General features: G+C 41.9%; 1 protein-coding gene and 1 long non-coding RNA gene across 7 annotated transcripts; one reads left to right on the forward strand and one right to left on the reverse strand.

Moving 5' to 3' along the window:
• Positions 1-56,507: 56,507 nt before the first annotated feature.
• On the reverse strand, positions 56,508-119,488 carry INO80D (INO80 complex subunit D). 6 transcript variants are annotated; one of them, XM_042949854.1, is made up of 11 exons: positions 119,420-119,488; positions 100,716-100,808; positions 100,364-100,610; positions 93,962-94,713; positions 86,166-86,274; positions 75,199-75,423; positions 69,388-69,497; positions 67,416-67,549; positions 61,563-61,780; positions 60,715-60,872; positions 56,508-59,596 (listed from the first exon to the last, which is right to left on the reverse strand). In XM_042949854.1, exons 3-11 carry the CDS (start codon positions 100,579-100,581, stop codon positions 58,431-58,433), a joined length of 3,090 nt encoding a protein of 1,029 aa, XP_042805788.1. In that variant the 5' UTR covers positions 100,582-100,610; positions 100,716-100,808; positions 119,420-119,488; the 3' UTR covers positions 56,508-58,430. The 6 variants fall into 6 exon arrangements, with proteins under 6 accessions (XP_042805788.1, XP_042805789.1, XP_042805790.1 ...); XM_042949855.1 differs by lacking the exon at positions 119,420-119,488 and adding an exon at positions 119,270-119,411; XM_042949856.1 differs by lacking the exon at positions 119,420-119,488 and adding an exon at positions 118,558-118,702.
• Positions 119,225-120,379, forward strand: LOC122226533. The gene is made up of 2 exons (XR_006205656.1): positions 119,225-119,322; positions 119,477-120,379. It is a non-coding gene; the product is annotated as an uncharacterized LOC122226533 (long non-coding RNA).
• Positions 120,380-120,662: the final 283 nt, after the last annotated feature.

The raw sequence follows: 120,662 nt of genomic DNA on the forward strand, positions 1-120,662 counted from the left end.
TCCTTATCCAAAAACTACAAAGAACTCAGGCCACTGGGTGTCCATCCAGACCCTCCCCCACCAGGGCCTAGCCTGGCAGCAAAGAGCCTTGAGGAGTGTGGAGCCGCTTATCTGGGGTGAATTGGTGAACTCAGTTTGGCAAATCCTTATCCCACAGCGAACAGATTGTTCATTTCAGAGGCAGTCACAAAAATCAAAAGCTCGAGCAGGTTATTAATATCCTAGCAAGTCTTCCCAGAAGAGGGCTAATGTTGATCTCTTTATCTCATCTGTGTTTTCTTTTTTCCTGGAATTCTTTGATTTCTCACAATGCAGGTAATTCTACTCTGTTTGATCAGAACTCACTCAAGTTGTCTAATGAATTTCAATTGCCAGTTTATTTAGTTTTCCAACTGGCCTCTCCTCCCCCGGACATTCCAAGCGATTTCCAAACTAGGATTAAAACCCGGTGCTTCTTACCCCCACCCCACCCCAAGCACCCTCCCCCCACTCCCCCTCCACTCCCCCTTCCTCACACCCCCCCCCCAACGGCTTGCTCTTCCCCCAGACCTTGCCACTTTCTGTGATATTAAGGCCTCGGTCAGCAGGAAGCAGCGAGGCTGACGTCATCAGACAACTCTGTAATCCTTCTGGAGCCCAGAAATGACTGACCTTTTGTTATGCATAAAATCCACTCCTACACCCTAACTCTGAAGGACCGGAAGGCAAAGGAGTCCTTTAAACTGATCACTTCGCTTCTTACAAATTGCTCTCTCACATTGTTTTTTTTAGCTTTACTTTTTTCCAGACTCCAAGTAAAACCAACTCGAATACAGCTTCTGATTTCACCTTCAGAGGATAAAGTATCTATGAAACGAACTTGCAGATTTAATTTTCTGGGTGTTGATTAGATCACATTCATCAAGATAATGTTTAATTGGAGAGCTCTGTTAAGCATACCACTGGCACCGGCCCACCCCAAATAGCTGCTGCTAATAAGCCGGTGTTCCCAGTTTCCACATCTGCACGACTCTGTCTCACTTCTGTCTCCGGTCCTCCTGGAGAAAGCGCTGTGTGTATGTTTTTGGTACACTTTATGCCTCATAGGGGACTGAGAATGGAACCCTTTGATATCAGGTTTTCTCTCTCCCATACTTCTAGTTCAGTACCAGAGCCAAAAGTATCTGCCTCTGTGTTAACATTCTCCTTCCAGACCATTAAAAATACCTCTGCCTTCAGTTCAGTTCTTTGTTTTACTGAATTTGAGATTTCTCATTAAACAAATACATTGTTCACTTACCGGTAAGCCCATCGGTACGAGAAACCCAACACAGCAAACCCACCACCTTTTCTCTATAAATCTGTTCTTCGTCTCCTGTCGTTTATACGAATTCGAGCACAACACCACTCCCCTAATCCAAAGGTTGGCAACCTCTTTCTGTAATGGTCCAGATAATAAATACTTCGGGCCTTAGGCCGTATGGTCTCTGTCATAACTACTCAATTCTGTTGTAGCGTGAAAGCAGCCATCGACAGCACATTAAGGAATAGCATGGCAGTGTTCCAATTAAGTTTTATTTACAAAAACAGGTGGGGGGCGCCTGGGTGGCTCAGTCGGTTAAGCGTCCGACTTCGGCTCAGGTCATGATCTCACGGTCCGTGAGTTCGAGCCCCGCATCGGGCTCTGTGCTGACAGCTCGGAGCCTGGAGCCTGCTTTGGATTCTGTGTCTCCCTCTCTCTCTGACCCTCCCCCGTTCATGCTCTGTCTCTCTCTGTCTCAAAAATAAATAAACATTAAAAAAAAAAATTATGTTAAAAAAAAAAACAGGTGGTTCCCCAGATTTGGCCCTTGGGTCATAATTTGTCAACCCCTTTGGCCAGAAACCGGGGAACCATCACGTCTCCTTCTCTCCTTAACCCCATACATCCAATCAATGATGAGTGCCAATCTTACCTCCTAAGTATTTCTGAATTCTTCTCTTCCTAACCAGCTTTAAGTTCTTACTCCACAATAAAGAAGTTGCAATGGTCAATTACAGAAGATGCAAGAAAGATGGGATGCCTAGCTGGCTCAGTCTGTGGAGCGTGAGACTCTTGATCTCAGGGTTGTAGGTTCAAGCCACACGTTGGGTATAGAGATGACTTAAAAAAAAAAAAAAACAAAAACAAACCTTAAAAGATGCAAGAAAGACAATGGGGCACACCAAGCTATGTTCAAAGAAAATTACTCATGCAAGAAAAGATTGGACAATAAATTTATGCTTATCGTAATTCATCAAATCTAAGATATAATTGATTCTAAGATATGCATTAGTTTATATATACCACTAAGAGAGAAAAAATCTAGCCAAAACTATAATCAAAGCTTTCGTATCACTTAGAATTTTTATTTCATACTTCTTGAAAAAATTATTTTAGACAGAGAAGACATTGATTTTTGTTGTTAATCAGTATTGTGCATATAAAATATACACATATGGGGCGCCTTGGTGGCTCAGTCAGTTAGGCATCCTACTCTTGACTTCAGCTCAAGTCTTGATCTCACCATTCGTGGGATGGAGCCCCACATCAGCCTCTGCACTGATTACTCGGGGCCTGCTTGGGATTCTTTCTCTCTCCTTCTCTCTCTGCCCCTCCCCAACACATTCTCTCTCTCTCTCTCCCTCCCCCCCCCCAAAATAAATAAATAAACTTTTAGAAAATAATAAAAAATAAAATATACATACATATGAAAATTAACTGGTTAAACTTCTTGACATGCTGAGTCTGATTCATACACACATCATTCTCTTTCTAGAGTCATAGAAGTCTGTATCTTTCAACTCAATGACTCCCCCAAGGCCATCAAGGTGATGACAATGCAGCATCTCTTGAAAGAGCGCTCTGCGATTGTGTCCAGCCCCTGACACATAATCTGCAAGTTTTAATGCTGTCCCTTTCTGGATCTTGCTAGATGGTGTCAAAGGAATGTTTGCCAACAGCAGGCAGGACTCCTATTCCTTTCTCAAAGAGCTCCTAAATGGTTTGTGGCTTAGAACGTTGAGGCCCTGCAGTTGTCCAGTGGTGCCACCAGGCAGAGCAGACTAATATGCTTATGACGGCAATGACAAGTGCATCTTGAGTCTGCCTGGCAGACAGCAATTACAACACAATCCTGATTGCAGAGATGTTAGTGTAAAAAAAATGTGCATCTTAGCATCCATGAAATATGGTATATATATTTTATATTTTTTTTAAGTTTACTTATTTATTTTGAGAGAGAGAGTGCATGTCAGGGGAGGAGCAGAGAGAGAGAGAGAGAGAGAGAGAGGGAGAGAGAATCATAAGCAGGCTCCACGCTGCCAGCATAGAGCCTGAGGTGGGGTGCGATCTCACGAACTGAGCCAACCTAAGCCAAAATCAGGAGATCACAACTGAGATCACATCCTGAGCCAAAATCAGGAGTCGGACACCCAAACAACTGAGCCACCCAGGTGCCCCAATATATTCTATATTTTACGTTATAACAAATGTTTTCTGGCAGGATGTAACATTCTTTTTTTAAACCCCTCCCCTTCAACCAGTTTTTAGATTAACTAACTACCATTGTGACCTATAAAATAGTAAAAGCACTTCTGCTGTGTGTCCCAAACAGTAACTTGGCAAGATCAGTCTCTATCGGAGGTGAGATCTGGAGCTTGAGTAGCTCTCTTTGTATGAGTATGTCACTCGTGGCTAGACTGTGTCACTGGCTCTACCTTTAGCAATGGGGGAGGGGGAGGGTGGAATTCGTTTTTTCCCCCAAACTCCTCCCAATAGGCTTGAACAATTCTTATTTCCCTACTTATGTGGCTTGAACAAGCTCAGCCATGGTGACAGAATAAGTAATAAGATTCTTAGGCTGCAATCTTCTAGTCCAAAGATTGTGCCATGACCTCAAATTTGTGAAGTCTTGTGGGACTCACAGGATACAAAAGGAAAGAGCTAAGTTTCACAGGGAAATCCCTCTGACCCCGAGAGTTTGTATCGTTCTCCCAGATTCACCCTTGGAAGGCAGGTGCACCCACGGAGGAAAAGCATCTGGGGCATTCGGGTTTATACAGGACAGCTCCCCGTCAGAAACTGGGTATGCCTCCAACATCCCCCTAGAATGAGTAGCTAGTTCAACTTTTGATTACAAAAACAGTGCCACTTCCCTTTTGGGATGAGCACTGGGTGTTGTATGGAAACCAATTTGACAATAAACTTCATATATAGAAAAAAAAACAAAACAAAACAGTGCCACTTCTATCGTTGTAGGGCTAGAAGGGATCTCGAAAAGCCAGACGCCTCAGGCTCCATCTGGAAAGACTGGAGAAAAGTGGAAGAGAGTGGATTTGCCTGTGGGACCACCCACGGTCAAGGACAGAGAGCCCAAATCCTACCCCCACACCTTGGGACCCTTGCTAGCAAATTCCTTAAGTTCTCCAGACAGTGGCTACGGATAAGACGATTTTTTTGATTATTAAAATAAAAGCCACCCACCCCAAACCCCACAATCAGAAATCATCTTTTTCGAGGCACCTGGGTGGCTCTGTCGATTAAGCATCTTGACTCTTGATTTGGGCTCAGGTCATGATCTCATAGTCCTCGGGTGGAGCCCTGTGCTGGGCTCCTCCCTCACTGGGTGTGGAGCCTGCTTGAGATTCTCTCTCTCTCCCTCTGCCCGCCCCCCCCCCCCGCCACATCTCAAAATAAATAAAATAAACATTTCAAGATAATTAATTAATTAATTAAACCAAATAAGAAAGAAACTTTTTCTCCCTTTGCAACGTGAGTGAGGGTAGTCCTGCCCAAAATCCTGTAAGACCTCTTCTTCTAAGGTTTAAATGGAATTCACTAAAGCACTTGGGGAAAAATACCATGGTTTGATTCTCTTGTGCTGTTTGCGAAAGAAAAGGCCGCAGAGTGAGGAGCAGAGCCCAGACGATGGCTGGTGGAGCCACAGGGCTCCCGCTTCTGACATTCAGCATCTGAACGGATCCAGATAAAACAAAACAAGCTGAGTTAGACATGAGCCCACAGCACCCTTCTTCCCGCGTGCCCGGAAAATCCTGAGCGGAACCGCCCGTGCGCCTGGGAGACTTTCCGGCAGCCGTGAAGGGATGGGGGGTGGGTGGGCAGAGGGGAAAAAGGAAGGGGGGCGTCACTTTTCTCTGTCTTATTTCAGCTGTAAATTTTCTGGGCAATACGACCGTGACAATTGATTTATTTTTCATTTAATACAGATTTATTCTGTGAAGCTTTGAACACTCACTGACTCAGAATGGAGAATTTTCAGTTTAGCAAAAGCAAACGCTCAATAAATATTATTGGATATGAAATTTGTTAATCTGCACTTCCCCTGTTTGGAGATAACCATATTTTCTGCTGCCCCGTTTGACAGATCTCCAACCTCTAGCATTTCAATGTTAATCTGAAATGATAACTGATCAAGGCTCATAACCGATTTTCTTTTCAGACAAGACTGACATTTAAAAAAAAAAAAAAAATCACCTTCTTAAAATCACCCAAAGAACAAGTCAGGAAATCCCTAGGGAATCTAATCAGATCTATTATGCTAACGATGAAGACACCCCTGCCCCCAAGCCCTCAAGAAAGGATCTTAAGGAAGTAGAAATTAAATTGCCAGGTCTAATGGATTCCCTGCGTGACTAAATCGTTGTATTATTTCTCATGTTTGAGGAGATATACAAATTTCACACAGAGGCCCACTCCCAGCTTGGATATTCCTGCTTTAACAGCTGTTGCCTTGCCCTGTGTCTAAGGTCAGGTTCATCGATGGAGGAGCCCAGGGGTTCCTACTCAAGTGGGCTGAAAGCATGAAAGAGTTTTCTGTTGACATTACTCGGATGCCTCCAGGAGACCCCTCCCCGGTCTGTCCCAGGGAAGATTCCGCCTCTCCTCCTCATGATGGGAGGTGGTGGTGATGAAAGGAATCGGGGTAGCTGAAAGCACTTTCATCTAAGTCTGAATAGTGCAGGATGGTTCGGGTCACCCAGCTGTCCCAAAGAGGCCCTGCCCCTCCTGGCCTCCAACCTTCACCTCTAGCTTCAACAATCTGCTTCTTCTTGGGCCCCATTTCTTCCGCAAACTCCAGAGAGAAAACTAAATCAACCGTCTTAAGTCTCTGGGGGGAAAGGGTGGCATAAATACCTTCAACAAAGAATAACAAACTTTTTTTTCTAATGTTTATTTTTGAGAGAAAGAAAGAGGGAGAGCACATGCAAGGGGAGGAGGAGGGGCAGAGAGAGGGGTACAGAAGACCCCGAAGCAGGCTCAAAGCTGACAGCACAGAGCCCAAGGCGAGGCTCAAACTCACGAACTGTGAGATCATGACCTGAGCCCGAGTCAGAAACTTAACCTACTGAGCCACCCAGGTGCCCCAGTTACAAACTTTTGACCTTCTCCTTTTGATCAGCCTATTGTCCAGTAGCAAAATCTGAACTAGCCCTCCAGGCTGTGGGCATAACATACAGTTTTTTACCCTCAATTCCACTTACTGCATTTACATTTTAATGGGGTTTAGATTTTATATATATTGGAAATCATCATTTAGGATGTATTGAATAATGGAATGAATATAATCGTATAGTCTATAATAGCACATGTGTTTAAATGCATCATCTGTGTAGTATAGTACGGAATTTCTTTTTTTTCAAATAGCTATTAATAAGGCTAATTTTTTTTTTAATTTTTTTTAACGTTTATTTATTTTTGAGACAGAGAGAGACAGAGCATGAACGGCGGAGGGTCAGAGAGAGAGGGAGACACAGAATCGGAAGCAGGCTCCAGGCTCTGAGCCATCAGCCCAGAGCCCAACGCAGGGCTCGAACTCACGGACCGCGAGATCGTGACCTGAGTCGAAGTCGGACACTCAACCGACTGAGCCACCCAGGCGCCCCAATAAGGCTAAATTTTTAACCTGATAAGCAGACCACTTTATCCAAACTCAGACAGGAACCATATCCTTTCTACAAATCCTAAGCTTAGTGAACACTAAAAATAACGTGATGCCTTAAGTTTAAAGTTAGTTCCTCAGGGAGTTCTTTGCTCTGATCATTTCTAGCAGCTTCTACCAAATTATTTCCATTCTCCAACATCAGTTTTAGTTATGCTTTAATAGGACCTTCCCCAGGAAAGTGTATCTACCTGTTAAGGAAAGAAATCAGAAAACACTATAACTACATCTCAGACTTCCTCTTTCTGTTGTCATGTGAAACGGGCATAGGGAAGAAAGCAGACGATTCTGAGCTGAAAGCAGGGTGTGCGGCAGTGTAGGGGGTTCATCACGCCTGGCAACCAGAGAGCTCATCAGAAGGCAGGAGGCCCGGGCTCCTGAGAGCAGGCCCCCACACATCCACAGGCCGGTGCCTATAAGCCCCGACCTCAGCCCATGAATAAGGAGAGGGCACCAAATGAAGCACCTGGAAGGTGAAGGGAAGAGAGAACTTCCTAACTTTCATGCGTGCGTTCACAAAAAGGGCGAGAGGGTCTGCACACAACATAGAAGGGCTCTGGACTCAAGTAAGATGCCTAGGACCTAGATAGTCTTCCCTACTGCTCCCCGTCTTAGTTTGCTCAGGCACCGTACCACAGGCTGGTGGCTGAAACAACAGACATGTCTTTTCTCACAGTTACTGGTGGAGGCTGGAAGTCCGGAATCAAGGTGCCACCATATTTAATTACTGGTGAGCCCCCTCTTCTTGGCTTGCCTTCTCCCTGTGTCCTCACATGGCCCTTCCTCAGTGTGTGCAAGGGGAGGGAGAGGGACAGAGTGAGAACGAGAAGGGTTCTCTGGTGTCTCTTCTTAGAAGGTTACCAATCCCATCAGACCCAGGCCCCACCCTGAGCCTCTCATCTAATCCTAATTACCTCCCAAATGTTTCCTCTCCAAATACCATCACCTCGAGGGTTATGGGAGGGGGTCACACAAACATTTAGTCCATTGTAGGACCACAAGCCCTAAAACAACCAGCCACAAAGGCTCAGAGCCACGCAGTACAGCCATTTATTTCTCACACATGTATAAGGTTCATTGATTTCATCCGGAGGCCCAACTTATGTATTTGGGGTCCAACTAGGGGTTGGCTGATCTACACTGGATCACCTCAGGCCATGTTCCTGGAGGCCCATGTCTCTTTCCTCTAGCAGGCTGGCCTGGCCCTGTGCTCCTGGTGGTGGCACAGGAGCCACAGAAGAGAGCAAGCCTTTTCCGCCGTCTGGTTGTGTCACATTTGTTAACCACTCCGTTGGCCAAAGCCAGGGCGAGTATCTGAGCCCAGAGGCGGCATGGAGGGTGCGATATAAATAGTGTTTTAACACTGGTTAAACAGTATTTTAAGCAACGTTTTGACAAAGGAGGGGGGACGGGGTTAAGTCTATAATGTTCAATGAAACCAAGACTTTAAGAAAGAGTTCATCTTTCTTGGGTTTTGTCTCTCTCCTCTGCCTCCCCTTAGAGGGTGTTTTTCTCTGAAGAGAACGGTGGGGGGGTGGCTCAGCAAGTGAAGTATCCAATGGGGCCTATTTGCAGCCAATTCCAGCTTGTGTGAGAAAGATAACACCACATCCTGAAAGTTACTAGGTGTGGGGAGAGGAGGAAAAAGACAAAAGAGCTATTGTACAGACATCCTGATGAATTAAAAAAAAAAAAAAAAAAAAAAAAACAAAAAACTAGGCGATTTAAACAGAAAATCTAGGACTCTGAGCTTCTGGGTTGTCAGGATAATTGAGAACAGGTAATTTCCTAAGTGATAACGAACTAATGTAGAAGCGCTGGAAACAGGTTGTACCAAAATATCAAATTTAGGGAGCTCCCCAAGAGACAGCATGACGCACGCGTTCTGGTAGTGAGAACGGCATCGCGACCCTGCACAGCCGAGCGCGTGAATGGTCCTGTTGCCTGTGGTCCCCTCCCGAAGGAGGCAAAAGCCTGCTGCAGCAGATTCCAGTTGTCATAACCAGCCTTCCCTTTTCTGCAGGGGGCCCTGGGAGTCAGCCCAGAAAGGGACCCAGGTGGCAGAAAGCAGACCAATCCTTGTCCCAGAGCAGCCAAGGGTGCGGGGCTTGGTGGTTGGGGAAGAGGTACCTCATTGCTCCTTCCTGAGTCCCCTGAGGCGTGACTCCACTAAGGCAAGCCACCGGCAGACCCTTTGACCTCAAGGAAAACCCTGCCTCTGTTTCTCCATCTGTGGAACAGAGCCATTCAAAGCCAGACCAGCTGAGAGCAGGCCGTTGGGGCCAGAAATCACTGCCCTGTGTCTCCCACTATGCCAGGTACCATGGTGGCCCCTTCATGCCCATCAACCCACTCACTTTCTCTGAGAAGGATAACACCCCATTCTGTGAGAGCCAGCACCCCAAATGCAGACAACCTAGCCCGGGAGCACTCACAGGGCGGGAACCCAGCCAAAAATAAAGGGAGGTAAAGAGGCCATCGGTGGGCAGGGTGCGGGGGTGCTGTGAAGGCGGGTCTGGTGTGCTGCTGAGTCCTGGCCCACCACCCGCCCCCGCCCTCCTCCGGCAGCTCGATTCACACGGCCCGGGCCTTGGCCTGCGTGGAGGCGGAGCTCCGCAAACGGCCTCCATAGTGACGTAGAGACGTCCATGGGCACAAGCTGTCACACTTGTCACTAACACCAAGTGATCTGGGGAGACACCTCCTGGCGCTTGTGGTATCCGTGGCTGTGCCAGCGGCGGACGAAGGGCTCAGACCAAGGACAACCAGAGACTCAGAAAGCCTGGGGCCTGGAGACCAATCAACTGCTGTAAAATCTCTTTCCATTGAAATAGGACACGAAGTTCAACTTTAAAAAAGTCATCATCTGACACGCGTTCACAATTGGATTCCACACCTGGGTTTCTGAGCAAACGAGGAAATGAAGGTTTTGTCCAAAAGAAACCAAACAGAGCTGCTTTGATGCTCTGCTCATTCTGAGCCATCTTTTGTCATTTACTTGATTAATAAACAGAGGTGGTTCAAAAAAAACAAAACAAAACAAAAAAAACAAAGATGAAACAGAAGACACCCTTCAGCCCTGTCAGAAAATCACCACAACCTCCAGAAAACCACAGACACACAAAGGGAACATAATAGGACATGAGAGGTGCAGGCGTGGCCCCAGCTCAGAATGTAATCATCTCTCCCCTCCACCAGCCCTGCCTCTTCTCTCCCTTATCTGCCTCTGCCTCTCAGCTCCCACTCAGCGTATTCTCTCTGTAGATGGACACTGTGCCCAGCGCTACAAAATAGGCTACTTTTATACTAAAAGGAATTCAATAAAAGTGAAATACATAAAAGCCAGTGCTTATAGATTTTTGTTATGATTCTTTTCAGCCAGGCTTTAAAAAAGTCTCTGATGTGGGGAGAAGTATAACCAATGCATCTTGCAGGAGGAGACAAGATGTCCAGAAACAAAGCTGGTGTGCCTGCCCGAAGACAATCCCGGCCCCAGAACAACCCCCCCTCCCCCACCGCCTTCCACAAGAACCGTTTTCCAGCTTAACCCCCCTCGTGTCCACATGCTTTGGGACAACTTGCGTTTCGTCTGTCCTCTTGATGGTTTTGGGCACCGAGGAGGTGGTCCCCCCCTAAACTGCATCTTTTTATGAATCTTTCATGAAAGCACTCTTTTTTTCATAAGCAGTGGTAATCTGATGGTCATAGAGATTGATGAGGGGCCCGGGTGTCAGCAGACAATCAGACAGATGGCAATTTTGACAAGAAATAATCGTAATGCTTTTCACTCTCTTGACCTCAACAATTCAAGGCTCTCAAAACACAGCAGCAACTCAGAATTACAGGGAAGGAGAGACCTTGGGAAGGGCATCCTGATTCTCCTTCCAGCTTCTCACCCAGAGCTCAGACTAAAGGAGATATTGTCATCGGCACGTGGCCTCAGGCCACTGTGGGGACTGCTGTGCTCCTGGTGAGGACACAGGTGCAGCCCATGAGCTACGGGACGTGCCTCCTCATTGTCAGAGTCAAGGGCAGAGGACACAGTGAGCTCAAGAGCCCTCCCTGTGAGATGGAGAAGCTAAAGAGGAGCTGGAGGCCGAGGGCCATGGGAGCGGTGCAGGAGGCAGCAGTGGGCCCTCAGAGCACTGTCCTGGCAGGAGATGGTCACTGTGGCCACCAGGAAAGATCAGATGCTGCGGAACCTGCAGGGACACGATCATCATCACACTGTGGAGGGCCCGGCGGCCCTGTTTTTTCTTAGCATACACGTTCTTCGTGACATGGCTCCTTCCTGGGCTGTTAATCAGATGCTAGAGGGGACGTGCCCTGAGACAGTGACTAGCGACTCACTTCACCTTCCACTTGCCGCCTGCCATGACAGAGCACTTAATGAACCGCAGTGCACTAGCGTTTCCAGATGTGGGTACAGAGACGGCGGACTGCGGCTACCAAATCTTGGTGCTGCCCAGAAACGACGGGGGAGAAGTGAGGAGAGGACGTTTTGCCTTCAGTCACCCACATCCACACACACCAATACCAGGGCCATGCGCACAAGGACCAGTCTAAGGTGAACATCTGGCAAACTGCTTGTCAATACAGTGATAGTTAATTTTCCTCATTTCATGAAGTTCAAGGCCTCCTTAGAACTCCCTCCCTCTTCATCGTCCCCATAATCATAAGCATTCCAGCCAAGCGGCTCAGGGTTGTCTGTGCGGGCATCTCTCCCGTCCCTCGAGGGCCCTATCTCTCCTGAATCTTATGCGAATCTTAATCCTCATCTCCTTTGAAAAAGTTAATCTTGTCTTTGACTAGAAAGGCAGGAACTATCCTGCGCCCATAAAAATCTATAATAATATCTTTGTTCTTGAAAGCCAAATACAAAAAGTAGGAGGTGATTCCATATCCTTCTCGCCTTCTTTATCATGTCCAAACTCTGAACTGGAGGAGTTTTAAAAGGTGACAAATTTATTAATTTACTTTTCCAATTTAAAAAATGCACTTGTTGTAGCCTTCTGAAAACTGGCCTTGAAACAACAAATACCCGCAAGTAAATAGTGGGAGCTGAACAGTCACTAAGAAATAATGAAGTACTTTTTATAAAAGTCCTGTTTATGGCTCAATTTTTCTGCTTTAAGTACTGGCTTAGGCAGGAATAGATCCAGGCATGATTAAAACAAGATAGAACTTGGGGAGCCTGGGTGGCTCAGTCGTCGGTTAGGCATCCGACTTTGGCTCAGGTCGCGATCTCACAGTTTGTGAGTTCAAGCCCCACATTGGGCTCTGAGCCGACAGCTCGGAGCCTGTTTCAGATTCTGTGTCTCCCTCTCTCTCTGCCCCTCCCCCATTCACACTCTGTCTTTCTATTTCTCTCAAAATTAAATAAATAAATAAATAAATAAAAACATAAAATGGGGCGCCTGGGTGGCTCAGTTGGTTAAGCTTCCAGCTTCAGCTCAGGTCATGATCTTGTGGGTCGTGAGTTCAAGCCCCGCATCGGGCTCTGTGCTGACAACTCAGAGCCTGGACCCCGCTTTGGATTCTGTGTCTCCCTCTCTCTCTCTCTGTTCCTCCCCGCTGGAACTCTGTCACGCTGTCTCTTAAAAATAAATAAAGAATGAAGAAACTTTTTAAAAAAATAAATAAAAACAAAAACAAACAAAAAAAAAAAAGAAAAATAAATAAATAAAAACAAAAACATAAAAAAAAAAAAAACAAGCTAGAACTTAATGTCCAAAGTGTTCCCAAAATACAACTGTTCCTCAAAGGCACACCTCCACAACTACTCTGCACAGACCTTCGGCAGAGAAAAGTCCAAGCATCATAGCACGACAGTGCTCTGCCATCTGGTGGCCATAAGTGAAATGACCCTGAACTTTCAGTCAAAAGAACAGCTGAATCGCACAAACCACAGCAATCATTAACACCGTGGTTTTCTGAAGCCCACTACCAATGAGCAGCGAAAGCTGGGATCCTGAAAAAACAAAACACAAAAACAAATTAGATGTGGAAGAATCTCCCTGAAGCGTCACAGCTATGCATGAAACGCTCTTAAACTGCTTGATTGGCTGAGCCTGTCTCGTTACCCAGCACAGGTACAGAAAAGCAGCGATTATTAAGTCTGCAAACCCCTTCGATCATATGTATACGCTGACCATCTATCTGTGCTGTGCACATCTCTGGTGATGGTTAAATGGAAAAACACGTAGCTCATTTGGGTAATGCAGTTACAAGATGGGAAAGGAGATCTGGGACGTTCTGAGAGCCACCTGTGAATGTATTTAAATAAGTATGGTCTGCATGAGCTAGTCTATGATACACCAGTCCCAGAGACAACTTAACAAAACTGGTCACAGAAATTTGGAAAATCGGCCCCCTTGCTCCCTTTCTCCAGCACATCTGTCATTTCTCCCTCCTTGGTGATTCCTAATATACTTTAAAATATGAATCCCTCAGAGAAGTCTGACAGGAAAGTTGTTTTACTTGTTTAACTCAGACTCGCTTAAATTTCTTGGACCTCTAAATATGTTTTATTTGTTGTTCTTTGGGGTTTTCTTTTCATGTTTTTTATTTTCGAGAGAGAGACAGAGTGTGAGCAGGGGAGGGGCAGAGAGGGAGACATAGAACTCGAAGCAGGCTCCAGGATCTGTGCTGTTAGCACAGAGCCTGATGTGGGGCTGGAACCCACAAGCCACGAGATCATGACCTGAGCTGAGGTCAGATGCTTAACCGACTGAGCCACCCAGGTGCCCCTACTTGGGTTTTTTTTTTAAAAGCAATTTTATCCATGAGGTTTTTTTATGTTTATTTATTTTGAAAGAGAGAAAAAGAAAGAGTGTGGGGGAGGGGCAGAGAGAGAGAGAGAGAGGGAGAGAGAGAATCCCAAGCAGGCTCTACACTGTCAGCACAGAGCCTGATGTGGGGCTTGATCCTATGAACTGCCAGATCATGACCTGAGCCAAAATCAAGAGTCTGACACTCAATCAACTGAGCCATGCAGGTGCCCCTGTTATTTGTTTTTTTAGTTAGATCTTTGTTTTCGGATCCTTTTTAAAAATTGTTGTTGTCTTTAATATGAGCCAGAGAATTTGAGAAACTCAGATCTAAATGTAGTCTCAGCTCTGCTGTTAGCTGAGCAACGTTTTGGAAAGTCCCCTAACCTCCATGTGCCTTATTTTCTTCAGATGGAAACCAAGAGCAGAGAAGGAAAAGAAAACCTTTTACCTCAGCCATCTCTAAGTTCTACCATTGTTTCCCCATCTGCAATCAACTCTCAACAATCCACACTGTGGATTATCTGAAGCCTTTCGTCTGTGAAATAGCCGACTGACAACACACACTTGCTCCCTTCCTCTCCCCATATCCAACTAGGCTGTGAAGGAATAATAAAGAAGAAATTATAAGGGGAAAAGAACAGGAGAGGGAAGAACCAAAGGTACACGATTTCAAAAAACGCTAGGTGAAAAATAGTAACTAGCTCAAGTCATAACACGCAGCAGATTGTGTTTCCAAAGATGGCCACACTTCCTATCTCATGTGCTCTCCGGTGTGACCTTGCCACTCACCCATCAAGAGGGATAGTCTAATTTCCCTCACTTTTGAATCTGGGCTTGCCTTAATGACTTTCTTGTAACCAACAGAAGTCTTGCCTCTCTGCCTTGTCTCCGGGAAAGCTTTCTCTGAAAACATTCCCTCTTGGACCCCAGTAGCCATGCTGTAAGGAAGCCCAAGCCACGTTAAGTAACACCAAGTAGGCACCCTGGTCCACAAGCCCAGCTGAGCCGAGGTTTTGAGACATCCCAACCCAAGTGGCAGACAGGAGAGTAAAGAAGCCCCAGACAGAAAAGCTTTCCCGGGCTATTCTATCTGCTTTATTTTTATTCACAGCCTTAATGTAATTCATTTGTTTATTATTCTCCCTTGCTAGAATATAATCTCCATAAGGTCAGGGGACTTTATCCTATTAACCACTATATCCCCAACACGGAGTACATAAAAGGCACTCAATAAATATTTGATGAGTAAGTAAATGAATAAAACAATCAGAAAAAAAAAACACAGGAAAATGCAATCCATGCAAAGAATAGAATGAAACTTCAACAGGTATTAATTAATATCCTCGGAGAGATGTATAGCATCCACATAACAAGAATTGGAAGCTGTCAGGGTAGCAGGGCAAAGAAGAATAAACAGAATAAGGAAGAGCTTATACAAAGTAAAAATGGAGTCGCTGAAATAAAAAATTCAATAGAAGGCTTATTAGATAAAGCTGACTAAATCTTTCAGAAAGCTGAATCAAAAGAAAATGAGGGGGAGGGAGAGAAAATTAGGGGATCAATCGAGGAGGGCTCACATCTAATATAAAATCCAGAAAATAGGAGCAGAGAAAATGGAACATAGCTGAGTAGTACAGGGAACTCACAGGAAGCTGTGCGTGCACCAAGCCAGAGAATACCCCACCAAGCGGAGCAGACCACAGAGGGCGGGGGGAGCCCAAGGGAAACACAGGACTGATGGATTGTGTGATTTGTCTGAGCATTTGGAGAAGCCATTATAAAGTATTTTGTTGGAAAGTTCTGTTAAGTATTGAGAAAAAAAAACCAAACTGTGTGTGTGTGTGTGTGGTGACAGAGCCATAGCAAACTCCAAAACTAAAAACTTAAGGTGATTATTAACTCCAGGAAAAGCAAAACATTATACAATTTAACCTAGCACTAAAAAGACAAGATTATTACTCTAACCCTCAATTGTGAGGTCAGCATGTTGGGGGGATGGGAGGGAAAGGCACTGAAGGAGGAGAAGTGTAAGTGAGCTAAGTCCTCCACCACCAGAAGCCAGGAGATCATGTCCAAAATGCATAACTAATATATCTTAAGATAAGCATAGTATTTAGGTGTATGCAGTAAATACAGGAGAAGAACCATAGAGTCCTAAGTGGGGACCTATGGCGAGTACAGACAGATGAGCAGGAAATTAATATTTTTCTTTATAAGCTCTTTGATACTCACTGGTTTTTCAGCTATGTGCCTGTGTGTCTTTGATATATGTACACACACACACACACACACACACACACACACACACAAACATAAAAGACAAGGAAATCGACTCGAATATAGAAAAGGCCTGAGGAGGGTTTCTGGCAGTCCTGGATGGCAAGCTCCTGGGCATTGTTTTGTCTTCCTTCTTCTTGTTCGCATTTTCCAGATTTTCAATAATGAGAGTGTAATATGTTTGCAATGGAAACGTTCCAACGAACATTGTAAAGAACATACTGCAAATATTTATGCCAAAGTGATACTCCCCAAATCATGATACGCGCAGAAATTCCTTAAAATGTAGAAGCCCAGGCCTCACCCCCTGCGAGTCTGGACTTTCACAGATACCCTAAATATGCCAGAAGTGCCACAGTGCTCCAGACCAGAACATTTTGCTTTAATTTCCTAAATTACGCAATACGTGAGGCACCTACAATGGACAGGAAGCTTAGTGTCTCTCCAGGTTGAACCATTCTCTCATGTGCCCGCGTGTGTTTCCGCACACACCTCTGAGTTGCTAGCACCCCCAGCAGGTGCAGGCTGGGAGCAGAGATGGGCATTTGCGGCACACTCCCCAGGAGAGGTGCCCAGGAGATGCGGGAACCACCGGTTCGGGACCCCACTCTGCAAAGGGTGCTCCCCCACCCAGTCCCTGTAGCTCTCAGTTTCAGTGCCAGCAGTTGCTCGCTCCACAACATCTGGGGCCACTGTGTGACCACAGCCACAACAGAGACACTTGGAATTTTCCTGGAAAGTACGATTTGGTTGAGAGCAGTAACAGCTAGTAAATTCAACTGAAGAAGAGTTAACACAGTGAAGCAACTCCCCTCAGACGGTGGGAGTCCCAGCTCCACTGGAAGGGGTCAAGCATCGGTCGCCCCCCACCCCCAGGGGATGACACCACAGGCTTCCCACGGCCAGGAGGCTGGATTTCAAAGCCCCTCAGAACCCTAGCGCGGGGGGTTGCCTAAAGCAATTTTGCCCACCCACCTCCCCCCATGAGACATTTAACAACATTTAGAGACATTTTTCTTTGCTACAGCTGGGCACTGGCAGTGGGATGCCCCTGGCATCTAGTAGATAGAAGCCAGGAACGTGGCTAAACAGCCTACGACACACAGGACAGCTCTGCCCACCAGCTCCTGTAAAGCATCATCCGGCCCAAAACGTTAATAGTGCCCAGACTGACGAGCCATGTGCTAGAAACTGTGATAGAATTATTCAAATGAACTAAAAACATTAGCTGTTTTCTTCTTTTGCCTCTATTATCTATAAATACTCCGCTTGATAGAATGTGTTCCAGGCCAAGTGCAGAAGTTGGGGTCATTTATCGACAGGTGCAAGCCCACCAGTCGATCCTTCCCAAATAAGATCAAGACACACACTGTTACCGCCTCTCCTTAGCAGGCACAGACATAATCTCATAAAAGATAACTTTCCATGGTATGCTGCTTTTTTTTTTTAAGTCTTACTTCCCAGTGGAAGCTGGAGATGGTAAAAAATAAAATCTGTGTACAAAACTAGTGAGAAAAACAATTTGACAAGCGATGTCCAATGCTAAAAATAAAGTAAGAGGTGTTAGTTTCCTAGTGTTGAGGAGAATGGCAGATGCCGTGAGGCAAGTTCAAGACACCAGCATGACGTATGTTGGAATGGATGGATGTTAGATATAATCGTGACATCACCCCAGGAATAAAAGATCGGTCAATACGCTAGAGTACGGTGTTTCGTTAGATACAGATATAATAAGGCTAACAGATCAGAAGATAACTATCATTAAGAAGATTGTTGGGGCACCTGGGTGGTGTCCAACGGTCGACTCAGGTCATGATCTCACGGTCTGTGAGTTCGAACCCGGCATGAGGCTCTGTGCTGACAGCTCAGAGCCTGGAGCCTACTTTGGATTCCGGGTCTCCCTCTCTACCTCTCCCCCACTCACACTCCGTCTCTCTCTCTCTCTCTCTCAAAAATAAACATTAAAAAAAATGTTTTAAGGTTGTTTATTACTTATAGTTCTCCAGAGGAGGTACATGCCATGCCACACACAGCCATATGGGGAATCACTAGAAGCAGGTAGAGGGCAGAAGGGAGAGTATGAGCAAGAGTCTTTATTGTGGCTTCCATGGGGAAGACTGGGTGAAACAGAGTGGGCAGGCTCATCTAAACAGGTTTAGGATTGGCTAGTTTGGGTCATTTCAGCAGGCTCTGGGCATAGGGTCTGTCCCTGGTTGTCTGGTCCCCGGCCCCAGAGTGATTACAGTAGGTGGATAAGGGCCCAGAGCCTGAGAACCCGATAAAGGAGGTGATTGTGGTCATGGGCTCTAGAGTGATAAGGGTGTGTTTGCAAAGCACCCTAGAGGCCAAACTCTTTATTATTTCTAGAAATTGGCTAACCCTGGAAGGGGCAGTCCCTCCAGGGTCTCCAAAGCTCCAAATAACAAAGCATCAGAATACAGAAAATAAAAGACATGATTAATACACGAAAGGAACGCCTGAATGAAAAACTATGCAACATAGTAAACTTATTCTTGCTGAGTGTGCACGGGTCCACGAAAAGGAGATATACACCCAAGAAACGTGAACGGTGCCTGACAGAGTGGGGTTTTCCCCTCCACAGATTGGGCTTCACTCAAATGGCTGAGTCATCTAATGAGTGAACAAAACCAAACATACACACAAATACGCATCAACTGATGACTGAATAAATAAAATGTGGTTCATCCATACAATGGAATATTATTTTTCAATAAAAAGGAATGGAGTACCGGTACATGTTACACCATGGATGAACCCTGAAACCATCATACTACATGGAAGAAGCCAGATAAAAAAGGTCACATACCAGGGGCATCTGGGCGGCTCAGTCAGTTGAGCGTCTGACTTCGGGTCTGGTCATGATCTCATGGTTCGTGCATTCGAGCCCCATGTCAGGCTCTGCGCTGACAGCTCAGAGCCTGGAGCCTACTTCAGATTCTGTGTCTCCCTCTCTCTCTCCGCCCCTCCTCCACTCGCACTCTGTCCCTCAAAAATAAATAAACATTGAAAAAAAATTAAAAAAAAAAAAAGTCACATACCATATGATACCATTTCTATGAAATGTCCTGAGTAGACAAATCTGTAGAGACAGAAAGTAGATTGGTGTTGCCAGGAGCCCAGGGCAAGGGGGAACGGGGAGCGATTGCTAATGGGAGTAAAGTTTTTGGGGGAGGTGATGAAAATGTTCTAAAATCAGGAAGTAGTAGTAATGGTCGTATCAATCTATGAACATACCAAAAAAAAAAAAAAACCTACATGGAACTGTACATTGTAAAACAGTAAACTTTGGGCTGACCTGGCTGCCTCAGTTGGAAAAGCGTGCGATTCTTAATCTACAGATGGTGCACTCAAGCCCCACATTGGCTGCAGAGATTTGCTAAAACAAAACAAATAACCTTAAAAAAAAAAAAAAAAAAAAAGAGTACATTTTGTGGTTTACGAATTATGTCTCAATAAAGCTGATTGAAAAAAAAATTTATTTTATTTTATATATTTATTTTTTATTTTTTTCCACAAGAAAACAAATCTACACCTTTATTTACTTAATTTGCAGTTAGCTTAAATCCTTAAAGGGTACAGCATCAAACAGATGCTGTGGCCAATGGCTTTAGCAGGAAGGTTGCTTCGGAATTTGGCACGAACCATGCCACTATTTCCATGAGCACGAGTTACTTTTCCCCAGATCTCCCCCAATTTTATTCGGTTTGCCACCAGGAGTCACTGTGTTGTTCTTTGCTTTGTACACATAAGCGTATCTCTTGCCTAGATAGAATTCAGTTTCATCTCAAGCATAAACACCTTCAATTTAAGAAGAGCTGTGTGCTCCCTCTGGTTCCAGAGACCCCGCTTATAGCCAGCAAAAATGGCTTTGGACCACAGCCTTCCAGACATATTTGTCGTTTCAGGAGACCTGTTCGCAGCAGGTCTCCACAGGTTCCAAGATGGCGGAAGAGCTGTTACAAAAAAATGTTGAAAAATCAACAGGCTGTGCTAGGCTCCGCCTGAGACACAGAGTGATGAATTGAGAGTGAGCAGGCAGGAAGGCAGGGCTCAGGGCTGGTGGTCCTCCCAGAGGAGGGGCCTCGGGTAGGCAGGTAGCTTTGGTAGGCCTGCCCCCAAACTACCGTGCCCACTGGCTGGCCTAGTGAATTGTATTCCACCCTAAACTATTTATTACTTTGACATGTGACGGCTTTTGGTAATTGAGAGCCTCCTATTAACATGCAAATCCTCCCAGGAGAGTCAGAGCAGCAGTGTCTCTGGAGGAGGGAGGGCAATCTTGTAGGAGAAGCTGCAGGCCACCTGCACGCAAATGCATCAGTGCAGGTATTGCAAACGTGGTGAGACTCAGCGGAGCCCTCAGTCGTGGGGGCAAGGGGAGGGGTTGTGACAGGGGCGTGAGTCTGACTCCGGAGAGATTGAAGGGAGAGGGGAGCAGGTGAGGGATGGATATGGGACAGAGGAAGGAGGACATGGAGTATGGGAATGGCTTGCTTTTCAGGGAACCGTAGGAGGTGAAGGCAGACCACGGCAGAGACGAGCCTACACACCCCACACTGTGGTCCCAAGCCTCCCTCCACCACACAGCACTCCCTGAGGTGACAGTGTGGCCATCCACGTCAGGACGGAACTAGGGTACAGACAGGGGAAAAGACCTCGAGTAGGTTAACAACAGACCAGGGAAGGATGTGACAGAAATCAGGAGGCACAGTGTCACAAGCCAAGGTGCCATGGCAAAGCCCAGGTGGCCTCACACCAGGACGGGGAGGTCGCTGAGGACCAGGGACAGTCCATGAGCCACAGTGGCAGGGCCAGCCCGGTAAGCCCGAGTCTCCTCCTGCCTCAGGCTGCCCAGTGTGGTTTGGTTCCACACGAACTGGACACAAATGATGTGTCACGCCAGCCCTCGCTCCCCTCAATAGAAGGAGCTGCACTAAGAAATCTGTCAGTAACCCGTGCATTTTGCCACTCCCTCCTCCTGTGGTAAACATTACTGAAGGTCCGCCTGGCACGGGACCTATAACAGACAGTGAGCACGTGGACAGACTGAGACGTGGCCCCTGAATGCAGTGGGGACAGAGTCACATCCAGAGTCAAAAAGAAAGCTCCTCCCATGGTCCTTGCCAGAGAAAGCCATTCTCCTTTTAGACTCAGGGGGAGAGCATTCACTCAGAGAAGAGGTCAAGGCTAGGGGCATAGTGTCACCACTTCCTATTTTATGAGCAGGTGTTACCATGGCCTGGGGAAAGGGCATGCATGAGGGGGAGAAGGAAGGCACATCTCGAGGGGCTTCTGTGGGGACAACAGGAAAGTCATCCTACATCAGGGGCTCTGAAGCTCAAACGTATCAGAATCACCTAGAACAGATTCCTGGGTCCCGCCCCTAACGTTTCCCCTTTGGTAAGTCTGGGGTGGAGCCTAAGCATCTGCATTTCTAATCAGTCCTCAGCCATACTGATGCAGGTACTGCCTAGATAAACTGTCTCACCCGTTTTCCCAGGTCACCCGCTCAGATGGGTCATGTGAAGATACACAAACAGGGCTAAAAGGAAGGGCCCAGCATCAAACAGTCTGGCTGGAGAGAAACACGAGGAGAGATTCCATCGAAAAGACACAAGTAGGGGCGCCTGGCTGGCTCAGTCGGTTAAGCGTCTGGCTTTTGAGTTCAGCTCAGGTCATGAAATCACGGTTCATGAGCTTGAGCCTCGCGTCAGGCTCTGCTCAGACAGCACGGAGCCTGCTTGGAATTCTCTCTCTCCCTCTCTCTGTGCCCCTCCCCCATTCGCGCTCTCCCAAAATGAACATTAAAGAGTACACCCTATAAGATTTGTAACTGATCTCATTTAAACCACACAACACCCCCACAGAGGTGGTGTATTCCTGTCGTCTATTTATCCATATCAGGAAATCAAAGCACAAGGAAGGTTAAGTATTAGATTCAAGTCCCAGAATCAAGTCCAGCTCAAGTGCCCTCACCCTTAACCACTGTGCCCTGCTGCTGGGAAAGGAAGTAGAACCGACACCAGAAACAGAGAAGCTAGAACTTTCTTTCCCTCAGAATCCTCCCACCAGACCTTCAGGTAAGCACCTCAACTTTGCAAGCCGCTCTTTTTGCAAGCGAAGTGAAAAGGGAAGTGTGAGTTTGCCCGGGCTGCCAAAGCAAAGCACCACGCACCGGGTGGTTTAAATAACAGAAACATAGCGTGTCACAGCCCTGGAGGCTGGAGGTCCAAGGTCAAGGTGTCAGCAGGGTTCATTCCTTCTGTCGCTGTGAGGGAGAATCTGTCCCACGTCTCTGGCCTAGCTTCGGGAGGTTTGCCTGCCATATTCGGTGTTCTTCGTGTTTACATGGTGTTCTCGCTGTGTGCGTGTGTCTCTCCAAACTTCCCCTTTTTTATAAGGACACGATCAGATCCTACTGGATTGGAGGCCTATCTTGTTCCAACATGACCTCATCTTAAGTAATTACATCTGCAATGACCCTAATTCCAAATAAGGTCATGTTCTGAGGTAAAGGGGACCAGGACATCGCTATATGAATTGCAGGGGTAGGGGTGGGCGGTATAATTCAACTCATAACAGGAAGCAAACACCTTCTTGGCACTAACTCCAAATGCCTACATCCTAACGATATCAAAAATTCTTCCCCGGACAGGGCCACCTTGCCACACTGTACACACTAAATAAAAAGTCCCAGGTTCCTCCAGGACTTGAGAAGCCATCACCTATGATGTAGAATCAACTCGGAAAAAGGAGGAGTATGTTAAGGGAATTTTTACAACGAAAATTCTCTTTTTTCCCTAACACTTGACTTCAACTTTAATGTTACTCCTCCAGATGTACGTACCATCCAATTATAAGGTAGAAATGCAGCGAGTCAGGGCAAGATGGTCTTTTGGTACCTGCCACTAACCAGTGTGTGAACCTCTCCTCTTTGAATAGCATTTGAATAAAAGCTGTGCTCATTTTTGGAGAGCAAGGTTGAATTAGAGAAGATGGATGTGAAGATTTCTCTGAACACAGGTCTAAGAAGAAAAGCAAGGAGAGCTGGTGTTATGTATCAAACTACCTGGGAAAGACATAATTATCTCTCTCTTTCATTCTTAGAGATTTCCCACATGCTTACCCCACTCAGCGTGGGATGGGCCAAATGTAGAAACCCACAGTATCCGAATCCTACAAGAAGTTCCTATGGTGAGGGATGAGAACAACCTTTTTCTGGGTATTTCTTCTTTTTCTTAGGCAGCGCCCTAATTAAGTGGAGGGAGAGCAACACGGACCTCCTTGAGAATGCCAACTGACGTCCAATGCAGAATTCAATTTGGTTTAATGTATATTACACTGGGAAGATAAAGAGACTTGGGTTCCAGTCTTTGCTACAAAGACCTCTCATTCTTTCCTTTAGTTGCTGTTTATTGGACTCCTGTGATGCGTCAGGCATTGTGAAAGCAATGAGGGAGAAAGTCAGATTTAACCAGAAACTTCTTTCATAGAGCTCTGCAGCCTTGAACAAATACTTGTCTTCGTGTGTAAGTTTCAAGTAATATAAAAATAGAAAATTGAATTTGCCTGAGGACTTCAGTTCAACAAACATCCACTGGCCCTTAGCTTGGGTCTAGACAGTGCATTCAGAGCTAGAAGGCTAGAGAGCAAGGCAGGGGGATGGGATCGACAGTGAGTTGCATGGGGCCCCTGCCTTGGAGACGCAGAAGCAGGGTGCGGAAGGCAGACATGTCAATAACCGAGATCGGTGCTCAACAGAGGCATGAGCACAAGCAAAGAAGGGGCTTATTCCGAGTGCTGAGAGCAGGAAAAGGCTTAAGGATGCGAGGTGCACCCTATACGCTGGGCACTGAAGAAAGAAATGCTTTCTTTGGTTAAGAACTGATGAAGGACAGTCCAGGTTCAATGTAGAGTGCGAGCAAAGGTCCTGGGCAGGAAAATACCACACTGACAATAAAGGCATGTAGCAAATGTAGTCCCCCTCAATAATGTGGCTCCTGTCTCCAGCCCTTTCATCCTGTACTAGGGACCCAAACATGCAGTGCAGAAGGGGGTCAGGAAACAGCTGGGCTCCAAGAGCCATCAGAGCAATTCAGGGGAGTCAATTATCGCAGATTACAAAATTGGCATGGGGCAGAGGTGGTGACAAAGCACGTCATCTAAAGGGGAGAACCACTGCTCAGCTTGGCATGCTATATGATTAGAGCAGCCCAATTCGGGGATTCTTCAGAGAAGCTAGCAAAACATAGACAGAGTGTATGTATATATACTTTCACACGTAGGTACATGTATATATACACATATGCACATACATACATTTTATTTATTTCTATATTTTTAATTGTTTTAATGTTTATTTTTGAGAGAGAGAGAGAGAGAGAGACACAGAGTGTGAGCTGGGGAGGGGCAGAGAGAGAGGCAGACACAGAATCCGAAGCAGGCTCCAGGCTCTGAGCTGTCAGCACAGAGCACGACGCGGGGCTCGAACCCACGAAACAGGAGATCATGATCTGAGCCGAAGTCAGACACCCAACCGACTGAGCCACCCAGGTGCCCCATATATCTCTATATTTTTAAAATATTTTTTTTAATTTGAAATATCCTTTTTTTTTTTTAATTTTTTTTAACGTTTATTTATTTTTGAGACAGAGAGAGACAGAGTATGAACAGGGGAGGGGCAGAGAGAGAGGGAGACACAGAATGTGAAGCAGGCTCCAGGCTCTGAGCCGTCAGCACAGAGCCCAACGCGGGGCTTGAACTCACAGATCGTGAGATCATGACCTGAGCCGAAGTCGGACGCTCAACCGACTGAGCCACCCAGGCGCCCCTAATTTGAAATATCCTTAATAGGTTGTGCAGGACAAATAAAGGGCATCAGTAGCTGTGGGCCAAATTCAGACCCACAGGCCACATCGCTACAAGTGGAAAGGACACCGAAGTTCCAAGACAATGGCCCGCATGAGGCCACGTGGTAGATGCAGAGGCAGGGGTTCAAATCCCGGGCTATTGGAGCCCAACACAGGGCTTGTGAAAGGACAGGGCTGGCAAGGGGAAATCACCCAGTGATAGCGCTGGAAGTGGTGGACAGAGAGGATGGAAGCCATGAGGGCACAAAGGAGAAAAAGAGCTGGTAACCTGGGGACAAGGCGTTGCAGCGGTCAAAGAAAGACAAAAATCGTATGACTTCACTCCTATGCGGACTTTAAGAGACAAAACAGATGAACATAAGGGAAGGGAAACAAAAATAATATCAAAACAGGGAGGGGGACAAAACAGAAGAGACTCAGAAATATGGAGAACACACTGAGGGTTACAGGAGGGGTCGTGGGAGGGGGGATGGGCTAAATGGGTAAGGGGGTAAAATCATTGTTGCACTGTATACTAACTAATTTGGATGTAAACTTTAAAAAATAAAAAAAATAAAAGATAAATAAAAATTAAAATTATAAAGAAGAGAAAAGAAAAAAGGAAGGAAGGAAGGAAGGAAGGAAGGAAGGAAGGAAGGAGAAAGAAAGAGGGAGGGGAGAGAAGAGAAGGGAAGGGAAGGGGAGGGGAGGGGAGGGGAGGGGAGGGGAGGGGAGGGGAGGGGAGGGGAGGGAAGAGAAGGCCAAGACCAGACCAGTATTCTCCAGGGATATTAAAGAACCTAGCATTGAGCTCTGCCCTGCCAGGCGCCACAGGTGAACATTTGCATATGTCAGAGTAAAGCTCACTTCTACTAGCCATCCCTGCTCTCCTGGGAGAACCCCAGAGCCCTGCAAGTCTGGCAGAATTTCGGCAGAAGGGAAGACGGCAAACAAGTGCACGTTTCCACCGCGTACGCGCATGTTACATAGGTGCACACAGCTGTCTGGGATCTGCTGGGTTTGTAATGCCAGCAGCGAAACGATGGTGGGGGAAGGTGAGGAGGAGAGAAACAAAAACGTTGAGAAAAAGGAAGATGGAGAGATATTTAGACCTAAATGCAATATTGCACTTACTCTTCTTGCTGAGGCCATTCCCATCCAGCCACAGTGTCGCAACTCTTCCTGGGTTACACCTTAAGAGAATTTTTTGATGGAAAACGTGTATTCTTTTAAAAAATCAGGGAAACCACCTACTTAGATGCATGGTAAAGCCATCAAGGCTGATGGCACAGCAGGACATACCTTATTGGGCATGAGCGTGCCAAGGAGAGCTTTGTTCCTGTCAAGCCTTTACTGTAACGACACACACCCTTAGTGACTTCAGTGGAAATGAAGCTTGGAGGGGTTCTTGGGGAAGACTGACAACAGCCACAAAGCAAATCTCTCGGACTCACACCGGTCAACATCGGGTAGCAAGGGGCTTGATTCATGGGAAATAAAAGGGCAAATAAATTCATCTTTGATATTTGTGAAAAAAATCTACAGTCTCCACAGGCAGCAGTCAAATTTCCCTCTACAGGTTTCTTCCTCTTTTACAAGTGATCCTGCCCCAAAGGCTGGGCTGTATGAAGCAGGAAAGCGACCCTCCCTTCGGAGCAGCTCTGGAAGGAAGAGGTCAGAGGGGTGGAAGGAACGAAGCCTCTGACCCAGATGACAAAAGCAAGGACGGTGGCAGCTCAGTGTGCCTGAGCTTCCTCCCTGAGGCCGGGCACATGGTGTCAAACTGTCCCCTGTGGTTTCAAGGGGGGCGGGGGCTCTCCTTCCTCCCATTTCCCTGAAGATTTTTTTTCTACTAGACACCTATTTTTAAAGCTTCTCTCTTTACCCGCTACACACTCCCTGCTCTGACCAAAAAGTTCATTCAGCCAACTTGGGGCGTCTGGGTGGCTCAGTCGTTTAAGCGACCAACTCTGGATTTCGGCTCAGGTCATGATGTCGCCGTTCGTGAGTTCAAGCCCCACGTCAGGCTGTGTGCTGGCAGCATGGAGCCTGCTTGGGATTCTCTCTCTCCCTCTCTCTCTCTCTCTCTCTCTCTGCCCCTCCCCCGCTTTCTCTCTCTCCCTCTCCCTCTCTCTCTCAACATAAATAAATAAACTTAAGAAAAACACTTCATTCAGGCAACTTGCAAAATACCTTCGTGGTGTATCTGTTTGAGCGGCTGCCACCGGCACTGGGTGCCAGCTGAGAACCTGCCCAAACTTTGCAACACTAAGGAGTAAGAAAGGAGTGAGCGTTGGATGGGGCAAAGGGGGGCAAAGAACAGACTCCCCAACAGAGAGGGACGGGAACATCCACAGCCAGGGACCTGGTTCCTCCCAGCACTTCTGGAATCAACAGACTTGATCCACCTAGTGTCATAGGAGGCTCGGTCTCACTAACCTTGTATTTTTCTTTCCTTTCTGCCTGATGGCTTGTGTGTGTGTGACAGAGAGAGAAAGAGATCTCATGAAAAGCCCTGTTAAGAAACAATGGAGTCCCATACATTTTGTAACCGAGAAGCAATATAGCTCAGAGCTCAAGCTCCGGGCTCAAATTTGAGTTCTCGCCATAGTTACATCACTTCCTACCCACATGAACTTGGATGAGTTAATGAACCTCTCCAAGCCTGTTTTCTCACCTATACAATGGGACTACCTAATAAAGTTTGTGTCTAGAAAGAGAAAATAGGGAGGCAGTGAGTTCTGCTATTTTTCGTAACAAGCCTTCTTGAAATACCTGAAATTTTTAAACCATGTCTATTTATAATTTTGTTTAAAAGGTAAAAATTATTCTAAAAGATTAAAATACTTCAGAAAATAGGAGCGTCTGGGTGGCTTAGTCAATTAAGCATCTGAGTCAATTTCAGCTCAGGTCATGATCTCACAGTTGTGGGATTGAGCCCCACATCAGGCTCCACACAGGGCACAGAGGGTGCTTGGGATTCTCTCTCTCCCCACTCTCTCTCTGCCCCACCCCCTGCTCACTCACTCACTCTCTCTCAAAAAAAAAAAAAAACCAAAAGCCAAACAAAAACAAAAAACACCTAAATAAATAAATAAAAGTAGCTTTAAGAAATAAAAAGAGAAAAAAAACCAACCCTGAAGGCTAGGATAAGGCTTTTTTTTCTAACCAAGAAAAGAATATACACAGGTTTATATTAATGAAATGGGTATTTGTATCCCTCAAACATGTATTTCTCAATTATGTTATGAAGAAAGTGAGGGTAGAAGATAAAATAGAGTGTTAATATTCACATTTCATTTTCAGCCTGAGGAGTTCATTGGGCATAAGCCAGCCTGGGTCTGCTACTTACTTTGTGCTGGTTAGTCATTTCTCCATTACGTCTCTTTTTATTGCATGTATATTTATTTTCTTTATGAAAATCATAATTCCTACATACAGCAAAATATCCATTTTAGTTCTCCCTCAGGTCTCTTAATTCTTTTTTCTGAATATTAAAAAAAAATCTTTTATCAGAAAAAGTTGATTAGATCTGTTTATTGGATGAAAAAATCCATTTTCCAAGTGCAGAATGAATTATAGTATGAAAAGAGTTATTTGTAAAAAAAAAAAAATAGAAATATCAAATCTAGATTTGCGTGAAATAGCTTCTACTGCAATTTACTGTAAAGAGAGATTTAAAATATGGCATAACATCACCCTAACTGAAAATTTCTCTGGCAAAATGTTCTCTTATTCTGAAAGAATTTTGACAAACAGCATTTCAGAGGTAAGGCTGAATCACGTTGTAGGTCAAAAACAGTTAAACATCCACAATTTTGTGTGATCGAATCTAAAGGAGGAGGACTCAGGAGAGGGTCATTACTTTTCTTCGTAGTTACAATAAAAACTCTACTCGGATTGTGCACTTACAATGGGTGAATTTTACGGCATGTAAATTATGTCTCCGTGCTATGGACTGAATGTTTGTGTTCACCCAAAATTCACACGTTGAAACCCTACCCCTCACTGTGGGCTTTGGGTGGTAATCAGGGTTAGATGAGGCCATGGGGGCAGCGTGCTCTCGAACGGGACGAGTGCCCTAAGGAGAGAACTTGCTCCCCTCTGCTCTTGGCCAGAGGAGGGTTCAAGAAGGTGGGCGTCCGCAAGAGAGCCTTCGCCAGGACTCTGACCGAGCTAGCACCCTGGTCTCAGGTTTCCGGTCCCCAATAAATTAATTCTGTTGTATTATGAGCCACCCAATCTGTGGCACTTTGTGAGAGAAGCCCAAACCAACGGAGACATTCAATGAAGCTGTTTAAAAAAATCTACTGGAGTCATTCATCCGTTACTATTTTCAAAACCCTAATCTATAATTTATCGGTGGGAGAGCTCACTGAGGTTCTACGAAGCTAAACAGCTTGTCTGACTCATCCAGAGGCGGGGAGAAACCCAGGCCACGATGAAAAGCACAGACCTTGCTCTTCATGGCTCCACCCCCTCATTCATGAGACTTGGATATAAAAGGACCCAGCCTATTTCCAGTGTTTGCAGTACTCCAACATGGGAGGATAATTAAACCAAGGCCACGGAAGTTTGTAGAAAAAGAACCAGAAACTAAAGTCCACGGTCTCAATTGCTTCCTTCTCCCTGGGAAGTTAACCATTACCTTGAGGCCAAACGAGGCTCGCTGATGGCTCCCTCACTCTGACACACCTGCTTCTCCCCAGCCCACCTCTCAGCCAGCCCCTCGTGGTGTTAGCAGAGGACAGCCTCCCAGTCCACGCTGGGGGACTGAAAACAAAATGAAAGAAAGAAAAAGAAAAAAAGGTTTGGGTAGCAACATTCAGAAAGCCTCTTTACGTGTTGGTTAGCAGCCGCAGTGGCCTGCTCGAACGCGCTCCTGGGAGCAGAGAGATGCACTAAACTTCCAGGAGGCCCTGGAAGAGGACTGCCTCAAACTTGAATGCACACCCGAACCCCCCCTGGATCTGATGAAAAGGCAAAGTCTTCTGCTTTAGATCCGGAGTGAGCTCTGAGACTCTGCATTTCTCTTTTTTCTTTTAGAGAGCACGAGTCAGGGAGGGACAGAGGGGGAGAGAGAAAGTCTTAAGCAGGCTCCACACTCAGTGCAGAGCCTGATGTGGGGCTCAATCCCACGACCCTGGGATCATGACCTGAGCTGAAAGAATCAGACACTCAACCGCTCAACCAACTGAGGCAGCCAGACACCCCCGAGACTCTGCATCTGGGACAAACTCTTGGGATATGCTGATGCTGCTATAGGGACTGCATTTCAAGCAGCAAAGTTCGAGAGCACCTCTGCTCCACAGAAACGCAGGCTGATGCAAAAAGACAGGAGAAACACATACATAAATTTAAATTTTCTGTTACCCACATTAAAAAAGGAGAAAGAGGGGCGCCTGGGTGGCTCAGTGGGTTAAGTGACTGACTTCGGCTCGGGTCATGATCTCACCGGTTTGTGAGTTCAAGCCCCTCATCAGGATCTTTGCTGCTAACTCAGAGCCTAGAGCCTGCTTCAGATTCTGTCTCCTTCTCTCTCTGCCCCTCCCCCACTCATACTCTCTCAAAAATAAATAAACATTAAAAAAAAATTTTTTTAAGGAAAAAGAAATGGATATAATTAATCTTAATAATACATTTGTATTTAACCCAGTAACTCAAAATATCATTTCAATATGGAACTAATACAAGAATTTCTTTTTTTTTAATTTTTTTTAATGTTTATTTATTTTTGAGAGAGACAGAGACAGAGCATGAGCGGGGGAAGGGCAGAGAGAGAAGGAGACACAGAATCCAAAGCAGGCTCCAGGCTCCAGACTCCAGGCTCCCAGCACAGAGCCTGATGCCAGTCTCGAACCCACGCGCCGAGAGATCATGACCTGAGCTGAAGTCGGACGCTTAACCGACTGAGCCACCCAGTTGCCCCATACAAGAATTTCTTTATGAGGCATTCTACATTCTTTTGTTCATACTAAGCATTCGAAATCTGGTATGTATTTTATACGTACAACCCATCTCAATTCCCACTAGCCATGTTTCAAGGGCTGAGTAGCCCTGGGTGACCAGTGGCTGTTATGCAGGTGACACAGCTCTGGGGCCCTCCTTAATCGGCAAGCAACCAGCAGCCAACGCTAAGGGGAACTATTCTTATTCTACTCTCTTCTTTGCTAGCGAGAGGTCTGCGAAGAAGTCTTGCAGACTCAGAAACGAAGACAAGGAATGTTGAGTCTTTTGAGGTCTACTTATCAAAAACAGGGAGAGGCATGATTGCAAGAGGGGAAGGAGGGCATTTGCAAAAGGGGAGCCTTCTAACAGGGAAAGTAGCAAGCACACAATGGGAAGTTGGAAATGGCCAGTTTGGGTGGGTGAGACACAGGGCAAGGGGGAGGCCCCAAGGTTCCTCAGCTGCTTGCTCAGCCCTGACCCCTCACCCTCCATCCCTGACCTCGAGCTGCTCAGGTCATGCCCCACACCCTTCGGCCACAGCCGAACTCACCAACCCTGGAGCTTCCATTTAGTATCAAAAATGAAGTCAAAGAGGGAAAGAAAAAAAAAATGTTTAAAGGATAAAGTAAAGATAAAAATGGAAGGTGAGGTAAGCAGGAGATAAAGGAATTTCCAGAAGAAGAAAAACTCTTCTAAACACTTAACCCCTATTTGCTTTCTCACTCTTAGTTCCCAGGCTACACAGACGAAGATACATTTTGGAAACTTGGTTTTCCTGACTTGACTAGAGGCAGGAGGAGGCCTGAAGCCACAGCGTTTTGGCCACATAACACCCACACGAGAGGATCGCTCTCAAGTCTTCTACAGAATTTGCTTATGGAAGTCACAGAACTAACTGTAGGACCGTTGACTTCAAACCCCTCTTCAAGGCAGGAATTATTTCAGAAATAAGGACAGCCAGCCTTTCCTTGAAAACTTCCACAAAGGGTTTATGTCAAGAAGACATCCTTTTCCCTATTTAAGGAGTATTACAAAGTCATTCCTATCGATTTATTTAACGTTCACCCACTAATCCAAGTCCTGTTTCCGGAACTACACAAGATACTCGCCATCCTTATTCTTGAAATAATTGGAGACAGCTGTTCTGGGATGCTTGCCCTCGGTCTCTTGCTGTTCAAATCTGCCAACACCTTTATATCAATGTGAGACCAATATGTACAGTATAATTGTCCAGAAAGAGAATCAGTTAAATAAATTGTGGTTCAGCCACACAGTGAATTGTTATGCGGCCATTTAAAAATGATAATGGAGATGCAGATTTATTGATAGTGGAAGACCTTCACCATATGTTAAATAATTAAAAGGCAGGCTAGAAAACCACATGTATAGTAGAATCCTATTTCTTTTAATATGTAAGTATATTGTTACAGAGAGAAAAGTCTAGAGGACACATTAATTTGTCACAAAGGTTATTTATGAATGAAGGCATTACAGATATTTTTGTCTTTCTGCTTAACCACATTTTCTAATTCTTCTGTAAGAACATGTGGTACTTGTATAATACTGTTAAAGAATGTTTTATATAAATAAATATAAATCATAACGATTCTTCATAGCAGATAAGGAACAACGACAAATCATCCATGCATTCATCCAATGAATGAATATTTACTACATGCCAACTGTTCGAGGTGCAGTTGTAGGTACAGTAGTGAACAATACAGACAAAAATCCCTGCTTTCTGGAACTTATATTCCAACGAAGGAGACAGACATTAAAATATAAATTAGTAAAATACATAGTATATTAGTGACCAGTGGTAAGGAGAGAAAAAAATTAAGCAGGGAAAAAGTAGTCAGCGTTGGGGAGATCGAAATTTTAGATAAGATTGCCAGGGAAAGCCTCACAAAAATGTACTGTTTTGAGTAAAGACCTGAAGTAGGTACACAGACAAGCTCTATCTGTGTGTCTGTGGAAAAAGCATTCCAAGTCCAGAGAAATTAATTACAAAGACCCTAAAGTAGAAGCATGCCCTACATTCAAGAAGGACCAAAGAACCCAGCAGAGCTGGGGTGGAGGGGGTTGGGGGGACAAGATCAAGGTATTAGCCAGACCAGTAGGGCCTTGCATCAGCCTAAGACAGGCAGCCATGGAGGTTTCTGAGCAGAGGACTCAGTGATCCCGTTATGTTTGAACAGAGTCATTCCGGCTTCCATGTTGAGACTAGACTGAAGTGGGACAAGGACAAAAGCAGGGTGACCAGGCAGTCACTGAAATAATCCAAGCAAGAGAAGACAGCAGCTTGGACCAGTGTGGTAACCAGTGGAGGTGGCTAATCAGATGAACCGTTGTTAGTAGCCAGAGTATATTGTGAGAACAGAGCCCTCAGGATTTGCCAGTGAACTAGATGTAGGGTGTAAGAGAGAGAGAGGAGTAAGGATGACACCAAGATTTTAGGAGGAAGCAATTGGACGATGAGGAAGAAGGTGAAAGGGTCCAATGGAGTAGACATGAGGAACTAAGTTTTGAACACTGAACTTGAAAACCTCTTGGACAATCAAATGGAGATGTCAAAAACACAGATACACATGTCTGGAGATAAGAAGAAAGATACTGGATTGAGATGTTAAAACACAAAACCCAACTGAGTAAATCTTAAAGATCATACTGGCTTTATTCAATGATTCATGAATTGGGCAGCATCCAATCAGGCAGGTAGAAAGGAGCTCTAAGGAGCTATACAAAATGAAAAACTTTTATAGGTAGAGGGAGGCAGGAACAAGGAAATTATACTAGGCAGAAGAGCGGATTGGTTATTGGAAGGTTACTTTCCTTATGAGAGATGGAAGGGACCTAGCAGGCAGATGATTTAACTAGTGCTGATCAGGCAACTCCTAACTGGCTTAAGATCCCATTTCTGGGAGAACCAAAACTGTAATTGAGTTAAATCTCACTGGCAATACAGCCTTGGCATAAGTGACTCCATTTAGGGCCTGTTGTTGTTGTTGTTGTTGTTGTTGTGGTTTTACCAGATATAAATCAGGAGCTATCAAATGGATAGAAATTAACACCAAGAGATTGGAGGAGGTTGCCAGATTGTCAGTGTGGGGAGAAGAGTTGCAGGGTCCGAGCGTTGGGGCACCCAGAATTACAGGAGCAGCGAGAAGAAGACGATCCAGAGAGAGACTGGGAAGCACCAAGTGAGAAGGAAAAACGGCCAAGAGAATCTACTGTCCTAAATGTTAATAAAGATAAATGTAAAAAGAGTTGTTTTTTTTTTTAATTTTTTTTTAACGTTTATTTATTTTTGAGACAGAGAGAGACAAAGCATGAACGGGGGAGGGGCAGAGAGAGAGGGAGACACAGAATCGGAAGCAGGCTCCAGGCTCTGAGCCATCAGCCCAGAGCCCAACGCAGGGCTCGAACTCACGGACCGCGAGATCGTGACCTGAGCCGAAGTCGGACGCTCAACCGACTGAGCCACCCAGGTGCCCCAAAAGAGTTTTAAGATGGAGGGAGTGGTCAGCTGTGTCTAGTGCTATTTCTAGGCTAAGTGAATGAAGGAACAAGGGCTGAGTTAGCAACTCAGAGGTGCACATGACCTTGAAAGGGCAGTTCTGTGGACCACAGGGGCAGGAAGCAGTGGTGAAAGTCTCATCGAAGTAGGTTTGAGAGAGAATGGAAGGAGAGAAACTGGAGACTGCCGGTACACACGACTCTTTCAAGATTTGCTCTAAGGGATAGAAGAAAAATGGAATAATAACTAGAGATGAGGAAGCAAGAGAGTCTCTTTTGGTTTTTCCCTTTTAAGATGTGAAACATACAGCATGTCTGTATACAGGTGGAAAGGATCCAGAAGATAAGGAAACAGTAGGGAAGAGAAGGGAAAGTTACTGGAGTAGTGTCTTTGGGTAAATGAAAGGGAATAGGATCCAAGCCCAAGTGGAAGGGGAAGCCCTTGCTGGGAGCATGGATACTTCACCTATCGTACCAAGAAAGAAGGGGGGGGGGGGCGGTAAATGAGAACAGATACATCTACCAGTGAGTATGAGTGTCATAGGAGCATGTAGGACTTGTCTTTAGTTGCCTCACTTTTCTTAGTGAAACAGGAAGCAAGGATATCTGCTCAAACTGAGGCTGAGGTATGAGGTGAGATTCAAGGAAAGAGGAGAAAGTATGAACTTGCCCCCTAGGAAAGAGAAGAGTAAAGGGACCACTTGTTTGCTAGGCAGCATTACGGGTACACTTGAACTTAGTGACCATAAATCATGTTTGAGACCTACTATTTGTAATTCCATTTTTAAAAATAACTAGGCATCAATAAATGGAAATACTGACTTCACTACTAAAATCACAGTACCCTAGACTTTCCGAATTGAAAGTTACTTTAAATACTCTCATTTGACTTCTTTCTTTCATAGAGAAGCAAATAGAAGACCAAGGAAGTTAGGACGTTTGCTAAACTAGGTCCCTAAACAAATTAGTGGCAGAACCCAGATCTTTACTGTGGGGGAGAGAATGAACACTTGCTAGTCGTGCGCCCCAAGAGCAGAATACGCACCAATGGCTGGAATGTATAGATTTCAGTAACGTATGGAATGGTCTCACTAGAGGCACACAATAATAGGATGACTTACCTGAGAGGGAGTGAAGGTAGGAGACATCTTGTGAGTGTAGTGAAGGATGGTTCTTACCTTACGGAGTGAGGCTAGATTAGCCTTCCACTTCTGATATTCTACACTTCAAATGGAATGTTGAAGAATATTGTGCATGGGCCTTGAAAAAAAAGAATACCAGGAGCAGCGTTAGGCTTACCGGAAGAAGTAGGGCCCACTGCCCACTTAGAAAAGCCTCCTCCCCAAGGGGCACCTGGGTGGCTCAGTCGGTGAAGCAGCCAACTTCGGCCCAGCTCAGAATCGCACACTTCATGAGTTCAGGCCCCACACTGGGCTTTCTATTCTCAGCGCAGAGCCCGCTTCGGATCCTCTGCCCCCCTTTACCCCTCCCCTGCTTGAGTGCTCTCTCTCTCAAAAATAAATAAACATTAAAAAACAAACAAACCTCCTCCCCTAAATTCTGCAATTATAACTCCTGAAATATGAGAACTAACTGAAGCACCCAACTTCCCCTTCCCGCACTGTGGCCATGTGCTTAGACAGCATGAAATGTCCATAAAACAAGTAGTCAGAGGAAGAGTAGGGAGACCTCAGGAGCTTGGATAATAAACAGAACAGATAATTAGTCCTTGAATAATTGATGAACTTAGGCTTTAAGGCTATTACTCCGACAAACATTCTTAATGGCACTAAAACTAATCCAAACATTTTCCCAGTGCCAACCAGCGAATGGATTACGAGTTTGCTCCAAAGGAAACACAGTTTAGAAATGATGAAGAAATTGCTATTCCAACAAATAGCAATTGCTGCAGCAGAGAAGGTGCCTTTAAAATACAATCTGGAAGGGGCACCTGGGTGGCTCAGTCAGTTGAGGGTCCAACGTCAGCTCAGGTCATGATGTCACGGCAGGTGGGTTCGAGGCCCGGTTCGGGCTCTGTGCTGACAGCTTGGAGCCTGGATCCTGCTTGGGATTCTGTCTCCATCTCTCTCTGCCCCTCCCCCCGCTTGCCCCCTCTCTCCCTCTCCCTCTCTCTCTCTCTCTCTCTCAAAAATAAACATTTAGGGGCGCCTGGGTGGCTTGGTCGGTTAAGCGTCCGACTTCGGCTCAGGTCATGATCTCACGGTCAGTGAGTTCGAGCCCCGCGTTGGGCTCTGTGCTGACAGCTCAGAGCCTGGAGCCTGTTTCAGATTCTGTGTCTCCCTCTCTCTCTGACCCTCCCCTGTTCATACCCTGTCTCTCTCTGTCTCAAAAATAAATAAACGTTAAGAAAATAAAAATTTAAAAAAAAACATTTAAAAAATTTTTTTAAAATTCAATCTGGAAAAGCTTTCTCCAATCTAGTTGGTGCTGTAGCATGTTTGCACATTTAAAATTTTTCTACAGCAGATTTGGGACAGAACTGAGCGAATAAGCAAGGACAGGGATAACGTCCACAGATGGCTGCCATGTGTCAAGCAAGGCTGACGGATTCGGCCAGTAGGGAAACAAGCAGCCTTGTTAGATTCAGACAGTTTGTTACTTTAGGCGGACAGCACAAGAAAAATGGCCAAAGGTGCCAGCACGTCATGTCCTGCGTCCCACAGGGCAATACTAAAACAAAAGGGGCCAGGTAACCTACAAGGTGGATGCAGGATGTTCTGTTGCTGAGGGGCCAGTGCCACAGCCTGTAGGTCAAAAGGTGGGGACAAGGTCTCACACTTCATCAGAAGCCAGGAAGCAACGAGAAGCTCACATGACGACTTCCTGGGGAGACAGGGAGGCAAGTGGAAATGACCCTAGAGCATCTCCGCACTCAGCTCTCGTGTGGGCAATCGTGGGGCCTATGTGGAAGCATGCACAGATCACTGGGGTATCAGGTGGAGCCAATCCCCTGCACCTTGGTGGATTTAAAGAGTCTCTTGAGAAAGATTATGAATGAAAGGGATGCAAAAGTCAGTAAAAATAGCCAAAAGGCGGAACACCTGGGTGGCTCAGTCAGTTGAGTATCCAACTTTTGATTTTGGCTCAGGTTATGATCCCATGGTCATGGGATTGAGCCCAGCATCACATTGGACCCTAGCTGAGCATGGGGCCTGCTTGGGATTCTCTCTCTCCCTCTGCCCCTCCTCTCTGCTAGCACGTGTGCACGCACTCTCTCTGTCTCTCAAAAATCTCTAAATAAAATATTTTTTAAATAAATTTTAATAAATAGCCCAAAGGGATCCGATGAGGAAGATGAGGCACTGATCACTGAGCAAGGGAAAGAGTTCACAACAGCCATAATGGTTCACTGTGGTAGGATCTACCAGGGCCCAGGAACTAAGGAAAAGCCCATTGGATGCACCATAACAGGAGAGTTTGGAGCATCCCCAGCCCAGGGACCCGGAAACACTACGTTAGATCAACAAAACCAACAGCAGAAGGGTGTTGCTGGAATTTTTAAAGGCTAACAGACAAAATAACAAAATACCTTGAGAATACTAGTATGTTACATTACATGAATATCTGAAGAGTTTCTGTGATGGCATGATGTTCCCTAAATACTGTACTCAACAGACTTTGTTAGAGTTTGGATCTTCCCAGTCTTCAAGGCCCTACAAAGCTAGAATCTCTGGTGGCATAAGGAGGGGAAAATATGACTTTAAAAAAAGAATCCAAAACAGCTTAGCATAGCTATACTTCATAGTGAAGACATTATTTTCAAAACAAAAAATAAAAGTTAGAATTTCAGATTTGGAAGGAATCTTGGAAATTGTATACTCCAAAGATTGTCAAACATTTAAAATTTCTAGTTCCAGAACTCACTGTTCAAAGAAAAGCCCATGAAAAAGGGTGGGGGGGGGGGGGAATCACAGAGCCTGACTGTTCACCCCACTCCATTTTCTAGTCCCACCCATCACTCTGAGGGACCCTGAGGCCTTCACAGAGCAAAGTTTAGAAATCACAAATCTAGCCTAATTCCCTGTTTATGGATGGGAAAACTAATATCCTGGAGGGTGAGTTTAATTTCCTAAGGTTAACTGTCTAGTTTATTTTATTTCATTTTTGGAGAGGTGGGAGGAGGGGCAGAAGGAGAAAGAAAAATCTCAAGCAGGCTCCACCCCCAGCACAGAGAGGATGTGGGGCTCACTCTCATGACCTCGAGATCATGACCTTGAAATCACGACCTGTGCTGAAACCAAGAGTAGGATGCTTAACTGACTGAGCCACCCAGGTGCCCCTTAAACTTCTAGTTTAGAGAGGCAGCTTGGACTCCTGAGCACTTTCTCACAGTACAGTGTTGTTGTCTGATGAGCAAAGAAAGTGGTTTCTTGAGATGGAATCTACTCCTGGTGAAGATGCTGTGAAGATTGTTGAAATGACAACAAAGGATTTAGAATATTTTTTAAATTTTTTAAAAAATGTTTATTCATTTTTGAGAGAGAGAGAGTGCAAGGAGGGGAGGGGCAGAGAGAGAGAGGGAGACCCAGAATCGGAAGCAGGCTCCAGGCTCTGAGCTGTCAGCACAGAGCCGGACTCAGGGCTCGAACCCACAAACTGTGAGATCATGACCTGAGCTGAAGTCGGACGCTTAACCGACTGAGCCACCCAGACGCCCCAGGATTTTGAAAATTATAGAAACTTAGTTCATTAAGCAGCAGCAGGGTTTGAGAGGTCTGACTTCAATTTTCAAGGAAGTTCTGCTGTGGGTAAAATGCTGTCAAACAGCATCACAGGTTACAGAGAAATCGTTTGTGAAAGGAAGAGTCAATCGATGTCGCAAACTTCACTGTTGCCTTATTTTAAGAAATTGCCACAGCCATCCCAGCAACCACCACCCTGAGCAGTCAGCAGCCAGCAACATTGAGCAACACCCTCCACTAACAAAAAGATTAAGACTCACTGAAAGCTCAGAAGACAATTAGAATTTTTTAGCAATAAAGTATATTTTAATTAAGCTATGTACATTGTGTTTTTAGGCATAATGCTATCGTATATTTAATAGGTTACACTACAGTATAAACATAACTTTTATATTTACTGGGAAACCAAAAAATACATTTGACTCATTTTACCGCAATATTCACTTTATTGCAGTGGTCTGGAACCAAACCTGTAATATCTCCAAGGTATGCCTGTATGTGATTTTAATGTTTCACTGCATTTTCTAATAAGGTTTTTATTTAGTCTTAGACCTAAAACACTTCCCAAAGGAGAGCATCTCCAATTTGGTAATTTATGTCAACAAGAAAATATGATTAATTAAAACAGATCAGATTTACTGCCAACTTTTTAGGAATAAATTTATTCTGTCAAGTAGCCTATTAATTAAACAGAAGTATGATAAGAGAAACAAATGATAATAATAGAAATAAACTACAGCCCCAAGTTTCTTACTATTTTCAGAGAGAAATGTTGTAGGTAATAGCCATGAACAGAAAAAGATGTTATACTTTATTTATTTTTTCTAAGTAGGCTCCACACCCAACGTGGGGCTCAAACTCACAACCCCAAGATCAAGAGTTTCATGCTCCACTGACTGAGCCAGCCAGGGTCCCCAAAGATGTTATAGTTTAAATATCAAAATCCAGATACAGTTTTGGCACTGCTAGTCCATCAGTATATAAAAACCAAACAAAAAGGACATGATATGCTTCTTTAATGATTAATATTCTGCACATCTTTTGAGGGAGATAGGACATGGGTGAACGAAATGCTGATAATCTAGCATATACTGTGACAAATGACGGTTACAGACAAGATCACCAATTTTATTTATTTTTTTTTAGGTTTATTTATTTATTTGGCAGGGGCACTGGGGTGCGGAGAGAGAGGGAAAGAGAAAATCTTAAGCAGAGCCCCTCGTCCCACAACTGTGAGATCATGACCTGAGCCAAGATCAAGAGTCGGAGGCTTAGCAGCCTGAGTCATCCAGGTACCCCAAGATCACCAATTTTTTTTTTAACATTTATTTATTTTTGAGGGGGGTGGGGAGGGGCAGAGGGAGAAGGAGACATGGAATCTGAAGCAGGCTCCAGGTTCTGAGCTGTCAGCACAGAGCCCAATGCAGGGCTCAACCCCATGAACTGTGAGATCATGACCTGAGCCGAAGTCGGATGCTTAACTGACTGAGCCACCCAGGTGCCTGCCATGATCACCAATTTTAAATATGAAGATTTACTTAAATATCAAGATATACCCAAGAAGGTAGATGTATGATTTAGCTTCTCCTGGCCTCATCATGAGCAGCAATTTATTGAGGTTCTACTATGTATGCATTGGACCCCATCCGAAGCAATAAAGATTTTAAAAAGAGAAACTCTTATCTGAACGTGGCTTGGTCTGCTTAAGGAGGCACAGGACACAGAAAGATAAATGTAAGTCAGAGAAGCATGTTCTGCAGCAAATTAGTGCTATAGGCGATGAGTGCTACCAAGGAAAAGTGACTGAAGATTCCTCTGGAGAGGGAATCTTCTTGAGGGTGGAATGCCTTGCAAGTAGGCTCTAAAGTAGGTAGTTCTTAAAAAAGCAAAGGGAGGGTCTTAATAGAATGCATCATCGCAGGTCTACACTGGGCGGTGGGTGTGCACAGACGTGTGTGCAGAGAAGTTTGGCCGGAAGAGGGGCTCGAAGGGAAGAACATTTGCTGTAGATGATCACACAATGAAATTTGGCTCAAACAGGTTATAAAGGAGCCTTGAAAAATCAATCTATGTTGGGACCCTCCAATGGGGGATGGAAGGAGATTGAATGAAGGACATTCAGATCTGAAATCATAAATTACTCTTGGCCAATTTTGGAGTGACCTGGGAAGATTAGTCGGGTAGGAGTGTATGTAAAGGCTGATCTGAGGGAGGAGAGTTTGGAAGCAAGGATACCAGTTAGGAAACTGCCGTGCTAGGTTAGTCACCAAGGGATGAAAAGCTGGGAGAAACTGGGAGAAATCAAGATGACTGGAGATTCTAGTGTGGGTGACCTGGAGTCTCTATGTTTGCTGAATGAATGAGTGGACAAATGAATAAGGGCAAAGACTCAGGTGAGAACTGGCTTAAAATGGGAAGATGAGCCACTCTGGAAAACAGCATGGAAGTTTCTCAAAAGGTTAAAAATAGAACTATCCTATGATCCAGCAATCTCACTACTAGGTATTTACCGAGAGAATACAAAAATACTAACTCAAAGGGTTACATGCACCCTGATATGTATAGCAGCATTATCTACAATAGCCAAATTATAGAAACAGCTCAATCTCCCTCAACTGATGAACAGATAAAGAAGATGTTGTATAGGGGCACCTGGGTGGCTCAGGCAGTTGAGTGTCTGACTTCAGCTCGGGTCATGATCTCATGGTTTGTGGGTTCAGGCCCCACGTCAGGCTTTGCACTGACAGCATGGAACCTGCTTCAGATTCTCTATCTCCCTCTCTCTCTGCCCCTCCCCTGCTTGCGTTGATGTTCTCTCTCTCTCTCTCTCAAAAAGTAAATAAACATAAAAAAAAAAAAAGATGTGGTATATATATATACAATGGAATATTACTCAGCCATAAAATAGAACGAAATCTTGCCATTTGCAATGACACGGGTGGAGCTAGAGAATGTTTTGCGAAGCAAAATAAGTCAGTCAAAGACAAATACCATATGATTTCACGCATATGTGGAATTTAAGAAACAAAACAAATGAGCATCGGGGAAAAAGAGAGACAGACCAAACCAAGAAACAGACTCTTAAGAAACAGACTTGTAACTGTACAGAACTAACAGATGGTTACCAGAGGGAAGGTGGTGGGGGATGGGTGAAATAGGTGACTGAGATTAAAGAGTGCACTTGTGATGAGCACTAGGCATTGTATGGGAGTACTGAATCGCTATATTGTACATCTGAAACAAATACTGTATGTTAACTAACTGGAATTTAAATTAAAACTTCTGTAAAAAAAAAAAAAAAAGGGAAAGATAAGTTGGGATTTAGATAAACCAAATTCATAGCGGCGGCCCAATATGGAGGTGGAGGTCCTCAGGAAGCAGATGTGAGGCTGAAGTCTGAGAGCCGTCAGAACTAAGACACAGGTTTGACGCTAATCTCCAGGGAGGTCAACGTTTAAGCCATGAGAGCAGAAGGATCCTGCCGTGGGATTTCGTGTGCGGAGGAAGAACAACAGGGAAGGCTGAAGAATGAGTCTGAGACGTGTTCACACTGAAGGAGAAGGGAGTTGGGACGAACAAAGAACCCAGAAAAGGCATGTGAGAATTGAATGGAGAAACAGGACAGTGGAATGTCATCAGTGCTGACTGGTTCAGAGAAGTTAAAGAGAGTGACAGCAAAGGTCGCTGGTGGCCTTGGAAAGAATGGCTCCAGGAAAATGACAAGGGGAGAGCTGAACTGCAGTGGGTCAAGGAGTCATCGTGGAAAGAGCAAGTATAATGTTTAGCAGTAAAAAGAAATGACAGCAGTTGAAAGGAAAAGAAAGTAGAGGGAAGATTTTAGTCTTAAAGAAATATCCATGGTTAAGAGGGTAACTACTGTGGGCACCCTATTTGGGCTCTAAGAATGTGAAGGTGATATCTGCTCTAGCTCTTAAAATTTGCTTTCGACTCTTTTAGTTTAGCAGGTAACATGCACAGTGTTTTTATAAAGGACCTTCTACTCTATTCTTTATACTTATATTTTATTTTCTTGGACACTTTTTAACCCAACACCTATTCTCTAAATCAGGATACAATGACACAATTCGTTCCATTAAATGCGTTACTATGCAAGATGAAACATCGAAGAATTTTTTAAAGTTTCAAAGCAAAAGGCAAAGTTATACTCAGTTAACTGGATTTCCGATTACATCCTAGGATATTTGGGAATGTGACTGGGTAAAAGTAACCCTATCTGTGGGTTATTTATGTCCTCTTGTATTATCAAAATCGGCACTCCCCTATCAGAAACTTCTTTCCTCAACTCCTGTCCATCCCCATCTTCCTTCTCCACACCTAATCTTTGTTTATTTGTTCATTTTCCCCTAGACACTTATTTTAGGAATTAGCCTATGTTGTTTGTATCTTCAACCGTTTCCTCTAGTTACAAAATGAGCGTAACTAAAATTTACAAAGTGCTTGAAAAGTGCCACGGGCTAATCCAAGTGCTTTCCATGGGTGGTGTCCTGCAATCTTTGCAATGCATTTTACGGACAAGGCAAGTGAAGCAGGGAGAGGTTAAGTGACTTACCTGAGATCACATAGTTCTTAAATAGTGGAGTCTATATTAGAACTAAGGAAGTCTTTTCCGGAGTCCACAGCCTTAACCAAGCGCTGCGCTGCCTCTCACCAGATGCTCTAAGTTTCCTGAAATCTGCATTCCTTCTGTCCACAAACACGTTGAGGTTACTAACTTCATTCAGTAATACGTATTGTAGGGACATTGTAGGTAGGCACCCTGTGCTCAGGGCCAGAGTTTCAGCAGCTAACAATGCAGACGCTGGAGATTCCTGTCCGGAAGGGGAGGCAAACAAGAAGTCAGTCATTCAGGTGGAGTGTGGGAGTGAGAAGGCTAGAGTCGGGGGGAGAGCTGACATTCCTCAATACCGTCACTCCAAGGGGCACCTGAGTGGCTAAGTGGGTTGATTTCAGCTCAGGGCATGACTTCATGGTTCATGAGTTTGAGCCGTGCATGGGGCTCTGTGTTGACAGCCAGAGCCTGCTTGGGGTTCTCTCCCTATCTCTCTGCCCCTCCCCGCTGTTCTGTCTCAAAAATAAATAAATAAACATTTCAAAAAATTACCATCACTCCTAGTGGAATGTGAAGGAGGCAAGTCAGCCCCCTAGCCTTTGAATACCAGCTCCGGGTTCCCTAGCGGGGAGACTCTTGGGAAAGTGAGCTCTTCCTGGGCCCGTAAATAAACTATAGTAGTAGAATGCATACAGCTGCTCTCCAGAATCTGTCCTTGGCTTTCTTCCTTGATCATTTACAGCTGGCTTCAACAATGAACTCCATGCCCAAGACTTGTGTATCTCTATCTCCAGCTTGAGCCTCTCTTCGGAGCCCTAACTACACTCCTGGTGGGCCACGCCCGCCAGATGTCCCTGCTTCCAACTCTAACTTCATAAATCTAAAACTCGTTGGCTCTCTCCAAACCCTTGGTCCTGAGTAGTGCCATCTACTTCTGCCACTGGCACCGGCACTCTTCCAGAAGCCTGGGTGGAGCCTCTTTTGATTCCACCTCCTCCCTTGCCCCACCATCTAATCAGTCAGGCGTCAAGTCTTTGAACTCCTCCCTCCTTTACATTTTTACTGCCACGACCGGTTTCTACTTCATTAAGTAGCCTAACCATTGCAGAGCCTCTGCTTCACTCTCCTCTCTGCCAGGAGACTTCCCGAATCACATCTGACCGCCCCTCCTGTGCCCCTGCCTGTTCCACCTTCCATGCTCACTATGCAATCACCGTTGGCTTCTCCACTCTATTCCTCACCCCTCTCCTTTCTGCCTTCCACACCTGTCAAGTTCAACTGCTTATGCTGCTCCCTCCATCTGGGACACTTTCTCTATTTCTCAATGTCCAAATACTGCCCACCGCCAGTTCACACGCACGGTCCTCTACCTACTTTTCTCTCCTTTGGTTGGAAACCATCTCTTTCTGACATGAACTTACAAAGAGCTTTACTGCTCTTCTCAGCACTTGGCAATCTCTACCTTGCTTGTGTAGTTCTTACGCATCTCTCCTCCACCACGTGGCACAGTCTTTGGGTGTAGAATCCAGGCGCGGTTCATTTTGTAAGTGTCGCAACTGTCTCTAACACAAAGTGCTCAAAAATATAAATCGGTGACTAAGAAAATGAGTGGAAGGCCTGAAAGAAGATTGGAAAGATGAGGGAAAAGAAACGGCAATAACATACCACCACGGGCTTGACGGAAAGCTGAACACTAAGCAGCAGACATCCCTCCATCACAGGGACTTCAAGTAGGAAAAATAATGCACTATAGTCACATGTCACTTAAACAGTTTTCCAGAAAGCCAGTTATGTGAAAGGAACAAAATTATACCACCTTAACGTTCAGATCCACACACTGTAGAAAGGTACAAACAAATGCAAGTAAGCAGGCTTTTAAATAATATAGGCTTTTTTTTCCTCCAAGAATTATTGGTGGGGCACCTGGGTGGCTCAATGAGCTAAGCGTCCGACTCTCAATGTTCACTCAGGTCTGGATCTCATGGTCCCTGAGTTGGAGCTCCCCCCCCCCCTCCCCTCCCCTCCCGGTCAGGCCCTGAGCTGACAGCTTGGAGCCTGCTTGGGATTCACTGTCTCCATCTCTCTGCCCCTCCCCTGCTTGCACTCTCCCTCCCCCTCTCTCTCTCAAAAATAAACAAACAAACATTTAAAAAAGTGGGGAGGGGTGCTTGGATGGCTCACATGGTTAAGCCTCTGACTCTTGATTTAGGCTCAGGTCATGATCTCATAGTTCATGAGATTGAGCCCCACATCGAGCCCCGAGCTGGCAGCGTGGGGCCTGCTTGAGATTCTCTCTCTCCCCCTCTGTCTACCCTCCCCCCGCGCTCTCTCTCCTTCCCTCTCTCTCAAAATAAATAAATAAATAAACATTAAAAAAAATTATTGTTAATGAGGCACCTGGTTGGCTCAGTCAGTAGAGCATGCAACTCTTGATCTCGGGGTCATAAGTTCAACTCCCACGTTGGGTGTGGTGCTTAAAAAAAATATTATTAATAGAACAGAGGAAAGAGCAAGGAAGTGAAGATACGTCAATGAAGAGTTAAAAAAATAGATTCTCTTCTAAACTTTAATTTTTGCTTTTACTTGGCGATCCACAGGCTCCTAGCATCACGCTTTTAAAGATGTGGCCTCATCTGAAAACATTTCACTAATAATCTTGTCTCCTTAAGGCAGCTAGTTTTTAAAAATCAAATCAAGAACTGAGCCAGGACAATCTCAAAAGCTTGTGATTTGTGCAGATATTCCGAAAAGGAGCATCCTTAATAGAAATAAACAAAAGAATTTAATAATTGCTTTACACATTTATTTTGAGAGAGAGAGAGTAAGCATAAGCGGGAGAGGGGCAGAGAGAGGGAGAGAGAATCCTGAGCAGGCTCCACTCTGTCAGCGCAGAGCTGATGAAGGGGGTCAAACCACAAACCAGGAGATCATGACCTGGGCCGAAATCAAGAGTCGGACGCTTAACTGACTGAACCACCCAGGCGCCCCATGAACAAGAGTTTAAAATCAACTATCATATAACAGAAGAAATGGACAGATCAATTTCAAGCATTATTCTTCATACCTTGTCAATTTCAAAAGTGGAGCCCGGGATGGATGACGTTGTTACCGCGGGCCAATTTACTCGTACTGTGGGCATCTGCACTTCTGGTCTCAAAATGTCACCTTCTTTAGGAGAAGCAAAGTACAATTTTAGATGTATCTTAAGCATGCCTGGGTTAAGGAAGAAGGAAAACCAGTCTAAATGTCCCACAGAAGTGAAAAATCGTAAATCTCTAAGAAAAGGAATATGTGATTAGTTTCCTAATTTCTCTTTATGATTTTTATCCTAGCCTCTATGTGTACCACAAAATCCTTTGGCAACAAGACAGCACAGGAAATGAAAAGTTCCAATCCGCATATTAAAAAAAATAAAAGAATGTTTCTTCAAGTTTTTTTTTTTTAAACTTTTGGTTATACAGCATGAAGTTCTTCTTATACTTGTGAAGCTATGAAAATGAAGAGAGAAGGGGCTTCTGATTAAATGAAATAGAAATGCAACTTCTGGTTGCATTTCAAGGTCAGATACCACGTTAAACTCACTTAGGCTTTAACGGATCTATAGCTACTACAAATATTAATCGTTGTTGGTCTAACCATAAAGAACCATGAGTACATCTCCCTGGAGTTCTTGATAAAATACATTAAAATAATTACTCTACTTAAATAACAATGGGGGGAATATGTGTGCCCTGGATTTGCAGCTTCTATGTATATCCAGGCAAAGGAAATTATACCCAAAACAAGGCTACTTCACAGCAAGATTTATTAATACATCCAAAAGAAAGAAAGAAAAATCATTTTGTCACACTATATACAGATAATACATACAGTGTTTTATACACATATTACATCAGTTTTTACACAAGAAAAATATACATAAAAATGTAAACTTTTGTATACAAAAACCCTTAAACAAATTAAACAAGGACCAGATAACAAAAGGAGACCAATCCATTATTATTTCATCAAATTTTTAAAACAGTAATACAGTACATTCATTGAGATATATATGGAAAATGTGAGCCATCTCTTCATGTTTAAAGGGAAATTACAAACCAAAAGCCCATCGCCTCCCAAAATGTGGTTCCCACCCCACCCCCCCCAGCAATACCATACTCAATGCCATAGATACGCTTTTCCGTTAGAACTGGGCAGCAGGGGGATGGGGGTGGGGGGGTGGGGCTCTTACCCAAACCTGCCAACCTCCTCATCTTGCTCCTATAGTCTGTGCAGAAACGAGTGGCCCCTTAGCTTTTGTGCATATAACTAAGCTTCTAGCCACTATTCATGCAAATAGAGAGAAGATTCTCAGTTTGTAAGTTCCCTTTAAGCAGCTTTTTTTTTTTTTTTTTTGTAAATAGTTTTAATGTATGGCCTGTTAAACATACTTGTGTGCCAAGGTGAATGAGAACACTGAAAAAGAAGGGCTTTGAGAACTGCTAGTCCTTGCTACCGTGCAGTTACTTGGTAAGAAGAGATTTTACAACTGTGCAACCTGTCACTTACTGGATTCAAAGATGTTACCACCTCACCTCTGATTTCCCACTGCAACTTGGTTTCAATTCACACCTCAGGACTCCAGTTAGTACCCTACAATTGCCAAGAGGCTTTCTGTTAAAGGCTGCTTCTGATATCAAGTTCCAGCTAAACTATTCCATGAAATCCCTCAAACCCCAACCTCTCTGTTTTAGTGTTCAGGGGAACTCTCAATCCACTGGTTTTTGTTTTTGCGTTTTTTGTAACGTCTTACAATGGAGGATTGTCCATCTATGTTTATGTTCCTCTCTCTGTGAGGTCTTGAAATGTAATCTGCTGCCAACTCATCACAAAATAAAATATTCAACGTTTTTTTCCTTAATAGTCTGTCATTCGGCGTGTCAAATTGATATACTAATGAAAACACCTGAAGTTGTGGGGAATAAGAAATCTATGGCAAGTGCATGCAGACTTGGAGCTCTTTTAAAAAGAAAAAAAAAATGTCTGGGAAGACCTTTTAAGTAAATAAATGCAAAACATGCTCAAGACAGCTTCAGGAGCGCTGCCTTCCCTCGAAGTTGAATTTTGAACAAGGCAGAATAACAATTAGGTGATATAATTCCCTGCAGCTAGAGAGTAGTTAACTTCCCCCCCAGGCAAAATGATCTCAGTGATCATTACTTATTAATGAAAGGAAGAGGCAGACTGGTGAATTAAGTTGGTCCAGAAGATGGTGGATGACATACACTAATGGAAATGTTAGGATTGCTTTATAACTGAAATAAACAGGCTGGTTTGTGGTACATCTCCATTTCAGAGAGAGGAAAAATGCACAAGGTTCCTCAAGTGAATCTCCAGCGCTCTCTCTCTTTCTCCTATGGGACAGATGGCATTTTAAAAAATGACAGTCTCCCTTTCAGTTAAAAAAAAAAAAAAAAGTAACAATAAAAAGGAAAAGGAAGATAAATAAATAATGTGTGGATGTCTTTAGATGAGACTTTTAAATGTTCTTTTAAATAATTTTCGATAATGTATTTTAAATCATTACATACAACTGCCACTGCAGTGACAATATTCCAGTAGGGGCAGCATTTTGCTAAATGTAAAAGATTGCCATTTAAAACTCATACATATACATGTGTATATACAGTATATCAACACTATTTATATACATATATATCTGGAAAGCAACATTTCATTGCCTTTGAATATCTATATATCCACTCCCACAATATGAGACATACTGTGTGAGTATATACGAAAGTATATGTACACATGCTCCAACATGTATATATACACTTTTGTCTGTGTGTGCATAAGAGCTTTAAAGGCACAATATATAGGGATGCAAGTGTTGTAGAGAGCTGCAGCAAAGTTAAAACAGAATGTCACCAACGTGAAAAAAAGTCAAGAGGAAATACAGCAAAACTCATTACGTAAGAATTCATTAAAGCAGTTTCGTCATGAGTAAAAGGAGTTAGAGAATTCAAGAGGCATATGCGTGACTTTGTACGCTTTCCATGAAAAATGAAAATGGCAAATTTGTGGCTAAAACACAAAGTAAACCAAATTTTTAAGTGACAAATTGATGACGGTAAATGAGAAAATAAACCTAACACTGTTATCAATTAATAAAATCATAATTATGTTCTTTGCCAATGTGAGTAAAATGTCCCAAAATTATCTAGGTAAAACTTTCAAATGCGTTTTGTTTGACTGTTGGTTTGCTCGTTTTTGAGACAAAGACGAATGCCCAATCCTCAAAACTACTCTAGAAACTATTACCAAAACTTACATCTTCTGGAAAATTTAAGAGCTTAAGATTTTGAAAAGAAACAACTGAGGAGTTAATGAAATATGCTTAAGCCAAATGCTTCTGGCTAGAAAGGCCATAATAAAGGGGGCGGTGGGGGGGGGGGGGGGAAGTACCGAATGAAGTGTGATGAGAGACTGATTTAGAAGGCAGTGAAAGTCTACGGCCATACCACCCTGAATGCGCCCGATCTCGTCTGATCTCGGAAGCCAAGCAGGGTCGGGCCTGGTTAGTACTTGGATAGGAGAAGGCATGAAGGTGAAGAATAGTGGAACTGGAAAGTAAGAATAGTTCTAGCAGGAATTCACTTATAATAACCATGAACAAGACTATCATCCAAAGGACTTTCGTCTTAGGATGCACTGATAATGTACTCTAGACTGTCACCTCCTCTTGCTTACAGAATAACCCAGAGTTTTCCAGGGACGGATAATCTTGCTTCACAAAGGCTGTTTATCTATTACACACACACATTTAGGGAAATATATGTATATAGCTTTATCTATACACACACATATACATACGTGTATATATAGATTTATACAAATGTATAAATAAACATAATACTTTTCAATCTTTCCATTAACAAGGCAAGTTCACATTCAGCAAAGTGCCACCACATCCCATATACACATCTCTGTACAGATATACACAAAAGGGTCTATTTTCACCCTTCAATCAGGGGGAATTTATTCTAGCAAATCCCATTAACCAGTAACTGAAGGGAGGAGTGGCACCGAAACCAACCCCCTTCTTTCATTTGCATGCATATGTACAAGAAATATGCAGATTTTTTTTTTTTAATCCATAAAGCAAGAGTGAATGAAACTGGGAGATGCAGAAATACAACTATAAAAGGAACGACATGTAAAGCTCTCCTAGGCCTTGACTATACCTAAGATGAATGAGGCTTCAAAGAGAACTACAAATTCAGGTGTAGTATCAGGGGTTGTTTTGACATATTTCAAAGTACATGATTTTTTTTTAATATTAAATATAAATGTGATTGGAGCACTTAATAACAACTCTAGTTTGGGCTATCTGAGACCATCAGATACTCCAGTAATTAATGTATAGCAAAATGACAAAACTCAAACTATAGGAATGTATCTTTTTTAAGTTCCCTATGAATCAGGTAAAAGTCAAGGGTAGCATAATTTTTCCTGTAACCAAAATACGGGGGCCGGGGGCACACTCACTTCATAAGAGCACAAATGAGTAAAAAAAAAAAAAAAAAAAAAAAAATTTGATTTTTGGAGATAACTAAAATCATCCCAGCTTTGAAATATGCATGGTGAAATGATCCCACCAACTCTTTCAACAAAGCAGTCCCTTCAAAAAATGGCATTCTTTAAAAAGAGCCTATACTTTCCTTAACTTTACCAAGAAAAGATGTTCAAGATTTTCTAACTCAGAATATGAAGAGATCTATTATTAACATAAAAAAAGGTTCAACGGATCTGGTCCCATCACCCCAGTAGATAAACACAGCTCACGTCTGGGTTTGCATCTCTCTCTCTCTCTCTCTCTCTCTCTCTCTAATTTTTATGCTCAAAGGTGAGAGGCTGGTCTTAGAACCTGCTGTTTCTCACGTCATTTTAAAAACATAGCGTAATATATAAGTTAATCAAAAGTTAAAAGAAAATGCACATGATATCAGAGATAGCCTTTTAACGTAAGATAGCATAATGAAGAACTTGGTGTATTTATACTACAGAGACAATGAGAAAATAACTCTGATAGCCCCCTCTAAATAGTCATATTTCTACAATACATTCTGTTACCTTCCTCTATTTTCACCTAAGCACACATTCACCTCTCCCACACACGTGCCCCCCCAATGTATATTTTTGCATGTGTGTAAAAACACAGACAGAGACATGCACACGAGTAATTTAATTCTATTTTTAAGTCACAGTGGGAATTCCTTAGTGAGGAGGGATAAAAAGTTCCTGAATAAGACACTGAGAACATCTAGATTTATTATTTTCTCTATTTTACTTCCCAACTTACAGAATAAACTGTAAATTAAAGAATAAATCCATAGGAAATAAAGGAGGTCTTAAAAACTTCAGTTTACAAATTCCAGCTACAGTAGTTGGGAGCTTTGCTTGATCTATGTATTTCTATTTACCCTGTAACTAAGCTTCTAGCCATCTGAAGTGTAAACCACAGATCAGTTACTAAAGAAACACGACGCCCAACAGTTCTATGAGCAGTAATAAATGGTCTAAAGGTGTTCTACGTTTTGAGGCCCCAGGATATCCTTTTATTTTATATATCTGCAAGGTAGCAAAGGATAGCTATACACCTTGACACGGCAGAGATCCAGTGTAAAAAGGTGCTTCACTAGTTTGTTTTGTCAAAAAAAAAAAAAAAAAAAAAAAAAAAAAAAAGCTCATATATAATTTTTTAAGCTATTAAAACACATAGGCAACATAATTCATTACACTCAATACAGCTTTAGTATAAAACTTATAATTTATGAGGTGATGTTAATAGTATAAATTAATATACCTTTTCTCTTAAAATCTACAATAAGTATTCTGAAAGCTCATCGGGGAAGGAAACTTTTTAAATAAAACTTTTAAAGCTGTGCGTGGTGGGAAAGGACTGTTTGCTGAAGCGGAGGAGAGCCTGAAGGAGAAAAGGAAGAGTCCTACGCAAGACACGGCGGGCTATGAAACCAAATGTTTTCTCTTTCTTGCGCTCTCTTCAATGGTGAGTCACCTTTAGTTTCTTTTAAAACTATTTTCTTATTTTAAAAACTGCCCTAATTTCCACAAGGAATCCCTGAGACATACTCAACACTGTACAGCGAAAAGAACGATCACCGTGCCGAGGAACTGATTCCAACCCTTCTGAGCAGATGAAGACAATGTTCCAAGCACCAGATTTCCTGTCACTTGCAGGCTAATCTGCTGGAGCCCCCTGGGCCCGAACCAGGCAGGGTGGAGTCCTTTCAGGGCAAATCAGTCTAGTCCCCGAGCAAAAGCAATGGTGTGGCGTTTAGCTGCACTGGAACCTTCCGCACTGCATCCTGACATTTTTTTCCAAGGGGAACTTTGGGTGCATCTAGAGCTTACTTCAGTGGTCCCCAGCTTAAACACACAAGTAAGAACAAACGAACAAGTGCAAGAGGCGGCTTCTAGTTCTCTCAGGCCACGATCAGGACAGATCAGGCCGTACGTGTGCATACTTGAGAACTGGGGGCAGGCGGAGGCAGGCAGGCAGGAGGGAAGAGGGGAGGAAAGCTGGGCTGCCCTACAGAGCTTACCAAGAGTTAGAAAGCTTTTCTCTTGCAACATTCTTTTTCAGACTCAACTTTAGATCACCAAAAAACTCCGCCACTCAAAGTAGTCAGACATTCCCAAGACTTGGGAACCTAGTTTATGGTCAAGAAAGTCACACCAAATTTGCTCTCTCTCCGAAATGCCACGTGTCCTTTATTGGCTCTGTTGATCACAGTGCAGAGAGGGGAAAGCTGACAGAAATCAGAGGTGAAAGGAACGAGAATTTTTGCTATTGAGAAATGAGGCTAAGTCGGCCCCGCAATTTTTGCATTAATGACACTGGCTACTAGGAGACAGAATTATGCACTTGTGTTTTAGGTTTTCTTTCCTAACTCACTAGTCAGGGGGAAATGCTTAACAGATACCCAAATATGTTCTTCACTGGTATTTTATGTCAAATTTTTTGAAAGATAGCATTTAAAATGTCACTTTAATCTACTAAACATGGATTCTTGTTCCCTCCAGAGTATGATATCGGAACGCTTATAAGGCTCAAGATATTAAGAAGTCATTAAACTGTTTTACCTTTCTATAGAATGCCAGTGAAGATTCCATATTTTCAATGTTTTGCGAGAGGGGAAAAAAAAAATCTATGTTCTATCACATGTATACTTCTACCTCCCACCTCACCCCCAAGAAATTTTCTCATCGGGAAAAAAAATCCTTGGAGTGATGTAGGTGTTAGTGATGGTTTAAAAGATACAGATGAAGACTGTTCAGTATGACTACATTTTCTTTTAAGGAATCCTTTAAACTGCCTCATTCAACTGCCGAGTTCTGTTGACCATTTAGAAGACCACTGGATCAGATTACTCCACATAAAACAGATTAAAAACACAACTTAGTAGAATGCTAAAAGGCTAAAAAAAGAAAGAGGTTGAAGAACCTGAAAACTAGCTACCTAAAAAAAATTTTTCAAATGCAGTCGAAACTGATTATATAATTAGTGTTATCAATATCTTCATCTTTTTGCAATACCAGTCCACAACAACCTACTGAACTAACTCGGAGAAAGGGCGACCGCCTCATACAAACACTGCTGATCCAGCCCGAGAACCCCTCGCAAGGGGGCAGGAAGGACGACAAACGTAAGGGCGCAAGTTACAACGAACTGATTGGAAGGGGGTGTGCTTGGTTGGCTCAGTCGGTAGAATATGCGACTTGTGTTCTCAGGGTTGTGAGTTCACGCCCCATGTTGGGTGTGGAGCCTACTTAAAACACAAAAAACTGAATGGTATATTGGTCAATAGAAACAGAAATTCTTTCACCTAAGAAGAAAGCTTACAGATCGGGCACGTATCACAGACACCATTTCCTTCCAAATCAAAGCACTGTCTTTGCCTCTGGGTTGCGATGGTGGCCTGAGAACGAGCTCTGATAAGGAATAGCTTTTAGTGTTAGTCACAGAAAGTGAGGAGGCTTAGCTCGCAGTTGAGACATTGGGCTTATCGAAGAAATAAATGGGCTTATTGAAGAAATAAATCTTATAAATAATTATTTGGCAAAGATAAAGTATTAGCTTTCTTTAGCCTGACACCACTCAAGACAGTAACTACAATCTTAAGGAAAAGAAACAAAGAAACACATCTTCCAACTTTATCTCCATACCTACTATTTGCTTCTTATGAAATTATAATCTTTTCATGGAGGGACACTAGACACACCGCACTGCCTGCCAGCATGAAATTGCTCAGGAAGTCACTTATAAAGCAGTTCTATCTCACGTGGTAGGTTACTAGAGGGGGAAAAAAAAAATCCTTCACCATATAAGCTTTGTGACGATAATTACAAAATTTTTCCATTGCATAGTCTGTCATTTGGTGGGTTAAGTGTAATTGCTATTTACTATTGTGAATTGTTACTAGCTACATAACCTACGCAGATGTGCAAATTACTAAGCCATTTTTACAGAGAAAAAAACAATGTCTTAAGTACTTTAATTAAAATAATATTAACAATTATGTAGAGAGAGTAAAGGAGAGAAAACACATCTTTTCTTCGGATGCTATAGATCACAGCCAGTGAGTATCATTCGTTAGAATGGACTTCAGATTCTCAGAGCACAGAATGTATCCATTAACTGCAGCAACTCTGTAAATTAAATCACATTAACACAATCTAACTGGCCTTTATAAATGGTCCCAAAGAACTGCAGAAATAGAGTGACCCTTCTCTGCCACTATTTCTGATGAGTTTCACCCTAGAATAAAAAGCTAGCTTCCACCTAATTAGGACCTTACATACAATCTGTTTTTGATTCCAGTATTGCCTTATTATAGTATAGTGTAAGTGCTATTTAAAAGACACTAATTTTCCTGTTTCTGGAGGAAAAGACAATTCATTCCTTCCTCTACACATTAACAGCAAACCTACTACTGATAGACGAGAATTGCTCTGTATCAGCTAAAAGAAAAACGTAACAGGTGTCTCTGGGTTCACAGATGTTCTTCTGTCTTCCAAAAAGGGACTCGCAAGAAACCGCAAGGGCAAAGCAAATTGCAAGCTTGGATATTTGTTTTGCAGTAGATGAAATGAGAGGACAAATTTGTTTTTTGCTAATTCCTCAAACCTACACTGGTACTTTCTACGGGTGCCCTTTCTTCAGCTATCACTGTGGGCGTCTAAACAAAAATGAATTTACTCAAAAGTTTTTGGTGTGAAGCTGTAACTGGCAACATTCCTGATCATTTCGTGCCTCCTTATTAGAAAGCAGGAAAGGGCTTTTAAATGCACACAAAACAGAAAATTGCGAACAATAAAATGTGCAACTTACTGCAAACTCAGTTTTGATAACTGAAGAATTTTAAGCAGCTACCACGAGGGACAAATAGCCAGAAAAGTTCAAACCGACTCCCCATGACTTTCCCTTTGCTGTCAAAGAAGGGGGCCGATAAGATAGTGTCCTGCTCTGGTACAACCTTGGATTAGTACACGATGGAGACTAGACCAAATTGCTGGGAATGGACAGTTATCCGGCGAGGATTAGAATGGGAGGCGAAACGACTGGAGCAAACTAAATGACACTTCTGAGCAGAGGTAACTACTCATCATCATTTCATTACAGTACATTAAAATAAAAAAGCTTACTAACATAGGTTCACAGGTGAGAAATATTCAAATTATCTGCTCTCACCGTTCAGAATAGAAATTTATGGTGATACCAAATATAATTTTGCTTTGTGACATAATTTATAATTTAGAAATTTCTCAATCTGCAAAAAAGGCAAAGCTATTAAAAAATAAATCTTCCAATTATCATGATTAAAAAAAAACTAAATATATTACAAACATATTTTTGGCCCACAAAAAGAAACTTCAATAAATACAAAATAGGGCGTATAATGATTTCATACAGTCATGGGACATTTCCCCTCCATAACCTCAGGCGCATGGCATCTGCATAATGCCTGCTGATCACCATCATTCCTTTAAAAAGCAGAGAAAGAAAAGCTTTCAAAAGAAGGGAACTGGTTAGAATTAGCATGGCATAAAGAGAATACATATAGGAAGTAGGAAAATACATCCAAATCTTTACCTATTGAAAAGGAATTCAGATCAAATATTCCCTGACCAATGAATTATTATATCACATCATTAATAGATATGTTCTCTCTACTCATCTTTTAAAATATATATATGTAAATTAGACTAGACTCAGGTATAAATAGCCAATGGTATCTCAGGGGATGGTGAAACTTCTCAGCAAAAGCAGAAGAGTACAGATGACTTTAAAATCTAGTTCCATCCTTGGGAAGGGGGCAGGGGAGAAGGCAGGTAAAAAGAAACCTCACTTATTCATTTCCATAGTCACCAACTTACTAAACTACCCAATATAATTTTCAACCCTAAAATCTCGGTACTTTAAAACAATTTCTGCAACTTAAATCTATGTACTTAAATTGTTTTAAAAGTACCAACAGGGTAGGTAAAATTTAGGTCTAATTTCCATATTCTGCTTTGAAAGAAACTTTAAAATGTGTATCCTTCAGATATTACACGTCACTTCACAACTGGTACATTGATTCTACAAGTGTCTTCAACATTTTACAACTCTTACCAAAGAATCACTACTGTAAACATGAAAAATTCAAAAGTAAAAGATGGACCAAGGAGTTCGGAGACTCCATCTTTCCAAACGTATCTGACCTAGCCTGCTTTTCACATCAAAATATGGTCTTTAATTACATCTCGTGAATGTATTCCATGAGAGAGGATGGAGAAACAAACACCTGTCTAAAAAGGCAAAATAACCACCAGACCTCAGAATCTCAGCAACCCTGCAGTCACTCCATGCTTTTTGTGACATCCCCACGGCCCCGACATGAATTCAGCTTCTCGTGTTCTTGGATAACTTAGCGGAAGAGGGTTGTACAATTCACATCACCAGACCACCACCCTCTCTATTTGGGAAACTTCGTTAATTTGGTGGGAAAGGATGACCAACCTTATTAGGGTTGTGAGACGTGGGAAAGGAGAAGTAAGAGCCTTATTCTACTTGTTAGGAAAGAAAAAAAAAAACAGAAAGAAAGAAAGAAAAAGAACAACAATGGGACAGCTGCTTCCTGCCCTGCACAAAAACACACACATGGGCACACACACACACACACACACACACAGGCGGTCAAAAGACTAATAATGTTTTTCTTTTTAATTGAACATGATCACAATTAGGAATGGAATCCTGGCCTCGTGCGGTGTTTAGCAGTTGGTGCTAAGTCAGAGCCTTGATCTGTCCCTACACACCATTTGCTGTCTCTTACACAGGAACTCGATGAACAGGACCATTCTATCTAGAACCACCTCTGTAAAGACCTGGTAATAGAATGGAAAGCATTGATCTGAATACTAGGAAATAGTAAAGGGCACTGGTAATCTGAGGTATCTTCCACTTCTAGGACTTGCTGCTAAAAATCAATTCTATCCAGTCACTGTGCTGAGCCACTAAGGAAACCACTGGGGTAAGAGTGAACCCGCCGGGAGGGAATGAGCACCAGTGCAAAGGAGCACATGTGAACACTGAAGCGAGGTCCACTGCAGGGTTACTTGTTTAACTGGAAAAAGGAGTTCCCCTCTAGTCCCCATCTGTTATTTTTAAAATCTTCTTTAGGAAAAGGGGAAAGGGATGATCAACAGGAAACAAAGATAGAAAACACCAGGTTCCCCACCTGCCTGCAAACACACAGACACGCTCAGTTAGGGGAGGTAAAGGGAGAAGATGCATTATTGGTACTTGTAGCTGTGGCACCTGTTACCGTGAAGCCTGTAGGAGGGGCTATAGAGCTGTGGCTGGGCTGCAGGTCCTTAGGAATGCCACTGTGAGAACTCAGCTGGTGGCCGAAGGCTGCGCTGAACTGAGGGAGTTGCTGCTTGGGAGAGGTGGAGGCCATGAGTTCAGCAGAAGGCCCCATGCCACTGAAGCTGGTCTGCGGTAACCCCGGAAGCACGCTGGAGCTGCTGGGGGTCACGGTGGCGAAGGCAGGCTGTGTGGTCTCTGAGTTCGAAGTGGTGGGTGGCGTGGATAGGGAAGTGGAAAGAAGATGTCCATCTGCGCCAAGAAGGTTGCTAAATGGAGAGGGATCTCCAAGGTTGACAGGGAGATTGCCCCAGTGAGTTCTGGGGTTCACGACTCCTCCAAGTGGCACCTCGAGTTGGGTTGGGAGCAAGTGCTGCGCCATGATGGGCATCTCTGCTGAAAAGGTAGCTGCCATATTATCACCAGAGTAAGATGTTGTGTGGGGAGAGGTGATATGGTCACTGTAGGGAGACGGCACGTGCTCACTATCATAATGGCTTCCATGGGGCGAGGAGTGTGAATGATCACTGCTGTATTGCTGTCGTGAGGTGATTAGGTCATCTGCCTTGCTCAGCAGCTGGGCAGGATGTGGCCTCTGGGAGGCATGGCTGCCATCATGTAGTCCATGAAACTGTCCTGGGAAGGCTCTCTCCCCAAGTGCACTCTGGCTGATCAGAGTGGCAGAAGTAAGGCCGACGTTGGCTGGGGCAGAGAACTGCCCTTGGATCTGCCCTGCCAGGGGTGTAGGTGGGTTAGACAAGGTAGCAGAACGGAGCAGGTTCTCATCCAGCTCTAGACTAGAAAAATTATCATGTACTATGCGCCCATTCAGTAGCTCCCCTAGGTCTGTGTTTACTTCTCGGCTCAAGGACTGAATTCCTGAAGCTCCAGTACCTGTGGAGAACACCCCTATTCCTCTCTCTGACAGCTCCTGGACTGGCACACCATCTGACTGGGTAAGTACCCCAATGGTACTCAGGCACTCAAGAGAAGTGACAGCCTGCAAGGCCCGCTCAAGTTCCTCGGCCTCTTCGGTAGTTGGAAGAAGGTCTCCGTTCTTTCCTGAGCAAAACAAAAGCCGTCAAGAGAATCAGCAGAGTCGTTACGTATGCCACACCACAAAAATCCTCCATTGGAATTATCTGTAACAGTATTCTATTAAAGAGAGGCCCCACGGAAAAGGGAAGCTTCCAGGGACTAGACTGGAAAGAAAGAGTGAAAGAGTAATCTGCAGGGCAGGCCTGAGAGGTCAAGCTGTCCTGCAGCCTGTATCTTCAGTTTACTTACAGCAGTGTCTAAACCCAGCTGGCCAAAGCGTTAAATTCGTAAGGATTCTTCTAAGCATTACCGACTTAAAATGCATGGTGGCCGTCTGATTACACATGTTTTTACCTGAAGTTATGTCAAAATCATTACAACAGAAAATATATCATATTGGTTCGGACTGGAGACAAAAAGCCATGCAAGAGTCCCCTCGGTGCTTCTGCTCCTGAACTCTCTCCTCCAGCAGGAGGGCGGCCGTAGAAGACGGGAAAAGAGAGAGGCGGCGCAACCGGGAGCTGAGCACTCACTCGCACTCAGTCCTCTCCAAAACGCTTCTGTGTGTTTCCCGCTAGTCCTGCTCCCCTCATGCCAGTTTTCGAGAGGAAAGCCTGGGGGCTGCCACTGACTTCGTCTCCAACATTAAACATCTCTAGAGTTAGGAACTTGACTAGTCACCAGAAAAATATCCAGTTTTTAATGGTGAAAGAAACTTTCTAAGGGCATAAAAGGTTTTCCCTGAAAGCACCACAGAACTGGTGGGATTAAAGCAAACTTCGTTTTAGAAAAGTGCACTTCAACTCAAGTACAGGGTGGGGTACTGGAATAGGACGAGTTCTAAAAGGCTTCAGTAAACTCAAGCTTAAGATGTTTTTGTTGAAAAATAGAGTAAAATGACTCATTTGAAAGGGACAAAGTTAACAACCTAACAGTTGAATGATCAACCTACTAAGCCTATTAATTTGGCTAGTTGGACAAACCGCACTCCTCACCTTCTGAAAGCAGGGTAAAATCGGTTTAGCAGGGTTGCATTTTCTAATTACGGTGGAAGACACTGTGTGAGGAGGAATACTTCACAAACACTATTTCCCTTTTTAAAAACTCATTCAGCCTTCTTGAATCAAAAAATTGAGCCATACCTTCAAAAAAATCAAAATCTTGTAAGTCATCAGGCAGCCGTGGCAGGACGTCTGAAAAGTCCTCCTGGTTCAATTCCAAGTCATGTGGAATGTCAGTGATCTCATTGGCAATGTCGTCCGGCAACTCATCAGCACTCAGCTCCGGCGTGGATGGGCTCCTGGGGAAGAGGACACAGTTGGCCCCATCACGCCCCTTATCCCTTCACACCATTGTCCCCAAGACACGTTCGTCAAATGTGAAAATGGGAAATCCTAGCTTAAAATGTCTCCTTTTCCTACTTCCAGAAAAGGAAATTTACAAGCAAAAGGAAGACCTGACCATACTCAGTCACATAGCCCCAAAACCTTCACCCATGTAGGAAGAGAAGGCAACCATTTCAAGATAGCTTTACCTCACATTAGTAGAACAAATCACAATTTTGTGCATTGAGTGTGTCTTCATACTTTTTAGAATTTCAAGTCTAGTCAAATAGTAATTTTTAAAAAGTGAAATGGACAAATAAAACTGAAATGTCTAGCTGAAACAGAAGCCTCATTCGACTGGTCAAAATGCTTAACTCCTGCCAAAATCAGTAAGGTATCAGATTTCAGACGGAACATTTCTGTCAAAACATATATGGAATTTCTGCTAAAGCAGAAAAATCTAAGGGCAGACAATTAAATTCTCAATTTCAGCATCTGCTTTCTGTGTTACAGTCAAAAACTTTATTTCAGATCTCACCCAGTCAGATATTTGGTAAAAATTACACTGAAGACTACAAGGTCTAGGCTCATCTATCGAATGGCTTCGGGGGCCGAGCTGCAACGCTACAGAGATGATGCTAGGTGTTGTGAGAACCATCACTGACCGGATCTGAGCGGTCTCCACTGGCAGTGAGACGCTGGTGGGCATGCTGAGGTTCCCTTGGGGGACTGCAGGGGGAATGGGTTTTTGGGGTCGACGAGGTCCACGCCGTCTCTTCTTCTTGTGTTTTTTGGTAAGTGCAGGAGGCTTGGTTTTTTTCCTGGGTTTCCTCTGCTGCTGGTGCTGAACTTTACGGGAGCTATCTCCTCTCAAGAAATTATCCTTTGAAATGAACAAATGGGTATTTTTAAACTGAGAATGTTTGGGAAAAGCCTAAGAGCTATCTGAAAAAATTACTCCCATCTCTTAACATTCTATAGAATGCCTAAAACATACTGTATACCTACAGCAAATATAACCATAAGTAAATGAGTAAAGAATTCATTTTTTTAAATTAATTCAAATGAATCCAAATCAATATATACAATTCACCCCACATTTAAGGACACTGTGAGATTTTGGCAGGCCGAGAGGGAGGTGTGGGTGGGTAGAAGGTACAGGGGGAAAAAAAAAAAAAGACTGTGATAGGTGTTGTAGTGTTTAAAAAAAAAAAAAACAACAAACCAGAATGAATGCAATGTAATTGCATTCTCAAAAGAACTTACTTTTTCATGGAAAGAACAAGAATATAAGTATACATAAATACAGTACAGAGAAAATAGGGCAATAATGGCATAAATACCTTCCATGCATGTACAAAAGGAAAATCAATTACTTTTAGTTTTGTGGGATTAAAAGATAAGTAGGATTTTAAGTCACTGGGGTAAGGGGAAGATCATTCTATAGTAATGACACTCACAAGACAAAAAGAACAGCAAATAATTGGGTATGACTGGTGCTTGGGGTATGGTGTAATGGAGGATGGAATATAAAAAGTAAGCTGTAAAGAAGTTGAGGACCAGATCACGTACGACTTTGATTACCATGTTCAGGATTTTCAGCTTCATTTTATAGGCAATGGGAAATGATTTTTGATGAAAGGAGTAACATAACTTGACAAATGCTTTAAAGGGATTCACTACGCTGGCAGCAATGAAACAGACAAGGCAAGAGAATGGAGGCATTATTTCCAATCAGAGGGCCATTTCAACAGTCAATACAAGATAAATGGCTACGGGCAATGTGAGTGGGAATGGAAAAGCAAGGCTCTGTAGGGACAGAAGTCTCAAGATGTGACAGCTCCTTGGATGAAGGGAAGAACACTCTAACACGTCTCTCTAGGGTTTCTAGGTTGGGAGACTGTTAGATGATACCATTAGTTGGAACAGAGCACACAGCAGAATATGGACTCAGAAGAGAAGTTAAGGAATTCAGCTTGGCTCCCATATAATTTGAGGTACGAAGATGTCCCAGGAGATAGAGGAGGAAATGGTATGAGGGATAAAGAAAGGGATGGAGATGTAGCTTCAGAAATCATGACACCATAAAAGCCCTTCAAGTAATTTACATGGACCAGGGAGACAAGGTAAAGAGAGAAGACAAAGGGACCGCAGCTTTATATAACTACTGCTACTCACTTGAGTGAACAAGGTAAGAACCAGCAAGGAGGAACAAGAGATTAACAATATAACCAGCTTTCTTCATCGGCCACCCTTCAATCTGAATACTGCATTTCATCAGTTCCAAGGTACATTTTAGTATTTCTGCAACTGGGCTGCAACTGCTGTTGGCCCGGTGATGGTCATTATAGTTGGCATGGTCTATGTACGTGCGGGGGTGACAACAGTTCTTTGTACCGTCACTGTTTGACCCAAGGCATGTGCATTGTTGGTTTCACATGAAGAGGGAAAACTGTTGTGTGTACAAAAGCACGAAGAGTAGCTGAGGGCATAAAACTGTCATTAGTGAAGCAGATACTCATTGAAGAGCTGACCGCAATTCCTTTTTTTTTTTTTTTTTTTGCAAAGCAACAACCAAATGAGAAAGGAAAATAACCACAAAGTAGACAAAGCTGTATCAAAGATGATGATGTAGAAACTACCTCCTTTTCTATCTCAAGTAATTCAGTTGAAACCAGGAGTATTAGAGAAAATAAAAATCTATGTCTAACTAAGTCTAAAGAAGCTATTTTGATACATATAAAACAAAAATTGTAAAAGGGGCGCCTGTGGCTCAGTCAGTTAAGCATCCAACTCTTGATTTCCGCTCAGGTGACAATCTCAGTCATGAGATCAAGCCCCACATCGGACTCTGTGCTGAGCATGCAGCCTGCTTGGAATTCTCCCTCCATCCCTCCTCTGCTCACGTACTCTCTCACTCTCTCTCTCTCTCTCTAAAATAAATAAATAAACTTAAAAACAAAAAAAAAAACAAAAATTTTAAGTGGTAAGAAGTGCACTGTGCAGCATTTTTAAATTTCTTGGTGGTATACAAAATGGTGATTTTTACAACTGAAAGTATAAATCCAGGAAATCTAAAAGAAGTTTAAAACTAGCCACATACTTAAATCTAAACACAATTACAGGGGTTCCTGGGTGGCTCAGTCGGTTAAGCATCCAACTTCAGCTCAGGTCATGATCTCACGGTTCATGAGTTTAAGCCCCGCGTCTGGCTCTGTGCCGACAGCTCAGAGCCTGGAGCCTGCTTCAGATTCTGTGTCTCCCTCTTTTCTCTGGCTCTCTCTCTCTCAAAAATAAACATTTTAAAAAAATCTTTAAAAACAATTACAGACTAAAGTCACAAATGTACAAATTTATAAAACAAACAAAAAAACAAAGAAAGGCTGTTTCCTATCCTCTAATAGTCCTTTTTAGCTCAATACTTTAGTTCTACTTTTATCGTATCCATCATTTAATTCAACAAATAGTAACTAAGCAACCACCAGTACCCACCAGGATGCTAGGCATCCATCCAGGCTTTCCCTCTAGGACCAGCAGAGACGTTAAGCAGGAGAGTCTGTCCAGCTCAAGATACACTAGTCCTACTCATAAGACACTCCAGTACCACCTGGTTCTAGTTCTAGGTGTGTGTCTTATTCTCCTAAGCTTGTGCAGCCCGGCAATATTCTTGGTAATGTGCCAGGCAGTCCCCACAGAACTGCTCCAGAATGAGGCCCTGCCATGCTCTTGGTAGTCCCCCACGAAGCTCCCCCACAGAGGTGGCACCCCTATGCCTTAGCGACTTTCCTAATGCCAATTGTTCACTGCCTCCACTATTTGCAAACACTCTTCACTCTCAACTTTCTCACTGCCTCATTCTACTTCCATGCCAGGATGCTGCATTTACTAACTTACCATCTGCTGTCTGGTCTCATAGCCATTGAATAACATGTTCTGTGTGACAGCCTGGATGTCCTGTAGCTTCAGCTCCTACCAATGACTGTCCTGTCCAGCGCTTGAGTCTAATTCTGAATCTCAACCTCTCCCGGCCATGCGTCTAACTATCCAACAATCACTTATTGAGCACCTTTGTTCTAAGCACTGGGGATACGGCAATGGACAAAAAATGTTCCTGCCTTTGTAAATGTTATGTTCTAGTAAAAGGATACTGACAATAAATAAAATAGTAAGTAATACAATGAGACAGACATAAATGTTAGGAAGAAAAATAAGGTAGAGTCTGAGGAAAAAAAGTGACTGGGCAGAGAGGAAGTGAAAGGCTTCTTTGATGACGTGACATTTGATCAGAAACCCGAATGAAATGAAGGAGAGAGGCATGTAGAAACCAAGGAAAAGAACATCCTAGGAAAAGAGAAAAAAAACAAGTGCAAGGCCCACGAGGTGAGAGCATACTTCAAGGGTTGAAGAAACAGCAAGAAGGCCAATGTTGCTGAAACTCTGGAAGTAAGGAGAGGGTACAAGATGAAGCTGGAAAAATTACAAGGGCCAGATCAGGAAGTCTCACAGGCCGTGATAAGAATGTTAGATTTGGAAAAAAAAAAAAAAAAATGTTAGATTTGATTGTGGATGTGCTGGAAAGCCATTGGAAGGTTTTGACCAGGGAACTAAAGTGTTCACAAGTGCATTCTCTAAAAGGCCTCTAGGGGCGTCTGGGTGGCTCAATGGGTCAGTTAAGTGACTCTGGCTCAGGTCATGATCTCATGGCTCTTGAGTTCGAACCCCGTGTCGGGCTCTGCGCTGACAGCTCGGAGTCGTGAGCCTGCTTCGGATTCTATGTCTCATTCTCTCTCTGCCCTTCCCCTGCTTGTGCTCTGTCTCTCAAAAATAAATAAATGCAAAAAATAAAAAAAATTTTTTTTTAAATAATAAAAGGCTTTTATAAGACATCCTGGAAAATGTGAATTTACAGGGACAGGAAAACATCAGTGGAGATACTTAGGGGTAGACTACAGAGGGGTAGCACAAGAGAATTTGGGGGGATTGACAGAAGATCTTGATTATGGTGGCGGTTCTATAACCGGATGGATACACTGTCAATCTCACAGCATTGTGCACCAAAGAGTGGATTTTACTGCACATAAATTCAAAGGAAGTGGGACACACACAGCCTACTCGGACTGCTGTGTGAACAGGACATCTGGGTGCAGATAAGAAGGGGGCAATAAGAAGGAGACCAATTAGGAGACTATTACAATAATCCAGACCAATTCGAGAGCAGAATGGTAGCAGTGGAGTTGGCAAAACGTGTCCGGATTCAAGACAGTTTGAAAGCAGAGCCAAGAGATCTGCATAGGTTTTATCACCCAGTATTAAGTCTCTCGCTGGGGGACTGATGGGGTACAAACGCTGCTATACTCAGACGTAATCTTTAACTTACAACAGTCCCTGTGACACATTTAGCTGGTGGCAACACCAGGATCATAGCCTTAGACTATGAGGTCCTGGTCCAATGGCCATTCAGTTACCCTGCTGCTCCCCTGAAACTGTAAAATGCTTGCAGAGGGAAAGAATTGTCTTACTCAGCTTTTTCACACATATACCTTGCATACTACCTTGCAAATAGCAGAACTCAGCAAGTATCTAGGTAAAAGTAATAAAAATGCACTTTTTAAAAATAATGATGTAATTCAGATAGTCCACTAATTCAGACTTACCTCTCCTTCCAAATTACTCTGAATTAATTAGGGCTTATGATGCTAGCATTAACAGAAGCAATAGTTAAGTTCAACAGTGGCTTCTGGCCGAAATCTTATCAAATATCCAAGACATTCACAGAATTGAATATAAAAAAGCAAAAATCTAAAGAAATGGGGCGAAGAAAGCTTGAAAAATCTGTTAAGTGTAAGAAAATGTACCTTAAGGCAAAGAGAGGTATAGAATAAGGATAGATAATAAACAAAATAACTATATGTTAGTAACTACTAAATACCTTCTAGAGTAGTTTTTTTTTTTAACTTATTTTTAATTTATTTTTTGAGAGAGAGACTGGGTGCATGTGACTGGCCCACCCAGGCACCCCTAGGACAGGTTTTTTTAAATTTTTTTTTTTAATGAGGCTATGAAGGGGGACACCTGGGTGGCTCCGTCAGTTAAGGATCCAACTTTTGATTTTGGCTCAGGTCATGATCTCACAGTTCATGAGATTAAGTCCCACAGTGGACTCTGTGCTGACAACAGGGAGCCTGCTTCAGATTGTCTTTCTGCCCCTCCCCTGCTGAAGCTCATTTTCTCTCTCTCTCAAAATAAATAAGCATTATTAAAAAAAAAAAAAACAAACACCCACTCTTTAAAAACAGTAATAAAAATTTAAAAATGAAGCTATGAAATTTACTCAATGGGTCATGACAAGTATGTTTACATATTATATATTACATTATATTACATTACATTATATGATATGATATATGATATTTTATATATTTACATACAGTTTGTACCAAGTCACAAAATATTTTCTACTGTGGACTGCTATCCAAAGTTTGAAAGTCTCTGCTGCTGAAAATAAAATCTGAACTCACCATTTTTTTGGCATGTTCTTCACACAGAGGGGTCTGGTGTGTAATGTCAAACACGGGCACAGAGCACTGCTGTCCGTCTGCAAACTTGGCCGTGCAACTTGAGAAAAGCTGCTGAGAGCGGTTCAAGAGGATATCTGTGTTTTTCAAAGTTAAGAATGTAATACACTGAAACTCAAATTACTTTTTAAAATTTGTATATAAAATCTGCTTCTTCCCTTATGTTTAGCAAGTAATACATTTTCTTATCTATAAAAGCTAAAGAAGGAACCCAACTACTGATGTGGGAAAATGGTAACTGTTGAATCTATCAGAAGATAAAAGAGTCTGTTTTGCTAAAGGGCTCCTAATAGGTGTCTCTTTAATAGCCTTTCTGATTTTTGTTATTTGGAAAAAGGAGGGTCGTTTAAGTCTTCACACACTATTAAAAGTTGCACTATAATGGTAAAAAAAAAAAAAAAAAACTTTAAGGAAAACTTTTTGTATACAATCCTCAGTAAGAATGGGGCACCTGGGTAACTCAGTCGGTTAAGTGTCCCAACTTCAGCTCAGGTCATGATTTCCTGGTTCATGAGTTCCAGCCCTGCGGCCGGCTCTGTGTTGACAGCTCAGAGTGTTGACAGCTCAGAGTGTGGAACGTGCTTCAGATTCTGTCTCAGTCTACCACTGCCCCTCCCCCGCTCACCCTCTGTCTCTCTCTCTCTCTCTCAAATACAAATATTCTTTAAAAAGAATAAAAATTTTAATTATATTTTAATTCTAAAAAACTCATCGATCCAAATTTGGATTTTTCATTTAGCATTTCCAACACAAAACTCAAACTTACAACTTATGAAAACTTACTTTTAGATCAAAACCATACCATTAAGATTGGAACATCAGTTTTATTTATTTATTTTTTTAATAATGCTTTTACTTTTATTCTTGAGAGAGACAGCGTGAATTGGGGAGAGGCAGAGAGAGAGGGAGACACAGAATCCAAAACAGGCTCCAGGCTCTGAGCTGTCAGCACAGAGCCCGACGTGGGGCTTGAATTCGGGAATGGTGGGATCATGACATGAGCTGAAGTTGGATGCTTAACTGACTGAGCCACCCAGGTGCCCCAGAACATCAGTTTTATATCATAAACATTTTTAAGCATCCAAACTTTTAGCCCCTGGCTACATATTCTAAGACTTATTTTATACCTATCAAGAAAGTACCCTTCTGTTTTTCCTTTTTGCTTTTATAGTTAAGGCGATTTATAAAACTACATAGAAAGTGATGCTGAAAAAGTGAAAATTTAATCCCAAGAACAGAAAGGAAGGCAAAAAGTCAAAGACAATAAAGAACAAGTAACTGCTACTGTATAATTTTTTAAATGCTACTCAATTTTAGATGTTTAATAAAACTGAAAATAGTAAGACTTCATAACCAGCCTGAATGAAACCCTTTTACCACAGGTTTCCTTCTAGTATATTCTGTCTTAATGTATCTTTTTTCCCAGTCAGTGAAGTTCATCCTTCCTTCATTTCAAATCAGCACTGTACCCAACACAAAAAGCAAACTATTCCCAGAGCAAAAGGCACACTGTAAAACTGTATAACTTTCTTGGAAGATTAAAAACAGTTTTTGAATAATATGATTTGATTTTTCCATCAATTGAGTGTTTATATATAGTTGCTTCTTACAAGCTACTTAAGAGGCACCACAAGAACCAGAATTCTGTTAACAAAATTTAATCAAGTGCCAGCCACTGGAAGAATCTGTTACTTGCCATCAATTTTGCCAATTTTGATGTAATTCTTGAAAAAGAATCACAATGATGTAAGCAGAAAAAAAGTATCCAGAAGACATCATGAAAATTAGAAGTTATATAAAAATTATTTTGAACATCAAATAGTTATGATTTCAAAAGTCATTCACGTGGCTTAAGAATGAAATATGAACCTGAATGAGTTAATACTTTTCAATGCCCACTCAATTAAGAGGATACGTTGGAAACAATGTCTGGTGAATGGAAGGGCTTTGTTAGGGCACTGTTCACCCTTCACGGTTCCACTGCATGCTGCTGGTTCCACCTCCCTCAACTTGGTCCGGCTTATGCTAAGGAAGGAAAAACACATTAATTTTTAAAAAATGCGTTAGGAATCCAGGGCAACTTTTCAACACTATGTTAGCAGAGTGTAACACCAACATTTTACTTTTCCACATTCATTAAATGAAAGGTAAATATGAGTTGCAATGACCAGTTCCAATATTTCCCTAATTTACCGACAAAAGAAATAATTATAAATGATTTCCGCTATGTCTGGGTTTTTTTCTTTCTTAAGTGACATTTTGGTTCCTTTTACTTCACAAAGAGGCAACAAGTAGACAAAAGTGATCAAGAACATGAGACTAGATTAATCGGGTCTAATTCTGAATCTCAGCCCTAACTCTCACTAGCTGTGTGACCTTGGGCAAGTTACTTAGCCTCGTTCAAGTCTCAACTTCCTCACCTATAAAGTGGAGACAGAGTACCTTTCTTTAGTGGACAGGTAAGCACCAAGATACAACACATCCAAAATACTTATCATAAGTAGCAGATGGTAGGATACCTAGTAAACAGTCCATGGCTGTTAGTTGCTGGTATTATTATCATCATCAGATTTGGGTCATGTCAAGCTGCTGAACAGTAAATGTGCAAAAAACTTGATCTATGATGTGAGGAAAGGGTTAATGATATGCAGAAATGATTGATTTGCCCTCATCTTCCAAAATGAACTCACTTTGGATATATTCTTTTAACTTTTTATAGTATGTGCAACTCCATCTTTCATTAAATGTTATCTCCGCTTGGCACATTCAATGTTTCAATGTTTAAATCTTGTTTTTAAATTTACGAATAGGCAATGTGTTCACATGGTTCCAGAAAAACCAAAGAATAAAAACCAAGCAGTGGAGAGTCTCCTTTCTCCCCTTGTCCCAATTTGCAAGTTCCTACTCCCTCTATAGTTAGTATTCATTTTATTAGTTTCTGGATCTTTCCATAGTTTTACACAAACATAAAAAAAATAAAAATATCCAAATTCTCAGAAGTACAAAACAACCCTGTTTGATTCTATAAAGCATCACAAACTAGTAGGCTTTTACGCACGTCTGAGCGTAGAAAAACAATCTACGTAATACAATGAATCACAAGTCAGGCGTCAAAAACAAAATATCTTTTGAATTGTTTGTTTCTATTATCTAAGGATTTTGATGGAATGGCTTACGCTAATTAGAAGGTCATACAGAACCAAAATTACATATGAATTTATAGCAAATCTAAACAACATTTCTATTATAACTTTCATATAAATAGTAACTGCAAACAGATAACCGTGGGCTGCCAGAGAAGTTGCTTTAATTGAGAGTTCTGTAAGATTTGTCAGAATCACAAGAGTGGGGAAGTGGGCCATTAACTTCAGCTCTGTAAAAAGGATACACAATTTCAAATAAAGGAAGCTTTACTATTTTGGCAGCTTAGCCCAAATTCTCTTGGTCTAGATTTAAATAGCAGGTAGTTCTCTATGCTGAATGGATAATTTTTGTAGAACACTTTTTAATAATTCACTCAGCCATCTACCAAACCTAGGGTAGAGCACATTCCCTCGTTTTCTTTATCCTACACTTCAAAAGGAACCACCGGGTTTCATTTTTTAAAATTGCTGATCTATGTCTTAAACAGCAAAATAAAGTCAGTATAAATAAACTCAAAGTCAGAATTTCAATATGCCCCTGGATAATTAAGGTAAAAATGCCTAACATTAGATCTATTTTATTATCCAGATAATCCCAACAAAACAAAGGGAGAATTACCAAAACATTTTGATGTTTTTATTTATTTTTTATTTTACTTTTTATTTTTTAAAATTTATATCCACGTTAGTTAGCATACAGTGCAACAATGATTTCAGGATTAGTGCCCCTTACCCATTTAGCCCATCCTCCCCCCAACAACCCCTCCAGTAACCCTCAGTTTGTTCTCCATATTTATGAGTCTCTTCTGTTGTGTCCCCCTCCCTGTTGTTTTTTTTTTATCTTTTTAAATGTTTTTATTTATTGTTGAGACAGAGAGAGAGAGCATGAGCAAGGGAGGAGCACAGAGAGAGGAAGACACAGAATCCAAAGCAGGCTCCAGGCTCTGAGCTGTCAGCGCGGAGCCCGACGTGGGGCTCAAACTCACGGACTGTGAGATCATGACCTGAGCTGAAGTTGGATGCCCAACTGACTGAGCCACCCAAGCGCCCCTACTGCCTGTTTTTATATTATTTTTGTTTCCCTTCCCTTACGTTCATCTGTTTTGTCTCTTAAAGTCCTCATATGAGTGAAGTCATATGATTTTTGCCTTTCTCTGACTAATTTCACTTAGCATAATACCCTCCAGTTCCATCCACGTAGCTGCAAATGGCAAGATTTCATTCTTTTTGATTGCCGAGTAATACTCCATTGTATATATATATCCCACATCTTCTTTATCCATTCATCCATCGATGGACATTTGGGCTCTTTCCATACTTTGGCTATTGTTGATAATGCTGCTATAAACATGGAGGTGCATGTGTCCCTTCGAAACAGCACATCTGTATCCGTGAATAAATAAATGCCTTAGTAGTGCAACTGCTGGGTCATAGGGTAGTTCCATTTTTAGTTTTTTGAGGAACCCCCATACTGTTTTCCAGAGTGGTTGCACCAGCTTGCATTCCCATTGATGTTTTTAATATGAAAACACTCACTACAAGCTTCTCTTTTGTGTGATTAGATGCCCCTTTAACAATAGTTTCTACACAAACAGCACTAGTCTCTCTATTGTGGCTACGAGGTAGTTCAATTAGAGTTTACATACTTTAAAAGCTATTTCAGTGGCTTATTCCACATATTCACCAACATATATGACAAAGGTATTAGATGAGAAAGAATAATGTTATTCAGGGGCACCTGGGTGGCTTAGTTGGTTGGGCGGCTGACTTCAGCTCAGGTCATGATCTCACGGTTCATGAGTTCAAGCCCCACGTCGGGTTCTGTGCTGACAGCGCAGAGCCGGGAGCCTGCTTCAGTTTCTAGGTCTCCCACTTTCTGCCCTCACCCTCACTCATGTTCCCTCCCTCCCTCCCTCTCTCTCTCTCAAAAATAAACATTTAAAAAAAATGTTTTTTTAAAGAATAATGTTATTCAGCTTATATCCAAGCTATATTTTAAAAGGCTACCTATTAAAAGGCAGCCACTAAAGTTTTAATTTCTAAAATATTTTAAAAGCAGCTTTTTAAATCTCTTTTGTGGAACCGGTCTTTGAAAGCAAAAATATCAAATAGAGGGCATTATCCACCTGACACTGATTTTTGTGAACCTAAAATATAATGTAAACTAACAAGTTACCAATCACCAACAAATGATTATGGCTCATTGCTAAATGAGTACCAGTGATGCACTGGGCAACAGACTTTTTACTAATCTTTAGTGACATAACCAAAAGGCGTCTTGGTATTTGGTTAGTAATATTTAGTTATCAAGACGTTTTTAAAACATCACTAACAGTGGTTTGGGAACTTTTCTGAAAAAAAGCAGTCAGGGGGACCTTGATTCTACCAGCTAAAAATCATAGATAAATAGTTTTCTACACAAATACTAAATTGTCCCAAACTCCGAGTACAGTCCCTTACATCTTTGACAAGGTCATAATAACATACTAGATTCAAAGTATACAGTGCTCTACATACAAACTGCTTCATGCTGGACAAAACTAAAGTTTCTACTGAAATGATACGCTTGCCAAGCATTATGTAAATGTTAGATAGCGTTATTTTAAACCTATGTCAAACCAAGTGAATTCTTTCAACAAATAGAGAACAGGCATGTTTAATTCTATTCATCTGTTCAACACTAGAGATTTAAGAACAAAACGTACATTGTTCCTGCCCTCACAAAAATTACTGTCTGACAGAAATATTAGTATACGATTCTACAATGAAGCAGAGCTCAATAAGCACATGTAACAGGGGGACCAAACACAGTCAGTGGAACATGGGAATTTCTCTCCGAGAAGGCTAAGTCAGTAAGCGAGGACCTGACGAATGTTACAGAACAGACACTACCTACCCCCACCCCTACAGAGGAGCAGGAACTGTGAGTGAGGGAGAATACTAGAGGCAGCAATCATTATGTAGGTTTATTAACTAGACATACAAGCTTTCAAACAACTCTAAATATGCCAAGAAGCAGAAAACTCTGAAGGGTATAGTTATCTTTTGGATAGATGCCATTAAAAAGTAGTTTTTTTTTAATAGCAAATATAATGAAAACCAAAATACACAAAACTAAAAAATAGATATGTAAGAAATATGATCAGTATCTGAAAATCAAAGGTTATTTTTCTTAGTTTTGTCTGTTTTAAACCCCTATTTCCTCAGTGACTTATGAGCACTAGAGAAAAATTGGAATATATAGACTATAAATTTTTTCAAACTTTATCAATAATCCTACCCTCTGAGATAGCCACTGCTAATATTTTGGCATAAAACTCCTAAAAGTGTGTGTGTGTGTGTGTGTGTGTGTGTGTGTGTCTCAAGGTTGTTATCTGAAAAAAATAAGTAAAAAGTGTGAAATAATAAACTCAATCAAGAACTGTGCCTTCTAAATTTGAAAATTATTTCCTTAATTAAATATGAAGATATTTTGGAAACTTTTAATTCAATTAAGCTAGTAGTTTCAAAAGGTACATAACCTAAATAAGTAATTACAATTAAGTTTTCACCACCTAAACTAATTTCCAAAATGGTAATAATACTACAATTTCTTCACTGAAATATCAGATAGCTCTACATTTCCAATATATGGATTTTCATTTAAAAATAGTATCACACATTATAAATCATGTTTTCAAAATAATTTTTAAGAACACAAGGGAATGGCTAGGATATATTCTTAAGGGAAAAAACTGGACACATAACTCTTAAACAGTATGGATCCAATTTTGCTTAAATACATACTTAAAATTTAAGGACTCCAAAGACTAATTATGAAGTCATTAAAAATAGTGTTTTAAAGAACATCAGGAGAAAATGGCAATAACTCAATGTTAAGTGGGGAAAAAAGCAGGAAATAAAATATGCATATAGCATGATCTCATTTTTCCTTTTTAATACAAATGCATGGCTCCCTGGAGACTTCATACACACGCAAACACACACGTGTGTACACACAAGCAGAAGAAAAGACTAGAAGGAAACAACCAAAATATTTACAGTGCTCATTCTTTGTTTTCTGCATGGTGATATTATGGAAAAGTTCCCCTTCTTTTTTCTACATTTTTCAAATTTACAAAGCAATTACCTGGACTAGAAACAGAAAAGAGATTTTTCCTAAAAGAAATGCAATGGAATAAAGTATTTTGAAGACATAATATGTGAGAAAGAAAATTTTTAAATAAGAAGTAAAATATGTAAAATGCTACTTTCGTGGTTAAAAAAAAAAACCCTATAAACACTACTTCTAAATAATACATGAAATTTGAAAGCATCGTTATTTTTGTAAAGACAGGTGGCACTCTCCAATACTTCACTAAATAAATTCATCTGGCGGAGCCACAGCAATGCTTCTGTCAGCTCGTGGTGCTGTTATTTTGCCACCTGTACAACTCTCTGAGCAACAAAACCAAGGTGCAATGCTTCGACATTTCAGGTTTAAATGCCCACTGCCCACTGTGTCTCCGCTATCCACTCAACAAAACACAGAAGCCAGACAGAGACGAGTTCCTTACAAACAGGTGGCTGCCTAGGGCTCTAACCTGGTTCGGCTGCACGCAGCTCTCTGCAGTTCCTGGATTAACTGACCGGTACACTCGGGTTCTCTGCTGGCCGCCTGCAGCAAGGCTTTCCTAAACGTGTGCCGGCATTTCTTTTGACGAGATTCTGCCCGCTCCAGGCGGCAGAGGTGCTTATATTTCTGCTGAAAGTAAGTGCAAAGTTGGGTCACCCTGGAGCTCCTACTCTCCGTATCATCGTCATCTGACCTGGAAAGCGCAGGGAGAGAAGTGAAAACCTGATTAAGTGTGAGGCTCATTGGAGAGGGGAAAAGCAGGTCAAGAAGCTGGCTGACATGGGGTAAAATCCGTGGCAGGTGAGCATATGCTTAACAAAATTAGAGGATGAGAATTCCAGGAGAGCTGGAAAGTACCGTATTTCGACAACAAGTAAGGCAGCAGAGACAACCCAACGCTTTCAGAACCTTCTTAGCATCTCCTCGTTAGACACTTCATGCATCAGTGTCTTCTAAATTTCAGGTGACTTGGGGTTCTTGGGATTCTTGGGAAGAAAATCATGTTACCTTGCTTACTAAAAGTCTGAGTAAATGACACGGCAGTTATGAGGAAACACTCAGCAAATTTCATAAAAGATAGGTCATACCAGAAATAGAGCAGTGAATTCCTACAGCACCTTCTCAAAGAGCTGCCCTTTTATGTGTGCTGGTTTTAACTACTCTTTTCTCGCTAAGCACTTAAAGAATTTTGATTGCAGGGATCACAACCATTCCACAGTATTTTTCATTTTACCTTTTTAACCACAGAAGATATCCTAAACAACATTTCACGTGTCATGGATTACACAGAGGTTTTTCTGTCATGATGGTAATTTCGAGCGGCCAGTGGACCCCCGCTAGCCTGCTACCTTGAAAAGGATGCTGAGGCCACATCGAGACTCAACAAGAGTGCTGTGGTAGGCGGGTAGTGTCTACCCTGGTGAGGTTAAAAAGGTCACTTTTCTATGGAACAAATGTAATCTCACCTTTTACTCTGAGGAATAATGCACACCAGACTCGAAAACTGACCCAGGTTACTTTACCTTCTTCAAACAGCACGTATGTGATACTACAGACTATTTATTATTTTACTGATCTTCTGTAAATCATTGCTTGGCTTCTCTTAACTTCCTAAGTGATATCATTCCCTTTCGTTTCAAAATAGTCTATAGGTGGCTACTTTGCAAATTTCCAGTCTAAGAAGTAAGTCCTGAGAAACAAGTTCTCTTCGGTATAGTCTCTACTACAAATATACCAATTGAAGGATCTTATTCAATCTTTTCATTTATTCAACACTCAACTTTGCTGTGTGTCTATTATGTTGAGTACCATAGAGGAGAAAAAAAATGTAAGCAATTCTCAATGCGGTTTAGATAGGATGAGCACATACCCAAAGTTAAACAATTCAAAAGACGATCGAAGCAGTAACTAGAACAGTGGGGCAGGCTGACCAATGATTCAAATACCTGACCTTAAGTTAGAAAAATCTAGGAGCTTCTCACAATTTGAGATCCCAAGACCTACACTAGATCTACTGAACCAGAATTTCCATGGAATGGGGCCTAGGAATCTTTATTCTGAATTGTTCCCCCAAAGTCCCACAGCAGGATTTCATGCGGGAGCTGTAGTTGACCCAGTAGGTGCTATTAATATCCTTAACACGAGGCAGAGAACAATAAGTGACAGAGAGAGTTACAGATATGGCTCAAGTGCCACTGAAGTTCACTAGCAAGTATGCTGGATGAGAGGCTTCGTTTTTTTGTTTATAAATGTTTATTTATTTATTTATGTATTTTGAGAGAGGTGGGGAGACAGCGAGAATCCCAAGCAGACTCTGTGCTGTCAGCAAGGAGCCCAATGTGGGGGCTCGATCTCATGAACCCTGAGATCATGACCTGAGCCAAAATCAAGAGTCAGACGCTTGACTAACTGAGCCACCCAAGCACCCCTGGATAAGAGGCTTCGTAGAGGAGATGACAACAGAGCTGAACCATAAAGAAAGGGCAGAATTTAAAGAGAAGAAAAAGGGCACCTCACAAAGATAAAGGAATACAGGCCAGGCTTTGAAGATGGACAGGATGGGGAACAGTAAGTACTAACTAGCTAGCTTTTGCTAAGGTGTGGGGTACATAGGGGAGTGATGGCGGGAACGGTAAACTTTCTGAACCTAAACTAAACACCAGATGAAAGACTTTCACTTTTATTCTACAGGCAGTGAAGACCCTCATAGAGTTTGAAGAAAATCGGTAACAGTAACAGCTGGGTGCGAGAAAGATGACACCATCGGCAGACGGAAATCAGGAAGAGACTGGGGAAAAGGGCAGGGAGCAAATGTTTCTGAAACTCCAGGTAACAGGTAACAAGAACCCACGCCGGGGTGACACAGCAGGAATGCAGAAGAGGAGAGGTTACCCGCATATATAAAAGGCAGACCTTGTCAACTGGGACAGGTAGATGGAAGGGACGAGAATCCCATGGCAGTTTCCATCACCGAAGACCAGGGCACAGGAACAAGAGCAGATCCAGGGCAGGACATAAATTCCATTTCAGACGTAAAGAATTTAAAGTACAGATGAGGTATCAAAGGCAGCAGTGGGAAAACCGCTGGACATGATCAACAGGAACACAGTTAGGGAAGGAGTACAGATTTCATAGCCCAAAACCAGCAACTGAAGGACAAGGGAGTGACTGTAAGTAAAAGGGCACAGAGATAATAGAAAGAACAAGGCATATAAGGGCCATTATCATAAAAGAATTAACTCAATTTGGTGACTGGATATAAAGGATAAGAAAACCAATAATGACTCAATGACTTTGAACTTGCATAACTAGGAGAACGGAAGGGCTATTAATAGAAAAAAGAGAGGAGAAACAACAAGTCTTAAAGGGAAAGTAAAGCTCAGGTAGATAATCATTTGCCAAAGCTGTTATTTGAAAAGACTCCATTATATTATAGCAGGGAGGAGAGACTAGCCCAGCAGTTCTCAAGTGTACAGTGAATGGAGAGAAGCACCTGGATGTTGAGGCGGGTTCCAGCATCACAAAACTATTGAAAGCTTATACGGAATTTCCAGGCTTATCTTGTTGCGGACCAGGAAGCAGCAGTTTGCAGACCTGCACAGGTCCACAGACCACCCCTGGCATGGTCCTTAACCAGAAAATCTCCCAACATGCCTCCCAATTCTAAGATGTTGTGACATTAGTATTTCACACCTGGTTGCGGAGAAAGAGTAGCAAACTGGGCAGAGAAAGGCCAGTGTCCGTCATTGACCAGCAGTGACAAGGCCTGGCACCTACTGCATTCTTGGTATGTTACCTTCCTTCCTTATCTGTGAAATAAAAGAGACCTGGGGCTTGGGGCGCCTGGGTGGCTCAGTCGGTTAAGCGTCCGACTTCGGCTCAGGTCACGATCTCACGGTTCAGGAGTTCGAGCCCTGCGTCAGGCTCTACAGCTTGCTTTGGATTCTCTGTCTCCCCCTCTCTCTCTGCCCCATCCCTGCTTGTGTTGTCTCAAAAATAAATAAATAAACATTTAAAAAAGAGAGAGAGCTGGGATGTCTAGCTCCCAAGGTTGTTAGGAGAATGAAAAGACTTATCTGAAATTAGAATACAAGTATAGCTACTATTATTAAATATAGAAACCTAGGAATACTGGGTGGCTCAGTCAGTTAAGCATCTGACTCTTGATTTCGGCTCAGGTCATGAACTCATGGTTTATAAATTCAAGACCTATGTCCGGCTCTGCTGACAGTGTGGAGCCTCCTTGAGATTCTCTGTTTCCCTCTCTCTCTGCCCCTTCCCTGCACACATGCGCTCTCTCTTACTAAAAATAAGTAGTAAACATACACACACACACACACACACACACACACACGCATATGAGATACACCTATATCCATTAACTAGCCTAAACAGTTTTACCATGAGTTCTATCAATACCCAAAGAAAAAGTAATTCTAATTACACACAAAATACTCCAGATGTCAGAAAAGAGGGGAATAGTCTCCTTTAATACAAGTACCCTAAGCTTGATACCAAAAATAAGGGGAAATATGACAAAAGGAAAATTATAGGAAAAGCTTATTAATGATCCCAGAGGCAAAAAATATTAGCAAATTGACTCTAGCAGTATATAATAAAGGACATATCCAATCTGGGTTAATTATTTAATTATTTCTCAATCCTACCTTACTATACATCTCTTCTGCAAAACAACACAATTTATTCCTCTTTTCCTTTCATGTTAAAAGTTCCTACTTCCTTGCTTCCTCCTGTTATTTTCCCCATTTTCTTCTATTCTCTTTCCAGTCATCACTCCCATTTTTAGAAATTCTCATTTGTTTTTATAACTTCAACATCAACTTATATGCTGCGGGCATGAATTTGTTCTCTAGCCCGTACCTCACAATGATATTTCAGACACAGGATACTACTTGGTGTGCTCACCCACATCTACTACCCAAGAAATGCGAGAATTAGCAGGACAGAGTACTGGGAGGAGACCGGTGCACAGAGAGAAGCACTCTGCAGATCTACAGAGGATTCCCCTCAGTTCCTCACTTGAGTCCTGCGATCAGTACAGGAGTGTGGGAAATACTGGAGGCCAGGAAAGAACCACCTGAAAAGAGGAGGCCCAACAAATCCCAGCAGCACACGCAGGGCCAGGGTTAGTTTGTGTTCCCACTATCCCAAGCAGAAAAACCCGCAATATGCAGGGCACGGGGTAGACTACTCAGGAGCGTATGCCTCAGTTAGTGGGGTGAAATCAGCCCTAAACTAAAGGCTGTTGTGGTCCCATTTCACAAAGTTTAAAAAGCAAGGCTCAAAAGCTGCTTCTAAGAAACAACCATCTCCCAAAACAAAGCTCTTTAAAGATGACAAAATACCAGAATCAAATAAGTAAAATTAACAATGTCTGACATCTAATTAAAAACTACCAGGGGGCGCCTAAATGGCTCAGTGGATTGGGCATTCGACTCTTGGTTTTGGCTCAGGTCGTGGTATCACAGTTTTTGAGTTCAAGCTCCGCGTGGGGCTCCGTACTGACAGTGCGGAGCCTGCTTGAGATTCTCTCTCCCTCCGTTCCTCCCTCTCTCTCTCTCTCTCTCAAAATAAATAAATAAAACTTTTAGTAAATCAGGAATCAACGGACAATTATAACTATATTTCACATGTTTGAGAAGGTAGAGTCATCATGACCGTGTCAAGGAGAGACATGGACAATATAAAGAAGACCCAAAACAAACTTCTAGAGATGAAAAATACAGTATCTAATATGAAAACTACACTGAATGGGATTGATGGTTGATGAGGTGCCACAGAGAAAAGATTAACAAACCTGAAGATTGCAATGGAAACTTTCCAAAATGGAACAGAGAGAGGAAAAAAACAAGTGAACAGAACATCAATAAGCTGTGGGATAATTTCAAGCAGTCTAAAATATGTGTATCAAGTCTCTTACATAGAAGGGGGAAGAAAAATAATTGAAGAAATCTTGGCCAAAATTTTTCTAAATTTCATAATTATAAACATACAGATCCAAAAGGTCAATGAACCCCAAACACTAGAAACAGAAAAAAAATTAACTACACAAACGGTTTAAAACTACTGATAAAGAGGGGCGCCTGGGTGGCTCAGTCGGTTAAGTGTCCAATGTTGGCTCAGGTCATGATCTTGCTGTCAGTGAGTTCGAGCCCCGTGTTGGGCTCTGTGCTGACAGTGCAGAGCCTAGCGCCTGCTTCAGATTGTGTCTCCCTTTCTCTCTGCCTCTCTCTCTCTCTCTCTCTCTCTCAAAAATAAACATTAAAAAATTTTTTTAAAAAAACTACTGATAAAGAAAAAAACGTCAAAACTCAGAGAAAAAAAGATACATAATGCTCCTTGGACCCAAGATGTGAATGACAGCTGACTTCTTAATCAGAAATAATGCAATCCACGTGAGCAACACCCTTAAGTACTGAAAGAAAAATGGTTAACTTAGGATTAATATCTTTCAAAAATGAAGGCACACATTTGCAAAACCATGGTGGACCTACAGGGTATTATGCTAAGTGAAGTAAGTCAGAGAAAGACAAATACCGTATCATTTCACTTATATGTGGAATCTAAAAAACAAAACAAAGCAGAAATGAACCCATAAATATGACCAACTAGTGGTTGCCAGAGGGGAAGTAAACCATTCATACAGAAAGAAAATGACATCAGATGGAAATATGGAACTATTCAAAAAATAAAGAGCCCTAGAAATTATAAATATGTGGATAAACACAAAAGAGTTATTTTTCTTTGAAATCTCCTTAAAAGAGAACTAACTGCTTAAGACAACAGCAATGTATTATGGGGGTTATAACATATGTAGAGGGAAACATATAGCAACAAGCGTCTATGTTAGATGCAAGGAAGATTGGGGTGCCTGGGTGACTCAGTCAGTTAAGTGGCAGACTCTTGATTTCGGCTCAGGTCATGATCTCACGTTTCATGAGTTCAAGCCCCGCATCGGGCTCTGCACAGAAGACTCCAGAGCCTACTTGGGATTCCTTCTCTCTTCCTCTTTCTCTGTTCCTCCCCTACTTGTGTGCGCGCACCCTCTCCGCTCTCCCTCTCTCTCTCAAAATAAATAAATAAACTTAAAAGAAAAAAAAAGGAAAAGAAAACAAGGAAGATCTCAGATTTAACTAATTTATCACCTTAAAAACTTGAAAAAGATCTGCCCCTCCTTCACTTGTGCACGCACACGCATGCTCTCTCTCTCAAAATAGATAAGCATTAAAAAACTTGAAAAAGACAAACTAAAACAAAGAAGGAAGGAATAAAAGAATAGAAGAGAAGGAAAAAGTAAAGAACAGAAAGCAATGACATAAAGCTAACAGAGAATCAATGAAACCCAAAACTGGTTCTTTAAGCAGATAAATGAAAAAGAATAGAAAATGCACACATAGGGGTGCCAGGGTGGCACAGTCAGTTAAGTGTCCAACTCTTGATTCCGGCTCAGGTCACGATCTCATGGTTCATGAGTTTGAGCCTCGCGTCGGGCTCTGCGGTGACAGGGTGGAGACTACTTGGGGTTCTGTCTCTCCCTCTCCCTCTCTCTCTCAAAATAAACATTAAAAATAAAAGAAAATGCAGGGGCACCTGGGTGGCTCAGTCATCGGGTAAAGTGTCTGACTTCGGCTCAGGTCATGATCTCGTGGTCTGTGGGTTCAAGCCCTACGTCAGGCTCTGTGCTGGAAGCTCGGAGCCTGGAGCCTGCTTCGGATTCTGTGTCTCCCTCTCTCTCTGCCCCTCCCCCATTCGTGCTCTGTCTCTCTCTCACTCTCTCAAAAATAAACATTAAAAAAAATTTTTTTAAATAAAGTTAAATAAAATTAAATAAATAAAAAATGAAATAAAATACACAAATAGACATACATATACATGTCAAGGGCTCCAACCCAATTACAGTGTTTTCAATATAGTGTTGATTAAATAGAAAATCCACATGGAAAAAAAAACGGTCCTTATTACTACCTCACATCATGTACAAAACATACAAAAAAAATTTTCACAAAGATTGATTGCCAGTAAAATAATAAAGCTTCCAGAAGATATGTAGCTTTATGACAGGGGGGTAAGCAATGATTGTTTAAAAGAGTCACAAATACACTAACCATAAAGAAAAGACTAATAACTTGTCCTCATTAAAATTAAGAACGGTTTTCTATCAAACATACCATTAGAAATATGAAAAGGTAAGCAGTTACTAGGTAATTACTGTTCCTTAAAAATATATTTAACATACCGACTTATTTCTGCTACTGAGACCTCAGGAAGAGCCTGAGAGAACTCTTTTAGCACATGTGTCTACAGTCAGACTAAGTAACCAAGAAATCTTTTACAAAACAAAACCAGGGCACCTTGACCAACACAGCGGGTACAGCATGTGACTCTTGATCTCCGGTTGTGAATTCAAGGCCCACATTGGGCGTAGAGCTTACTTAAGAAAATGAAACAGGGGCTCCTGGGTGGCTCAGTCAGTTAAGTGTCCAACTCTTGATTTCCGCTCAGGTCATGATCTCATGGTTCGTGGGGTCAAACTTCGCATCAGGCTCTGCACTGAACAGTGTGGAGCCTGTTTGAGATTCTCTCCTTCTCCCTCTGTCTCTGTTCCTCCCTGATTCTGTTCTCTCTCTCTCTCAAAATAAATAAAACTTCAAAAATAAAGTCTTTAAAAAGAACAAAACAAAACAAGGCCAAACTTTTCCCTAAAATTTCTTCAAGTATAATCCTAGTTTAGCAAGAAAACTCATGAAAAGGTTCTGGGGAGGGGAGGGGTTTGTGGAGAACGGTGATCAGAACTATCGGTTTTTCTTCCAAAATTCCAAAAACTCAATGAACTCACTGAACAATCTTAAGAGGTAAAAACTTTTGAGTAATTTTAAATGGCAAAACTTCTTGAAGATACAATGCACAGGCTAGGTAGGGCCAATTTTCTACAGCTGTCCATTTTCTACTAGACTTAACCACAAGGTACAATAAATGACAAGTAGCTGCAAGACGAAACTGAAATAAAGTTGTTCCCTGGGTAGTTTAAATACAGGACAAAGGTCCCCACGAGAGGGCACAGTGGCAGATACAGACGGTGGAGATGCAGACAACGAAAGCATGCCAAACCAGGCCAATCCAAGTTTCACCCAAGGGAGACCATATGGTGTGTCCATTCCCAGGTCACAAGACTTTGACGAGAATATGCTGAGTGAGTGAATGAATGAATGGATGGATGGATGGATGAATGAAGGGAAAAGATTAAAGTGCCTGCTGGACAAGAAGTGAGGATGGCTACTTATAAAAAGAAGGCAAATATCCTGAAGGAAAAGGAGAACCAGGAAAAGAGTATTGTGGTAAGTCAGAGAGCAAGCCAGCTAGCAAAAGTGACCAAGAGAGTAAAATGCTACAGAGATGAAGAAAAACTCGATGGTCTCAAGTCTAAAACAACAGAAATATTCTAAAAACTCTGTAAGAATTGAGGGCAGAAACAGGGGCACCTGGGTGGTTCAGTTGGTTAAGCGACTGACTCTTGGTTTCAGCTCAGGTTACGATCTCAGGGTTCGAGTTCCAGCCCTGCATCAGGCTCCACACTGACAGTGAGAGCCTGCTTGGGATTCTCTCTCTCCCTCTCTCTTTGCCCCTGCCCTGTTCGCACATGCTCTCAGTCTCTCAAAAAAAAAAAAAAAGAAAGAAAGAAAGAAAGAAAGAATAGAAGGCAGCAACAATATACATTGCTCCTAATCAAGAGCAAATGTGCCTAATATTGATGTTCAGGTCATCCTGAGAATTCCAACAGGAATCTTAACTACCATTAATCAGTCATTTCCCACGTATAGGGCATTGTGCTAAGCATTGACTTATGTTCCCTCATTTACAGCAATTTGGAAAATTAATTCAAAATATCCCAAATCAAGTTAAGCTCATAGGAACATCAACCTTAGGAAGCATGACGGATCGGAGCTGTAATTACAAAGGTGTGAGTTCAACTGTACTCTCTCTGAAAAAAAAAAAGAATTCACTAATGGTAAGCAAGCAGTCTTGAATGACACATAAAATGGGACCTTTGAGACAGAAAAAAAAGTACAGCATTCTCTGATACTGTCTGGGAGTTGTGGAGGCGAGGACGACTGGCCGTCAAGAAATCCAACTAGTTCTCCTTGCTCTAGTTAGTTCCAGGCCCAAATAAGCTCCCCATGTAGGCTGGCTTCGTCAACATTTGTACGACTTTATGATTATTTCTCAATTTGAACTGGCATTTTGGTTTGTACATTAGTCTCTAATGAATCAGTTCCCTAAGCCTAATTATTTCTGGTTGTACTAACAGATCACATATTAAGCCTATAAACTAAAAAAAACCAGACCCTAGAGAATATATGTCCATACAACAACACTGTGGAATTCTAGGAGTCAGCCGCGGGCAGATAGCTGGCCTCCCCTCTATCTTGCCAAACATCTATTCAAACCACAATACTTAAAAAATAATAATAATTAGCTGAGTCTGAGAGTCATCTTTGGCTCCACAGACAGGGATCTATTTCAGTATGGTTAACTATACCAAGTGAATCCCTAAGGCAGTCCCCTGAAACAGAACGAGCTTTCTCACTATCAAGGAAGGGGCTGTGTGTTAATCAACCTACAGCTTTCTCATAAGGCAGATACCAAGAACCTCTAAAGAGATTATCTTGAAAAACATTTTAGCACATTAGAAATACTCAGCGCTTGGGGTGCCCGGGTGGCTCAGTCGGTTAAGCGTCTGACTTCGGCTCAGGTCATGATCTCACGGTTCATGGGTTCGAGCCCCACATCAGCTCTAAGTAGACAGCTTGGAGCCTAGAGCCTGCTTTGGATTCTCTGTCTCCCTCTCTCTCTGCCCCGCCCCCCCACTTGCGTGCTCACGCTCTCTCTCTCTCTCTCTCTCTCTCTCAAAAATAAAACAAAAAAAAGTTTTAAAAATATTCAGCACTTAAGAAATATCAAAGAATGGATCAATCTTGTGGAAGACAGATGAAGTAAAAACCACTGATTTTCCAGCTAACTATCAGAGCAGAGCCAAAGAAGATCCAGATACGTCAGAAAGTGGGACTCCAAGTAGCCCTGGGACCACAGCCAAGTTCCTCAACCTGTCTGGGCCTTGGTTTCCTCTTCTGTAAAATGAGGAAATGAGACTAGGTAATCTCTAAAGTCCCTTTTCCACTCTAAATTCTATTATAATTGGTTCCTTCAGTGATAAATGGGAAAGGTACAGAAACGAATTTCCCAATTCAACTGAAGCGTAGCTCTCCTCCAACAATATAGTACGTTTCTTCCCAAGTAGAATCTATTTCACCTCCATTACAACAAAACTAGATCCAACGAAATAAACATTAGCATATAGAACGAAAAATCGGGCCACAGCAGGGGTAATTAAAGAATGAAAACAAAAGGAAGACTTACGTGTGTCTTTCATATCTGAGGGTTTCTCGGATGGACCATGCCACCTGGTATGGCGAGGCCTGCTCAGAGTCCTCCGGTTCCTCTCCGCTCTCTTCCGACCAGTCCAACCCTGGGACAGAGGAGAGGATATGGCAGGTGAGAATAAATGTATTCTTACTTAAAATTTAGGAAAAAAAAAAAAAAAAGCTACCCAAAATGCATAACACAAAAACCTACAGCACCTGCTATCACAGTGTACATAAAATGCCTCCTGATGAGTTTCATCCCTGTTCTGGCAAAAATAAATAATGAATACATGACATACACTCAGGTTAAAATAATGACGTTATAACAAAAAGCTATATTCCGAAGATGAAATTCTTCTGTCAGACATTTTACAGACTACACACAACATAAGCAGGGAGTCAAGTACCCCCCTGCCAAAAAGGTAGAATTTCTGAAGTATCAAAACGTTATACGTTAAACGTCATACATTCTGACATATATAATGTCAGGGAAACCCAAAACATCTTGACAATGGTAGGTAAGGAAGGCTAATGTATGTTCAGGTAAGAAAGAAATCAAAAGGTACTGGTGAAAGCACTCTATACTTCAACAAAGAAGGGCCTTAGAATAAACTGTCAAAGGCAGACACTTCATCCCCTTTCCCAACACCTCCAAAAAAAGGACTCCACTCCCCCCAAGCAGGGCCACTGACTGGCTCGTGCCCTCTGCAGGAAGAGGGAAGGGTAAGATGGCAATAACCTGATGTGGCTTGGAGTTCCTTTTAGTTCTTTTACACAAGAGCTGGCACATTTTGTGACATTTTGAAAAACAAGTTTAAAGGGGAAAAATAGAGAAATACGATATGAACAATCACTTATTTTATTAAATGCTACTGTTTTTAATGATTGGATAATTACTAGCTTCCAACATAGATGTTTTACCTTTATAGAAGTTTTGTATCTTGAAAAGGTCTTAATACTGATGTTACACAGCCTAACATCCATAACTTCAATATACTGATAACGCAATGAGACTTTAATTAGATACCTTGATAAATACTGATGTTGTACAGCCTAACACACATAACTTTAATATACTCATACTTCTATGAGACTTTAGATACCTTCATAACTAGTATGGTCTTCCCTCTTAAACCTCCTAAAATCAAAAGACCATCTTCATTAGACACTTATGTTAAAAAGGACCTCACAAGTTGCTTCTATAATTTAAATGAGTTTATATGTGCTAAATAGGGAAATTAAGAAAAGGCTAATCAAAATGCAAATGATAAATGCTTAAAATTAAATAACACACTGCCACTGGCATAAAGAAACCTCAAATCTAGTTCCAAGATGACCATCCAAACTGTCAAGTCACCTTAAAAAGTAAATTACTGTCTCTCTACTAAAATAGTAATTACAAAAAACAAAGTCAGAAACAAGTAATCACAATAGAATTAGCTTCAGGACAGAATATTAAAAGGCAAGGCCTTTCAAACACAAAGTTACATTTAAGCACTTTCAAAAATTAGGACATGAATTATCTTTTACTGTTTTTATATAATTAACAGCAATTTCTACTAAGTCACCTGTACCTTCTCTGAAAAAGTCAAGATCTCAGTCATAAGTACTAAGATGGAAGTGTTTCTCTTGTGAAATTAACTGTCCAATAAAGCAAACCTTTGATCTTGGCTTCATTATCACTAGTTTTAATGTAACTAACTGAGATAACCAGCCCAGGCAAAACTGTAAAAGCTGATTACAAAACTGTATTTTTCTTTAAGTATTCTTTGCTGACATGAATGCAGACTGCACTTGGTCACAACAGTGCATTACAAGTTCTCTTCTCCAAAGTAACCTTTGTTTTGAAAACCTAGGCCTGTAATATGCTTGAATAAAAAAGATAATACATTTTCTATAAGTTTTCATTCTGTTCTAAATGATAGAGCCTGGGTGGCTCAGTCAGTTAAGCTTAAGCGTCTGACTTTGGTTCAGGTCATGATCTCAGGGTTCGTGGGTTCGACCCCCACGTGGGGCTCTGTGCTGACAGCTTAGAGCTGGGAGCCTGCTTCACATTCTGTGTCTTCCCCTCCCTCTCTGCCCCTCCCCTGCTCACACCCTGTCTCTCTCTCAAAAATAAATAAACCTTAAAAAAATTTTTTAATTCAAAATGATAGAAAACCTGCCCTCAACACAACATAGTTTGTTTCAAAAGCTAAAAGAAAAAAATCAGCATCCACAGATAATCCAAAGTATAAATATTTAGAAGAGGACGTAGGTAAATTGTGGAATAAGAGGCAAACATCTGGGAAAAAATAAAGTTAGATCTTTGCCTCAAAACTCATACCTAATGAATTCCAAATAGAGGACTGCAATGTAAATAATAAGACAAGAAAAGGACTAAAAGAAAATATAGGTGAACATATTACACAGTCTTGGAATGAAGAGAGCCCAAGGAAGTAAAAAACAAAATAAAGCAAAACAAAACAATAAACCTGATTCAAAAGGAAGAAATTCTAAAAAAATAGAACATACAAACGATTTCAACTCCTAAATTCCAAAATCATTATCATAGATATTTAAAAGCAAATAACAAATGGGCAGGAGGAGAGGTTTTTGCAACAAATATGATGTATAAAAAGCTGTTACCTAATCAATAAAAAAAGAGAAACACTTCCATAAAAATGAGTGAAAAAAACCTGAAAAGGTGAAAAAAGAACAAGACATATAAATGTTCAAAAAGCATATGAACAAATACTCAAAGCTACATTATTAATTCAAAATAGCAGTTCTCACTCCAAGTATGGTCCATAGATCCCCAGGGGTCCCTGAGACCCTCTTAGAGAGTTCCTTAGGTCAACACTACCTTCAAAATAATACTAAGACATTATTTGCTCATTTCACCATGTTGACATTTGCACTGATTGGGGCGGGGGGAGGAGGGAACCATGGTGAGCAAACCTGCTGGCACTTCAGCAGGAATCAGAACAATGGCACCAAACTGTACTAGCAGTCATTATAGGTTTCACACCATGAATTGCAGTGAAATAAAAGCCAAAAACAAGTTTTAAGAGTATCTTTGACAAAGCAATTGTATATTAAAGATTATTGATTTTATTAAATCTCAGTTCTTTTTTTTTTTAATGTTTATTTATTTTTGAGAGAGACAGAGACAGAGTGTGAGCGGGGGAGGGACAGAGAGAAAGGGAGACAATCTGGAACAGGCTCCAGACTCTGAGCAAGCTGTCAGCACAGAGCTCAACGCAGGGCTTGAACTCACAGACCGCGAGATCATGACCCAAGCCAAAGTCGGATGCTCAACCAACTGAGCCATTTAGGCGCCCCTAAATCTCAATTCTTGACCACACGTCTTTCCAACATCTTTGTGACTCAATGGCAAGTCATCAAGCGCCTCTGCATACCTCCCAAGAAAGTATGGTGGTTGCCTTGAGGAAAACACTTGCTCCACTGTTTTAGCTGTGACCTCAACTAGCTGCTTTTTTGTCATCCAACACCATTTTTATTCGAAAGAGTGACTGACAAACTACAGTTATTAAGACTTGGGTATCTGGCAGTCATTTTTTTCTAAAATGAATGCAGTGAAACTGTCACTTCAAAGAAAGCAATGAACAGTATTTGCTCCCAACTATGAAATTCACATTTTCACTTGAAAGCTTGTTGTTGTTTTGTTGTTGTTGTTGTTTTTGGTTTTGTTTTTTGTTTTTTTTTTTGGAAAACCTGAAGTCTTCACTAAGTCTATGACAACTTTCTAAAAGATTTTTCTGAAGAGGTTGGTGAGAGTATCAATGAATGTGATTTTTAAATCTTGCGTAACGAAATACATCAACATTTGGAACATATGTTTAACTTGGTAAACCGCTAATTTCCAAATGACCAACACATGACGTTACAAAATCATGCATGAGTAAAAAGATCCATGCAAAGTACAAAGTAGATCAATGGATTTTAATGTAACAGTTTGCAAAAATTCCTTGATAATGGCTTCAGATTCCACATTGCAACTAATCTTTAAAAACCCACCACCTGGGGCGCCTGGGTGGCTCAGTCAGTTGAGCATCCGACTTCGGCTCAGGTCATGATCTCGCGGTCCGTGAGTTCGAGCCCCGCATAGGGCTCTGTGCTGACTGCTCAGAGCCTGGAGCCTGTTTCAGATTCTGGGTCTCCCTCTCTCTCTGACCCTCCCCCGTTCATGCTCTGTCCCTCTCTGTCTCAAAAATAAATAAACGTTTAAAAAATTTAAAAAATAATAATAAAAAAATAATAATAAAAACCCACCACTTGTTGGGGGCGCCTGGGTGGCTCAGTCGGTTAAGCATCTAACCCTTGACTTTGACTCAGGTCATGAGAGCCCTGAGTCGGGCTCTGAGTTGATAGCATGGAGCCTGCTTGGGATTCCCTCTCCCTCTCTGCCCCTCCCCTCCACTTGCTCTCTCTCACTCAAAATAAACAGACATTAAAAAAAAAAAAAAGAGGACGCCTCTTCTCAGTGGCTCAGTTGGTTGAGCGTCCAACTTCAGCTCAGGTCAAGATCTCACAGACTGTGAGTTTGAGCCTCACATTAGGTTCACTGTCGTCAGTGCAAAACCCACTTCAGATCCGCCATCCCCCTCTTCTCACGCTCTCTCTCAAAAATAAACATTAAAAGAAAAAAAACTGCAAAACTTAAAAACCAACAGAAAAAAGAAAAAGAAGAAGAAAAGAAACTACCACTTGTGAAATTTTGGTGTAGAATCAAGAATATCCATAATTATTTTTTAAAAACCAGTAAAATATTCCTCCCTTTTCCAGCTACGAATGTGTAAGGCCGTATTTTTATCTACTAATCAAAACCACGTATTACGACAGATTGAACGCAGAAGTGGGCGGGAGAATCTAGCTGTCTCCCAGCAAACCACACATTAAGATTTGCCCAACAATGTAAAATAATGCTGCTCTTATTATATTTCTGTTCTTGGGAAAACATATAGCTATTTTTCACAAAAAGAACATGTTAACATGTAGTGACTTTGCTGTCATCTTTAAATGCATTAGGATTTTTTAAATTTCTGAGTTTTAATTTCTAATTCAGTAAATATCAATAAATTTAACTCATATACACAAAGGCTTTAGAGTGTCCTCAATAATTTTTAAGAGTGAAAAGGGATTGATTCTAAAGCCAAAAAGCTTGAGAAACACTGATCTAAAGTACACAAATTAAAGCAAATTTTGGGGGCGCCTGGGTGGCTCAGTCGGTTAAGTGTCCAACTTCGGCTCAGGCCATGATCTCGCTGTTCCTGAGTTTGAGCCCCGCATTGGGCTCTGAATTGAGAGCTCAGAGCCTGAAGCCTGCTTTGGATTCTGTGTCTCTCACTCTCTGCCCCTCCCCTGCTTGTGCTCTGTCTCTCAAAAATAAATATTAAAAAAAATTTAGTAAAAAAATCAATTTGTATCAAATTTGGAAAGGCAAAATAACAACTAATACCTCATACTATAAAGATGTAGAAAAACTATCATTGTCATATACTGCTGAAAGAGGTAATGTGACAAAATAATTCTGAAGAAAATATTTGACAACATGTATCAAAAAGCTTTCTATTTTAAGTTTTATTTATTTACTTTGAGAGAGAAAACAACATGAACAGGGGAGGGACAGAGACAGAAGGAGAGAAAGAATCCCAAGCAGGCTCTGTGGGGTCAGTGCAGAGGGTGATGCAGGGCTTGACCTCACGACCATGAGATCGTGACCTGAGCTGAAATCAAGAGTCAGATGCTTAACTGACTGAGCTACCCAGGTGCCCCTCACAAAACTTTTTAAAAACTGCAAAAGCTTAGAATCCCCAATTCTGCTTCTAGGAATCTATTTGAAGGAAAAATTAAAGATGTGACAGTAATAATTTTACTGTGAAACTATACAGCTACAACACTTTATAATGATACAAACTGCAAACAACCTAAATTAGAAAAAGGATTCAGCTGTGACAAATGACGTTTTATATGAAAAATTACTCCCTTGGTAGTCCAATATGAAAAAATTTTAAAACAGTTTACAAAACTGTATGTAGAGCAGGAACCCAATTTTACATAACTTAACTATACCAAGGCATTAACAAATCAGTATTAAAGTTTGGGTGTTCTAATTTATTATTTTTATCTACACCTTTTCTTTAAGTTTTATTAGTTGCTTTAATTACCAAAAGTCATACATGGTTTACTAACAGGTGAAACAATATAAAACTATACTGTAAGAAGAGTTACCTTTCCCGTCTCTGTAAAAACACATCCTGACCAGTTTTATCCCCCCTTGAGAGCCAGTGTCAGCAGCCTGGTAGTGTATATTCAGTTACACTTTGCCTATAATCACACCTAAGAGGCAAACATCTATCTATACATATGCTTGATCAATAGATACACTGGTGCCCCCTGTTGATTTTTTTTTAATGGGATAATACCCATACTTCTTGGTTCTTTTCTACTTAATATAACACAGGCACATCAAGTTAAAACATACAGATTTCATTCTTTTTAATAGCTATATAATACTTCATAAAGCATATATATACCATAATTACTCAAGGCCTACTATTGGTTATAAAGGTTGTTTCTGGATTTTTAATACTGCAAGCAACGTTGCAATAAACATCCTTGAACACATATCCTTACATTTTGATATATGTATTTTTTAATCCAAAGATAGAGTCCCAAAAGTGAGTTTGCTGGCTATATATACACACTCTTAATTAGTAAATACTACCACATTACTTATCAGCAATGTATAAGCCTCATCAACAACACTGGATATAGTTTTTGCCAATCTGATAGTAACTTACTGTTAACTTTAATTTGCATTTCCTCACCTGCTATGGGGATTGGGGTTTTCACTGGTTTACTGATCATTTAATTTACCTTTCTTCTTCCTCTATTCCCATCCTTTTCCTATTTTTCTATTCTATTGCTATCATATGCCATGCAAATAATTTTTCCTAAAGTTAGGATCACAGCTAACACCATATTTAAGAATAAATTCCAAATGAATTAAAAGTTTAAATAATCAGGGGTGCCTGGGTGGCTCAGTTAAGCTTTGGAATCTTGATTTCAGCTCAGGTCACGATCGAGGTTCACCTGCTTAGGATTCTCTCTCTCCCTCTCTCTAACCCTCCCCTGCTCGTGCACATGGGCTTTCTCTCTCAAAAGTAAATAAATAAACTTAAAAAAAAAGTTTAAATAATCAAAAACAAGCTATCAATAACAAAATATAAAGTATCTGTATAAACTTGGGATCAGAGAGATTTTCTTGAGCAAGAAAATTCAGAAGCAATAAAGACAGACATTTGACTACATTAAAGTTTTAGCTGTATTTTTTTTTCCACTTTTAAATTATCAACAGATATTGCTTTGGGAATTTTTTTTAACAAGTTTTTCTTTTTTTTAACTGTCGGCAGATATTAACAATGCTATCGTTATTCCAAAGTCCTATGATAAGACATGTCGAAAACCTCATCAGACACAGGTGCTGAGCTGGCAGAGGCACAGAACTGCTAAACACAACCAACCGCCTTTTAATACCGCCGCTACGACCACTAACCAGAAGCTGTGATGGGATTCTACACTTCCCAACTGCGGCTTCCGCATCCTGTGCACCAGGGAGGTTTCCTTTACCAAGGCCTGCCTAAACACGGCGCCCCGCAGCGGACCCCCGCCCCGGTGCCCTCCACCCCCATCGCACGCGGGGCGGCCGTGGGCACGCGGCCTCGCGGGAAAGGGCACATTTTGTTCCCGTCACGCGGGCACAATCTGGCACAAGAGAGAACTCACCTAGATGGGGGAACAGATCGGTGTCCAGCTGATGTTTCTGGGTGCACAGTCTCACCAGTCTCTGCAGTCGGCTGATGCAGGAGAAGTGTGGAGAGAAGGCTGTGGCTTTCATAAGGACCCGATCAGTGCTGGGCGGGTCCGCGGCGGGCGCCCTGCCGGAGGGCAGGAGGGGCAGCGGCCTCTTGTGAGACGACTGCCTTGCTTGTGCTATAGTGTGTGTGGTGGGGGCCACTCCCTGCAGTGGTAGGCTGGTGTTCGGAGGTGGAGGGGACTTGCAGACGAAACCCTGCGGTGGCGGCGGCGCCGGAGGTTTTAAAGAAGTGGGGGAGGGTGACGGGTGGGGGTGCTGCTGCGGGGGCTGCTGCTGTGAAGGTGCAGGAGGGGGACTAAAGTGCTCTTGTCGAACTTTTAAAATCTCGGTCTCTCTCTGGCGCTGCCGATTCTGGGCCAACTTGCTCTGCAACTTCTTTCTCACAGTTGCCCCTTTCTTTAGGTCATCATCTTCCTCGTTGAAAGCAAACGGGTCTTCCAACTCGGTTTCCAGGTAGTGGAGAGGGACCCTAGCCCCGGGCGGAGAGAGGGACATTCCATCCAGTCCATTGGGCATCTTCAAGGCCAGCGTGGGCACCGTCAGGCTGAAAGCCATGGTATCCATCTGGTGCCTGACCTTTACCTCATCTATAGGATCATTCTTTTTCTTCCTCTCTTTTTTCGGGATAAAGCCAAGTACCTGCAAGTGGCTGTTGCAGTACCTTTAAAAACACACACACAGAAGGGGGAAAGGTTTATGATATACAGAGTAAGAAAAGGAGAATATAGAACGACATGGTATAAATTGTGACTCCTGCCTAATATGTTATAAATTCATGACTGTCTTAACTCTCGGCATTGGTGGATTTAATGTAAACAACTGCCGCTACTCTCAAGCAATCCTCCAAGTCTGCCATTTTCCTGAAGCAAATATGTGAACGGTGTATGTGCAGCGGCTGCAGGACAGAAGCAAGTCATTCAAATAGTGAGTGGCCCCGGATAACCATCTGGCTATTGCTTCTGGCTCTGCTTTGTTATTTTATTTTGTATTCATAGCATACAAAGTAACGAGTCTAAAGGATCACTTAAAACTCTCCTATGCAGAAATATGTATGTATGTATGTATATTTTCAAATATTTGTAGTCACAAAGATCTTATGACATAGCCCCTAATAATGGAGTGTCTACAGTGTATTCTACATACACACACACACACACAAAGAGAGAAAGAAGAGAATACAAAAGAGAAGGAAAAAGTAAATTAAAACTAATTAGTGGGACTACAGATGAAAGGAGTTCCTCAACAGCGAGAGAGAGGAGTACATGTTTCTACCTGCAGTAAATACTAAAATAATGCCCTGTATACAGATGAGGAAGCTAAACCTGATGGAAATCAAATAACTTGCCCCAAACCCCACATCTGGAAAGTGTCAGAGTGGAGACCTGAACAGATTATCAAAGCTCAGAAAGACTCTTAGTAGGTCTTCAACACGAGCTACTTTTGTAATGTAAATGGTATTTTAAAAATACTAAAAAAGGACAGAATCCTTCTACGTAATAAGAAAGTAGAATGCATGTTGCTCCAATAAACCACACTGAAAACCTATGGAGGCTTTTCACCACTAGAAAAGCAGTGTTTTCCAAACTGGTATTGCTTAAGCAATTCAGAGTAGGTTAACAAGTATGCTTTAAAGAGTATTCCATGCTTAAATAAATTTGGAAAATACTGGCTTAAACAGAATTAGACAACGATTTTGTTGTTTGTTTCTGATGAACAACTTCTCACAGCATTTTGTATGATAATGTGCATTATGCTTCGAGGTGGAGATGTACCCATCTGACAGTGTTTCCCTAACTTATTCGAAAATGGCATCTGTTTTGACTGTAGCCCACCTGTGTTATCTCCATCGGACACAGTTTTGGGGGAAAAGGCACTAAAGTAAATAATTAACGTCAGTCCTCAAACTCATTGGGCTGCACTGAACAAATTTTAATTGTTTTTAACGTTTATTTATTTTTGAGAGAAAGAGTGCACGAGCGAAGGAGGGGCAGAGAGAGAGGTAGACAGGATCCGAAGCAGGCTACGCTATAGCGCAGGGTGTGATTTGGGGCTCGAACCCACGAACGGTGAGATCATGACCTGAGCCGAAGTCAGATGCTTAACTGACTGAGCCACCCAGGTGCCCATGAAACAAATTTTTAAGTAGTTATTAAAAATACAGATTCACCAAATAATCAGGAGACATGGTTTCGTTGGCTTTATACATAAATCTATCAGAGGCACTTCTCAATTTTAATAGGACTATTAAGAAAGCTTTCTGGGGGGCGCCTGGGTGGCTCAGTCAGTTAAGCGGCTGACTTCGGCTCAGGTCATGATCTCGCCGTCCATGAGTTCGAGCCCCGCGTCGGGCTCTGTGCTGACAGCTCAGAGCCTGAAGCCTGTTTCAGATTCTGTGTCTCCCTCCCTCTGACCCTCCCCCGTTCATGCTCTGTCTCTCTCTGTCTCAAAAATAAATAAACGTGAAAAGAAAATTTAAAAAAAAAAGAAAGCTTTCTGGACAGTAAAGAGAATCTACACACCTAACAAGTTTGGGCTAGGTCTCACATATACCTTAACCAGAATAGATTCATAAAGCTGTGGCCAACAAGGAAAAAAGTTTCAAGGATAACCGCATTAACCAAGCTTCCCAATAAAGAATAAATGATTTCTGTTGTCGTTGTCAAGTCATTTTCAAATTAACAAAAGGGTTAGTGAGGAGAATAATATTTTTTTAATTTGGAAATCTAATTTTTCTGCTCATTACACACAGGCAGCCTGAACTGGTAACTGAGCCCGCTATGCGCCACCTCACGTAACATGGCAGAGGCTGATCTGCCTGTACAGTCCTTCCTCGACCTCACCCTCAACTCCTGCTCCAGCCACTCTGTCAGCATCACCACAACAGAGTCTGAATTTGTAAAAATAGTTCCTCTTCTAAAAGGGAAAAATTTTCATAGCTAGAATTACAACAGCTTCCTTAGTTATGATCGGTGCTTAAAAGTGTACAAATATGAACAGGGAAGACACTGCTAAGGGGTTCTTTTGACGGGAGGAAAATGTAAAATTGGACTATGATGATAGTGGTACAACCCTGTAAATATCCTAAAAAATACTGAATTGAATACTTCAAGTGCATGAATTGTATGGGATGTGAATTATATCTTAACTAAGCTGTTTTAGAAAAGAGTAAACATCAGGGCGCCTGGGTGGCTCAAGTCAGTTAAGCGTCCGACTTCGGCTCAGGTCATGATCTCGCGTTTCATGAGTTCAAGCCCCGCATCGGGCTCTGTGCTGACAGCGCAGAGCCTGGAGCCTGCTTCAGATTCTATGTCTCCCCCTCTCTCGGCCCCTCCCCTGCTTATGCTCTCTCAAAAAATGAATAAACGTTAAAAAAAATTTAAAAAAAAAGAAAGAAAAGAGTAAACATACAAGAAACAAAAAAATTTCTTGGCAAATATACACTACTAATATGTATAAAATTATAGCAAACAAATTTAAAATATTATATAAAATAACCAACTTAATATAACCACTTACCTCTGAGACACCAAGGTAACAGTGATAAGCCTTAGCTTCCCAACTTTAAGTATATTAGGAAATTAACTTTACTTTTTAATTATACCAGTACTTCTACTGAACATAACATTATTCTACTTCAAAAAGGTAGAATCCCGTAAGTTAGCATTTATAATACATACCAGATAAGTTAGACACCAGATATTGAAAACCCTCCTTTAGCTGACTACCAGTCAGATAATTTTATCAACCAAGAGTCCTTTGGGGGGGGGGGGGGGAAGGCCTCAGGAATTTGTTTTCTAAAATAATACATTAAACCACCTCAAATTCCTAAGTGTCCAAAGAAAAACTGCATTAACAATAATGAAAGCTTTGCTGGGGTGAGCACTGGGTGTCCTATGGAAGTGATGAATCACTGGGTTCTACTCCAGAAACCAATACCACACTGTATGTTAACTAACTTGAATTTAAAAAAATAAAAAACTAATGAAAGCTTATTTTCAAAAGAATCTCAATCTTTTCTACACTAATATCATAGAGTGTAGTTGTAACTATCAATATTTATATACATGTTTAGACCTTATATGAATTCAACCTGGATTTTTTTTTTAAGTTTATTTATTTATTTTGAAAGAGTGAGTGAGTGTGCATGAGCTGGAGAGAGGCAGAGAGGGAGACAGAGGATCAGAAGTGGGCTCTGGGCTGACAGGAGAGAGCCCAAGGCGGGGCTCAAACTCCTGAATGAGATCATGACCTCAGCCAAAGTCTGACACTTAACCGACTGAGCCACCCAGGCGCCCCTCAACCTGGATTTGAGGTAATAAGAAAAATATTACCTCCTGCTAGCTAATGTCTACTTTAATCTATTCCAAATGCTACAAATAATAAAAATATTGATCCCATTTGCATTGGTTTGAACCAATTTTGAAAAAATATATGCAGTTTAGTAAGTACTTAAGTTTTGCTTCTTTTGACATAGCAACACACAGAGTCCTTCCCCTTCTTGTTCTAAAAAGAGGAAATTACTTCAAATATCAAGGTGAAGACCTAGGATTGAGAGAATTAATATCTTGGAGAAATTCAGAGCTACTCTTGCTTTACTTCTTACTGCTAGCTAGTAGAAATTTCTTTACCTACTTGCTTCTGCTGAAATGAAGGGGAGGAAAAAAGCCACAGTGGACAACTGCAACTGTGATAAGCTGACAAAATTACAGGGGTGCCCATCTGGCTCAGTCAGAAGAGCATGTGACTCTTGATCTCGGGATTGTGAGTTCAAGCCCCACATTAGATATGGAGATTACTTAAATAAATAAATAAACTAAAAAAAAAAAAAGACAAAAATTATAGATGTGTTTATAGTGGAGCTTGAAGTAAATTAATCCAAGTTCATCAATTCTTCAAGTTAAAAAAGGGCAGGGGTAAGAAGAAATGGGCATGTTAAGTCTGCTAAAACCAACTGGACCCATATGGTTAGCCAGGAACAGTGGTCCCTTTCTCATCTGAGATTAAAATTTTATTCCTTGTCTCCCTGAGCAGCTGCTTCAAATTTTCAGGTATTGTAATGTGAAGCTTTAAGTGCTCATTAGAAATTCTCAGAGAGTATTCCCAAATCACCACATGGTGCTATACTCATTCTGGTGAGGGCTCTATCAACACAAATTATCTATTTCATCCTGAAAGTGTAAAAATTGTTCACCATGACATATAAAATACATGGTTTCTTTTCAACCAATGTATGCAGGTGACAATTGCTTATGTATAGGAACAAGGATATATATATATATAAATGTGTATATATATATATGTGTGTGTGTGTGTATATATATGTATATACATGTGTGTATATATATGTACGTGTATATATATACGTGTGTATGTGTGTGTATATATATATATATATATATATATATACACACACACACACACATACATATTTTAAAGATAGAAGTAAAAAGTTCACATTTTCTACCTAAAGATAACAAGTATTTGAAACTTTTGGGAAAATAATCGTGTTATCTCCCTGTGACATCCTGCAATGATCCACATGCTTTCTGGAGAAGTGAAGAAAAAGAAACATGAAAAAGAGGCTATAAGAGGAAAAAAAAGAGATTATATGGGAAATAGTGTGCATTTTCCTAAGAATATGAATGATGAATAACCATCATAAGACTCCTCTAAAAACACCTCCATGTTTAATGCAGCCAGGTAAAAATTCACAATCCTAGTGATACAGCCTACTCATACTAATGAAAATATCATTTCTCAATTATAGTAAACATACTTTATATGGAACTCTTTTAACCAAAAGAGGCAACATTATAAAACAATGCCAAACACTGCTTAGAAGTCTGATAGAAAATAAATCTAATTCAAGTAATCATTCTTTTCAATAATTTTCAAGAAGTACATACCCTTTGCTACCTTTCAAGCACAGATTTTAAAATTCCAAAATTATTATTGTTAATTACAACACCTAAGTAGTTCCTATAATTTCTGTTGTTTAAGCAGATTTCTATCAAAATCAGGACTTACTTTGTAGGACTGCAAACCAAACACAAGCAACAACTGAGGGAAAAATTCTTTTAAAGTCTATTGCATCAATAAAAACACTCAAACATACTTTTCAAATAATTCCCCAAGTTTACTACCCCATTTTTTAAAAACTGCCATCTCTCATCTTTAGAAGCATTCCAAGGTTTACTTAGATTACCCCTGGAACTCAATGTTTAAATTCACCACATTAAGAAAAAAACAGACAAGAAAAATTCCAAGCCTACGAATTAAATCAAAGATGGATTCCCACTATTAGCTCTTACCTACGATCCTCTGATTTGGGGATTGGGTTGGTGCAGCGTTGGCTGTTATATTTGGCCACATATTCACATTGCTTGAAGGGGGCAGTCTTGTCCTCCAGAACGTGTCTGATACAGAAAGCGTAGCCGTTGAGTCGCCGCTGCTTGCACAGTTTGGGGCTATATGAGCACAAGGGCTTATTGTCAACCTCAGAGAAGTGTATATGTTTCCCTTCATACATCACGTGACTCTATTCCTTGTGAACATCAGCTAAAAGACCACCACAAAAAAAGAAACCCAAATGATAAATCAGAGAGTATAAGGCAGATTTAAGTTGAGAATTTCACTGAGGGACTTCTGGCCCCACAGCCATACCTGATTTTAAATCTTCTGCACCATAGCAATGTTAAGAGAACCCCAAGGATACCACAGTTTGGAATGCTGCAGAATCAAGATGAAGCAGATTGTCTACAAAAATATCAAAAGGCCTAGTTAACAAATAGGAACATGAAAAGCTTGCTCACCTGGGAAGTGCAATTCTAGGATATCACCCTTCCTAATGGGATGGATTCTTCATTGTAATCCATCATCCCGACATTAAATTCAAATAATAAGAGACATGATAAAATATCAAGTTACCTTATCCCTCCAAATTGAACTAAATAACTTTTACTCTGGTTAAGTGTTGTAAGTACCTCAAAGTTACAAATGTCATAAACAGATGTCATAAAGTGGCAGGTCTTTTTTATTTCATTACTGGTGGCTGATTGCTACATCTGTCTTCAGAGCCCAGATCTTTTCACAATACCAGTAAGAATGAACCTACAGACCTAAAACTTCCCTCAGAAATTCAACATTTTTTGATATGTTGGCAAAATATTTGGCAATTTGCAACAAATGTTCCTATGAAATACAAAAAAAAAGGAGGTAATTCCTATTTTAAAAGTCATTTTCCCTGTAATATTTCCCACATTTATCCCATCCAAACTATAAACTTCTTGAGCCCAAAGGCTCTTCACCCAATACACTGCTACCATTCAGTGCACTGCTATCCATAAATGCTGCTCCCAACTACACTAAATAGTCTAAGAATCATGACTTCTAAGATTCTGGAGTTTTAGTAACAAAATGCAAGTTAGAAATCACATAAATGCCCACTACCTCTCTACACACAAAATGTCCAACAGGAACATTTACATATTGTAACTCCATATAGTCTACAATGAAACTGAATCAACTGATTTGTCAAGTCAGGACTGTATGTGGGCTGATGTGGTCTAACACTTTCTCCAGAATCCAAAAGTCACCCAGATGGCTGATGAAATAGCTTGGATCCTAGCTACAGAAAAACTCAAGAAATACTCTCTTCTTTACAAAACTGAATAGGAAATTCCTTACACCAATAAATGACAAGATACATAAATAGTTAAAGGACTCAATAGACAGGTTTGCCAAAATCTGCTACTTTCGGTGTTACCTTGAACAAATAATAAAAGCTCAGTTTTCTCATATGCAAAATAGGGGTTAATAGTAGTAGCTATGTTACCATCACGTTGCTCTAAGGATCAAGTAGATAACAGAGCACACAACCCACTAAGTCTCAAGCACTGAACAAATAGGAGTTATTAAAAAATGTCAATGCTGGGGCGCCTGTGTGGCTCAGTTGGTTAAGCTTCCAGCTCCGGCTCAGGTCATGATCTCATAGGTTGTGAGTTCAAGCCTGCTTGGAATTCTCTCCCTCTCTCCCTGCCCCTCCCCCACTGGCTCTTTCTCTCAAAATAAACAAACTTAAAACAAAAAAAAAATGTCAATGCTCTCCCAAGAAGACATCCAGATGGCCAACTGACACATGAAAAAAATGCTCAGCATCACTCATCATCAGGGAACTACAAATCAAACCCACAATGAGATATTACCTAACACCTGTCAAAATGGCAACATTAACAACTCAGGCAACAACAGATGTTGGCAAGGATGCGGAGAAAGATCTTTTGCATTGTTGGTGGGAATGCCAGCTGGTGCAGCCACTCTGGAAAACAGTATGGGGGTTCCTCAAAAAACTAAAAATAGAACTACCTATGACCCAGCAGTTGCACTACTAGGCATTTATCCAAGGGATACAGGTGTGCTGTTTCGAAGGGACACATGCACCTCCATGTTTATAACAGCACTATCAACAATAGCCCAAGTATGGAAAGAGCCCAAATGGCCAACGATGGATAAATGAATAAAGAAGATGTGGTATATATATACAATGGAGTATTACTCGGCAATCAAAAAGAATGAAATCTTGCCATTTGCAACTACATGGATGGAACTGGAGGGTATTATGCTAAGTGAAATTAGTCAAAGACAAATATGACTTCACTCATATGAGGACTTTAAGAGACAAAACAGATGAACCTAAGGGAAGGGAAACAAAAATAAAAACGGAGGGGGACAAAACAGAAGAGACTCATAAATACGGAGAACAAACTGAGGGTTACTGGAGGGGTCATGGGAGGGGGATGGGCTAAATGGGGAAGGGGCACTAAGGAATCTACTCCTGAAATCATTGTTGCACTATATGCTAATCTGGATGCAAATTTTAAAAATAAAAAATAAAATAAAATTTGGGGAGCCTGGGTGGCTCAGTCAGTTGAGGGACCAACCCTTGCTTTCAGCTCAGGTCATGTGTCTCCTGGATTGTTTGCTGGAGCCCCCACGAAGGCCTCTGCACCAACAGTGGGGAGCCTGCTTAGGATTCTCTCTCACCCCCTCTCTCTACCCCTCCCCCACTCATGCTGGCTCTCTCTCAAAATAAATAAATAAACCTTAAAAAAATGTCAAGAGGTTCCTGGGTGGCTCAATCAGTTAAATGTCTGGCTCTTGGTTTCGGTTCAAGTCCTGATCTCACTCTTCGGGAGTTCGAGCCCCACGTGAAGCACTGCACTGACAGTGCAGAGCCTGCTTGAAATTCACTGTCCTTCCCCTGCTCTCTCTCAAAAATAAATAAAATAAAAACTTTAAAAAAAATTTTTTTAAATAAGAACTTTCCCTTTTCACTTTATTAGGATACAAGGAAAAGTTGTATTAAAAAATTTAATTTAACTGTCCTAAAGGTCTAGATGTTCAGGGCAGGAAATATTTCAAAGCAAACTCATGCTGTTTCATTTTTATACTCTCTCTTTGGCTTGCTCATCCACCTGGTCAACATAAATATTTCATAAATTAGTTCAAGTAAACCTCTGTGAACTTCAGGGGGAAAATACACTGGATATAAGTGAAAAAAGTAATTTATAGAACTAATTTGATTGTCATTGTGAAAAAGCAGCCAATGTATCTAGCTGCATGAGAATATTTTATAAATAATAGAAAGAAAGGGCACCTGGGTGGCTCAGTCGGTTGAGCGGCCAACTTCAGCTCAGGTCATGATCTCACAGCTTGTGAGTTCGAGCCCCGTGTTGGGCTCTGTGCTGACAGCTCAGAGCCTGGAGCCTGCTTCAGATTCTGTGTCTCCCTCTCTCTCTGCCCCTAACCCACTCGCATTCTGTCTCTGTCTCTCTCAAAAATAAATAAACATTAAAAAAAAATTAATAAATAATAGAACAAGACTGAGGGCAGGGATGGAGGGATATGATGGACCACCTTCACTTTTAAGACATATTCTAGGTTAACAATCACATCTGTGTAGATTGATGATTTCCCCTTTCTTTCCAATTTTTATACATCTTTTTTTCTCTATTTGAATTGGCGAGAACTGCTGGAATGATGCTAATAATAATGGCAACAACTGTTACTCCCGTTAAATGAGAATTGCTTACCGTCAACAGTAGGAATAATGCAAACTTTTTATAAGACATATTTCTTATCATGTTAAGAAGTATCAAGTAATTCCTATTAAGAGTTGTTTAGGGGCACCTGGGTGGCTCAGTCGGTTGAGTGTCCGACTTGTGCTAAGGTCATGATGAGCCCTGCGTTGGGCTCTGTGCTGACAGCTCAGAGCCTGGACCCTGCTTCGGATTCTGTGTCTCCTCCTTCCTCTGCCCCTCCCCTACTCATGCTCTGTCTCTCAAAAATAAACATTAAAAAACAAATAAAGAGTTGTTTCTTTTTTAAAATAAACTCAGAACTGATAGTTAATTTTACCAAATTCTTTTTCAGCTTCTCAAGAGAAAATCATTTTTCTCTTTTATACTTTTAAAAACACGACACTTAGTATTTCCCATTAGTGATGTATTTAGTATTTCCTGATTTCCTGATACTTCATCCTGGGATGAAGGCAACTTGGTCATCATGTATTATTCTTTTAATGCGTCACTAAATCACACTTGCTAATTTTTAGGATTTTTGTAATTTGAGACTGGTCTAGTGTTTAGTTTTTGTGTGCTTTTTCAGAATTTGGTATCAAAATAATATTTCAAAAAATAACTTAGAAAATCTCTTTTCCTATGTACTAGAACAAGTTAAAAAGCACTGCAGTTATGTTTCTTAGAAGGATGCCTGGACCTCGTGCTTTTTTGTGTAGATCAGGTTTTAATACTTACCTGCACGCAATTTAGCAATAGGACCACTTACATTTAATTTCCTAAATATCCGTGATGCATTCTCTTACTCTGCGTCTGTTCATACACAGATGACTCGTGCTTTCTCCCTTTGCTCATGATTAGGCTCAATGGGGGTTTATCTGTTTAAAACTGTTACTGACATCTTAAAAGAAAGGTTCAAATCTCTTAGATTTATTAATACCTCTAAGTATGTTTTCTAAATACATCAATTTCTGCTTTTATATTTGCTAATACCTCCTTTCTGCTTTCTTTCCATTTTATTATTATTATTGTGTAACTTCTTGGGATGAATTCTTCTCCTCTATCATTCTTTAGTAATTTACTTATATCTATGAATTTTCCGCTGAGTATGACTTTAGCATATTCCGTAAGAACACACAGAATTCTGATGATTGGTATTACTAGTTGATTCGGATTTGATTTTTCAATTTTTCCTTTAGCCCAAGAGTTGTTTAATTGTCTCAGCTGGCAGAGTTTTATGCTTTCCTTTGCTTTAGTTCTATAAGAATAAGGAGAATATGGATATATCTCTGCTTTTTGGATTTGACTGATATTTTCTCTGGGCTGTAATAGGTATGCTTGAAAAAGTATTCATTGTTTCCATGGTGTGCTGTTTGCTATTCCGTATATCATGCTATTACCTTTTACTTTTAAGTTTTCTAAAGCACAGTTTTAGATCATGGGTCAGCAAACTGGCTTAAAGGACAAATTTGGCCCACTACCTGTTTTTGTAAATAGTTTTACTGGAACACTGTCCTGTTCATTCATTTTACATGCTGTCTATGGCTGCCTTCACATCGTAATAGAGCTGAGTAGTTACAAAAGAGATCGTATGGTCATGACACTTAAAAAACTCACTAAATCAATCTCTAAAATATTACTTGCTGGTCCCTTTTCAGATGCATCTCTTAATGGATATAACTTTTTTGTCCCAATCTGTCATTTTCTTCTAATAAGTGAGTATCTAATTTATAATTTTATATTTATTTACATGACAAATAGTTTGTCCTAATTTTATTTTTTTGTATTGCTTTTAGCTTTAAATTTGTTTTTTAATTTTTTTTAAATTTTTTTTTAACGTTTATTTATTTTGGAGACAGAGAGAGACAGCATGAACGGGAGAGGGTCAGAGAGAGAGGGAGACACAGAATCTGAAACAGGCTCCAGGCTCTGAGTTGTCAGCACAGAGCCTGACGTGGGGCTCGAACTCGCGGACCGCGAGATCACGACCTGAGCCGAAGTCGGCCGCTCAACCGACTGAGCCACCGAGGCGCCCCTAATTTTTTATTAAAAATTTCACTATATAGTCTGTTTTCCTGGAAGATTTATAGTCTGTGTCCTTTAGATAACATCTCTTCACTCCACACTAAGAAAAGAAATTGGTATATGATTGACCCTTTGAATAATGTGAGTTAGGTGCACCAACACCCTACATAGTCAAAAATCTATATATAACTTTTGACTTCCCAAAAACTTACCTACTAATAGCCTACTGTTGACTGGAGTCTTACTAATAACATTAAACAGTTGATTAACACATATTTTGCATGTTACATGTATTACATACCGTAGTCTTCTCTATTTTCATTTTGTAACTACCCAATCTCCAATTTTTCCCTTATATTTCTGTACTGCCATAGTTTATAACATTATAATATTTACACTTACATTTATCTAATGGTAATCACTAATCCTTTTAACTTAGTGTTCAATTCATCTATTAATTCAGTAGTTTATAATACAGTCACCTCCCTTCTCCAGCCTTGCCCTGCACCCTGCAGGGCTGACTTAGGAGAACTACGCTGTGCTTTTTCTGTTCGGAAACATGTGTCAATTGATATTATACTTACACGATAGCTTACCTGGACATAAAATTCCTGGGTCATATTTTTTTTGTCTAGTGACCTTGTGTATTTTTTTTTTCCATTTTGACTTAATAGTAAGTCTTTACATTTAAAGATTAGAAACCATTCTAGAATTTCAAGTCTTTTATTAGGGAAAACTCTTCCTTAATGTCTTGATAAGTTCTTTCTGCTTCAATGATTCTATTCTTCAGGGGTTATCAATTATTGGTATGTTAGATTTACCGTGCTCCGTATCTATCACTCCCTTTTACTTCTTCCATTTTGGATTGCTCAAATCTCTCAAGCTTACCTCCATTATTCCCAACAAGAATGTATCTGCTGCTTTGAAAGTGACCTTCATTTCTATAATAACTACGTATATATTTTTTCTTTTGTAACCTGTTCTATCAGCTCACTCTTACCTCTTCCCGTTGTCTTATCATTGATTTCTTGAGCTTTGTCTCCTCTTTAAACTCCTGCTTCAGAGAAGCCATCTCACCCCCAACTCCACACACCACCTGTCACCACAGGGAACTATGTTCCTAATTTTCACTTGCTGGGCTCTTTCTGGAAATGATTATCACCAACACTCTTCCCTTGAAGCTTGACTCAATGCTGAACTTGTCTCCCCAACTCAGAGGCCCAAAGGCCATAGATTTTCAGGGGATGATAATGCAGGCTTCATTTCTCTTCAGTGGACCAAGATCAGCAGCTGTAAAGATACGTGCTTCAAGTTTCTCCTCTACTCTAAACTTCTCGCAAAAACAGTATCACTGCAGTCCGTAATTCAGCCCTCCCTCTGGCCATTCAGGGAGCCCAATGTACATACCAACTCTGCCATTCCACATATGCAGGTTATTGGTTTTGCTCCCAAGGTGTGTCAGCTATTTGGGAGAAACCTGCATCCTCACTTTCCCTGAGTTCACGCTCTCCCGGCATGCTCTTACCTTGACTCAATTTTCACTGCACTTACCAGCACTCATTCACTTATTCTGGTTATAAGGTTTTGTTAGTTACCAAAGAATGAGTTGCTTTTGTTTCTCATGCTCCTTGTTACTTCTAGTTGGTTTGAAGAGAACAAAGATGTCAGTACTCTTTATATTTTAAAATTCTGTATGGTAAAATATATCAAAATAAAACCAAAATCATAAAACAAATGTATTACCCAATTTTTTGTAAGAAATCCATTGCTTCTGTAATCAATTATTTTTTTATTTTAAAGAATCAATATGCTATTTAAAAAGTTAATAAACTTGGGGCGCCTGGGTGGCTCAGTCAGTTAAGTATCCAACCTTGGCTCAGGTCATGATCTCATGGTTTGGGAGTTCAAGCCCTGCATTGATTGGGTTCTGCACTCTCAGTGCAGAGCCTGCTTGGGATTTTCTTTCTCTCTCTCTCTTTCTCTCTCTCTGTCTCTCTCTCTCAAAATAAATAAACTGTATTTATTTAAAAATAAATGGTTAATAAAGTTGATTCAATTCATTTCACTATGTGAAATCCACATGACTCTAGCTTTAATGGCAAATATTTACTAATCACTTGTGAAAAGTTCATCATTTTCTCAGAAGCTGTGGAAAATAGTAAAAGACACAATTTTTAACTAATATAACACTGTGTTAACTAAATGGAATTAAGATAAAAACCTAAATTTAGAAAAAAGACATAATTTTTGCCTTTAGATGATATCGCCTATGAGACAAGATGCATTCAAAAGGAAATGTACAATTGGAGGCCCTCATGACAGCTGAGCGGCCCAGGCTCCTCTAGTCTCATGAAATCTAAGAAGCTGCTCCCTCTGTCTAGAGCAGTGGACATCTTCCCTGTTCATGCTCCCATCCGGGGCCAGACCCAGTCCAATCCTTCAGAAGCCAGCTTAGTCATGGCCACCTACAGATTCCCAAAGGCTGGGTTAGGTACATGCTCCTCTGAGGTATTCCATGCATTTCCCTGTTTCAGTGATCATCACATTCCACTGTAACTGCCTATTCTGCTGTCTTCTCTCCTAAAAAATAAGTTCCCAGATGGACAAACCATTTTCTGTTCATCATTATATCCCAGGGCCTGGCACAGTGCCCAGAAGTTAACAGGTGCTCAATAAATAGGTGCCGCTTACATAAATAGCTTCTGTGACAGTAATTCTTAATTCCAGGTGGTCTACCTAAAACAGAGGTTACAATTCACCCAGGGATCATTAAATAATTTAAAATCACTAAACTGGCACTTCGGACAGTCTATACAGTAATTTCTAATAGCCACAGTCATATACCAAGAGAAAGTATAATTTAGAAACTTTAGGGGTGCCTGGGTGGCTCAGTTGGTTAAAAGTCCAACTTTTGCTCAGGTCATGATCTCACAGTCTATGAGTTCGAGCCCCACGTTGGGCTCTGTGCTGACAGCTTAGAGCCTGGAGCCTACTTCAGATTCTGTCTCCCTCTCTCTCTGCCCCTCCCCCACTCGTGCTGGCTGTCTCTCTCTCTCTCTCTCTCTCTCTCTCTCTCTCAAAAATAAACCTTAAAAAAATTCAGAAACTTTAAAGTTTTTATGAAGTAACATCAAATAGATATCATATAAAGTGGCACCCAATGTCTATTCAGCAAATAATGTTTAAAAAATAAGTAAGAAAGGGGGCGCCTGGGTGGCTCAGTCGGTTAAGTGTCCAACTTCAGCTCAGGTCATGATGTCACAGCTCGTGGGTTTGAGCCCCGCATCGGGCTCTGTGTCTACAGCTCAGAGCCTGGAGCCTGCTTCCGAATCTGTGTCTCCCTCTTTCTCTGCCCTTCCCTTGCTTGCGCTCTCTCTCTCTCTCAAAAACAGATAAAACATTTAAAAAATAATAATAATAAATAAAGTAAGAAAAAAGTGACCTTGTAATTTTTCTGTAAGTCTAACACTATTCTGGGATACCTGGGTGGCTCAGTTGGTTGAGGGTAGGGCACTTGAGAGCGTCCAACACTAGATTTAGGCTCAGGTCGTGATACCAGGGTCATGGGATCCAGCCCCACTTCTGGCTCCCCTGCAAAGGGCTCTGTGCTGAGCGTGAGGCCTGCTTGAGATTCTCTCTCTCCTTCTGCCCCTCCCCCATGCACTTGCATGCTCTGTCTCTAAAATAAAAAGAAACAAAAACCAAAAAAACCCAAAAAACATTTTAAAATAATAAAAGTAAGAATGCCTTCAATTCTGCCAATTCAACCTTTTTTTTTTCTTTTTTTTTTTTTTTTTTGAGAGAAAGAGAGCTTGCCCACGAGCAGGGGAGGGGCAGCATGGTGGTGAGCACCCTAAGCAGGCTCCACACTAGGCCCAGAGCCCCACAAAGGCTCCATCTCACTACCAGGAGAGAACTCGAGGCAAAATCAAGAGGCCAACACTTAACCAATGGAGCCACCCATGCACCCCATATTCAGATTCTTTCTAACGCAAAGAATTCACTGTCTACCCACCCGCCCTCTTCAGTATTTGCCACAAGGTGCCAAAGCTCTTGCCAAGGACCTCTAAGACATTACAGAAAGGTGTTTAATTTCAACATCTTAGAAACAACTTCTACTTAACCTTAATTTTTTTCTATCTACCTGTGATCAATTTCTCTTCCCATTTCTTTGATTTGTAATATTTTAAAGTTCCACTAAAAACCAACTCTATATCATTCTATGTTTTGAACAATCAACGCTTCACCAATTTCAAATCCCTCTTTTAAATGCTCAATTTAATCTTCATACTTAATATTTCCAATTCCCTAATGTCTTCAGACTCACTTTATATACCATAAAAGGAAAGAATGTTGGAGGAGAATGGCCCTGTGCTTTGAAATCTAGCTTCCTTCTGAATGGATTACTATTTAATATCAAAATCACTTTGTCTATAAACTGGACACAACTCTTCATCTGGTCTTCTCTACATTAATGGGTTTTTAATTAAAGAAGAAATCATAACAAAAGCACTAAAGTAGATCTCAGAAAAAAAAGAAACCTATTTTTTTTTCATTTTTGACATGTAGCCTCCTCCAACTGACGTTATTTACCCCTAACTCCAAAGGTGAAGTCCACATAGCCTTCACTCCTTAACATTTGTTGTAAGACATAAAGAGAGGAAACGTATAAAGTCCACATGGTCTTAACCAAATTATTACTGTCTAATCCATGAAGAAGAAAAACTGTACCTAAACTCTATTTTTTAACACATGATCAGTATCACTTGAAAAAGATAAAAAAATCCCAACCACACTCAATTTATTGACAGCGAGAGTAGATATTATCTTCTGCTGTGAAAATAACTTGTTTGGACTGTAAGTGGATCTGTGCTCCCTTAAAGAACACAATGCAAGTAACTGAACACTAGAGAGCAGAATATATGCCGTTATTTATTACTAAAAGGCAAATGTAATCACTACTGAGAATAGTCTCACAGAATTAGTATTTCCACAGCAAACAGCAAACATATCCACATACTGGAATTCAAGAGTGGGAAATAATGGTTAGGTATAAAATCTTAAAACAAACAAACAAACAAACAACCTTCCTCGATATTATATTATAATGCTGAGTTTAACTGGAAAAGAAAACACTTCCTTTCCATAGTTTCTTCTTTCAAATACAGCGGAAGAAGATATTAAGCAGGGAGAAAAGACAAGCCTTTAACAAAGCAACCTATGGCCCTTTCAGTCTTCCCACAGCAACACATAAACCAATCTGACCAAAATATGAACATTATTCTCTTTGGGACTGCCACTGTACCACATCCATGCGGAAACTCTGCATGTCATTACTGTTCTTTTGAGTCTCATGTTTCAGAAGCATGTTCATTTCACTGCCACAGCAGATTCCCCTAATTGCTCTCTGTAATTGTATAGTTTAGCCCCTTTTAGGAGCCTAGACTTACGACATACCTTACAATTTTTTCAAATCGAGCACTTTAATTCCCACAATGTTAGCTTTCTTAACGTATTTAATACAATGAAAAAAAAAATTTACTTATCCCTGAGTCCTATACTTTCAAGGCTCAAAAAACTTTTCTCCCCATGCTATGCTTTTTAAAATTATTTTTGTTATGATGGGGTTTTTTTGAGAGAGAGAGAGAGAGAGAGAGAGAGCGCAAGCACATGTGCATGAGTGGGTGAGAGGGGCAGAGGGAGAGAGAAAATCTTAAGCAGGCTCCACACCCAGCAAGGAGCCTGAGGAGGGGCCTGAACTGATCCCATGACCCTGGGGTCAGGACCTGGGCCAAAATCAAGAGTCAGACACTCAACCAACCGAATCACCTAAATGCCCCTTAAGCTTTCTTTGAAGTTTGTTTTTTTTTTTTAATCTTTTAATGTTTATTCACTTTTGAGAGAGAGAGTGAGTGGGGGAGGGGAAGAGAGAGAGGGAAACACAGGATCCAAAGCAGGCTCCAGGCTCTGAGCTGTCAGCACAGAGCCTGAAGTGGGGCTCGAACTCACAAGCTATGAGATCATGACTCACAAGCTATGAGAACTCACAAGCTATGAGATCGGACGCCCAACCGACTGAGCCACCCAGGCACCCCTGAAGTAAGTTTTCATTCAACTTCATGGAGCACAAAAAGGTAGTGAGATACTAAACAGATAAGTATACTGATTAAAAAAAAAAAGAAGAAAAAACTAACATCGCACACAGCAATGTGAAACGCGGTAAAATTAAGACTCGGAAATGAAAATCTCCCCGCTGATGTGATCTGAAGAGAAAGATCAGTGAGAAAAATTGCCTATCACCCCAAAACACAAACGATATTCAGCATAAAGTTCAAACTAAAATACTCGAAAATAAACCAAATAAATGCTTATTGAACATCTATTATGTGCCAAATACTTTGCTGTACAAATGAGTCTGCATTATGAATTTAAATTAACATGGCCCTTAAGCTAGTTGAATTCCTTGGCTGATTTATTAGAAAGGGAAGGACAGTTCTGTGGCAGGTGTCAGTACCCTCGGCTCTAGCGCATGTCAGATGGTGCTCCAATCTGGTTCTGCTAAGTACTAGGTGTGTGACCTTGGGCAAGTTATTAGGTTCCAGTTTTCTCCTATGTAAAAGAGAGGACTATAATAGTATGCACCTCACTGAGTCCTTCAGGAGAATTAAATTAGGTATTTCATGAACCGTACTTAGCATGGTACCCAGCACATAGTAATCACTTAATCTTAACTACTATTAGAAGCAGTAAGAAGTAGTTTATTGGTATTATCATTTTAATCTAGAATCTGCAGGGCTAAAATGCACTCTCCAGCTGCTAGTGGTTTTCTGAATGGTACAGTGTAATTCTCCATTAAGTCAGGGCCTCCCACCTTCTTGGAGCTAGAGTAACAGAATCCACTAAGAATAAACCATATAATCTACATTAAAAATCCAGCGTTAAAAATATTTTCTATGTTCTATAGAGTCACTATATCCTGATATTCTCGTGACGCGAAACATCAACTCAATGAGCAGTGCTTGATTTGGCTGCAGCATTGATGAGTTCCACTTAATAAACCTTTACAACAAAGGCTTCTGAGTCCCTATGCAAGCCACGGTCACACTCCATTGTGACAGAAACCCTATATTGCAGGACCAGAAGAAAAACTAAGTTATAGCTATAGTCCTCAAAGTTCTTTTGTTCTAAGAACCTGAAACTAATGGCCTCTTTGTTGCTAAATTCCACATACACTTTTCCATCCCTATCTTACTTAACCTCTGCAGTGTTTCACACTGTTGACCACTTTCTCTTTCTTGAAAAGCTCTCCTTTCTGGCAGCTCCGTGGATTCCTTTCTCTTGCTCCCACACTTAACTGTCAATGTTCCCCAAGACTTTCTTATTCTTATTTTGTAGGGATGGATGCAAGGTGAAACGCCTAAATGGGCCACAGGGTGGGACGGGGAAAGACTTTGCTCCTCTAAAGGTGGCTGACTCAAACCAGTTCTAGCAAGTTGTTGTGATATTAAAAAAAAGAAGAAGAAAAGAGATAAATGCAGACCCAAGGTTTCTAAATCTTAGCATTTTCAAAAGGCAAGAATCCAGATTTCCCATTAAGTTGTTAAAATAGAGATGCGTGACCTCAAGCAAGTCACTTTATAAATCGGTTTCCTCATCTATGAAATGGCAGTGATAAAGTCACAAATTTTACATAAAGTGAATAAAACAAAACATTTCTACAGCCCCTCGTTTTATCTTCCACTCTACATCTACCCCAAGACTACAGGTTATGATCCCAAGTTTAGTTTCAAAACACATGTACGAATCGTAAACACCTAAATGCATTCTTCTGGAGAAGAATCCAGAGTCCATCAGATTCCCCCCAAAAGACTTCAGAACCAGACTAAGCCAAATGTTTCTGCTTCTACAGCTTTAGCTGTCATCTCCATGACACGATCCCCAAATCAACATCTGGCCAACCTATGCAGACCACTTTACCTCTGTGACCAGCCTGTCCACTGACTTGTCTCCATCTCCACTGTCATTCCCAACGCCTCAGTTCAAACCTTCCATCTCTTCTTAGCAGCTTCCTCTCTGGTCTATTCCAGTCTTGCTCTCCTTCACTCCAATCTTTGTTCAACTCAGATCCTCTGAAACGCAATAATTTCTTTGGCCAAAGCCCTTCAGGGTCTGCTCACGAATGTAAAAGCAATCTAAACTCTGGAGCCCATCACTTAAACTCCCAAGGACCGGACCAGGCTGACCTCTCCCCCTCCCACTATTTATTCCTATTCCTACAACTCCTACAATTTGCAACACAGAATACTCTTTTGTCCTCAGGCATTTATTCCTACAAGCAGGTCCCACCTCTCCGAATGCCTTTCTAACTCCTCCCATTCGCTTAGGGCAGAAACCCTAAAAGTCTAGAAACCCTGGAAAGTCCTTCTTTTCTTTGAGGCTTACCCCTAGGCCAGAATAAATAGGTTCTCTTCCTCCAGGCTAATCTATCCCTTATCATTTAATGTTGTAAATGTCAGCCTTTCCCCTCACCCCCCCCACCCCTAGACTAAAAACTCCTCAAGGGCAGAGAATGTGTCGCAGTATTACAAGGCCACAGTGACCAAGAGGAAACTAGGTAAATGAATGAAACAGCACTGGTTCTGGCAACTTCCACCATCACCCCAGGTAAACATCCCACCCTCCTAAGGTGAGCCCACAAAAGTCACAGACTTCCTCAAAGTTCTGCAGCCCACACACACACACACAAGCAGGCAGATAACTACAAGGCTTTCAAGGGAGCAGCTGGAAGTAAAGTAAACCCGCTTTCGATGCCCACTGGAGTACTTACCAGTCCTTTACATCTGCCAACTCACAGAATCCAACGGCTAGACCACCATCAAGCTGCTGAAACTTCTATGAAAATCCTGCTAACTTTTCAGTGGCACAAAAAGGTATTTGCCCCATGAAGGCAATTATAATATTCTATCTGTACTCAAATACAGTATCAGTATTAAATTCTTAGTATTAGTAATACATACGGAGCCAAGAGCTTCTTGACATTGAAAACATCCATAATACGAAGAATCTTTAGAGGAAAACATTATATAAAAGTCACACACCATTTTAAAAACTATGCGCAACTCCTCATTTAACTGTCACGGCAACCCTATGATAAAGGTATTATTATCACCCCTTTTCACAGATGAAGAAACCGAGACTTAATGAAATTAAGTCAATTGGTCCAAGTCACGTGAGACTCCAGGCCGGTCTGAGGTCAGAACCCAAACACTTAACCAACACGAACACTTAAATGCAAGATCCTAAGATTGAGCTGCGTGCACATCCAATCACACAAGGAGAGAAAACACAACCAAAAATGTTAACAGTGGTTATACATCTGAGTGTGATAGACAGGGCCGAGTGGGGTGAATATGAGCTAGAATAACTTGTAGTCAGAAAAAAGCAAACAAATAGAAGAAATGGTATTTAGATGGTTTAAAAAAAAAAAAAAAAGGTTAAGGTGGGTTAGGAGAATAGTTAATGAGCACCTACCAAGAGCCAAGCACATAGGCCATCTCATCTAATCCTTACGCCAAAAAATGTTCTATTTCCGTTTTACAGATAAAGAAACTAAACATTAAGTAACGCTCCCAGTGGAAGAGCTGGGATCAGAACCCAAAGCCCAGTCGAAATGTGCCTGACTGCAGGATACCACACTACAACTAAAATTTAACCGAAAAGCTGTTCAAAAACAAATCACATTCTGGGAAAGAATCAGAACCAAGTAGCCTGACGTAATAAGTGCAAGGTGAAAAAGAACAGAGGCCTAAGGTTTTAACTTGAAGCTTTAGTCACTAGTTATCTCTGAAAGTGTCTCAAAGAGCCAGAAGCATTGTCTAAAACTAGCCATCACAGGGAGGACTCTGGGACAGACCTGTACCTGATGGAGTGGGAAGGAGATTCCATTGCTGTTTGTTTTGCAAAGCAGAGTCGTATTAGCATAAGTTAAATGGACTTAAATGTGACTCCATTGTCAAAGCAGCAGAGTATCTGCTTTGGGGACAATTTGCTGCTTCCAGCCCAGACTCACCCATTCATCTATTGTTTACAAGTTCCCAGGTGTGTGGGGGGAGAAATGAGGTGTTACAAGTCTGAGACTATTGCTAACTGTATTCAGATATAAATGACCTCTCATTACCCAGAACTACTGTTCCAAACCTGGACAGTGAGAGCGGCTAACCCTTAGGGAACATCTCTGGTAAGAATGAATGGATCAGCACTTTTTTTGACAGGACATGTTTGAATGCTCTGACTTTGAAATTTTAAAATCCATATAAACTACAATCTCATTTCTCTAAAATAGCAGTAATATGATTTACTGAGGAAAATATCTGGGGTGGGGGCCTACACAAATTTCCTTATATAATCTTTCAGAAGAAATAAGATGTGATTATTTCACTTACAAGTTACAATAAACACCTACTTTTGAAACTAAATATTTAATAGTGAAACATATATTAATTACCTTAGCAATCTAAAATTAACTCAATATTTGCCCTGAAACTCTTATTAGTTTCAAATAAAATACAACTTTTAAAAGTGTCAAATCTTCCACTCCTTCAAGAATAAAGTAGCCCATGACACAATTAGATTAAGAAATTTCTGTAGGTTTGGGACAGGGTGGGAAAAAGCAGAAAACTCTGGGATTTGTACATACAGTTTTTGAAAGCTTGGGAAAGTGAAGTCTATAATATACCTTAAAGCTAGCAAATTATGGGGCAAAGATTTTTTTTTTTTAATCCTAAAATGTTCTAGGAAAAGAGACTCACTGAACGATTTCTTCCATCCAACATGCTCTAAAAATAAGGGCAAGCTATAATAGAAGTAACAATTCTGAGTACACAAGTACATGAAAACGTCCAAGTCAATAAGCAATTTCAATTAATCGATAAAGTTGAACCACCATTAAACGTAATTTGCATTTTTGTATGAAATCCATGCCTCAAATATCAAGCTTTCCTTAAGTAAAATACTAAATGGCTGGATATCTATCATTGTGGAGAAACAGGAGTTTTATTTTAGGCAGACAAAAGGAAAAGAAAGACACAGAAGAATCATAGGAGGAGTCTCACTTCCACGCCCGACAGGAGTCAGACCAAGTCATGGGTGATCCATAGCTCTGCTCAAGTGCCAGCTTCTCACTAGGTAACAGTGCTGGGGGGGGGGGGGGGGGGGGGGGGGGGGGGGGTCTGTGTGGTCAGAATGTGGAACACCTCTGCCCATGAACGACAGCCTGATACCGGGCAGGACACACACACAGACACACAACATAATGGCCTGGGTCCGCTAAAAAAAGAAGGGGGGAAAAAAAAAAACAAAAAACGAAAGAGGAAAAATAACTTGCAAACTTTTGCCCACACCAGGGGCTGGTAGTGGGGGCAGGGAACATTTAACATTTCCACTTCCATACTAGACGACAACCAGAAGGTGGTTAAGTGTAGCCACAGGAAACATCCCATCCCTGAAAACCAGGAAATCGAGATCTGGAAATTTAAGTTTTTTACTTTTTGTTTGTTTGTTTGTTTTTGCAACTTGCAAAGCTCGTGGCACCAAAATAAAACTAAAATTGAACCCGTTTAAACATAGGGGGGAAAAAAAATACCAAAACCACACTGTGTCAGCTACGTTCAGTTCCCTGAGGGCTCTTCCACAGACCCTTCTGAGTTGTGGCAATAACAAGTTTCCTTAAAAATCCCCATTTTTCGATGTCTAGGGTCGGACATAATATCACATCAATCCAAGTAGTTATTGTCACAATAAATAAGCCACTCATCCTTAAACTGTAGACCTGGTTTCAGAAGCTGCCCTGCCCACCTCCTCTCCCTCCTCCTAATTTTTAATGCTTCCAAGCGTTCTGACAACCAGGGTCTCCCCCTCGGGTTCCGTTCGTGTGTCTGATATACCAGACGCTGACCAAATAGGACAGGAAACTCCCACGTCTGGGGGCTGCTCCAGAAATCCAACCCCCGCTAATGACAATCTCCTCACCGCTCCCTTCGTCTTTCCCTGTGCGGGGACCGTCCAGGAAAGGGGGGCTTGAGACCCGGAGGAGTCCGAGAGGAAAGGAGGGGGCGTGCTTAATCTGAAATGAACACCCCCGGTTTCTGGAGCAAAGGCTAAAAAGGCGATTAGGAGAGCCAGCCCAGGAGAAATCCCACCTGAATTTACCTCCTCCTTTCCCACACCAAAAGCCCAGTCACTAACTAATAAGCTGAGAAAAATCCCTGGAAAACTTTTCCAAACGGGCAGAGAGGGCCCTCTCCCCAGCCTGGGGGCTCCTGGGGAACCGGCAGGAGTTTGCAGCCCGGGAAGGGCTCGCGGGGGAGTGGGGTGGGGCGCGGGCGAGGGGTGCAGGGGCGGAGTACCTTCAATGGACAGGAACTGGCAAAGAGTTGCAAAATAGCCGAGTGCTCTCCTCCACGCCCTCGGGGGTCGCGGGCGCTAGGACCAGGGCTCCCCGAAAGGAGGGCAACCCCCAATTCGGGCCTAAAAGGAAACTTTCCGGGCCGCGGCTGCACCTGACTCCTCGCCGCCCCTCCACCCCACCCCACGCCCGCCAGGCCGCCCGCCCCGCCCCGGCCTGGCCGCCCAGAGCGCAGAGGGGAATAAATAAATTCAACTATTACCGGAATCGAGGGTGGGGGGGCGTCGGCGAGAGACCAGGGGGAAGGGCCGGGCGGGTGCCCATTCCCCACTCCTAGGCCCTGACGCCCCTGTCCCGGCAACCCGGGCCTGCCGCCCCGCGGGGGAGCCTCCCGGCCGGCGCACGATCGGGCCCCGCAGCGCCGCCGTCCCGCCCGGAGGCCCCGGGGGAGCCGGAGGGGCGCGCGGAGGCCCGGGGTGCCGGGGCAGGGCGCGGCCGCCGCGGGGCCCGCCGGCCCGAGGCCTAGCCGGCTCCCCCCCAACCCCCCGCCCCGGCCCACACCCCCACCCGGGCCCGCGCAGGCCGCGCCGCTCGGCCGGCTCGGGCCCCGGCTGGACCCCCCGCCCGCCTGCCGCCGCCGCCGCCGCCGCCCGTGGGCGCCCCCAGGCCCTGCGGCCCCCAGCCCCCGCCACCCCGGCGCCGGCCCCTCTCACCCTTTCATTCTCTGCCCGGGGCCTGACGCGGGCCGGCGGATCCCCGGCCTCACGTAAGCGCGCTCGCCGCCCGCCCTGCCTGCGCGGCCCTGCCCGCCGCCCTACGGGAGCCCGGGGATGTGGGCCGGGCCTGGGGCCGCCTCTGCTTACCTTTCAGCTGCTTTTTTTTTTTCTCCTTCCCCCCTTTTCCCTCGGCCGGGCTGACAGATCAGAGTGAGAGGCGCTGGCAATGGACTAGGAAGCTCGGCTGCCGCTGCTACTGCTCCCCCCTGGGCTCCGGCGAGAGCCTTTCCCTGTCAAGCAAGAGGGGTGAGGATCATATTTTTATTTTGGAAACTAAAAAGTGCTCCCAGGGTCGGTGATTATTAAGGGGAAATCCCTGAATATACTCTCCAGCCAAGAAGGCAGGGCTGCCGGGGCTGCACAAGAAGAGGCAGCAGCCTCCTACAGCACCACTACAGGCACTGCGAGGACATAACACCAGAGAGCCGCTCCTCTGCCCTCCGAAACGACAACTTTCCTACCATCTTGGAGGCAGAGGAAAGGGGGGCCGGGGGGAAAAGTGCACCCGCTCCCGATAAAGTGCAAATTTCGACTTCTCATCTCTGGAAAAAAGTCCATACCGGCCGTCTACACTGGCGCCTGGGGGAGAAAGCAGGGAAGAAACTGGGGGTGCTTGAGAAACGTTTTCATTCGCACCTCGGGGGAAAATGTTTCTGCATCTTCTGATGGAAAGAAATCTTTACAAGACACAGGTTTTCCGGTGATTATTGTTTTCTGTTTCCTATGTGATTTTTTTCCAGGTTGGTGGCAGTGGCATTTTAATTTTTTTTTCAGGCTAATAATGCTTCTTCTCCGTTGCGGATCCAAGTTCTGTGTCTGGTGGTCAGTTTATAAATTTGTACTTCAAGAGACTTGATAGCCACTGTATCTTATATTGGTCTATGGATATGTTTTTACATGCATATTTGCAAGTCGCTTTCTATAAAAAATTTGTATTCTATATTCCACTCAAAACTGAGATTGCCAAAAGACAATTGTTAAGGGATGTCTTTTGTCTCCTTGTCTCAAAGCTATGTAAATAAAACCTGACTGTCCAGAAAGGCATGATACAGCTGTTTATTTTTCACGGTGCCAATAAAGGCAGAGATCACTGAGAGGTTAAATACAATTTAAGTATAACTGAGCACGTTTCTGAGAATAATCCTCATTCTGTTATGGTCTACCCATGAAGAAAGGTTACTGTAAAACTGGAAATAGACTTGAAAAGACAGCTTTAGATTTTCTTTAAAATTGCTTATTGAGGAAATGTGCTTATTCTACCCAGATATTTGATTTTCTAATTAGATTCTTTAGGGGTTAGACCTTTGGTGCATCGCACATGTTGCTGTCC

The sequence above is a fragment of the Panthera leo genome, chromosome C1 (genome assembly GCF_018350215.1).
Source record: "Panthera leo isolate Ple1 chromosome C1, P.leo_Ple1_pat1.1, whole genome shotgun sequence".
Lineage (NCBI taxonomy): Eukaryota > Metazoa > Chordata > Mammalia > Carnivora > Felidae > Panthera > Panthera leo.

What these genes read in the sequence shown, in the direction of transcription:
- INO80D (XM_042949854.1), bottom strand. Translation starts at nt 100,581, where the DNA reads ATGTATGAAGGGAAACATATACACTTCTCTGAGGTTGACAATAAGCCC. An exon ending in CGATCTGTTCCCCCATCTAG is followed by an intron (nt 86,275 to 93,961) that starts GTGAGTTCTCTC and finishes CCTCTGTCCCAG; the next exon opens with GGTTGGACTGGTCGGAAGAG. An exon ending in CTCAGATATGAAAGACACAC is followed by an intron (nt 75,424 to 86,165) that starts GTAAGTCTTCCT and finishes TGCGCTTTCCAG; the next exon opens with GTCAGATGACGATGATACGG.